General features: G+C 36.6%; 2 protein-coding genes and 1 pseudogene across 7 annotated transcripts; 2 read left to right on the forward strand and 1 right to left on the reverse strand.

The window, feature by feature from the left end:
- Positions 1–13,919: 13,919 nt before the first annotated feature.
- On the forward strand, positions 13,920–52,848 carry MFN1 (mitofusin 1). Of its 5 annotated transcripts, none has more exons than XM_081301235.1 (18): positions 13,920–14,040; positions 15,196–15,314; positions 17,807–17,942; positions 22,716–22,878; positions 24,725–24,849; positions 26,459–26,567; positions 28,787–28,894; positions 32,305–32,458; positions 33,207–33,274; positions 38,087–38,208; positions 39,954–40,080; positions 40,362–40,466; positions 40,983–41,085; positions 41,227–41,456; positions 44,070–44,222; positions 45,088–45,284; positions 48,984–49,118; positions 50,924–52,848. In XM_081301235.1, exons 2-18 carry the CDS (start codon positions 15,203–15,205, stop codon positions 51,000–51,002), a joined length of 2,226 nt encoding a protein of 741 aa, XP_081157361.1. In that variant the 5' UTR covers positions 13,920–14,040; positions 15,196–15,202; the 3' UTR covers positions 51,003–52,848. The 5 variants fall into 5 exon arrangements, with proteins under 5 accessions (XP_081157361.1, XP_081157362.1, XP_081157359.1 ...); XM_081301236.1 differs by having other exon boundaries at positions 15,199–15,314; XM_081301233.1 differs by lacking the exon at positions 13,920–14,040 and adding an exon at positions 14,096–14,347.
- A 1,971-nt stretch (positions 52,849–54,819) lies between these two features.
- Positions 54,820–99,131, reverse strand: GNB4 (G protein subunit beta 4). The gene is made up of 10 exons (XM_081301249.1): positions 98,835–99,131; positions 82,464–82,562; positions 75,409–75,447; positions 74,626–74,732; positions 71,768–71,831; positions 70,157–70,319; positions 68,341–68,407; positions 68,010–68,211; positions 62,337–62,553; positions 54,820–59,571 (listed from the first exon to the last, which is right to left on the reverse strand). Exons 2-10 carry the CDS (start codon positions 82,518–82,520, stop codon positions 59,465–59,467), a joined length of 1,023 nt encoding a protein of 340 aa, XP_081157375.1. The 5' UTR covers positions 82,521–82,562; positions 98,835–99,131; the 3' UTR covers positions 54,820–59,464.
- Positions 99,132–114,897: 15,766 nt separating this feature from the next.
- Positions 114,898–115,501, forward strand: LOC308653491 (large ribosomal subunit protein uL6-like; annotated as a pseudogene). The gene has a single exon. The product of its transcript is annotated as a large ribosomal subunit protein uL6-like (transcript).
- The last annotated feature ends 28,678 nt before the right edge of the window (positions 115,502–144,179 follow it).

The following is a 144,179-nucleotide window of genomic DNA, read 5'->3' on the forward strand; positions in this document are numbered from 1 at the left end:
TATGGGGATTAGTTGCCACTCCTAGGCCTCGAAACATTTGAGTGGCTTGTTGTAACGGCCAATGTTTTGGCCATTCTTGTTGAGAGATGATGCTAAGGTCTGCACCTGTATTGAGTAGCCCATTAAATTCATGTCCTTGAATATTTAGTTTTAGCTTGGGGCAAGAATCTAAATTTAAAGAAAGCATTGCCCAATCTACACCTGTGGAGCCTAATCCCCTGGAACCTCTTTCTATAGTACTACTGGAAAATTTATCATGCAGGCTGGGTATTATTAATAACTGTGCTATTCTATCTTCTGGTGAAATTACTGATATACCTCTTGGAGAACTGGCTATAATTTTTATTTTACCTTCATAATCGGGATCAATTACCCCAGGACTTATAATAAGTCCTTTTAGAGTGGAAGTACTCCGTCCCAATAATAAGCCTACTGTTCCTTGGGGAAGAGGTCCTTTTACCCCTGTGGGAATGATTTGAATTCCCATCTCCGGAGTTAGTACTGCTCTGGCGGAGGCGCAGATGTCCAACCCTGCGCTCCCTCTGGTTTGTTTGATGAGGGATCTAATGGATAAAGTGTCCTGGGCACTACCCTGATAGTGTTGCTGGGTTCCTCCATTGCCCCGTATATTTGTGGTCGTGGGCCCCGGAGCATTGGGCCCCCCTGTCCATTTTTTGGCAATGGAGCCTGATGCTTTTCTCCACGATATTGTGGGTAAACACTTGGTCCTTGTCCGTTTTTTGATAATGGAGTACCCTCTATGGTGGTTTGAGAACAGCATTCATTAGCCCAATGTCTCCCTCTACAGCATCGTGGGCAAATACCCAGTATTCTACCCCTTTGATACCTAGTTTTGTTAAACCCTCCTCCTATGAGGCAATTCCTTTTAAAATGTCCTGTTTGTTTGCAATTGTAGCATGTTTTTGGCCTGGCATCTAAAACCTGTTGTACTGCAGCTGCCAAGACTTGCCCTTGTTCATTAATGTCTCTACATAATTTAATATATGTGTTTAAATCTTCATGTTTCCATGGTCTAATGACTTTCTTGCACCAATGATTTGCTTGCTCAAAGGGTAGCTGTTTAATTAATGGCATTGCTTGTTCTATATCCGCAAAAACTCTGGTAGCTGTTTGAATAAGCCTATCTACAAATTCAGCGTAAGGTTCATTAGCTCCTTGTATAACCTTAGATAATTGTCCTTGTAAATCTCCATGTCCTTGTAAATTCTTCCATGCCCTAACCACATCTGCAGCAATTTGTGAATATATAGCAGGATCATATTCAATTTGTTGCCGCTGACCCTCATAAGGTCCCTTTCCTAATAACATATCTAGATTTCTCTGAGGATAACCAGCTGTTGCATTTCGCCTAGCAGTCTCCGTGCAAAATTCCTGATTGGCAACCTTCCATAACAAATATTGCCCACCATTTAGCACAGCTTTACACATGCTAGCCCAATCTGCTGGCGTCACGTCCAAGTTGGTAATGGATTCGATCATGCTTACAGTGAAGGGTGCTTGGGGGGGGACCATAGGTTGTTACAGCCTCTTTTAGCTGCTTCACTATTTTGAAATCTAAAGTATGGTGAATTTGCTGCCCTCCTGTCTGCTCGAATACAGGGCATGCTAGTCTTTGAGGTCCTGTCTCAGGATCCCATCTATCAACTACGGGGGTTGGGGGCCCCACAGCATATGTTGTCTCTATAGGTGGAGCTGTTGGTTGGACACTTATGCCCTCTGGTGATAGAAAGGTGTTAGTAGCAGCCTCCTGTTGTAACTTTTTTTCTGATAGCCCGTTTTCTTTTAAATTTTCTTCTTCTGTCTGACTAACTCAAGAGACCTTCTCTTTTAGTTGATCTACCATAGTTTGAACCTCTAACAATTTACTTAACATTCTTTCAGTTTGTTTTTTACTAATTTCTGATCTACTATAAAGATAATGCAACCCAACAAAATAAAACAAAACCGAAACAGAATGAAACAAAAATGGAACAAAAAATCATTGTATCAGTTTTTCTATTTTCTTGATATGTGCATTTGTGGTCTATCTCTATCTGTTCCTCAGGGGCGAACAACTTCAAACTTTGAGCCAACCATTTTCCCCAGTTTGCCTGAGAAAGTTCTAGGGACAAGCATCTTGAAATAAAAACAAAATAAATCAAAACAAGAACACATTGTTTTTTGAAATGGTCACCCATTCTTTTGCTCTACTTCAGGGGCGAGCAATTTCAATTACCTCCAAGCTTCAGGCGTTCCCCACACAGGCCACCAAATACTACAGTCTGGCTGGGCACAAAATAACCGAGCTGCCACCCTGCCTTGTAGGTTCAAACAGCAACCTTTATTCCTGAACTCTCACGGGCACTCTATACACACTTCCGGGGAACACACTGCCTCCACCAGGCTCTGAGCGCCAGTTCTCTCAGAACCCCATGAGAACTCAACAGGAACTCCAAAGTAGCAGGCGCCTGAGGCAGCAGGATCTGCCCTAATCCCAGCAGGATCCGCCCTAATCCTGGAGCCCCCTATTCCCAGCAGGATCCGCCCTAATCCCAAGCAGGGTCACCTTTCAACCATTCCCTCTGGCAAAAATGCCAGGCATCATTCTGACTAAACTGTGGCTCTCAACACTTAATCACTTCTGATATATTTGAGACAGGGTCATGCTAAATTACTAATTCTAACCTTGAATTTGGGGATTCTCCTGCCTCAGACTTCAAAGTATTTGGGACTTCAAGTGTGTGCCACTATGCCAGACTCAGTTGCTGGAATTATCATACTAATGATTTGAAAAATAATTTTCTGAATAATGATTTTCCACATTAAAGCATTAGCCTCCATAACTTGCTAATTAAGGTCTCCTCCATAATAAACTTGGTGTTAAACGGGTAATTATCTCAATCCAAAAAAAATTGTGAAAGGTAATTTCTTCATTCTAAAAAGAAAGTTTTTTACACTCCTAAATAGGAATCCTATATTATCCACTAATCTTATTTACATACTTTAAGTGGGTGATTAGAGTTTTTAAAAAGGAATTTTCATTATACAACTTCTAAAAGTTGGTTGTTCATTGTTTCATTTTTTTAATAGGCAAATGAATCTGACCTGGATAATTGTTTTTCCTTGCTAATAATACTGAGGTGAATTATATCCTAAAAAATGTAATGAAAAGTAAGTTTTGAAAGAAAATTTAGTTATCTAGTTTTTAATACCTATGCAAATGTCCACTTCCAAAAAATAGTGTAGTTGAAATAATTGCTTTTTCCTTTTTACAGTAAAGCTGAGATCAGGAATTGGAATCATACTCATCATATGTAATTTCTGGTGGGAAGTTTCTCTTTAAGCCCATTTACCAAGTTGTTCTGAATTCTAGTTGCTGAAATTTGAAAATATTGAATTCTCTTTCTTCCTCTCCACCCTATTTATTTTATTTACAGGGTTACCTCTTCATGGCATTATTTGTCTGTTTCTAAAACATATTCCTCAAACTATATTCTTCCCTAACCCCCAACATTGAGGATTGAACCCAGCAGTGCTCTACCACTGAGTCCTTTCTTTAAATTTTGAGACAGTGTCTAGCTAAATTGCTGATGCTGCCCTCAAATTTGCCATCCTCCTGCCTCAGCCTCCCAAGCTGCTCGGATTACAGATGTGTCCACAATGCTTGGCTCACAAACTATATCCTATGGCTGATTTTCATAATCTTTGTAATTCTTCCTCACCTAATTTGTGTTTTCATAAAGTTTCAAAAAATTAAAAGTTTTTCGAACTAATAAAGTGAATCACAGTGGACTAAATATGTGTGTCCCATCTAAAATTCTGAGATTGAAATCCTAAACCCTAGTGAAATGATATTAGGATGCAGGGCCTTTGGGAAATTAATTAGGTCATGAGAGAGGAGTCCTCATCCAGGGAATTAGTGCCCTCATAAAAGGGACCCTAGAGAGCTCTCTCATCCTTTTTTTTTTTTTTTTTTTTTTCATGAAGGTATAAAGTCAGCAGCCTGCACTGGAAGAGGGCCTCCACCAAAACCCAACCATGCTCATTCCCTAACCTCTGACTTCCAGCCTCCAGGACTGTAAGAAATAATTTCCCCTATTAATAAACTGCCAAGTCTATAGAATTTTATTATAGCAGCCCAGACTAAGACACAGTGGGGGGCTGGGAATGTGGCTCAGGAGGTAGCGCGCTCGCCTGGCATGTGTGCGGCCCGGGTTCGATCCTCAGCACCACATACCAACAAAGATGTTGTGTCCGCCGAGAACTAAAAAATAAAATATTAAAAAAAAATTCTCTCTCTCTCTCTCTCTCTCCTCTCTCACTCTCTCTTTAAAAAAAAAAGACACAGTGGGTCTGTTTTCATTTATTCTTTTTTTCTCTCTAGTCTCTTTAAAAAATTAAAAAGTCACCCCATTTATGCCATATACCACACCAGTTACTTGTACACCCTATAAATATTTTATATGTAATGACCTAAGAGTAACTTGGCTATGATGAATTTGTACATTTCAAATGCCTTTATTTTAGATTTTAAGCAGCAGAACATCATGGCACAGATTTTAATAAAAAAAAACTGTTATACTTACAAAAATTATGATTAAGTTATTTATAGTATTGATCCAATATGGGTTATTGAGCAACTAAAATGTTGAAGAAGAAACTAACCTAAAATGACAATATTACATCTGGGAGGAACTTCAGAGATCTAGTCCAGGCTCATAAAGTGCACAACATATAAAATAACTCTCTATATAATAACTATGGGGTGTAGTTTTACTTTTCATGGTTGTAAATTATATGCTGTAAAATTTAGCATACCAAATCTTTGGTTCATGTATATTTTATGATAAGACTAATTTTAAAGAAAAACAAATAAATTTAAGGAAAAATATTGGTGCAGTGGACTACACCTGTAATCCCAGTTGCTCAATAAGTCTGAGGCATGAGAATTTCAAGTTCAAAGCCATCCTTAGCAATTTAGCAAGGCTATAGACAACCTAGCAAGACCCTGTTTCAAAATAAAAAGGGCTGGGGATGTGGCTCAGTGGTTAAGTGCCCTTGGTTTCAATCCTTGGTATAAAACAAAACAAAACAAAAAAAGTTTCTGGGGGGCTGGGGATGTGGCTCAAGCGGTAGCGCGCTCACCTGGCATGCGTGCGGCCTGGGTTCGATCCTCAGCACCACATACAAACAAAGATGTTGTGTCCGCCGAAAACTAAAAAATAAATATTAAAATTCTCTCTCTCTCTCTCTCTCAAAAAAAAAAAAAGTTTCTGGGCATGGTGGCACACAACTGTAATCCCCATGACTGGTGAGCCTGAGGCAGAAGGATTGCAAGTTCAAGGCCAGCCTCAGCAATTTAGGGAAACCCTGTCTCAAAATAAAAAATAAGCTCTCTGCTTTCTGATCATCATGTAAGCTGCTTCTCTCCACCACACTCTTCCACTATGATGTTCTGCCTCACTTAGAGCCCAAAGGAATTGAGTTAGCCTTTAAAATCCACAAAGAACTGAGACTTCTGAAACCTGAACCACTGAATGTTAATGAACTACTCATTATATAATTCTTGGCTTTTTTTTTTTCAACTGGCATTAAAATGTAACAGTCCTAGTGAATAGGACATTATAGGATTTTAAGAAGCATCTGTGAAAATTGACAGAATGTGGATGAAGATAGATGGTTGAAAGGTACCAGGTCTTGAGCATCCTGCAATGATCTTTCAGACCTCTCCTGGGATCTGCACAGGCTAGACCTGGGAGGGAGCAGTGCAAAGTATGCTGTAAAGGGAATCAGAAAGCTTTCATCTGAATATTATGTCCCTAATTTATTTTTCAGCTTTATATTGTAGACAACTTATTAGCATTTCTCAAGAGTAGAAATAACATATAATATATTCTTAACTAATAAGGGATGATGTTTGCTTTATGAATTTTGAATGGGGAGATGATAATTATGTTACTATCACCAGGTGGAGTACACATGCCTATAATCCTAGCCACTTGGGAAGCTGAGGCAAAAGGATTCCAAGTTCAAGGCCAGCTTCAGGAATTAAGTGAGGACCTAAGCAACTTAGCAATACTGTCTTAAAATTAAAAATAAAAAGGGCTGTGGATGTGTCAGTGGTTAAGCATCCCTGGATTTAATCTCTAGTAACTGCCCCTGGCCCAAAATTTTTATTACTAGTAATAGGTACCAAGATTGAATCCTTATCATGCCTCTGCAATGGCAGTAAATATTTTACATAAATTGTCTTATTTAAATTTCACAATGACTGTGTGTGTTTGGTGTCACTTTTTTTTTTTTTAAAGAGAGAGTGAGAGAGAGAGAGAGAGAGAGAGAGAGAGAGAATTTTTAATATTTATTTTTTAGTTCTCGGCGGACACAACATCTTTGTTGGTATGTGGTGCTGAGGATCGAACCCGGGCCGCACGCATGCCAGGCGAGCGCGCTACCACTTGAGCCACATCCCCAGCCCTGATGTAAATAACTTCTGAGTGTGTTTTCTTACAACAACATGCAAGTAAAAAGTGACACCAGAGGGCTGGGGATGTGGCTCAAGCGGTAGCGCGCTCGCCTGGCATGCGTGCGGCCTGGGTTTGAGCCTCAGCACCACATACAAACAAAGATGTTGTGTCCGCCAAAAACTAAAAAATAAATATTAAAAAAAATTCTCTCTCTCTCTCTCTCTCTCTCTCTCTATTTAAAAAAAAAAAAAAAGAAGTTATTTACATCATCTTACATGACTGTCGGCATTAGACATAGAATTCTAACCTGCATTAACTTACTCAAAAGGCGACACATGTAGTCAGTATTTACACATAATAAAAACTCACTGAAGCAATATAAAAATATGGGATCTTTATGAATATTGACCCATGATAACTACACAAAATAAATGCACTATGCTTTTCTTGTAAAAATAATAAATAAATAAAAATAATTTTTTTAAAATGCGGGGGATGTTTCCTCTAAATTCAATTCCCAGGACAAAAAACTAAAACTAAAAAAAAAAAAAATTCTTAAATGAAGTAAATAATAGTAATATTGAAACATGAGTACAGGAAGAACTGAATGGGTGATGCATAAATGATTTTTGAAATTTGAGAATATGGAATTCCATTTTTTTCCAGTACTGGGGATTGAACCCAGTGATGCTCTACCACTGAGGTACATCCCCAGCCCGTTTTATTTATTTATTTATTTTAATTTTTAGACAGCATCTCACAAAGTTGCTGAGGCTAGTCTTGAACTTGTGATTCTCCTGCCTCAGCCTCCTGAGCCACTGTGCTAACATAGAATTCCAATCTACACTTGTTTTCAGCTTAGAAAAATGATTCATTAATCATTAGTCAATGCTTTTTTAAGGTAACATAAACATAACTTCTAACCAATCTAATCATTCTAAAAATTTTCCTTAGAGAAAGTTAAAATGTGCCCTCCCCCCCCCCCCTGTTTTTTTTCATTGAACATTATATTTGACACCTGGAAAGAGAAAATAACAAAAGAATATGGACCAAAGCATGACTCTTGATTTCTAATCTGTGTTCCCTAAATATAAATTGTGATTATGACCATGAACAATGAATGCAATGTTATTAAATTTCTCTCAAATGGTTCATGGACTCTTTATAACTTCTTAGAAACTCACTTCTTTACTCTTCATTTTACAAATAGCTATAGAATATCCACCATCAAGCTAAGTGCTTAGGGATGCAAAGATGAATAAAACATGTGATTCTTTACCTCAAAAAGATATAGCTTATTATATAAGAAACATCTTCACATTTCTGAACTTGGGTTAAACGTCAAATAATGACTTGTTGTGTTTGTTTGCTTTGTGTATGGTGCTACCATAACCATACTTGTGACCAAATACTCCAAAATATTTTCCAGAGTGGTGAAAGTTTACACAGTCATTGGTGGATCATGTTTCCTTACATCCTTATCAACAATATCATATATGACTTTAAAATCTTTTGCATGTCTGAGGTGTATAAAGTAGTACATTGCTTAAATTTGCAAGGCTGACAATATCTTAATTTGCTTGATAGTCATTTTAAAAGTTTTTCTCATTTTGTGAACTCTTCTCCTTATTTAATTTTCTTTTTCTATTTTTGAGACAGGGTTTTGCTAATGTTGCCCAGGCTAGCCTTGAACTCAGGTGCCCAGGTGATCCTCTTGCCTCAGTTTCTGCAGTAACTTAGACTACAAACTTGTGTCACCATGACTAGTTTTGCTTTTCCATAATTTTTTGTCCACTTTTCTATTGGGTTTTTTCCTGATCAATTTTCAGAAATTCTTTATACATTTTAAATACTGATTTTATTTTATTTCTTTATTTGGGGGGGTATCAGTGCCTGAATTTAGGAGCACTCGGCCACTGAGACACATCCCTAGCCCTATTCTGTATTTTATTTAGAGACAGGGTCTCACTAAGTTGTTTAGTGCTCACTTTTGCTGAGGCTGGCTTTGAACTCATCATCCTCCTGCCTCAGCCTCCCGAGCTGCTGGGATTACAGGCATGCATCACTGTACTGGGCTTGATTTTATTTTTTACAGTACTGGGGATTGAACCCAGGGCCTCATTCAGGCTAGGGAAGTGCTCTACCACTAAGACATAATTCCTGGCCTTGATTTTCTTATTTGTTTTTGGTGCTGGAGATAACTCAAGTGTTGTGTGCATGCTAAGCATGCACTCCCCCACTGAACTATACCCCTAATTCTTATAATTTATTTTGCACTGGGGCTTTAACCCCAGGGATACTTTACCACTTAGCCATATCCCCAACCCTTTTTATTTTTTTTATTTTGAGACAGGGTCTCACTAAGTTGCTTACAGACTGTTGCTAAGGCTGGCCTCAAACTTGCAATCCTCCTGCCTCAGCCTCTTGAGTACCTGGGATTGATTACAGGTATGCATCACCTTGCCCAGTAAATATGATATTTATGGCCTATATTCCTAGAGCATATCATTTGTTACTGATGTCTTTTGTTGAAATCTTCATAGTTACTAGGGATAAATTGTATTTTCCCTTTGCAAGTTGTAAAATTCTCTCCAGCTCCTATGTTACAAAAACTACTTCACTACATCTTTTTATTGTTTTATTTTTCATGTTTAGGACTTATACACATCAGAATTTATTTCTGTAGAGGTATGACTCAAGTTTAATTTTTATTCATTCATGTTAACTTATTTCTTTTTTTTTTTTTGAGAGAGGAAAGGGGGGGGGAGAGAGAGAGAGAGAGAGAGAGAGAGAGAGAGAGAGAATTTATTTATTTATTTATTTTAGTTCTTGGCGGACACAACATCCCCGTTGGCATGTGGTGCTGAGGATCGAACCCGGGCCGCACGCATGCCAGGCGAGCGCGCTACCGCTTGAGCCACATCCCCAGCCCCATCATGTTAACTTATTTCTAACCCAATACTATCAGTTTAAAATTCATCTTCTTCTATTGACTCATGCTACTAATTTTACAAAGTATCAACTTCTCATAGACATAATCAGAATTATGAGTCCATGTCTGTACTCATGATATTTCATTGTTTGTTATCCCAACAGTACCACATCCTTTAATAATAATAGCATGCTTTAAGTATTATGGCTCAGCAGTGTGTGTTTATACCATGTTGTGTGAATTCATTATCTCTAGTCTGAGAATTGTTTGTTATTGGTAGAGTTTTTCTTCCTCCATGTAAATTAGAACTAGCTCCAATTCCACTACAGTCTTTTTAGTACTTTAACAATAATTGCATTAAAATTAAAGGAAATAATCCTGGGTGATCTGGGTGAGCCTGAACCAATTAGCTGAAAGGTCTTAAGAGCAGAACCAAGGCTTTCCTAGGTAGAAGAAATTCTGACTCTGGACTACAGTGTCATGGCCGGCTCAAGAGTTTCTGACCTTACTGAAGGACTGCTTGACATATTTTGGTCTTGCATAGCCAGTCCATGCATTCATATAAGGCACTTCATTACAATAAATCTCATCCTCCTACCATAACTGAAACACACAGTAATACAACAAAGTATGAGACTGTCCTTGATCATTTGAAATAGTTTTCTTTTCTTTCTTTTTCTTTTTTTTGTACCATGAATTGAACCCAGGGCACTCAACTACTGAGACACATCCTCAGCCATTTTTTAAAAAGTATTTATTTATTTATCTTAGTTGGACACAATACCTTTATTTTATTTATTTATTCTTATGTGGTGCTGAGGATCGAACCCAGGGCTTCACATGTGCTAGGCAAGTGTGCTCTACCACTGAGCCACAACCCCAACCTTTTTTTCTTTTAATTTAGAGACAGGATATTGCTGGGTTGCTTAGGGCCTTGCTTAGTTGCTGAGGCTGGCTTTAAATTTACAATCCTCCTGCCTCAGCCTCCAGAGTTGCTGGGATTATAGGCATATACCAGTGCACCTGGCCTACTTTTAGATCTTTACTGGGAAAAAAGTATCTTTTTTCCTTGTTTCCTTTTTTTCTTTATTTAGGTGTGGTCTCACTATGTTGTCTAGGCTGACTTTGAACTTCTGGGCTCAAGTACTCCTGCTGCCTCAGACTACACAGTAGCTGGCATTACAGCTGTGTGCCCATGTGTGCCATTGGGTAAGACTCTGGAAAAATTTTTTTGAACAGGACTGGGGATGCAGCTCAGAAGGTAGAAAACTTGCCTAGCATGCACAGGGCCTTTGCTTGATGCCTGCTAGAATAACAACAACAACAATAACAACAACAGCAAAATTACTTTTTTCTCTTTCATTCTTTCTTTCTTTCTTTCTCTCTCTCTCTCTTTCTTTCTTTCTTTCTTTCTTTCTCTCTTTCTCTCCTTTTCTTTCTTTCTTTCTTTAACTCAGGAGTGCTTAACCACTGAGTCATATCACCAGCCCTTTTTCATTTTTTTTTTAATTTTGAGACAGGGTCTGACTAAGTTGCTTAAGGCCTCACAAGTTGCTGAGACTGGCTTTGGACTTGAAATCCTCATGCCTCAGCCTCCTTAGCTGCTGGGATCACACACATGCATCACTGTGTCCAGCTCTTTTTCTTTTTCATTAACATTTCTAAAGATTTCTAGCAGAAATAATTAACATGTTCTGTGTGTGCATATGATTTTGGTGTGGGGAGAGTGGACAGGGAGAGGAGAAAATGAGTAAATGTTGTAAAATACCATGAACCAAATGATTCCAGTTTATTTTAAAAATCACACCTAGGGTTTTACTATGTTACTACTAATAAAAGCCACCTTTTACCATATCTCTGTAATTCTAGCCAATGGACTAGCCTGTTTAATAAACAGTATATAGGTCTGAGGATGTAGCTCACTAGTATGCGCAAGACCCTGGATTTGATCCTCAGCACTGCAAAAGCAACCATAAACTACAAAAGCCCTCAAATAGACTGTGTGGAATCTCTCCATGACTAGTGCCCACAGTGACTGAAATGACCTTCTAAAATGTAAATCAGACCTGGGCTCCAAATTTTCCAACTGCTTGATGTTGCATTTACAAGAAAATGCAAAATTCTAATCTCAACCTCTATGATTCCACATCTGCCTACTTCCCTAAACTTATTTCCCTCACTTTCATTTTCCTTCCCTCTACCCCAACCATACTAGCCTCCTTTCTTTTCATCAGCCATACCACTGTCCTTCCTATGAGTCTTTGGACTTCCTGTTCCAACTATTTTGGGCATTCCTCCTTCAGATATTTCTAGGATTGGCTTCCTGGGGAAAAGTTCCTGGGAAATGTTACTTCCTTAGTAAGAATTCAGCCTCTTTCTCATTTTTCTTCAGAAAGTCAATCTCACTGCCACTGGGGATTTTTTTTCTTCAGAGTAGTAAGCATTATCTGAAATGATCTAATTTACTGTTATTTTGCTTATTGATAAATCTGTTCCAATAGAACAATTTTTTATTGGTTCCAATAGAACAATATTTATCTAGTTCTTATTGTATGCCCATCAGTACTCTAATCTGAAAATCACAACACATGAAGTAGGTGTTATCAGTATTCTGATTTTATAGATGAAATACCTGTGATCCAGACAGATTAAGTGCCTTCATTTGCATCTCATTTGCCAACTCTGGAAAGAAATACCCACGACTCTCTGTTGAGTCACTGTATAGACCACGAGCAGCAGTCACTTTCCATGGATTCGAGAAATGCACTCTCAGGGTACACTCTGACCCAGTGAATAAAACCCGTCAATTTAACAAGATTCCCAGGTGATTCTGTTATACTCAAATTCGGGACCCCCAAAAGACCACCAGAGTCCAAGATTGATTTAAACAGCAAAGAGGTGTTTATTGCGAGCTAGCTCGGTCCTTCGCTGCACACAGCAACTGGTGACGTTGAGAGGCTCTGAGCCCAGGGTTTGCAGCAGTTTTATACATTCTTTGGAGAAGGCAGGGACCCCCACATACATCATAGCATCTCTTAGCAAATCATCACACACCACGGTGAAAAACAAATAACAACTCTAAAACATGATTAGCACATTCACTGGCGGGAACAAGTTGGGTAGGGGTAATTGGTGTCTACAAGAGGGGGATTCATTTGAATTGATTGGTTTAAGCCAAGAGGGGAGTTCGTGCTGAACTACATGGTTTCCCAACACCATAAACTACTGGGAGGGTCATCTGGCATCCCAGGTATTTCCCTGTCTCATGCTGATTGGTGGCTGCTAGGGGGTTGCTATGGGTCCCCACCTAGCCTGAGTCAAGGACATCTGATGCAGCAGATCTCTCCTCTTATTTGTAGATAAACAACTTAGCAGGGTGGGAATGTGCCTAGGAGTGCTCTGTGGGTCTTTCCAAGGACAAAGGTCATGTCCCTTCCTTGGACAGGCTTTGCTCTGAGGTAGAGGCTGGTTTTTCAATTCCTAATGTTTAAGAATCACTAGTCTAAAGAACGTTGAAGCCAGAATTAGAAAGGTAGTCAGTGTAGATACGTAAATCAAGTCAGGTCGGATCTAGGAGGCCAATTTTGAGTGAGTCTGGGAAGTTGGAGACTGTTCCCTGAGGGATTTCATCAAGAACCGACCCCTGCTCCAACCTGTTGCCAAGATAACCTGTCCCAGGAATTTCCCTTCCCCCACGGGGACCTATAAGCTTGTTAACGTGTCCTTGGCTACACCACCTGGCCCTTCCCCCTTCAGCCCACCTGTTTTCCACCTTTTGGCCTTCCCACTGAGCATTCCTGGGCCTAGTCACATACACAGGAAGGAGAAAGAAAAGGGGGGAAAGGCAGGAGAACAAAGGAATCCTAGGACATATAAAAAGGGCAGGACACCTGGCTTCTTGGGATACCAGGATACCAGCTATGGCCCCCCCCCCCCCCCCTTCTCCCTCTAGGAGAAGTCTATCTATTTCCCTTTGGAGACCCTTTTCAAATAAACCCTGCTTCATATGCTTGCCTCTGCATGCCTCTCTAATGTTCAAACTTCAACATATGGGGGAGCACGACTAGCCACCGATAATTGGCGGTATCAACGTCATATTACTAAATCTCACCTTTAATCTCTCTCTCTCTCTTTCTCTCTCTCTCACACACACACACACACACACACACACACACACACTCCCATTATTGGAAAAACAGGTAGCAAATCACACAAAAACAGCAGTGGAGAGGTCAAAAGGTTTTCCTTTTGTTGTTGGCCTTCCAAACATAAATCCCTCTGCTCACTCAGTTCAGACCCCCACTTTTTTCAGTTGTTTCTGAATAGTCATGGGAAGCTAGCCACACCTAGACTGGGCAGAGCTTGGCAGACATTGAGGGAGGAGGAAGGAAAAGCACACTTCTGATAGAAGTCCCTGACCACAACAACCCTTGTCTTCTGCCCTTAAGAAAAATGGCGCCCCATGTAGATGCGTTTCCGGCCACGGATCCCAACATAATAGGAGAGGGCCAGAGACCGGAAGTAACCGCCCTTTTGCCACTCCTCCCGCCTCCCCTCGCCGTCCAGCCTCTATAGGTAGGATGAGGCAGCCTAGGGGCTGTGGCGGGGCTGCGGTTGCCGGGTGACAAGTTTAAGAGCTGGAAGGTGAGTGCCCGCTGCCTTGACCGCTGGTTGGTTCGCGACGCTTGGGGTGACCTTCGAGCGGCCAGGGACAAGGGGCGGAGAGTTAATTGTTGGCCGAGCTCTCTGTGACGGGGCTCGGCCGCCGCCGCAGGTCCTTCGGGGAAAGAGCGAGGGAACTGGGATCCGGCGGGGCACACGAGGCCGGAGCCCCGGGGCAGCTAGGGGTTCCGGGCCGCCTCCGGCGCGCGGGGCGTGCGGGGTCTGGCCCCGAACCTGCGAGCTAGGCACCCGCGCCCGCGGTGTCAGACATGGAAGGCCTTTCCCCAAGGTAGGTGTTCGCGCCGCGGAGCCCGTGGACGTCCCCGCCCTGCTTTCCCACGCAGCTCCGTGGTGCGCTCATTTCGTGACCCTCTGGAAGGATCCGGCTTCTTTGGGCCACCGTGGTCCATTCCACGTACACGCCACGAACAAAGTGAGCAGTGATTGGAGTTTTTTCGTAAGAAGCTTCCAGGGAGGAAATTAAAAAAAAATGTACATTCCTTGAAGTTTTTTTGGTACTTCGGCTGGGAGCGCGAGACTCCATTAAGACTTGTCTTCTTGTTTGTTCTGATCAAATACTTCTGAACGTCAGCACTGCATTGTGATCTTGGGATTTTATTTCCCTCCTCTCACCTAAAGCTCCTGGTTGGGAAACTTAATAACTTAGTTATTGTTGGGAACTTGGCTTCCTCTCACTATCCCAGTTCCCTGATATACTTGAGTCACATGCAGTAACGATTTAGCCACGGTTAGTTTCATCTTCTCCAAAGGGAAATAAAGTAGAAATTGCAACCAAGACTTTGGCCAATAGAGTTCACCTATTTTATTGAGATATCGCTCAAACGTAGCCTGTAATTTCTGACTAAAACGCTTTCTGCTCAAAAAACAATTACCTAAAAGTATTTTGGCAGTTTTAATTTATTTCATCTGGGAGTTAAGGAATGATGTCAGAATGTGAATGTCATTATTATACAGTTTTGATCAGTGCTTCTCCCCCCCCCCTCCCCCCACAAGGTCTTTGTGTTGCCCAGGCTCCTGGGTGCAATTGATATATCCGCCTCTGCCACCCAGGTAGCTGGGCCCATAGGCCAGTACCAGTGCTAAGTACCGCTTTTATAACTTTATTTCTTCCTTTAGTAGCATAATGGCAGAATCGGCTTCTCCACTGAAGCACTTTGTGCTGGCTAAGAAGGCAATTTCTTCAATATTTGCCCAGTTACTGGAGTTTGTTACTGAAGGATCACATTTTGTTGAAGGTTAGTTCCTCTTAAGTTCTTAAAATGATTACTGTTGAAAATATGTAAAGGTGCTTTATTATTTCAACTCTAGCTATTAAACTCATTTTGGACATTGTTCTGTATACTTTGAGGGAGTCCGTAATTAATAAAACCCATTTCTGCTCTCCAGAAAATTAAATGGTATTAACAGTTAAGGAATAAGTGCTTATATGTAAAGTACTATTTATTCTAGGCACTTTATTATATTAATAACTTCTTCAATCCTCATGTCACCACTAAGGTGGTTATAATCATACTCATTTTGAAGGTAAGGAAACCAAGGCACAGCAAAATTAAGCAGTTTGCCCAAGATTACACAGCCCTAAGTGCCTAGTGAAAAATAGGCAGTCCACAGTCATTATACTTATTTTCTTCCCCAACTTAATTAAACCAAGACCTCAGGCCTTAAATTTTCCTCTTACATAAGGCAAAGTTATAGTGCAGAAAGGGTAAAAGGAGTTTTCATAAAATTTTTTTTTTCTTCTCATTCCTTTCATGGTACTGAGAATTTGAACTTGGGGACAATTTACTATTGAGTTATAGTCCCAGCCCTTTTAATTTTTGAGATGGGGTCTTGCTAACTTGTTAAGGCTGGCCTCAAACTTGGAATCTTCCTGCCTCAGTCTGGGATTATAGATATAGATGTGCCCCACTGCCCTTGGCTAATTTTCATAAAATTCCATATAACTGTTCAGGCAAAGATGGTAAGGAATGTCTTCCCAGGATATACTAATTTAGAAATAACTATTGAAATTCTTATAGCTTTTAAGATTGTGTGTCCATTAAGTATACAATGAAAGGGGGGAATTATTATATAAACTACTCTGATGACATGGGGAAACATTTGTTAGGTTGATAGAATTATACTTTTTTTGCCTTGTTCTCCTAACCCTCCCTCACCAGATTTTGAGCTCAAATCTCTTCATCTCCATCTCACTTTGTCACTAGCACCAAGTTGACACAGTTCAAGTTCTATTGTTGAATGAGGAGAAAAAAATTACTGGTATAGTATCTTTATGTTTCGAATTTGGAAGGAATTTGAGCTGGCACAGTGACTTCTTTTTTTTTTTTAATGTATATTTTTTTAAAGAGAGAGTGAGAGAGGGAGAGAGAGAGAGAGAGAGAGAGAGAGAGAGAGAGAGAGAATTTTAATATTTATTTTTTAGTTATTGGCGGACACAACATCTTTGTTTGTATGTGGTGCTGAGAATCGAACCCCGGGCTGCACGCATGCCAGGCGAGCGCGCTACCGCTTGAACCACATCCCCAGCCCGTGACTTCTTTTTTTGTTTTGCACAGTGACTTTGAGTTTTTTTTTCCTAAAAATGTTGATAGAAAGTGACAGTGAGGTTAAAAGTAATCTGTGATGAGTCTAATAAATTGAGTTAGTGAAAAGGGCAAGATTTGAATCTGAATTCATTATTACTGGTTCTAGAACCTCAGAAAAAAGTGTTGCAAAAAAGACAGATCAGGAACAACAAAAGTAAAATGAAAAAGTGTAGTAATACTTTAGCCAGTGCTATTTACCAAATTGCACATATTTTTATTAATGTATAGAAAGGTAAAATGAGATGGAAAATTTAAGTTTAATAAGACAAGCACTGAGTAAGTTTTGTTTATTTATTTTTATATGGTGTTGAGGTTGAACCCAGGGCCTCACACATGCTAGGTGAGCGCTCTACCGCTGAGCCACAACCCCAGCCCCAGTGAGTAAGTTTTAAGTGGCACTGTTTGTCTCTAATTAGGATCATTTAGATAGGCAAATGTCTTTACTTTGGAAAAAGAGTTGATAAGATTGCAAATATCAGTTTATCTCTTACTCCTAAAATAAAACAAGTAGAAAAGGTTGTTCTGCTTTTAAACCCAGGTTTTTCTAGTTCCCTGGTGCTTGGAAGAGCAGAGGAAGAGGAAGGGTTGAGCTAGAGTGGGCAGGTATCATTAAAGCTATGAAGTGGGATTTAACTTGTAATTCTCTTTCCTCTGCCTTTTCATGTTGAGTGAATTGTGTTGCTCCATCCCTGGAGGAAGCAGAACAAGAAGTGATAAGGTTGCAAGGTCTTTTTTAGCCTGGAAACTGAACCATATCTTAATATATGAAGGATTTTTGTTTAAACTCTTATTTCTTAGCGTTTATTTCTTAGCGTGTAGGCCCAGGTTCTCAGCTTCAGTTAGTTGGAACAGTAACAGGTGGTTATTAGATTTTTGTTTTTCTCTTTGGAATTGGATTTTTATGTCAGGTAGATACTTTGTATTTTTGAAATCTAGATGAATAATAAATTCTTGCAATTTTTAATGTCTGAAATTCTTTTGGGCAGTATTCTTATGAACCATTGCAACAGGGCATGGATCTTTTACCAAATACTCATTAGACTATGAGCATTTTTATTTTTCAAATATTTTAATGTAGAACAAAATATATAGTTTTAGGTGTTCCACTGAATGGTATTTCTAATATCATTTCAATTTTGCAGCAATATACAGGAATCCAGAACTTGATCGAATAGCCACTGAAGATGATTTGGTGGAAATACAGGGGTGTAAAAATAAGCTTTCTGTCATTGGTGAGGTGCTGTCTCGGAGACACATGAAAGTGGCATTTTTTGGCAGGTAATCCTTTATTATTTCTTCTAAGGTAGGTTTCTAGAAATCAGCTTTTCTTGGTCATATCCCCAGCTTTTTCTGATGTTTCAGCAAGTTATATTTACCCTCCCTTCCCACACACCCCAACAGTTTGTACCTGTGTTAGATGTGAAAGCTATTAGAATGTAAAGGAATTTCTCAGTGTAATTGTCTGGAATGATAGAGTAATCTCTGCCACAGCCTACACATTAATTTAATAATCAGTTAATGGGCTGGGTAGTAGAGCACTCAACTAGCACACTCGGCCCTGGGTTGATTTTTTTTTTTTTTTTTAAGAGAGAGTGAGAGAGGGGAGAGAGAGAGAATTTTTAATATTTACTTTTTAGTTCTCGGCGGACACAACATCTTTGTTGGTATGTGGTGCTGAGGATCGAACCCGGGCCGCACGCATGCCAGGCGAGCGCGCTACCGCTTGAGCCACATCCCCAGCCCCTGGGTTGATTTGTAACACCTTAAAAAGAAAATAAAATTAATTGTTAACTCCTGTATATTGTGTATTCTGTTAGGCATGAGAGGTGCAAAGACAAATGATTGACTAGCTCCATACTTTTTTTCACAAACATCATGCTTTATCCTGTCACAGGAGAAGAGATATCTCCAGAGGAGGATCCTGAGGATCCTTCTCTCCCAGAAGCAGGAACTCAGTTTAGAACTAGTTAGGTCCAGAATGATAAAAAAAAATTTCAGCACACACCAGGCAGAGGCATACACAGATTTATTTAGGAATGCAGATACATGTTCAAAGGAGAATGTGGGCCATCTGAAGTGTGAGAGATGCACTTTTGGGGTTCTTTGCTCTTTTATATGAAATTTTTTTAGTGGTGGGTATGGAAAGATATGTAGGGATGATTACAGTCTGGTGCTCAATCGCTTATGGTGTTTTGATCATTCTTAGAATCCTTAGGCCAATGTGGTGTTCATTATCTGATCAATAGATAATGTTGGAAAGTTTCTGTAAATTATAAGTTTTTCAAAATATTATGTCTCTTTGGCTAATCTGGTGGGCTGTTTAACAGTGCACAAGGTAATTATCATAAGTGAATTTATGGTTAAGATTTACAAATTTAAGATTTATAGATTTCCCAGAAATTTGGGAATGGTAGGCCTGGGAGAAAGATTGGCTTGGTGAATGAGAGGCCTGGAAAAATATTCAGAACTTCTGAATTAAAATTTTATTTCCTTGCCCTTCCTTTCTGTTTCTCTTCTATTTCTTTTATTTTATCCTACCTCAGTACCAGTAGGAGCATTTATTCACTGAACTAACCTCATAGGTCTTCTACTTTCCATTTTAGGGCTTTTGTACTTGCAATTTCCTCTGTCTAGATTACTCTGCAGATTTCATCCTAAATATTAATACTTCAGAAGCCTTCCCTTGTTACTCTGTCAAAGAAATTCCTTCACAATTCTTTTTTGTTTTGTTTTGTTTTGATAGTGGGGATTGAAATGAGTGATGCTTAACCACTGAGCCACCTCTCCAGCCCTTTTTATTTATTTTTTTTTATTTTGAGAGAAGGCCTTGCTAAGTTGCTGAGGCTGGTCTGGAACTTGGAATCTTCCTGTCTCAGCCTTTCAACTTGCTGAGATTACAGATGTGTGCCACTATACCTGGCATTCAGTCATTCTTTCTTTTTCTTTCTTTTTTTTTAAACATTTATTTTTTAGGTGTAGATGGACGCAACACAGTGCCTTTATTTTTATGTGGTGCTGAGGAGTGAACCCAGGTCCTGCATGTGCTAGGCGAGCCCTCTATTTCTGAGCCACAATCCCAGCCCCTCAGTCATTCTTTCTTGAAGCACCCTGCTTGTGTCCTTCAAAGCTTTTTACAAAGTTCCATTATTTTGTGTTTTCATTTTCTGCTTCTTCCACTTGGCAACAAGAGTTTGATAGTGAGATGGCTCCGTAAAAGAGGTTGTACCTCAGATTAGGGTGGAGTAAGAGTGGGAAGAAGCCTCCTGAAGAGGCAGTGACTCAAGCTGCACTACTTGAGAAGGAGAAATAGGTAGGTCCAAGCAGCTGGTCCTTGATTTACCATGGTTCTAATAGCGATTTTTTTTTTTTTCTGATTTCTTTGTGGTACAAAGCAGTGTGTACTCAGCTGCAATTACCTTTTGAATTTTGATCTTTTCCTGGGCTAGTGATGTATGAAATAATACTCTCCAGACTCAGGATAGTGGCAGCAAGCTACAACTCCAAATCAGCCCCATGATTACAAATAAAAACGACTATAGTCTATATGATGGTAACTATAATGTTGAAGAGGTTAGATGCATTAAGTGAATTTTCAACAGCATGGTATTTTCAATTTACTATGGGTTTATCCATGTATAATCCCATCATAAGTTGAGGAACATCTGTATTAGCTTTCAATATGAAAAGGGTGGTGTCTTGAAAAGGAAAGACAATGAATTAGGGAGAGGATGAGAAACCTTTCATGAACAGAGATTCTAGACAGGTAAAAAGAAAATTAGAATTGGTACACAATGTAAACAAATATATTTTCTCTATTTACCTCCTGGTACCAGGGATTAAACCCAGGGGCACTGTACTATGAAGCTACATCCCTACACCTTTTCATTTTTAAAAATTTGAAACAGGGTTTCCCTAATTTGCTGAGGCGGGCCTTGAACTTGCAATCCTCCTGCCTCAACTTCCTGAGTAGTTGGGATGACAAGTGTGTGTTGCCTGGATATAGCCAGAAATATATTTGGTCTTTGAACCCTGGTCCTGTCACAGAGTTCCTAAAACCCTTGGAATTTCCTGAGTTGTAAGAATAGCTTTTCTTATTTTGAATGAGCCTCTTATGAATAAACCTGAGTTTATGCTAATATAGTGGCTTAGGGTGGAGCCCCTGCCTACCTTAAGGATGGGATCAGTCATCAGAAAGATTAAGTAATAAGAAGTTTGGAACTTTTAGCCTCAACATACCAACTTCCAGGAAGGTGGGTGGCTGGGGGCTGGAGATTAAGTTCCCTAAAAACTCGGAATCCAGATTGATGAGGTTCCAGGTTGCTGAAAGTGTTGGCAGGGTTGAACATCCCAAGAGGGAATGGATACTTTCCCTCCTATTTTGCCCTATCTAGTTCTTCATCTGACTATTCATATGTCCTTTATAATATCCTTTTAATAAATGAAGTAAAGTGTTTCCTTGAGTTCCCCGAGCTGTCCTAGCAAATTATTGGACCCAGGAAGGGGGTTTATGGGAACCCTAACTTAAAACTTTTTTGGTCAGAAGCACAGACCATAACCTAGAACTTTTCATTTGGTATCTAAATTGGGGGATGGACTTAGGAGATTAAGCTCTTGACCTGTAGGATCTGACACTATCTCTAGGCAGATAATGTCAGAAATGAATTAAAGGACACAACATTGGTGTCTGCTATAGAATTGCATGGTGCCTTTGGGAAGGACCCCCCCCCACCCCCAACAATTGTTTTTTCTTTAATGTTTGGGAAAACAAGGTGACAGTGTCTCCAGTTTCAGTGCACATAAGAATCATTCTGGGAGCATTACCAGACTCTGATTCTGTAGGTTTACAGGGTATCTTAGGAATCTACATCATTAGTGGGCTTACCTGATGATTCTGATGGGGATGGGGGGACCCAGACTGTTCTTGAGGATCACTGCAGCAAAGCTTCATGTAGTCATTAAAAGGATTAATTTTGAGAGAGGTCATCTGTATCATTGTAAGATGTGTGTAGTGGCAATGGGAGCACTGTTGAGATAATTAAGATGAAGTGGTTCCTTAGGGAGGAAGTGAGGAGCAATATCCATAACACAAGTAGAGTATGACTCTTAGACTGGGAGAAAGAGGTGAAGCATGTACCATAAAGATGCTGTTTTTTGCAGTGAAGCAAAAGGCTCTGAATAATTTCTGGGTTTTGAGCTGATTGGAAAGCAAGCTCTTAAAGTGGTATGAGGTGTTCTTAGGGTTTCAGTATCTTCAGAAGTATAAGTGCATAACAGATTATCCCAAACTTAGCAAATTAAATATAACCATTTTATTATGTTCACTGATTCTGAATCAAGAATTCAGACAGGGCACAGCAGGGATGTCTTGTCTTTCCTTGTTCCATGGTATCTGGAGCCTCATGAAGATTTGGAGGAGGTTTAACAACTGAGTTTTAGAATCATCTGAAATCTTTTTACTCACATGTCTGGTACTTGCCCGAGAAGAGTAGAAGAATAGGGCTTTCAATTAGAGTATTTAGCTGGACCTTTCTGTTTAGCTTAACTTCCTCATAGTGCAGCAGATTCAGAGTAATTGGACTTCTTACATGGCAACGCTCCAAGTGCATGTGATCCAGTGAACAGGCCAGAAGCTTCATTGCCTTTTATGCCTTGCCTTGGAAGTCACCCAGTGTCACTTCTGACGTGTGTTATTTGTTGAAGCAGTCACAAATCAGCCCAGATTTAAGATGATGAGACATTAGACCCTATTTTTATAATGGGAGGAGCATTACAGAATTTTGACTTCTGATTTGAAATTTCCACAAGAACTGAGAAAGAAAAATTAAGGATAGATGCATGAAAAAGGTGGGGTTTATTTTCTGGTGTTCTCTGCTCCTACTTTAAATATACGTTCTTAATATTTAAGTGAGGTTAACTTTTTTTTTTAACAAAAAATACAATCTGATGAACTTCCATTGAAATTGGAATTTTGAAAAAGTTGGTGTGAAACCTAGTGAAAGAATTAACTTTTTTACTGTTAATGTTTTGTTTTTCATGATTTTGTATATTTAGAACAAGCAGTGGGAAGAGCTCTGTTATCAATGCAATGTTATGGGACAAAGTTCTCCCTAGTGGGATTGGCCATACAACCAATTGCTTCCTAAGTGTTGAAGGAACTGATGGAGATAAAGCTTATCTTATGACAGAAGGATCAGATGAAAAAAAGAGTGTGAAGGTATAGTATTTATTTAACCTTTAGCAACATAGTATACCAGCATCAGTGTCCTTGAAGTTTTAAAATTTTATAAGATGGCTACATTGCTGAAGATGGAAGTATTGTTATATTTTTATTCATAACTTTTAAAGGCATCATTGATATTTTAGTTCTTGTAAAAGTCTTTTGCTTCAGAGTGAAATTATTGAAAGAATAAAACCTGTCCTTAACTGTGTTTTACTTTAGGAGTAGTTATTAACCATATTTGTAAATAAATGTTATAGACTTATTAAATAAGAACTAATACAATTCCCTAGCTTTCACAAATTGATTTATTTCTCCTTCCCTCAGTCCCTTCCTTCCTTGACCTTGCACATTATAGGCAAAGGTTCTACCATTGAGCTAATCCCCAGCCCTTTCACAAATTTCTTCCTTTTTTTTTTTTTTTTATTTAGTTGTAGTTGGACACAATGCCTTTCACAAATTTCTAATTCAATGTCACCATACTCCTTCTGCCAATAAAAGAATAAAGTAGAAATTAGGTTGTAAGATGTTAACTCTGAGCTGAAAGGAATTGGTAAGGCAGTGTCTCATTTTAGATACCCTTCCCCATCTTTGGGGATTAAACGTAGGGCCTTACACATGATGTTTATGAAAGTACAAGTTCTATCCCAGGGAGCTACACTCCCAGCCTAGTCACCTTATCTTGTGTCTATAGATCTCTCCCAACACAGAAGTAGTTCAGTATTGAAGATTCTTGCCATTTTAGGTTTTGCTAAACTGAAGGTAAAGTCATAGGTCTAGTTCTATGGGTTTGCTGTTTGACTTAGTATTAGAATAACGGTCTATATTAGTTTACCTCCTTGGACTGATTGTACCCTTCACTTTTGTTATGAGAAAAAATTATGTTTATGAAAATACTTTTCAAACTTTTAACCTGTACAGGAATCACTAATATTTTGTAATTAGGATTTTTACCAAGCCATAATTCATACTTATTTGTAGCTTTAGATTCTCAAGGGAAAATATGTTGTGAGATATTTTAAAGAAATTTTCTCTTTTTTCCTGATCTTTGTTCTCTACTTCCAATTTTGTTCCTTCATTGCTTTATTCCTCCTCTCCCTACTCCCACATTTAAATTTGTTAACCTCAAGTAGAAGTTTGCTTTACAATATAAATAAACTTTGATTCTTGTACTATAGTAGTTTAGAACTTAAATTTAAGTTATTATAAGTGTTTATCTTAAGCACTTATAATAACTTAAACTTCATCACAATTCTGTTAGATAGGTACTTTTGCTATCATAATTTTATTAGCCTGTGCAATCTAGCTCAGTGATAAAGCTCCCCTGGGTTCAATCCCCAGTACTGAGGGGAAAAAAAAAATTATTTGACTTTTTATATTGCTTCCACTATTCCTATAGGGATTTTAAAACTATTTTAATAACAATATCTCTTCTCATATTTCTCTTTTGATACTTATCAATACATATTGGTTTTAGAAGAGTCAAGAGAATGCAAATAGGCCAAAAGAACAAAGATTACAAAATAACGATTTGTAAAACCAGTGTCACTTTTAGGAGTTGCATAGGATTCCATTGCTAGAGTTCAATTTGTTGGGTCACTTAGAATATTTCCAACCATGATGATTTTGTAAGATAGTATGAGTAAACTTTTTGAAGGAAACCATTTTTTCCCTACTGTATTATTTCAAAGCTGAGGTTTCTTAACATCGCTCAGATGTTATATTTCAAATTATCTGAGGTTCTGTCTTTTGCAAAAATGATATTGTGCCAAATCAGAATATTTAAATCTTTAAAAAGTTTTTATTACAAGTAAAATTTTTTTTGTTTCCTTTCCTGCTTTAGACAGTTAATCAGCTGGCCCATGCCCTCCATATGGACAAAGACTTGAAAGCTGGCTGTCTTGTGCATGTGTTTTGGCCAAAGGCAAAATGTGCCCTATTGAGAGATGACTTGGTTTTAGTAGACAGGTAAAATTACATATGAACTGTTTTTTCTCAGGGTATACGTTTATTTAATAAAATAATGCTGCTTATAGCATGTGCTACACAAAACTTCAAATGTTCAGTTGCTACTTGGCCTCATTTCAGAGTGTTGGTTTCTGTTTTCAAGTTGTATAGTCTTAATTTTATTAGAAGAAATTCTAAAAGATAGTCATTTTGGGGGGTTCCTTAAGACAATTTTATAGTTTGGATAAATGATTGGAAGTTACAAATTGTCTAACTCTAGATATCTAGAGTAACAACTAGATTTATAGAGGTAATAACTTTAAATATTTTTCTTAGCTGTAGTGACTTGATTCTTTTTGTATCATGCATGTGCCTTACTGGGGAATTGAACCCATGGCCTTGTGCATGCTACGCAAGCATTCTACCCCTGAGCTACATCCTCAGCTCAAGACTTGGTTCTTTTTTTTTTTTGTACCAAGGATTGAACCCAAGGCCGCTTAATCACTGAGCCACATCGCCAACCCTTTTTTCTTTTATTTTAAGATGGCCTCATTAAATTGCTGAGGCTGGGTTTGAATTTATGATCCTCCTGCCTCAGCCTCCCAGGCCACTGGGATTACAGGTGTGAGCCACCACACCCGGCCTGTGACTTGGTTCTTTAGTTTCCCAAAATAACTTTATTGGTAAACTCATACAACTTTTTGTTTTTCAAGAGCTAATAGAATGCTTTTGGATTTTTTTTTCAGTGCTCTTTGATTAATTTGCATATATGATAGTTTTTATTTTTTAAATTAATTTATTTTGTGGTATGGGATTTGAGACCAGGGCCTTATGCATGGAAGGCAAGTGGCAAGCGCTTTACCACTGAGCTATGTCTCAGTCCCTGTGATGTTTTAAAAATCATCCTACTATACTGATTCTTAATAAAATGATTATGCGTATCAGTTATCACTATCATTAGCTAAGAAAGGTATTTAATGTTTTTAAAAATTTTGGTGTGTTCTTTATTCAGTTAAAATTTCAGTGTTTTATATAAACCATTTGTTTTTGATGATGGGCTTTCCTTATTGGAAAAGTGTCTCATATTATAATCAGTGGGATAACTCAAAGGAGAGAGAAGATTCTTGTGAAATCAAAATATTTTAAATATAATATTAAGTCAGTTTTGCTTTATTTCATAGTTGAACTATATCCATAATCCCACCAGTCAAGATATACAACAGGCAAATCCTTCACTGTAATTTTTATAGTATAGATGGTATATTAAATTTATATCTACCAGAGGGTATTTTATTTTTTATTATTTGTGCTTTTAAAAGCACTTAAATCTCTGAGCTGTACCAATATACCTCTTAGAACCTCATTTTTTAATTATCTATTAGCCTAGTTAGTTTTGTTTTTTAGTACTTATTTTATTTTTCAATCTTTTTGAACATAAAGATTAAGAAGATTTAAAAATTGATTATATTACTTGCTTTGTCAAAAATTACTATTAAAATTTCCTAGGAATCATAGCAATCATGGTCCTTTAGGTTTCAAATAATATATGAAAGTCTAAACAAAATTGTATAACCTAAATTTTCTTTTTAAAAAATTTCATATAATTCAATCTTTATTTCATTCCTATTAGTCCAGGCACAGATGTTACAACAGAACTGGATAGCTGGATTGATAAGTTTTGCCTAGATGCTGATGTCTTTGTTTTGGTTGCAAACTCGGAATCAACACTAATGAACACGGTAGGATATAATCATATTACTGTGTTTGGGGTCATTCAACTAATTTATATTCATTTTAATTCCAAAAAGTGAGTGAAATTCAAATCATGTATTAGAAAGAAATCTAGGGGCTGGGGATGTGGCTCAAGTGGTAGCGCGCTTGCCTGGCATGCGTGCGGCCCGGGTTTGATCCTCAGCACCACATACCAACAAAGATGTTGTGTCTGCGGAGAACTGAAAATAAATATTAAAAAAAATTCTCTCTCTCTCTCTCTCTCTCTCTCTCTCTCTCTCTCTCTCTCTCTCTCTCTCTCTCCCCTCTCCTCTTTAAAAAAAAAAAAAAAAAGAAATCTAAAATTGGGTGAATGAAAGCATTTGTGTTTCCATAGGACCATAAAGCACAAACCACTCCCACTTTCTACCATTTATCAGGCAAAGCTTTTCATATTTTCAGTTTTGTTACCCTTTTTCAGCTTTACCTGTATATATTGTAGGTTCCAGTTTACCAGGATACACTTTAGACTGCTATTAAATGTAGATTATCCAGGATATCTGTCTAGATTTTGGGGATTAAACAAAGGGCCTTACACGTGATGTTTATGAAAGTAAAAGTGCTATCCCAGTGAGCCACACTCCCAGCCTAGTCACCTTATCTTGTGTCTATAGATCTCTCCCACAAACACAAAAGAAGTTCAGTATTGAAGATTCTTGGTCCTTTGTTTATGGGTTTTTTTTTTTTTTTTGGTAGTACTGGGGACTGAAGGACTAAACGCAGGGTGTTGCAAATGCTAGATAAGCACTGAATTACATCTCCAGCCCTTTATTTTTTTGGGTTTTTATGTTGAGACTGGGACTTATTAAGTTGCCCAAGGTGGCCTGGAACTTGTGATTCTCCTACCTCAATTCCCTGAGTAGCTGGAGTTACCATGTACACTACAATATTCTATATTTATGCTGTTCTTTTTTTGGGTTTTTTTTTTTTTTTTTTTTTTTTGGTATTAGGAATTGAACCCAGCAGTGCTTAACTACTGAGTCATCCCCAGCCTTTTTTATTTTTTGTTTTGAGACAAGGTCTCTCTAAGTGACTTAGGCCTCCCTAACTTCTTGAGGCTGGCCTTGAACTTGTGATCCTTTTGCCTCAGCCTCCCAAGTTGCTGGGATTGTAGGTGTGTGCCACCATGCATGCCTAGGACTTATGCTGTTATTTACCTATAATTTGTCTACCTCTGAAATTTCCATCTTTCAACAGTCTCTGTTAATAGTGCTTTCAAGGCCATCTTTTATTACCACTTCCTTCTTTATGGAGTTTTTCTTAATTTGAACTAGATATAGTATTTGTGGATTATACCTTTCTCTGTTTATGATTTGATTTATGTAAGTAGTTTACATTGTCATTAATAACTTTTTTTTTTAGAGAGAGAGGGAGAGAGATAGAGAGATAGATAGATAGATAGATAATTTTAATATTTATTTTTTAGTTTTCAGCGGACACAACATCTTTGTATGTGGTGCTGAGGATCGAACCTGGGCCGCACGCATGCCAAGCGAGCGCGCTACCGCTTGAGCCACATCTCCAGCCCCCTCATTAATAACTCTTAAAAAAGATTTTAGGGCAGCTCAGGAGGCTGAGACAGGAGGATCATGAGTTCAAAGCCAGCCTCAGCAAGGCAAGGCACTAGACAACTCAGTGAGACCCTGTCACTAAATAAAAAATACAAAATAGGGCTGGGGATGTGTCTCAGTGTTTGAGTGCCCTTGAGTTCAATCTCCAGTATCAAAAAAAAAAAAAAAAAAAAGATTTTAGGTATCTTTTGAGAGCATGGATTATTGTATCCAACAGTTCCAATTATATCTTGCATGTAGTAGAGTCTGATAAATATTAGTTAAATTTCAAAAGGAGCAATAGCAGTTATCACTTTTGCCTTCTTATATGTTAATTTTCTCATCTTTGAAACATTTAATGTGCATATGGTGTTTTGGGATCCTTTATCAGTGGATGTTAATCATTATTGAATAAATGGTTCAAGTTAAAGTAAAAATTTCAAATAGAAAGTATCATTTAAAAGTGAATATACTGTTTTTTAAAAATATTTTTATTTGTAGATGGACACAATACTTTTATTTTTATTTTATTTTTATATGATGCTAAGGATCAAACCCAGTGCCTCACATGTGCTAGACAAGCACACTACCACTAACCTATAACTCCAGCCCTACTGTTTGTTTTTAATGTTTTCCAGGAGAAACATTTTTTTCACAAAGTGAATGAACGACTTTCCAAGCCTAATATTTTCATACTGAATAATCGTTGGGATGCTTCTGCATCAGAACCAGAATATATGGAAGATGTAAGTTATTTTTTTCCTGTAAATTTTTAAATACAGTCATGTCTGAGAATACTTTCAATACATACTTGTCTGAGAAAAGTATGTCATAGAACATTATAAGAAGTATTCTCTTGTGAAAAGAATATGATTACAGAATACCTAAAGTTGATTAGTGATAGACACTAAAATATTAAACTATTTTGAAGAAAAATTGTGTTATAAAGTACTATCTAATCATTTCAGTACTTGAGAAACTTTTTTCTTTTTAACTTTTTATTGAAGTATAAAATAACAGAAAAATACATAGATAAATCATTTAAGTATCCAGCTCTTTGAATTTCATAAGTTTAACACTCCTGTGTGAGAGTCCAAATAAAAAAAAAAACAGAAGATTCCTAATACCCAGAATCCCCCCTCATAGTCTCTCCTGTCCTCTTGTCTTCTCTCCCAAGAATTAAATGCGTAAAATGACTTCAAACACAGATTAATTTTTCCAGTTGTTCAACTTTATGTGATAGAATTGTATAGTATCTACCTTTGTGTCTGTTTTCTTTTGTTCAACATTGTGTTTGTCATATGCATCTGTGTTATACATAGTTGTTTATTCTCATTGATATATGGTATTGTATCCTGTAATTATTTTGTTAATAATAAGAGAAAATAAACTGTTTATGTTCTAATTTCAAAATTAAGAGAGCTCATTTTATACACTCTGATTGCATTTTCCGTAGCTCATAAAAAACAAAAAGCTATAACTGATTATTTTTCTTCTAATTAAGGCTATAATGGGGGGCAGGTAACTGCGATTGCACTCAGGAGCATTCAACCTCTGAGCCACATTCCCAGCCCTATTTTTCTATATTAAGCTGCTGTATATTAGTAAATAACATCACTCTGTATATTCTTGTATGTGTCTTTTGGTGTCCTCTGTATGTGTTTTTGTTGGACGTATATACACCAATGAGTCTTAGGGGGGATTGGTTGATTATGTCTTTCAGAGGATATTTGGTCATGTCTGAACATAATTTCGTTGTCACAACTGGGGTAGTGTATTACTGGCATCCAGTAGGTAGAGGCTAAAGATGTCATTTCCCATCCTGTAGCACAGCATAGCTGCTCAAACAAATTTGACTAATCTAAGTTGTCACCAATGCAGAGATCTGTAAATGATGGATATATATTTAATATGTACATATATGTATGTATGTAGAATTGTTGAATTACAGGTTAAGCATATGGTCAGTTTCAGTAAATGCAGCTCAAGAGTTCTCTAAAGTGCTTGTGCATTTTATATTCCTATCAGCATATTAAGAACTACAGGTAGTTTACATCTTCAAAACTCTTTTTTTAATCTGGTATTTGGCCTATATCATATTAATTTGTTTGATACTAGTTTTTCTGATTTTAATAGTATGAGTTTATTGTAAAAAATTTAGAGAATAAAGGGTTAAAAATCTTCTTCCACCACTGTTTACATGTTAGATAATTTGCTTTCATTCTCCTCCCTATTGGAATTTTGCATAAGACAGTTTTGTTTCCTGATATTATTAACTGTTGTAATGATACATTTTTAAATTGGGGTCTCAATTAATCATTGTAGAATTAGGAAATAACACTCCAAATTGTTCTTCCCCACGTAGTTCAACGTTCCTCTTAGCTTAATTTTCTTAAGTCTTAATAGATCTCTATTAGCATAATGCAAAAGGCTAATATTAGATCATAATTTCTAATTCTTAATTCTCATTTTAGTATCTTTTGTTTTTGTTTGTTACTGGGGATTGAATCCAGAGCTGCTTCAACTCTGAGCCACATCCCCATCCCTTATTTTTTATTTTGAGACAGGGTCTTACTAAGTTGCTTAGCTTTGCTAAATTGCGGAGGTTAGTCTTGAATTTGCAGTCCTTCCATCTCACCGATTGGAACTGCTGGAACTATAGGAATGTACCACTGTCCCTGGCTCATTTTAGTATCTTAAGCCTAACTTGTAAGTCTAGTACTTAGCTAATACATTTTTCCCAACCTTAATTCCTAGTGTTCCTAAGAAAATAAACTATTTATGTTCTGATTTCAAAATTAAGATAGCCTCATTTTATACACTCTGATTGCATTTTCCATAGCTCATAAAAAACAAAAAGCTATAACTGATTATTTTTCTTCTAATTAGGGCTATTATGGGGGGGGGGTAACTGCAATTGAACTCAGGAGCACTTAACCTCTGAGCCACATTTCCAGCCCTATTTTGTATTTTATTTAGAGACAGGGTCTCACTGAGTTGCTTAGCATCTTGCTTTTGCTGAGGCTGCCTTTGAACTCATCATCCTCCTGCCTCAGCCTCCCAAGCTGTAATTTAATGATTTCCATTAAAAATATCCATTTTAATATCCATTAAAATTTAAAAAAATTTCCATTAAAAATACCAGTCTTTCTTATTTACACACACATACAAAATAGCTTCATTTTAGCCAATTTTTTGATTTCAAAGGTATTAATAGCTTCATTGTTGGAAATTTAGAAAATAAAAGAATAATAAGGGCCAGGTGTGGCACCATTTGAGGCAGGAGGCTCACAAGTTCAAGGCCAGCCTCAGCAATTTACCAAGACCCTGTCAGAATTAAGTTTGAAAAAATGATCACGGGTTATAGCTCAAAAGTAAAATATCCCTGGGTTCATTGTCTAGTAGAAGAGAAGAAAAGGAAAACAAGGAATAAATTAAAATGCCACTGATTTTTATGGGCTTTGCCTCTCTGCTGCTATAATTAATTTTTTTGGAGGAGGTACTGGGAATTGAACTCAGGGGCACTCGACCAATATGCCACATTGACAGGGTCTCACTGAGTTGCTTACCGCCTCAATTTTGATGAGGCTGGCTTTGAATCCTCAGCCTCCCTAGCTGGTGGGATTGGGCATGCATCACTGGGCCCAGCTTGCCACTATTATTAATTAATACACATCTATATACTCATTATTTTTTGTAATAAAATCATGTATATCCTTAATACAGATTTGACATTTCCATGCCATTAAATATTAACATTTGTCTGCAGTATGATTTATAATGGTTGTATAATATTTGATATTTTGTTAGAATTTTAAATATGTTCAAAAGGAAGATCATTAAAAGAAAGATTTCTTGTCAAGTATTGAACTTTATTTATTAAAATATTCTGGATTTTGGGCTGGGGATGTGGCTCAAGCGGTAGCGCGCTCGCCTGGCATGCGTGCGGCCCGGGTTCGATCCTCAGCACCACATACCAACAAAGATGTTGTGTCCACCGAGAACTAAAAAAATAAATATTAAAAAAAAATTCTGGATTTATTAGGTATATGGGACTATTCCTATACTATCATTGTAAATGAAGTATAGTATAGACCTATGTTCATTGGTTATGTTTATTTAAATTGTTAGAATTCTTTAATATTCTTCTTTGTAGGTACGCAGACAACACATGGAAAGATGCCTGCATTTCTTGGTAGAGGAGCTCAAAGTTGTGGATCGTTTAGAAGCACAAAATCGTATCTTCTTTGTTTCAGCAAAGGAAGTTCTTACTGCTAGAAAGCACAAAATACAGGGGATGCCAGAAGGTGGTATGTATTAATAATAGGTTTTCCTTTTAAATATATATATAAAAAACAATATTATGCTGGAAATCTAGCTGTATACAGTAGTCCCCCTCTTATTACTGTGGTTTCAGTAATCTATGGTCAGGTATGGTCTGAAAATTTTAAATGGAAAATATTAGAAATAGATTGTTAATTTTAAATTGTGCACTGAATAGTATTATGAAGTCTGTCCATTCCAGACAACATGGAACATCCTTTTGTTCAAGGTTTCCATACACTACTCAGCCATCTTGGTTACCATGTTGATTGCTTAGTAATCACAGAGCTGATGTTCAAGCAACCCTTACTTTACTTAGTAATGACCCCAAGAGCAAAAATAGTTACTCATGCCCGCAATTGACATACACCAGAGAGATACTATAAAGTGCTTGTTTTAAGTGAAAAGTTAAAAATACTTGATTTAATAAAGAAAAAAATATTGTATGCTGAGGTTGCTAAGATCTATGTAAGAATTACTCTTCTAACTGAAATTGTGAAGAAGAAAAAGAAATTTGTACCTCCAGCTTCAAAAGTTTCAGCCACAGTGCATGATAAATGCTTGGTTAAGATGGAAAAGGCATCAAATTTGTGTATATATGTGTAGATAAAGTTTATATGGGGTTCAGTACATCTTGTAGTTTCAGACATCCCCTAGGGGTCTTGGGACATATTTCTCATGGATAAAAGGGATTGATATATTAGATTTAAAAAAGTCTTTGCCTGTATATTACAGGTGGGGCACTTGCTGAAGGATTTCAGGCAAGATTACAGGAATTTCAGAATTTTGAACAAATTTTTGAGGTAGGAATTTTGTCAATGTATCAAATAATGCAAAACTCCTGAATTGGCTGGAGAGTGATTATAACTTCATTTTCACTATCTATCTTTCAATAACCTCTGCTGTTATTTAGTGTAGTTACTTACACAGCAAGTGAAACAAGGAAAGTTGGAAGAAAGGAAGCCCAGCAAAATGGATGATCTGTAAGAATTGAGAGTTAAAGATTATAATTTCTTCCTTATTCTTTTTCCTTATGTATTTATAAGTGAGAAAGTTTTTTCATTATTGCTTGTGTTGTGCAATGTATGAAATTCTTGGTGTTCAGTTATTTGAAGCAAGAGCAAACAAATGTAATTGCTGTTGAAAGGAGTAGAGAGCAAAGTGAAAATCATGTTCTCTCTCTCTCTCTCTCTCTCTCTCTCTCTCTCTCTCTTGATACCATACTATTCTTGGAGATATATAGGACATGTTTAATGTCATTTGATACAATTTTACAATATTTCTAAAGTGTATTGCAACCTATTCATTCTCCTCATTTTGTATCAAGTGTTCTGAACAAGTGAGTTAATAGAAAATAATTAAGATACAGCTCCAACATTAGGAATCTGGTGGGAAACTACCAAAGTGTGTGACTGATATGTGTGTATAGTATTGGGGAGAGAAGATAATTAATCTCTTATAATGTAGGCACTTGAGTATTCAGAGACATTAAAAATCCTACATTTGAATAAAAAGTTCTTAAGATATTAATCTTCTAAAACCTTCCATAGCCCTATTTAATATAGTACTGCATAGATTCCATATCAACTTCTCACTTATGAATGAACACAGAGACTTTAGAATTAGAAATCTGGCATCTGTAATTATTCCTCTTTCTAAGTGGTAATTGCCTTAGTAGGACAGACTTGAAAGTTGAATGTGCTTGGCAGAATTTTAAAAATTTGTTTACTTTTTCCTTATCTTTAAATTGATAAGAGGAGGAAAGACCTTTAGACATATGAAGACAAAGTGTTTAAGAAAGAAAACTCACTATATGCTACCTTAGTAAGAACTCTACTTTTTCAGAGGTTCCTGCAATATCAGTAGATGTCCTCTCAAACCAAGCCAAAGGATACATGGATTCCCAGTTACTCGTAGAATATTGTTTATTTTCTTTCCTTTTTTTTCCACAAGAGAATTGATACTTTCCTCATGCTTTCCACTTACTTCATCCATGTGGAAAATGTGTTGAGAGAGCATGTATTGTTCTGTTTCCTTGTCTGTATTTCTTGACAAGGAAAAAATATATATATATATATAGTGAATGTTTATAATTCTTTATTCTACCAAATCATACTATTTTGTCCATTTACATATCTTTCATATTGGTTCATGGTACACCTTTTGCTTTCCCAGAATATCTCGAAGGGGCAGGAAGGAGAGGAATAAAAGATGTGTGCTATAGAGCATTGGTTCCCAAACCTAGCTGATGAACATTGGTTCCCAAACCTAAAATCATGTGATTATTAAAATCACATGAGTTACTTTGGAGAACTGCAGGCACCTGAGGTTCCCAGAAATTTTGATCTAGTTGGGCTGGAATTGGCCTAGGAATCTATGTATAGTCAAAGTTCCCCAAGTGATTGCAGTAATCGGGTAGATTTGGGAACTAGTCTCTTATTATATGTGTGTGTGTGTGTGTGTATGTGTATTTATATATTTTGCAGTGCTGGGGATTGAACCTGGGGCTTGAGCATGCTATGCAGGTGCTCCTGTTTTTAGAAGAAAAAAACAGTTCATTAGAAGAAAAAAGCAGTTTATTTTTGTTTTAGATACACATTAACAACAAACTATACATATAATAGTATATGATCAGTAGCTTCCTTATGTTATTAGGACATCAGAAAATTAACTTAATTGGCATATGATTACTATTTTGAATCTCAATCATTAAGTTTTAAAGGAGCCTATAGGATATTCTGACATGAGGGAATTTAAATTGGTTTATAATAGTATTTTTAGGGGCTGGGGATGTGGCTCAAGTGGTAGCGCGCTCGCCAGGCATGCATGCGGCCCGGGTTCGATCCTCCGCACCACATACAAACAAAGATGTTGTGTCCCCCGATAAGTAAAAAATAAATATTAAAAATAAATAAATAAATATAATCGTATTTTTAACTTTCTGGAAAATTAGAGTTTCTGGAAAATTAGAGTTAACTTTCTGGAAAATTAGAGTTTCTGATAAATCTAGGAACTCTATAAGCTGTATATTTTCCCATGGAGATTCATTAGCATATTAGTCTGCCTTTTAATATCCTGTGTATAATTGGAAATAGCAGTTTAGGATACTTTTAATTGTTTTTCTTTTTTATATTTATTCATTATTGTGTTTTTGAATCAAAAAATAACTTATATTTAGCAAATAACTTTTCAAGATCTTTTCATTTCTGTCTAGTCTAGCTCTAACATTGTGCTGTTATCTACGAATTTGGATCTTCATTGCTGATATCTAGATTTACTTCATCGAGGAACATAAATTTTACTTTAACCTTTTTCTTTTAAAATTATTTTTATGCTTTTATTATAATTTTGTGGAGCTTAATTTGGCACATTTATGAGACAGCTATTTAAAATAAAATTCAAGTTGTGTTTTGGTTATTAAAAAATAAGTAGTTTACAATTCAGACATTTACTATTAGGTAATTATTGGTGGTTTTATAGAAGGAAACATCCTGGAATGTTTAACCTTTGTTTTAGATATATATGGGATAGGAATACTTAAAATGCATACCACTAATATTTTGAAGATTAGTGAAAATGAATGATGTGTAAATGATATTCACCGTGGGCAAAAGTGAAGGTAGACCAATCAAGAAATGAATGGGCTGAGTTGTCTTTATAAATGGATTTTCTTCACGTGCCCTATCCCTAAAGAAGTGAATTGTTCTGTTTTTTATACCTCAAAATACTGAAGAGGGGAGAAAGATTAAAGGCTTTCTATTTGAATGAAATGCATACATAATTTTAGAGACAGGGCTGAGTCTAAGTTATAAGTAGTACTTTTTTTTTTTTTTAATTGAGGTTGGGTCCTGGGGTTGAGCTCAAGGGCACTCCATTACTGAGCCACATCCCCAGCCCTATTTTGTATTTTTTATTTAGAGGCAGTGGGTTCATTAGCTCCTTGCCATTGCTGAAGCTGGCTTTGAACTTGCATTCCTCTTGTCTCAGCCTCCCAAGCTTTTGGGATTATAGGCATGCACCACTCAGCCTGGCCAAGTAGTACATTTAATGAGCATGTAACATATTCATTTCAGAATAATAAACATAGTACTTCAGTGCCAAGTGAATACCTTTTAAACCTAGAAAGCTATTTATTTTTACAAAGGAGGGACAATAATGAGCTTCAGGATGTAATTAACAATTTGTACTAGTTAAAGATATAAACAACTAAATATAATACTTTTATAGAAGTATCCATCTTAGGGAATTGTGATATAACCATAATTCTAAAAAAATTATTGCTGGGTGCAGTGGCACACACCTGTAATCCCAGCACCTCAGGGCGCTGAGTAAGGAGGATTACAAGTTCAGAGCCAGCTTCAGCAATGGTGGGGCAACTCAGTGAGACCCTGTCTCTAAATAAAATACAAAATAGGGCTGGGGATATGGCTCAGTGGTGGAGTGCCTCTGAGTTCAATCCCTGGCACTCTCCCCTCCAAAAAAAAAAAATTATTATAGAAGATAAACATGTCTCCTATGAAGAATTGTTGTAGTTACTGATGTGGCCCAGGCTAGCATTTCTTAAATTGTTCAGACTGAATGTCTTTTCTATGTAAACCCCTATAGTTTTCAAATGTCACTATAGAATTTGACTTTCCATGAAGTAAAAAAAATGAGTTCAGTTGTAATATTATAATTTGATAAACTTGATGAATCACAGTAAAAATAAATTTAGATCAGTAATATTGCATATATTGAAAATTCAAGCAAAAATTTCACAAATAATTGTGTCCGTTACTATATGTGATGCATTCTGATGTACTTTATTTATAAAACACTATTTGATTTGTACAGCTATTGATGGTTATGAGCTGCAGTTAGCTTGAAGGTGAAACAAATGAGGTATAGGGCATCATTCAGACCAGTGTGCACCACACTGTCGTCTAGTGATAATACTATTGTCTTTGAAGTAGCTATAGATATTTTTCTGTAAATAACTTAAAATATTACCTATGTTGTTAAATATTATTTTTCAAATTGTTGACATTTTACTCTGTAGAAGTCCTTTTTGGTAGCTTTATGAATCACCATATTACTCAACTAATTTTTTAATTTTTTATGGTATTGGGGATTAAACCCAGGGTCTTGTACATGCAAAGCAGGCACTCTAACAAATGAACTATATCCCCAGCCCTCATATCAACCAATTTTTTAAATTAATATTCTAATTCAAAACTCATTTAAGAACTTTATAGGTTATATAAGTATGAGAAAAATAAGAGAGATGGATTAAAATTGTATAATATGATCCAAATAGGTAATTCTGATGTGGAAACCTTTTTTAACATTGAAAATATAGTGCCATTTATTTTTAAAATATTAGTCAAACCATGCCACATTACTGTGTAAAAAAACACAAAGATAAGAACTTGCTGTTAAAATCCTTTTTACTTTTGAAGCTTTTAATTTTTTTAACCTTTGTAATTTTAAGTTGTGTTTATCATGTGTTTTTTTGTTTTATTTCTACCCTTGTTTCTGTTTTGGTTTAAGTTACAATCAGCAAGTTTTTGTGTTTAAATTCCTGAAAATGTTGTGATGGAATTACAGTAATGTGTTATGGCTTGGGCCCCTCGCAGGAGTGTATCTCGAAGTCAGCAGTGAAAACAAAGTTTGAACAGCACACTATCAGAGCTAAACAGATACTAGATACTGTGAAAAACATAATGGATTCAGTAAACGTGGCAGCAGCAGAGAAAAGGTATGAGTTCATTTTATTGCAACATAAAAATGTTAGTTTTTCTATATCAGACTTTTGTTAAGACTAAGATATTAAATTGTAAAATTGTACTATAGTTTTGTGCACTAAAATCAAGTCTTGTGAATTTTACTGATACCTACTTGTGTATATCTTTTTTTTTTTTTTTTTTTTTTGATGCTGAGGATTGAAGCCAGGGGCACTTGACTACTGAGCTATGTCCCTAGCCCTTTTTATTTTTTGAGACAGGGTTTCCCTGAGTTGCTTACAGCTTTCCTAAGTTGCTGAAACTGGTCTTGAATTTGTGATCCTCCTGCCTCACCTTACTGAGTTGCTGGGATTATAGGCATGCACCATCACTCCTGGCTACTTGTGTGCTTTTTAAATGTTTGAAAATATGAATATTGATTAATTCTGTGACCTGTTTGAACACAATGTTTATATTTCCTGGATCACTACATTTATGTGTATAAATTGCGATTTTAGAATGTTTAGTGGTTTTAAAATATCTTTAAAGCAGTGGAAGAACAAATTCTTCAAGCAGAATTTTCTGAAGGATTCCAAATCAGGTGATCCTCTTTTTGCATTCAACCCATGATTCATTCTTGTTTAAAGTTGAAAATGTAAACCTTTAAGTACTAACTGTATTGTTGAAAAGTGTAATTCTCACTAACTTGGTATACTTGAAGCAAAGGTTAGGATGTTATTAGATATGTTTTCAGAAGTAATGATGTTAAGCCTCAATTGTACTTTTAGTGGGCTTAAGCCAGCTCAAGGAAACATAACAAAGCATCAAAGATTAAAATCCAAGAGGAGGTAAAATTGAAATTTTATTCTTTCTGGAAACCCCCTGCCCCCATATCCTATCTAAGTCTATTGTTTGGTTTTAGTACTTTTTTCAGGAATACATGTGTCAAAAGGAGAAAATACCTAGTGTATAGAACACAAGGCTGTGAACCCCGAGTCTGATCTCATTCCTGGTGCTGTACCTCTATGTAGCCTTTTTATAATGAGATTGTGTTGTTATAGAAGCCCCTTCCAACTCAAATGCTTTATTATAGTACCCAAAATTTGGTTGCCAGATTGACCTTATTTATTTTTTAAAACTATGAGACATCAAACCAAATATAGCATATAGATGTGATTTGAGGATACTTTGTGTAATATTAACTCTTGGCAATCCTTTTAGCAAAGATCTTGAAAGGGTCTCATGCCTTTGGTCTTTGTGCCATGGAGGGATAAACAAACTTCTACAAAATTTCCTATGAAAGGCCAGATCTGTACTATCTATCTTGCAGCTGCTCAGTTTTGCGGATATATACATATAAACAGGCAACTGAGTGAATGTACTGGTATTCAAAGAAAACTTCAACATGAAACTGGCACATGACTGGATTTGTCTTGCCAGGGTACTATTTGCTGACACTTGTTTATTAAAGTCACAATTGAGTTCTGTTTTGACTATTTATATCTGTGAAGTGTTCAGTGGCTTTGTAGAGTCTTTATCAACCCTTTGTAAGAGTTAGGTTCACATGGGCAGAGAGACAGTGTAGTTTATAGCAAATCCATCATTATAAAGTATTTCACGAATGAACGTTAGTTGAATACTTTCAGGTGTTGAAGCACATGATTTCTTTTTTCCTTGGGTCATGCTAGTAGATGGTTCAATGCATAGTTGAGTATCGTTGCTTAATTGCTTTGGGACTCTAGTGTGTCTTGAATGTTGATTGCTCTTCATAATATAATAGGGTTTATTCAATGGAAGAGAGGGAAGACCAAATTGACAGACTGGACTTTATCCGAAACCAGATGAACCTTTTAACTTTGGATGTTAAGAAAAAAATCAAGGAGGTCACTGAGGAGGTAGCAAACAAGGTAACAAAAATGTTATGATTAAAGCTGGTATACAGAGTAAACGTCATACATTGATCCCTTGCAAGAAATTTGACCTCAGTTATGATCTAAATTGCCACAAGTTATGTTCAGATTTTCAAGAGGATATTGTATTTCGTTTTTCCTTGGACATATTTTTTGATCATGGTAAAAATGTTAACCCTTACCTTAAAAACAGTATGATACTTTTTCTCATTTTTATTTTTTTGAGTAGTTGGTAATCTCGTTTTAATTTTTTAACTCTAATTTTTTAATATTCTCAGGTTTCGTGTGCTATGACAGATGAAATTTGTCGACTATCTGTTTTGGTTGATGAGTTTTGTTCTGAGTTTCATCCAACTCCAAGTGTATTGAAAGTATATAAAAATGTGAGTTAATTGTAATTAAAAAGTTGTTATGAGATGCTTTCATCATCATCTTTTGTATTCATTTATTTTATTGGTTTGGCCATTTCAATATCTTCTTGGCAGTTACTATACAAGCTGTTGTAACGCTTGTGCACTGGTAATGAATGTAAACTATTTTGCACAGAAAACTGTACAGAGTGGGGCTGGGGCTGTAGCTCAGTAGAAGTGTGCTTGCCTGACATGCATGAGGCCTTGAGTTTGACCTCCAGCACCACATGAAAAATTGAAAAAAATCTTAAAAAGTTGTTTAATATGTTAAAAAAAAATTTTTAAATGTGTTTAAAAAACTGTACCGAGGGGCTGGACTGGGATGTAGGTCAGTTGTAAAGCATATACTTAGCAAGTGTGAGGTCCTGGGTTCCATCCCCAGCATCAAATAAAAAACCCACAGAATTTATCCTCAAACATTTAAGTCTTTATAAAATCTATATATTTTCTGGAGAAAAAAATAACATGAACATCTACCATTGTTAACAGGAGTTAAATAAGCACATAGAAGATGGTATGGGAAGAAATTTGGCAGATCGGTGCACCAATGAAGTCAATGCCTCAATGCTTCAATCCCAGCAAGAAATTATTGGTAATATTTATATCTACAATATCATGTGTGGTTTTGTTTTCTTTCTTTCTTGGTAAATGGTTTGTTTTCCTTTGGATATTCTTAGAAGGTTAAACATTACTGTTTCTTAAAATAAATGTAATAAAATTTTCTTCTTTCCAGAAAATTTGAAGCCATTACTTCCAGCTGGTATACAGAATAAACTTCATACATTGATCCCTTGCAAGAAATTTGACCTCAGTTATGACCTAAATTGCCACAAGTTATGTTCAGATTTTCAAGAGGATATTGTATTTCGTTTTTCCTTGGGCTGGTCTTCCCTTGTTCATCGATTCTTGGGCCCCACAAATGCTCAGAGGGTATTGCTTGGATTATCAGAGCCTATCTTTCAGGTATGTATCTTTGATTTTACCAATTGAGACTCCCTTTTCTTATTTTACTTGTGCAATTTTCTCTACTCAAACTATCTTCTGCAAATCTGCATGTTTTTAAGCTAATATCTATCTCTAACAGCCATTTGAGTTAGGTATGCATTATAAGGGATAGCCAATTCCAAAGTATTTACCCAGTACTCTTTATATATATATTTTAGTTGTCAATGGACATCCATCCATCTATCTATCTATCTATTGTGTTGAGGATTGAACCCAGGCCCTCATACCACGGAACCACAACCCCAGCCCCTACCTAGTACTCTATTATAGGTAGTTCTATGTTTACTTTTGAAACTTTTTTTTTTTAATATTTTTTTTTAAAAGAGAGAGTGGGGGGGGGAGAGAGAGAGAATTTTTAATATATTTTTTTTTTAGTTCTCGGCGGACACAACATCTTTGTTGGTATGTGGTGCTAAGGATCGAACCCAGGCCGCACGCATGCCAGGCGAGCGCGCTACCGCTTGAGCCACATCCCCAGCCCTACTTTTGAAACAAGGGTTTTTAAAAAGATTTCATTTTCAGACTTCACATGAATTGGAATAAATGCAAACACTTCAAAAGAAAAACTTAGAAATTTAATAGTTTTAATAATTTTTAAGAAAATTTATGAAACTGTAAGTCCATCACTGTTATCCCATTTTAGAACATTTCTGTCATCCCAAAAGGATCCCATATGCCCATTAGTCAGTCAGTCATCATTCCTACCTCAATCCATACCCCAACTCCTCTGTATGGTTTTATATACAGTACAATTTACATTTAATACCAGTGCACAAGAGATTTATTAGTTTGTTCTGCCAACAAAACACTGAAATAGCCAAACTGCTAACTAATAAGAGGACAAAATAAAGTGAGGAAAATGCCTCAATTTTTTTTTGGTTCTAGAGTTTGAACTCAGGGGCAATCTGCCACCGAATTATGTACCAGTATTTTTTATTTGGAGATAGGGTCTCACTAAGTTGCTTAGGATAGCCTTGAACTTGAGATCTTTCCTTCCTGAACCAACACATCCTGCTTTCAGAATAATTTTTTAACTATATTTTATATATATATCCACACACACATTTATATACACTTGGAGGGGGATGTAGCTTGAAACAAAATTCAGTCATTATTCCTATCTCTAGCCCTACCATTAATCACCTTCTAATTGTATATCAAGGGATATGGATTTGCCCTGTCTGGGTATTTCCTGTGAATGGAATCATGTAACACATGGCCTCATGTGACTGGTTTATTTCATTTAATATAATATTTTCAAGGTTTTTCATTATTATATTGTTATAGCATGTATCACTATTTCATTCCTTCTAACAGCCAAGTAATATTCTGTTTTAGATAAAACATTTATCGATTCATCAGTTGAACATCAGAATAGGAAGTGATTTAGGGCCATTAGGAAAAATGCTGCTATGAACATGCATGTATCTGTTTTTAGGTGGACATGTGTTTTCACCTTTCTCAAGTATATATCTAGGTGTAAAATTGCTGGACCACATGCAAATTTGTGTTTAACTTTCTGAGGAATTGCCACACGGCTTTCCAAAATGGTTGCACCATTCCCACCAGCAGTGTATGATGATTCTAGTTTCTCAGAATATTTGTCAACACTTGTTATAGTCTTGTCTTTTTTAATTCTGGTGGAAATGAAGTGGTACCTCAATACTTTTGATTTGTATTTCCTTTAATGATTAATGATTTTTGACATATTTCCATGTACTTATTAACTATTCATGTACCTTCTTTTGTGAAATGTCTGTTCAAATCTTTTATTCTTTTTTAAATATATATATATATATTTTTTTGGTATATTCTGGGGATTAGACCTTGGAGTGCTTAACTACTGAGCTACATCCCCAACACTTTTTATTGTTTATTTTGAGACAGGGTCTGGCTAAGTTGCTGAGGCTGACTTTGAACTTGGAATCTTCTTGCCTCAGCCTCCTGAGTCACTGGGATTACAGGCATGCACCACATGCCAAGCTTTTATTCATTTTTTAATTGTATTGATTTGTATTGAGTTTTAGGAATTCTTTATATAGTTTGGATAAAAAGTCCTTTAATCAAATACGTGATTTCCAAATGTATTTTTCCAGTCTCTGGTTTGTCTTTTAATTTTCTTTGATTTATTTTGTTTTGAAGTCCAACTTATTTTTTTCTTTTTTGAGGATTGTTTTTTGATGTGAGAGATTTTGGAGGTTTTTTGGTTCTGGGAATTGACCTGGGGCTGTGTGCATACTGTGAACATGCTCTATCCTGCTGAGTTACATTCCAGCCCTTTTTTTACAAAAGGTTTTAATTTCTATTGAGAATTATTGTTATAGGTAGACTCCATTGTATGTTATGAATATTTATTATTGTTTACTATATCATTTGGTCCATGTTATAGAGAATAATTTTTAGTCAATTTTATTTATTTTTTCATGTTTATAGTATACTCATTATTTGGGGTCATTTTTTAAATTGTTTCGCTACTATGATTTTAAAAGAAATTTTAAAGTCTTATAAATGTGACTATTTCATTTATACTTATTTCTTTAATAATCTCTTTTTTCCTCCTAAATTTATCAGCTTCCTAGATCATTAGCTTCAACTCCCACTGCTCCCACCAATCCAGCAACACCAGATAATGCATCACAGGAAGAACTCATGGTTACCTTAATAACAGGATTAGCTTCTCTTACATCTAGAACTTCTATGGGCATCATAGTTGTTGGAGGAGTGGTAAGAAATGTTATTTTTAGTATAATTAAAATTGAATTCATTGCAAAGTTGCCTATTAGATCATGAAAGGAAAGACTTTTTGTATTTTCAAGTCCATAAAGCAATAAGAAAATAAATAGGATAAAAGTAATAAATGAAGAGTTTCACAAGTCTAATCTTAAATTTTAAAAATACATAAATGCTTAGGAAAGAACCATTATCATCTGGGCAGCTCCATCTACTTGTCTGTCTCTGTTTATCTGACATTGGTGGGGATTAACCCCTAGACCTTACACCTACTAACCAGGTGCTCTACCACTGAGTTGCACACATTCCCACCATGTCCGATTTTTCAAACAGTGCTTCTTTACTACTTTCATACCACAGCAGACAAAAAAATGATATTTGTATGATGAAGTAACAATAAAAGATTGTAGATCAGTGGAGAACAAAAAAAGAAAAAAGGGAAGATGGGGTGCTTTGTTTAGCCTTCTGAATATCAAGGGAATCTGTCTTAAAGTATTAAACATTATTTATAGTAGTAGTTCTTACATGTTAAAAATTTATATATATATCATTAACAGCACATAATATGTGGTGGTTTTGGTTTTTAAATCTCTGACCTAAATTTAAAAATTTATATAATTTTTCAGTACATCAACTTAAAATATTACAGGTTTTGAATGCTCTTCCTGATATATATGTGCTGATCCCTTTTCCACCTGATTGTCTTTTGGTAACTTCAGATTTTCTTATAGAAAAGGAATATGCATTTTTAGAAACTAGGTACAATTCAGGGATCTTTAGGGACCCCACAGGCGTTTTAATATTTTCTTCCAACTGGCATTTTTTTCTTTTCAGAGTAAGCTGTAACTTTATCTTACAGATTTGGAAAACTGTAGGCTGGAAACTCATATCTGTTTCGTTGAGTATGTATGGAGCGTTGTATCTTTATGAAAGGCTAACCTGGACTACCCATGCCAAGGAGAGAGCCTTTAAACAGCAGTTTGTGAACTATGCAACTGAAAAACTGCAGATGATTGTTAGTTTCACAAGTGCAAACTGTAGCCACCAAGTACAACAGTAAGTGGAAATATGCATCTTTCTTTTTTAAAAAACATTCTTTGAAATATGACATATGCAGAGAATGAAAATCGTATAATCACCAACAAGGTGGAAAGATAGAATGATACTAAACCTCACTTCTGCCCACTCCCCTTCCGATCACTATTCTCACCATTCTTATAGATTAGATTTGAACATTTGGAAATTGGTATATAGGAAATCCCAAGAACTCTGCTGGGCTTTCAAAAGATAGTTCTTTAGCAGATTTATTCTGAATTTATATTCCTGTGCTTGAAATATTTGTGGTTTCTTAATTATGAAAACTGAATGAATTATTAGCATTTAACAAGTGGGCTTAATTATGAGCAGATTCCTGATTTTATAATAGACATAATATTGTGTTTACTCTTATAATTCAAACTTGTTAGTCTAAATGTATTATTTTTTAGATCTCAAGAAAATTTTATTATAACATAATAAACAAATACCTAGTCTATCCAGTTTCTGTTTTTCTACATCTTGAATATTTATTTCATTGATTTAAAGTATATGGAACTCCCCTTAGGTCAAGGCACAATATTATGTATTTGGATATAATTGAGAGCAAAATTAAAAAGCTCAATATAGTTGCAGTTTAATGAAAGAGAACATACAAAGTGAAAGTGATAGGTAGTGTGAGAAAGAAAAAGCATTCTTAAAATGTGGGGCTTAAGCATTTACTTAAAGCATGAAAGATAGTGGGTCAGTATCTTTACTAAAGGATTGATCAAATGAGATTTGAACATTCAGAAAAGTTAAGATCAGACAGAAAATAATGCAAGTCAGAAGTAAAAAGAGAGAAAAAGGGGCTGGGATGTAGCTCAGTGGCAGAACACTTGCCCCTTACATGTGAGGTACTGGTTCGATCCTCAGCACCATATAAAAATAAATAAATAAATAAAGGTTCATCTACAACTAAAAATATATATTAAAAAAAATAGAGGAAAGGGATGTTATCAGGAACATGAAAAGAAAATGTCAGTGTGGCAGATGTATAAGGGAGATGCAGGTGAAGGTAACAACCCTAGGACAGGGCCCTGCTAGTACAGGGCTTGGGATTTGGATAATTAAGAATCCTGGGAGTGGGCTGGAGTTGTGGCTCAGTGGTAGAGCGCTTGCCTGGCATGTGTGAAGCCTTGAGATCAATCCTCAGTACCACAATGTAAATTAAAAAAATTTAAAAAGATCCATTAACAACTAAAAAAAAAAAAAAGAATCCTGGGAGTGATACTGATAACTTAGCTCTAAAACAAATAATTTTGCAGTGATGTGGTATATGAAATGGTTTAGACTATGGAAACAAGAATTACAACAAAGTTATGTCTGTTTCAGACATAAAATTGAAGTCTTAACATAATTAAAGCTGTGGAAAACAACATGGAGGCCACATAGTTCAAGGAACTTGTTCATCCATCCATCCATTTATTCATTAAATATTTTTTGAGGTCTTATTTTATATGATAGCTTTAATTTTAATTTATTTTTATTAGAAGATCTTTTCTCTAATGAAGATACCTGGACCTAAAAAGGAAATTTGGTTCATAAAAATAATGTTAATGTAGCTTTCTATTCTCATTTTTTTTTTCTTATTACTGAATATTAAACCCATGGAGCTACATCTCAAGCCTTTTTTGTAATACAAAGGCTAGCTTTGAACTTTCAAAGCTGGGTAGCTGGTGTTACAGGCATGTGCCACCATGCCCTGCTTTTTTTTTTTTTTTTTTTTTTTTTGAATCATCAGGCATTGATTTATTTCCTACCATTTTGATAATTATGCAGAGTTATGGAAAATAAAGTTGAGGATAACTTGATCTTTCTTTTTTAGAAGACTTTACAATGGAGGCAATCTCAAATAATTAGTTAAAATATACTAGGTGAATATTAATATTTATAACAGTAAAAGAATGAAACATGCTCTATTTGTCTGATACTGGGATTTGGTGGAGTGGAAAAAAAAAAGACCAGGGAAAGGATGAAGATGCACAGGAGAATAGTTGCACAGAAAAATTAGTAAGTTAACTGTGTTCTGTAGGTGCACACACATCAGAAATACTCCTGATTGGAAAAATATAAACATTGTGTTTACTAAAGGTAACGTATTAACCAGCATTCAAATTAGATTTAACCCTTTAGTTTTGGAAGCATGATTAAATTTAGATGATTTACAGTATTTTCACTTACTTCATAATAGTTCATAGGATTTTTTTCTTTCTCAGTCTCAATTTTTTTTTAAATTTTAACTGGGCAAGAGAATAGGTTTATTGTGCTTCTGAAGAAGTACAGCCTTCTTTTGCTTGTTGATAGCTCATTTGAATTCACAGTCATATAGCAGAGATAATATTATGTCTTTGAGCATTTATTTGTCTAGAGGCCAGATAAAATTAAGCGTACAGTTACAGTAAGTTTACAGGTGCCATATCTTCCCTCATATCATTCGTAGCGCAGTATTCTTTGATTCTTTTTAAAAATTTTTTTTAGATATACATCAAAGTGGAGTGTATTTTTATATAAATACATGGAGTATAACTTCTCATTTTTGTGGTTGTACATGATGTGGAGTTACACTGGTCATGTATTCATATATGAACATAGGAAAGTTATGTCCAATAAATTCTACTGTCTTTCCTATTCCCATTTCCCTCCCTTCCGTTTATTCCCTTTTGTCTAGTTCAGTGAACTTCTATTCTCCCTACCCCCTTATTGTGTGTTAGCACTTGCGTATCAGAGAGTATTAGGCCTTTGGTTTTTTGGGATTGGCTTATTTTACTTGGCATGATATTCTCCAGTTCCATCCATTTATTGGCAAATGCCATAATTTTATTCTTTATGGCTGAGTAATAGTCCATTGTGTATATGTGCCACATTTTCTTTATTCATCTATTGAAGGGCACCTTAGGTTTGTTCCATAGTTTAGCTATTGTGAATTGAGCTACTATAAACATTGATGTGGCTATGTCACTGTAGAATGCTAATTTTAAGTCCTTTGGGTATAAACCAAAGAATGAGATTGCTGGGTCAAATGGTGGTTCTATTCCAAGTTTCCTAAGGAATCTCCATACTGCTTTCCATAGTAATTGTACCAATTTGCAGTCCCACCAGCAATATATGAGTGTACCTTCCCCCCACATCCTATCTAATACTTATTATTACTTGTATTCTTGATAATTGCCATTCTGATTGGAGTGAGTTGAAATCTCAGTGTAGTTTTTTTTTTAATACCTTTATTTTGTTTGTTTATTTTTATGTGATGCTGAGGGTTGAATCCATGGCCCCACACGTGCTAGTCAAGTGCTCTACCACTTAGCCACAACCTCAGTGTAATTTTAACTTGCTCTTCTCTAATTGGTAGTGATGTTGAACATTTTTTCATATATTTGTTGGTCATTTGTATTTCTTCTGTGAAGTGTTCGTTCACGTCCTTTGCCCATTTATTGATTGGGTTATTTGTGGTATTGGTGTTAAGTGTTTTGAATTCTTTATATATCCTAGAAATTAATGCTTTGAGATGTAGGTGGCAAAGATTTTCTCCCATTCTATAGGCTCTCTCTTTTTGCCTTCTTGATTCTTAATGATTTAGATGTTGTTTTACAACTTTTCTTCTGATTATGAAAACTTCACATTGAAGCTTCCTCATTTTAGAAGATGTTCATGGCTACTAATTTATTTTTTAATTTTAAGAGAAATGGCTACTACTTTTGCTCGCCTGTGCCAACAAGTTGATATTACACAAAAACATCTGGAAGAAGAAATTGCTAGATTATCCAAAGAAATAGATCAGTTGGAGAAAATACAAAACAATTCGAAGTTCTTAAGGTATTTAAACTTTTATTCTCAGTAATGTGAATATTTAGTGGTCTCATTACCAAAATGTAATTATATAAAATCACGAATGATTTATAAAATTTTGAACTTTCTGTGTTTAAATTAAGATCTTCCATATTTAATTTCATGTTTAGTAATTTCAATATAAGCTTTTTTCAGCGAGAGAGAATATCTGAATTAAAAGGAATTTTATAGATCCAAATTTACTCTGTGTTAGACCAAATTAGTCCCTTTTTAGAACAGAAGTTCTGTAATTTAAAGTGAATTTTTAGTCCATTATGGTCAAGACCATAAATTCTGTTCTCAATGTTTAAATATGAAGCAACAAAAATAAACTAGTTTTCTGATAAAATGTATGTTTCTGGTTTGATATATTAATTATGGATTGTTTGAGATCTAATATAACTTCCTTTTGGGGCAAGACTGGAAGTGTCACAGTCGGGTTTATACTTAGCAGTTTGTACCTTTAGCTTTCTTATTTATTAGCTAACCTGCCAGCATGTCTGGGAAAATTGTTAAGCACCATCTAAAAATGCAATCACTACTTCCAGGGAACATACAGTTGCCTATGCTTAGAGTAGCTTAGTAGCCCCTATTTACAAATTGCAGGAACTCTCTTTGTAACCAGAATTGTGGGAACATATATTTGTCACAGACCACATAATAATGTTTTGGTCAATGACAATGTACATATGTAGTGGTAGTCCCATGATTTCATAATGCAACTGAAAATTTCTATCCCTGATATCATAGCCATCCTAAGGTCATAATATAACACATTTCTCATGTGTTTGTTTATACAAATACTAATCCTTATGTTATAATTGTCTACTGTATTCAGTATAAATTTTTAGCCTAGAAGCTGCAGTAGGCTATGCCCTGTAGCCTAAATGTGTGGTAGGCCATTACCACATCTGGGGTTGTATAAATAAGCTCTGATGTTCACACACACAAAAATCAACTATTGATAAATGATGTACTTCTTAGAGAGTATCCCAGTTATGCAAGGCATGCTTCTATGCAGAGTCTCCATTGTTAATAGATGAGGCTCAAGCATTTGGGTAGAATTTAATTTAACTTGCCTAATGCTTCAGCACGGTGACCTGAAGAAGTATATTCAATGGCGTTTATGGCGTATTTACATTTACTCAGTGTGATCTCAGTCATGGTGGGCAGAAACAAAACAAGACCCCCTTCCTCTCTAAAATAGAGAATAAGCAGGCACCCACCCAGTGAATTCGTGCTCTGGCATAGCATGTGAATGGGAGGTACAAGTCTATTTCTCTGATAGTTTTAGTTACAGTTTTCCTCTATTACTATAGGCGATTTTATTGCATCAAGTGTGATTCTAGTGTTGAGAAAATATTTTTGGTCTATCACGGCCCAGGAACATATACCAGCTTCTCTGCATGTACATAAAATGACTTATTCAGTATTTTGTGCTTTACTTACAAGGAGTTTTCAAAGACAGTCATAACTGTACGTGACTTAAGATGTAATTACTATGTAAGATGATATAACTCCACTGTCTTCTTATATTCCAAATCTTTTTCTTTATAAGTTTTTGTCTTTTATCTCAGTAAAGCTGTTTTTAGGTCCTAGACATTGAAGTCTGCATTCATTGTGAAGTTTCAGTGGCATATAACAGTGAATATTCTGAAAAGGGTGGGTAACAGTCAAGGAGTTCCAAGGAACCTAATAATAGCTGGTTAGCAAGTTTTTCTTTTTAAGATTGGCAAGAATGAGGCATTTTTCTCATTGACCTTTATGATAATTAAAATTTTTTTTTTAACTAGAAATAAAGCTGTTCAGCTTGAAAATGAGTTGGAGAATTTTACTAAGCAATTTCTACTTTCAAGCAATGAAGAATCTTAAACCATAGAGGTTGCTTTGGTGAACGTCATGGGAGGAAATGGAACCTGGAAGATTGGGAGAGTTGTTATTTTTATGAAATGACTTCAATATGAATTATACTATAACTAAGTGGCAAATCCCTGTGTAGATTCTGGTAATGATCTATCCCAGGGTGTTTGCATTTCAGAAAAGTGTTAGGATATGTTCTTTGTTTTAATTTAGGATAAAGACTTAGTTTTTTGTGTTAAATAATGAATTAGTTAAAAGCAACAGAACCAACTTTGTGACCCCTGAGGGGTGGGTCCTTGAGCTCTTTAATTGGGGCTTTCTTTGTTTTTGATTCTGAAAAACTCTGCTTCCTGGTATCCAGGAGTTAGAGAGTGATCCTTTCATCTTTTTTCTCAACTAATTTTTTGATGCCTTCTTTAATGGGAATAGTCAACTTTTTGTTTTGTTTTATAAGCTCCATTTCTCTAACCTCCAAGGAGTGTGGAATGTTCTTGAGTGTCCTATTTATGCAGGTTACAATCACTTTTGCCATTATGGCAAGTATGTAAACCACTAATAAATATGCTGTTTTTATCCCTTCTTTTATTCCCATTAAAACTGATGTTATAAATTTGTTATTATAGTCACTTATAAAAGTATCTAGAGTCTAAATAGTTTCCTTATCTGTTTTCTAAGAAATATTTTCAACTTTGCTCCAGTTAGGAGTCCAGTAAGGAAAGCTTTTCTATCTTAGTTGGAGGAATAGAGTTTGATGTGATAAAAATAGCCAAAGATATAGGAGGTCTGCATTTTGGTTGATAACAGTAATGTTTAAAAGCTATTCTTCAGAAGGCACTTGCCTAAGGTAACTGCTGGATTATCCCCCACTGGAAGCTTTTACTTGTATTTAAGTATATGAATTTGTTATGGCTCCATTAAAAATTAATACTGTAATTTTTTACCTTAATGAAATGTTCATGGATTCAAGTATTATATCTGCTTCTGTATGAAAAACTGATTGAAACTTATATGGGAATGTTTTAAAATGACATTCTGGGATCTTGCTGTAAAAAATAAAGATCAGCATCACCTAGACGCTTGTTAAAATGCAAATCCCTGGGAACATAGTGCATTTGGCCAGGTATGGTTTGATTCTTTTTTGTGGGAGGGTAACATTTCAGCCTTCTTTTCTTACATTAATACTCGATACTTCTTTCCTGTGCCTTTTAAGGCTCCTGAATACTAGTTGGTCTTTTCACAACACATAACTCTTATTTTTCAAGATATTTGAAGGAAACAATAACATAATTTAGGCCATAGAAGCCCTTCCAAAACATTTGTTATGCAAATCAGATATTAGGATGCATTATTCAAATTTAAATACAAATGACTATTCGTTTTTACCATTTTTTGCTGTTTTATAACCCCAGAAATGGTACAGGCAACCAAGTGGAATTAGGTGACAACTATAACAATTAGGTTTCTAAGATCGGGTACTTACTGCTAATTTAGATTACAAGTTATATGAAAGTACTTGAATTTTTGGTATTACTTCATTAGTACAGTACAGTGGTTCTTAAAGTTTGGTCCCTGGATCATCAATATCACTTTTGAGCTTATTAGAAATATAGATTCTCAGGTCTCAACCCAGACTATAAAATCAGATACACTACATTTGGGGCTCTAGCAATTTTTTTCCTCTGTTACTGTATTATAGTTGTACATAATAGCTGAGCTCATTTTGACATCATTCAGGCATGGAATTTACTCCATTTTAGTCCTTGGTTTCCCTACTTTTCCTCCCTCCTCCTGTTACCCTTCCTTTACTCTACTGGGCTACCTTTCACTCATTTACTTTTAATTGGTGCTTTATAGATATTTAAGGTGGCATTCACTGTGGTCTGTACATGAACATAGTGTAATTTTGTTCCACATTTCCTTCTCTTTGTTGTCCTTCCTCCCACTCAATTGCCGCCTCCTCTGCTGAGCTGCTCTCTATGGTATCCTAGCCCTTACCCCCACTTTTCCCTTACTTTGCTATAGCCTCCATATATGAAAGAAAACATTAGACCTGTGATTTTCTTCAGTCTGGCTTATTTCATGTAGCATATTGTTCTTCAGTTACATCCATTTACTGACAAATGCCATAATTTCATTCTTCATGGCTGAGTAAAACTCCATTGTGTGTATATACCTCATTTTCTTTAACCATTTCATCTGTCGAAGAGCACCTGGGCTGATTCCCTATCTTCCCTGTTGTGAATTGTGATGGTATAAACTGATGGCTGTATCACTCTAGTAACCCAGCAATTATTTTAACAAGCCCTCCAGGTGATACTGATGTTTACAATAAAGTTTGGGAACCACTGGTATATTGATCTGGTATAGTAAGTTTTCCCATCACTAGTTTGAATGTAGTTTCACCTAATCAAGTTTGAAAATGTATGACTTGGAAATGAAACACTAAAATAAAGAAAAAGAACTCTTATGCTTAGATATAAGTGCATTGATGACAAGACCGTGAATTAAAAGTTATGTAATTATGACTGGTATAGTTATTACACATATACTTGATTATTTGTGTGTTTGCAGGATTATTTATAAACTTTGTATAATCTTAAACTTCTTACAAAACATTTTTATGAGTGTGCAATCTTGCAAGGTGAAAATAAAACCTGTTTGCCAGATAGCTGATAAGTGTAGCATTTATACTAGTATTTAGTGAGAGTTACTCTTACATTCTTAATCATTTTTAATCATGGTAGACATACAAGATTATCTTGCAGTGACTGGCACTTATGATTGCATTACTGTTTAGTTCTCCTGGCCAGATACTGAAAAGGTAAGTAAGATGTCATAGACCACCACTGGGGGCATATTTTGAGGGTTTTTTCCATATGGGATGTGCAATTTACAGGTACTTAGTATTATTCCCTGGACAAGTAGAACTAATATAACATTCTCAATTTTCTCAGTAATCTTCCCTTAAAGCTGTGATGAGATGAAAGAAAGTAAAAAACATGTTTTAATCAGTACTATAAGTAGAATTGATTATATAAAAATTATACAAAATGGAATTAAATTATCATGGAAGGAGTTCTAGGGGAAACAATGACTTTTGCTCTTTAATGATAATCTGTGGCCTTTGAACAATAAGCTAGAAGTTTACAATGCTAAAGGATACGTGAGTAGCACTCTTCCTTGCTTCTGCAGCCTGTTCATTTTTTTAAAGTTGGCTATGACACCTGGTGGACACTTTTCCTTTTTTTTTTTTTTTTTGGTTGTAGATGGACACAATATTTTTATGTAGTGATGAGGTCTGAACCCAGTGCCTCACATGCACTAGGCAAGTGCTCTGCCACTGAGCTACAACTCCAGCCTCTATTCATTTTTCATGAGGAAAAAAAATGCTATTAAAATTATTTTAAGGGCTGGGGATGTGGCTCAAGCAGTAGCGTGCTCACCTGGCATGCGTGTGGCCTGGGTTCGATCCTCAGCACCACATACAAACAAAGATGTTATGTCCACCAAAAACTAAAAAAATAAATATTAACATTCTCTCAAAAAATTATTTTAAAATTTATTTTGTTTTGTAGATAGATATAAAGATAGCATTCACTGTGGTCTGTTTATACATGCAGAGTGTACTTTTGTTCCACATTTCCTCCTCTTTCTTTCCTTCTCCCTCTCAATCTTCTATTTTGTTGACCTTCTCTCTATGGTATACTATTGTTTCTCCTATTGCTTAGTTAAAGAATTTAGGGCTGAGTATGAAATGCTGGATTTGAAGTTTAGTTCTGGGTCTTAAATTTTTTAAATCCTAAAATTTGACTTAAAACATATAGTGAACTCTGGTTAAAAGCACTTTATTGATTACAATATCAATTCACAACACATTATTTCACAAAGCAGCTATACAAATAAAGGAATAAATCACTGTAAGAAAGATCAATGAATACTGTTAAATCATGTCACAAGTCCACAGTTGTATGGTTTAAAGCTTTTATAAGAGGCTTTAATCTAGCAAGTTTACCTTTTCCAAAATTAAACATACTACTGACATTCATAGTCAATTGGCCACAAGTGTGTAGATACATCTAGATGAAGAAAAACATTTTCAAAATTCTCTAACAAATTATTTTAATCAACTTTAAAGACAGTTGACATAGATGCCTTTGGATAAGAAAATGCAAATGTTCAGATGCTTCTTTGAAAGAAAACAATAGGATAGAGCACCATTGTGTAAAAGACAGAAAGGCTTGAAATATCCTACCAAGTATATCACTGAAGTTATGTTAATAAATAAATATGATGTAAGATTTTGTTGGGTACATTTAATATGAGTTCGAACACGTTTTTCTTAATGTTGCATTATCATACTGTATTTTACAAAATCAATCATTGTACTTAAGAAAAGTGACTTTTTAAGAAAGTTTTGTCAACATGTAAAACATTTGCTAAAATACAAGGTGGTACCATCAGTCTGATAAAATTTAAAACAATGCTAGCGTAGACATTCTAGAAAATATTTTAAGGTGTACCTATTTTAACCAATATTTTGAAATATAGTACTGAATTTGAGCCAACACAAGATGAATAACAGAAGAAAAACTAGTAAATCAAGTATATTTCATATCTACTTAATCCAATTTAAGATAACGGTTTTATTTATGGGACTACATTTCCTCATTTTCTCACCTGTGGATGATTTTAAAAATTCTCACAGGAGATAAGAAACAACTTAAAATTTTACTTCCCACAATGGCAAAAGGGAAATGTGAAGCTGAACATAGTACTTAATTACAAGCCTGACTTAGGTTCTAAAGATTCTAGAAAGAACATTCATTGCTAAAATGACAAGGAACCCATTTAGGGGACTGTTTAATCAGCTTTTCCAAGTTAAACTCATCAACAATAAGTAACACGTATTGCATTATAATTTAAAACTTGAGACATTCACATCAATGCCTAAATTTCCCTGAACATTTTCACTTTTAAAACCAGCAGGGTTGGAGCTCAGTTATATAGCAATGGCACAGCATTTTTCTTTAAGGTTTTTTTTTTTTTTTTTTTTTTTGTAATTCTGAATGGACAGAATGCCTTTATGTGGTGCTAAAGATGGAACCTGGTGCACCTCACATGCTAGGCAAGCATTCTGCCACTGAGATACAGCCCCAGCCTGGCACAGCATTTTTTTTTTTTCTTTTTAACCAACAATCTGTCACCTGGAGAACATTTAATAGTTTAAAATCCAACATTTCAGAAACATCTACATTTATTATCTCAGGGAAACTAGCTTATACTACCCTGCAATATTAATCAGCTCAGCTAAGTCTAAATTGAGAATTGCTTACTAGGTTCTCTAGCTACTGAAATACTAAGCCCATACCTCTGCCTCTATGAATTTAGAATTCAATATGGTGTATCACAACTTAAATTTTGAGCTAGGAAGGACCTTGAATATTTGGTCAAACACTTTATCTGCTAAAAATGAATCCTGTCCAAAGTGAAGGAAATATCCTTGCTGATGACAGGAACTGCTTTCTTGAGCAAGGATTTGGGATGATTTGCCTGGTGATTATGGAGCTTTAGAAAAGAACATGTTCCTTTAAAATATTCTTGCCAGAGGGATATTGTGCATGTGTGTAGTTCCTACTACTTAGGAAGCTGAGGAGGATCCCTTGAAGCCCAGGAGTTTGAGGCCAGCGTGGGCAACATAGTGAAACCCTATCTTGTAAAAACAAACAGACCATTCCCCCAAGATCTCAAAAAGCAACTCTGTGATATAAAGAGTCTACATGTAACCTGCTGAGGCACATTGTGTTTACATGTTGCTTAAAAAGGTAAAGAAGAAAAACTAATAGGTACCAGATAACTGCAATGTTTTTTTGTTTGTTTGTTTGTTTGTTTTTGAGAGGGGGGCCAGGAATTGAACCTAGGAACCCTTAACCACTGAGCTATGTCTAGAGCCTTTTTTTTTTTTTTTTTTTTAAATTTGAGAAAGAGTCTCACTAAGTTGTTGAGGCTGACTCTGAACTTGGGATCATCCTGCCTCAACCTCCAGAGTCACTGGGTTTCAGGTGTGCGCTACCACACCTGGCTGCAATATTCCTGATGATGCAAATTCTTTAAAATTGAACTGGCCATATTTTTAAACCTTGAAAAACTTAAGATCCAAACTGCAATTATATACTCTGATTTTAGGAAGTCTTATGCACAAAAACAGAATTAGAAATTCAGCTGAACTCAAACTGCAAATAAACAGATCTAGCAACTGGAACCCCTAGCACTAGAAAGCTAAAGGTTTCATAAGGTAGTTACTGTTGTAATTACACTACTTTTTCACCAACTGGTCTTATGTACAAGTGTTCAGTTGTGGTCAGTTTTCAGTTGTCTAATACGAGAGTTGCTTTAAGTTCTCTACACAAACAGTAACATTAAAATAAATGTCATTTAAAAATGTTAAGACGATAGGATTCTAGCATGTATTATGTTTTTCTGACTAAAGTCTCTTGTTTCAATAACTTTTAGCAGAAGATAACATACATATGTACATATATATCTATATACACACATATCTATATAAGTGTGTGTGTATATATACATGGTTATTATAATAGAAGTGCTTCCTTGAATGGGATTTTAGAATGAACTACCTTTTTTTGGAAATGGATATGTTCCTTTAAAATGTGGCTTATCTCAAAGAGCTACTCTTTATGAAGTGATATAAATAGTTCACAAATAATAATAGCAAAAAGTTGACAGTAATACTAATTAAAATACAAATATACACTCACACCTGCCATCTACAATATTGTTTTGGTCCTTTATCTTAATTTGCCTTTATCCTTTTATTCTCTATTATCAACTGGCCTTAATAAACAAAACTGACACTGATTTCATTGCGACTGATGCACATTTTAGCACATTCATAATATAAAAATGAAAATTTATAGGTACAATTTGGGTGTACTTAGATTAGGGTTACAGGTTATCAAAAGTTAACACACAACTATCTTAACACACAACTATTTGAACACACAAATATCTGAACAATAACTTAACAGTTTACCAAGTTACAAAATAACAGTGCACTGCTATATATCAGAATAACCCATGACTTAAGCATAAAGCAAGACTAACAATCTTCTATTGTCAATCATTTAGATCTACTTGTAGGAAAAAAATCAAAGAAGTGAAGTATTATTGTTTAGATTGGTGGAAGGGACATTGTAGTAACTGACCTATTATACTTTTGACAAGTAGAAGAATTGTGTGGTATATTTTTCTGAACTTTCAGGCAAAAGCTGCTTTGATTTTTTTTTTAAATTTTGCTTTAAAGTAGAATCACTTAGACACAGATAGTCTTTGAAGCAAAACCACTTAGAAACCAGTATTTTGTGGGATTGAGAGAAGATTACTATAGGAGAGCAAAAAGCTTAAATGTTTCATTTTAAGAATTTGAGAGAATAGATAGTTTATATCAAATAAGATTTTATATTACATAAACAAAATTCATAAAGCCACCTTATTACATAACAAATCAGTGCTAGCAAATAGTTGAAGTTTATACTTCTCTGAAAAATGTTAATGTTGTCACACTAAAATTTTCATCTAGATGTATGTTAGTAAAGAATACTAGGACAGAGTCTTTAGATGCAGGGACAATCCAAATGTGTATCAAACTTCTGAAATATAAGTAAACCCCTACAACTTAGATCCAGAATATGAAATCAAGAGGAAGGTGCAACTCAAGAGGAAGGACTACTCAAAAGTGCCAATTGATCATGATCAGTCTTTTAAAATGCCAAGAATTATTTATATGCTAGTATACTTTTTACTAATATAATAAATTCTAATGAAGTTTCTTAGAGATGTCCAACATGTCAGAGTGAAATCTCTATCTCTGCCCATTATAAAGTGAGCACTTATTTAGACTGACATCATGGCAAAGAATGCACTAATGATTCCCGTCATCTACCCATGCTCTTAGTAAGCAATCAGTATCCCTTTCAGATTAAAAAGTAATTCAGGATTCAAGGGGACTTCCCTCAAACAGCACACACACGTACAGTATCACTTCCATCTATTATTGTGCCTTCCATTACAAAACTCAAAAATGTGACATTTCTTATGTATAAAAAGTTTAAAATGTGGTTCTTACCAAATGCAAACACAATGACCAGCTGCTATAAAGTGTACATTCTATTCTGCATAAAGAAATAATTAAACTCAGTACAAGCAAAAATTCCTCAATGTTAAATTCACCCAACTTCTCAAATTAATACACTTGGTCCTTCTGAATTTCACAGGTACCTTGCCTTGCTTGTTTCCCCCATTTTTTTTGTAGTTTCCCAAAAGCTGCTTTTGTATATAATAACCCAATAGAAAAATCTTCACCTGCAAATAAAAGGTAGATTTTTTTTCACAGCTATAGGCTGTAGTATTAATTTCTCCAGATTATCAATGGAGAACAGAAAATATGTATGACACTCTTAATTCCAGATTCTAAGAAAACTGTCCCAAGATCCTGTTGCCACAGCCATGCCATCATCAGTCACACCTAAACAGCTGACACGGTTGTCATGACCAGCAAGGACACCTAAAAAAAATAGTTCAATACAAAGTTAGCAACCATTGTTTTAGTATTTAAAAAGTATGTACACAAACATTTTAAAGGTATGTACCCTGCTATGTACTTAGCAGGGTAACCAGGTTCCTTTGAGTGGGCAGACCGCAATAAGTTAAGACGTACGTAAAACACACCTTTTTGTATTATTTGAATTGTTGATATATACATCAATTTGTTTTTAGTTTTTTAAAAAACATTCTGTAATTAAGCTATTTTATATCTAGAAAAACCACAGTTTACATCACTGATATGTTCATGATATTTCAATTTTGCTACTGAGCTGTGCTTTCAACAAAAATAAAATTTTAAGTGAAGTTCAATGAAGTAGACTTTTTTTTTTACAAGAACAAAAACATGAAAGTTGCCTTATATCTCTATTTCCAATACCAACTATATATATTTCTAGAAAAACTGAAGTTTACATCACTAGTATGTTCATGATATTTCAATTTTGCTTTCTCCATATATAGAGTTTATTCTGTTATCCACCAAACATTAACCGTGGTTAAAATGTTGGTTATAACTCTAAACCATCTAACTCAATGAATTTTTATTTCCTTTCATCTTAAACTCACTTGATATCCTGATCACTACACAGGATAAAATGAAGTATCCATTTTGGAGAGGGTTTGGGAATGAGAAATGTAAAAAAAAAAAAAAAAAAAAGTTTTTTTTTTTTCAGTACTAGGGATGAAACCCAAGGATGCTCTACTACCAAGCTACCTTTCCAGCCCTTATTTTGAGACAGGGTCTCACTAAATTATCAGACTGACATTTAACTTGCAATCCTCCTGCCTCAGCTTCCCAAGTTGCTGGGATTACAAGTGTGTACCACCAAGCCTAGCTATAAAGTTTACTTTCTAATTATGGCTTCCAGTTTTTTTTTTTTTTTTCTGGAAATCAGCCCTCAAACCAGCAGCTAGATTATGCATTCCAGGTAGAAAAGTAAAAGATGCATCTGGGGTGGAACATGGCTAGTCCAAAGGGGGAAAGGCTGTAAGTTATACTACAGGTTCCCCATTGAAAGCCTGGCTAGATCATCCTTTAGTGAGCCCTGCTGTCATCACACCCAACCACAGCTGGATATATGGAGTTTCAAATAGTTTTGGTGCCTCGTAAGTATGAACAAGAAGCCAAGAATCACCAGTCTTTTAAGGAAATAATCCAAAAATAAGGACAGGATAGAACAAAAAATAGGAACATAGAAAAAAAAAACAATTTGGAAAAACAAAAGACTGTGCTTGAAGAAGAAAACCTTAAGAAATAATTCACTAGTAATCTCAAAGAAGCAGAATACATCAATCAGGAGAAAAATAATAGATGCCATAAAAATGAGAGACAAAAACAGCTCTTAAAAAGATGGCAGCAAAAATGGAAACCAACACTTAAGGGTTGAAAGAAAAGATGAAGATTCCAGCAACTCAGGAGGCTGAGATGTGAGGATCCCAAGTTCAAGACCAGGCCCAGCAACTTAGAACAACATCATATATATAGTTTATCCTTCAGCAACATAGAAGACCATTAACTCAAAAAAATCAGAAGGACTGGGGATATAGCTCTGTGGTACTGCTCAAGACCCTGGATTCAATCTCCAGAACCACAAAAACAAACTCAAAAAAGTTCACCAAATACCCAGTGCAATGGATGAAAATGGATCCACTCAAAGACAAAAGAAAATCTGAGGATTCATTAGTGACCAGCTCATCAGAACCAAAAAGATAAAATCTAAAAAAAACAACTCCAGAGAATACAAAAATACTGTATAGCAAAGGATGTCATTTATACCTCATTGTTCAGTAGTAAACACTTCTTAAAAAGTCATATAATACACAGTGCTGTTGTTTATGAATGTAAACAAAACCAGCTGTAAGGGAAAACTGGAAGATGGGAAGCATGTGGCTACTGAGGGAAGAGGGATGCTAAGCCATACCCTTGCCATCCATGACAGTAGTTCAACAGAGAATGCCTCAAAGTTTCTTAAAAAGAAAAAAAATATCAAGTAACAGCAATATAGTCCTACTTAAAGATATGGAAATATATAAAAGTCTAAAGTAGCTAATTTGGAAAGTGGAGTATATGGGTTAGAGTCAAAGATAACAAGTCACATAGAAACATTCAATTGCTTAAATATAATTTAAAGTAAAATTTTGATTTTTTAAATAGGAAGGACAGCAGAATAAAATAGACACTACTATTGCTGTATGTATATACGTGACTGTACGACCAATGTGATTCAGCAACCTGTACACTCAGAAAAAGGAGAAATTATACCCCCATTTGATTCAAATGTATGATATGTCAAGATCATTGTACGGTCATGTGTAACTAATTAAAACAAATTAAAACTGCTTTAATTTGTTATTAACCACAGCCCCCGATGTGGCTTGATTGTGTACTCTAATATTTGAGAACCTGCAAGGGAGAAATCCGAGAATGAGACTAAAGGAAGATAATAGGTCTATATTCTATGCCCCACAAGATCTGTTCCAAGAGGAAGACAACCCACAGCAGTTAAACTACTTCCTGTCAGGTTTTAAGAAAACTGAGATTTATTATAAAAATCATATTCATTATTCATCTTTATACTGAAATTTAGCAAACAAGAAAATATTACGGAACTCAATGTTACTCTTCAGAACCTTAAAAAAAATACAGACAATAGTTTGTAGGTCCTCTCCAAGGGTAATGACAATGAACACAAAGGCTCTGAAGCTCCTGGGGACTTATTTACCAACCTGCACGATCTCCTTTCAGCGTGTCCCATACGTTACAATTAAAGTCATCATAACCAGCCAGCAGGAGGCGCCCACTTTTTGAGAAAGCTACAGAAGTGATTCCACAGATTATATTGTCATGAGAATACAACAACAACTCTTGGTCTGCTCGGAGGTCAAAGAGCCGGCAAGTAGCATCATCGGAGCCAGTGGCAAAGGCATATCCATTTGGAAAAAACTAGAAAGAAAAGCAACACACATTTATTCCACATGTGTACATGAAAATCATGGGAGGCAGTTCAATAACAGACTGGGTCAAGGCAGATCTAGACTAGAATTCCAACTTTGTTATTTACCCTGTAAGTGACTGCTAGACATTAAAGAGTTTAAAATATTCTGGGCCTTAGTTTCAGAGTTAGGATTGAATAAAATGACATGCAAAGCACCTAGTCCACTGTTCAGCACATAGCAAATGTTAATACTGGCTCTGCTCCTCTGCTATGTTTATTAAAACACTGAAATCAACAGGGGATAGAGCAGGGAAGTGCTGGGGAAGTGATACTGGTCAAATTATATTGTTACATTGTGTAAAAAAACACTTAAGTCATGTATTACTATTTATAGAATAAGGTGGCATGTGTATTTAAGTATAAGTGCATATGCATGTGTGTGTATATATATGTATACATATATACATGAAGATTTTTGAATATTTGGATATTTTGAATATATATAAAGAAATATTCCAAAATCATATTATGAGATATAGAAAAGATTTTATAAAAGAAAACATAAAACATTACAATAATACTAGGTAATAAATGAGTAATAAAGAAAACTATGTATGGTTAGTCTGTGAATAATATTTCTGATACTGGGACTATACAACAACGACTTTTTTACAAAGGGAAAATCACATTCTTTCATATGTTTATCAGCCATCTATATTATTTTTTGTGGACAGATTTATTCATGATCTTTATGTATTTTCTTCCTTTGGGTTGTTAATTTTTTGATTTAAGGGAATAAATGAATATAAATTCATCTGTTTTCTTGCTTCAAACGTTATTTTACAGTCTTATTGTTTGTCTATTAATATTGTTTACTTTAAAAATATGCAGCACAGGAGGCTGAGGCAGGAGAATCACAAGTTTGAGGCCAACCTCAGCAACTTAGTGAGGCCCTAAGCAACTTAGTGAGACTCTATCTCAAAGTGAAAAATAAAAAGGGATGGGATATTGCTCAGTGATTTAGCATCCTTGAATTCAAGCCCCAATACAGATAAACACACACACACATACGCAGTAGTTTTACATTTTTGTGCAGTCAAGTTTATCTTTCCCTTGAGATTTCTTCCGTTGCTTTCTATGAACCTTCTCCAGGTTGATAGCTGATAAATGTTGTTATGTTCATTTTAATTTCATTTTTCACATCTTAATTTTTATTCATCTGGAGCTTATTCAATAAACAGCATTCAGTGTAAGAATCTAATGCAATTTTCTTAATAGTTCAGCAATTGTTCCCTCTGTTAACTGATTTTTCTATTTGATTGAAGGGAAGGAAGGAAGGGAAAAGAAGGAATTATAGAATGAAATTGACAAAATTTTGCTAGGTACACATTTGATTTTTAAAATAGTTTTTGTAATCCAGAATATACAGTGAATTTTTTTCTTTGGGTTTCTAGATAGCTAAACATACCTCTTTCAAATAATATTTTTCCTAGTTTCTAATGCATCTCTTATTTTCATTGTAATCAACTATACTGGCTGGAAGTTTCAGAATGATTTAAATAATGGTGATTAGTGTTACTGCTGTCCTCTTGCTACCAGGTGAATGCCTTTGCTGTGTTTCACAATCCAGGTGTTGGTGGGGTAGGCAGTGTTCACAGATTAATCAGTTTCTGGAAATGCAAACACTTATAATGCTTTTTAGGATGGTGAAAGCTTGGTCCTGGTGGAGGTAGTGTCTCCACACTAAATGAGCAAATTCTTTTCCTTTTCAAACTCCTTGAGGGCTTGATAAGCCTCTCACAATTTCTTCCTTCCAACTTCTAAGCATCCCTTCATCAGTCATCCCTGACTACAGTGCCGTTCAGAAGGTCCTCTGAAAAGCAAGATTTTACCAAATCCTTACAGCCCACTCACACTCTAGTATTTCTGATCATTTGTTTTCATTTTAATAACAGCAAAACACTCTTGTCGTTCCTTTGGAGAAAGTCCAACACTAACTTACATGTCCAAATAACTTACATGTCAAAGAAGAAATGAAAGAAAATCAGAATTCTGAACTGAATGGAAATGAAAACACAAAGCATCAAAATTTGAAGGACATAGTTTCAAGCAATACTGAGAAAGAAATTTATAGGTGTAAGCTCCAGTATTAGAAAAGAAAATAGTTTCAAATCAATATCGGTTTCTGCCTTAAGAAACTAGAAAAAGAAAGCAAATGACATCCAAGTTTCATTCAATTGAAAAATAATAAAGATCTGAGTGAAAAATCCATGAAACAGAAAACATACAAACAAAATAGGGAACATCATTGGAAACAAAAGCTGAGGGTTAGGGATGTGACTCAGTGGCAGGGCACTTGCCTAACATGCAAAAGGCCCAGGGATCCTCAGCACCAAACCAAAAAAAAAAAAAAAAACAACAACAACAACAAAAAACCCTCCAAAAAAACAAAAGCTGGTTCTTTGAGAAGATAAGTAAAACTGCTAAGCTTCCAGCTAGAACTATTCATTTTGCCAGGGCTGCCATAACAAGGCATCATAAACTGGTGGTTTAAACAACAAAATGTGTTGTCTCATAATTCTGTGAGCTAGACGTTCAATATCAAGAGGTCTGAGGGCTGTGAGGGAAGAGCCCGTTAGGCCTTTCTCCTCTGCTTGTGGATGGTCATCTTCTCCCTTCTCTCTTCATATCTGTCTTCTCGTTATGCTCAGCTGTCTTCAAACCTCCCTCTTTCATAAGGACACCAGTCACTTTGGAGAGTGGCCCACCCAAACCAGGAGGACCTCATTTAGGTAATTACATCTGTAATAAACCTGTTTTAACAAGGTCACATTCTAAGTTACTGGGGCTTAGGGCTTCAACATATAAATTTTGGATGGACACAATACGGCCCACAGTACCAGACTATTCAGGAAAAAGTACAAATTACCAACACCATAAATGAGAAGGAAAAATCCTACATATTCTACAAATATTAAAAGAATAGTAAGGAAAGAGTATAAAAAATTTAAAACCAGTAAATTTGACAGTGTAGATGATATGAATCCCTTAAAAGATACAGACTACCAAAACTCACTCAAAAAAAAAAAAAAATAGGCCAGGTACAGTGGTGCATACCTATAATCCTGGCAACTCAGGAGGCTGAGGCAGGAGGATTGTAAATTCAAGGTCAGTCTCAGCAAATTAGCAAGATCCTGTCTCAAAATAAAATTTAGGAAGGACTGGGGTATGTTTCAGTGGTAAAGCTCCCCTAGGTTCAATCCCCAGTACAAAAAAGAAAAGAGCCTACACCTAATATGACATAAGATCTGGAGTTTAAAATCTTTTTGAGGAAAACTTCCTGGCTAGAGAGCTTCACAGATAAATTCAGCCAAGTATTTATGAAGCAATAACAATTCTATACAAACTTCCAGAAAGCTGAATAGGAATAGGAGGGAAGGCTTCCCAACGCCTCCCCTGAGGCCAGCATTATTTGATACAAAAAAAGCCAGACAAAACATTTCCAGAAATGAAAAATAGAGCAATGACTTTATGAACAGGAATGCAAAACTTCACAACAAAAATTTCAGCAATCAAATCCACTAATATATAAAAAGAATAATGCATTATAACCAATTGTGGTTTGTCTTGGAAATGCAGGGGTGCATTAATATTTAAAAATCAGTGATAAATGTCAATTAGCTTGATTTAATGCATTCCATGGTGTGTGTATATATGTATGAACATAACTATGCATTATAAATATTTAAAGATTTTATTTGTCACTTATACCCTTTTAAAGCTGGGGTTGGGGAGAGCCTTGATAGGAACAGCTGCATTTGGTCCTGGGAATGAAATTAATAATTCCAATTTATAATTATTAACAATACTTTTACTGCCAAGAAACACATGGAGGTCCCACAAATATAAACTCAAGTATAAAATTTCAGAAACTCAGTGAACTATTCAGTGAGGTTTAAATGGGTCTTGCCTACAAATCAGATATTATGGCTTGAGTTCCTAGCACACGATAAACAGTATGAGAAAATTTTGGGGAAATTAAAAGTCACCACTGAATATAACTAGAAAGTGAAAATACAATAAAGTTGGTTATAATTCCATCTGAGACAAAAAAGGAATCATATCTTCTTTTGAACCATTTGACAGTGTGGATGATTCCAAAAGAAAGTCTCAATATTTATTTTAGTAAAGATGGTGATAACATCCAGCCCACCTCCCCGCAAAAGGCAGAAGAAAAATCAATCAATGTAAATTCACCATTTTAACAGACTGAAAAGGGGAAGCTACACACGACTGTCTCAATGGATGGAGAAAAGGTACCTGATAAAATTCAATGCCCTTTCCTGATTTCAAAACTTAGTGAATTAGGAATACAAGAGGACATCCTAGCCTGAGAGACATGCTGGGGTGAGTCGGGAGGGCTGGGCTTGCCAGCTCTAAGACTCTCAAACCAGGCTGACCTCGGGGTGGGGGTAGCAAAATATTTACTTTCTCTGATGTTCTCCTTAAAATCATGTAAAAATGACTTTCAATATGTAAATGATAAAAACTTAACCATATTTTAAATCTGAAAATATCTTCTTATAAAATTAGAATGTCTTATACATCTGTCTTTGGTGACAGTGGTACTTTTGGAAATCCCAGGCACATCTATACACTTTGGCATCTGACGTACATAGGGACATTTGCCTGTGGCAGAGTCCCACATCTCCTAACACCTTCCCCTGGATCCTCACCATTGATAATCGTTTTGAAGGCTATTCAGAATGTCACTTTTGCTTATCCTATTTATAAACACATATGACTAGTTCATTCTCACATATACTGAGTACTTTTTGTCTGGCTTAATCAACTTACAGTTCTCTATTTTTTTTTTTGTTTTGTTTTTTGTTTTAAATGAGAGCTCATGCAGACAGTAAATGGCAGAACTAATATTTAATCCCAAGTATGGCTCACCTCAGAAGCTACACTCTTTACACTAAACAGCGGCCTTTTCATTTGTTACTGGTCTCTCTCCAGGTTGTTCCCTTTGGCCCAAGAGAGTTGTTTTTCTCATCTGAACACACTGCTGTGTTCAGATGAGATTTGGTCCTGCTTCTTCAAGGTGAGCTATCCCTCTAATTTGAAAGGAAACCTGTATTCTGGGCTGGGAGTGTAACTTAATGGTTGACTCCTCACCTATCATGCTCAAGGCCTTGGGTTCAATCCCCAGCACCATATAAACAACAACAAAAATGATTCTTATGTTTCATCTGCAAATGAAAACCTCTGGGTTAAACTTTTTCTCACATAAAACACTATTATTTGGAAATTTGATGTTAAAAGAGGACATTATTTATAAGAATCCTTGAGAGCAATTTTGTTATTAAAATCTTGCCACAGAGGTCAAGACTTTAAATGCATAATACATTTTTTAAAATTTGCAATTTCAAAACAAACAAAAACAAAAATGTGATGCACTTACACTGACAGCATTAATATCTGAGACGTGTCCTGTGAAAGACTGTCTACACATTCCATCTCGAATATCCCATAATTTGGAAGAGGCGTCACAAGCACCAGAAACAAAAGTGCGCATGTCAGGACTCAGAGAAAGACTCATGACATCTCCAGAGTGCCCAGTGAATGTGGTGGTCTGCTGTGCAGTTTCTATGTCCCATAAAGCACTGTAATTATAAAAAAAAACAAAAAAACAAAACAAAAAAAAAACTCCTCAATGACCAGTATTGTGTCTGCTGTTAGCTCCTACAAACTACCCTCAACCTCCAATCAGTGTACTTCTGAGATAAACTTACCAAGTTGTATCTCCTGAACTTGTAACAATCTGGCTGTCATCTAAAAAGCGACAGCAGGACAAGTAACCTGCAGCACAGAAAGTAGAAAATTTTAGGTTATATCACTGATCAAATAAGCCAAGCATCACATGGAATAGTAATATTCTTTCAAAAATATAACACCCGGGTGGCGAGTGCGTCTGTATGATCTATAGTTCTGCTTTTCATTACTTTAACTCCACACTGTCTGCAACTAACTTGTATCAATAAGTTCTACTGAGGCACTCAGTACCTCAATGACATTGGGCACTCTGAAGGTTACAAAGCTGACGACAACATCTAAGACAGTTACCCAGGAAAGAAGATGCTCCCTTACACACCTAATTACAATCCAAGCTGTTAAGAACCTGGGAGGAAACCTTAAAAATGCAGAGAGAAGTGAGAACATCCATGGAGGTTTTATGAAAGATGTAGCATATGAATGCCCAGCGTCTCTCAGTACTTCATAGTATGGAAATGGCAGGGAAATACTGTGCTAGAGACTTTTGTAAAAACACAATAAATAATTTTTGTAATGACAAAAAATCAGATGGGTAGAAATCAAAGGAGTGGCAATAAATTCCTAATTAACACCACTAACCAAGTACTACACTACAGAACTGTGAGGTGCACACTGGCAAATAAGGCAAGCCAATATCACACAGTGCAAAATGCTCCTTTCATGTATTATCATACATACTTTTGATTATATAACTGAGTAAAGATGCCATGAATCCCATACTTGTTACATGGTAGCAGAAAAGATATATAATTGCATTGTCTTTTTATTTTATATTTTTCATGATTGTTTAAATTTTTATAGTAAACTTATCATTTTTTACAGGAATAACTGCTATTTTCAAAAGAAAAAATAAAATTGTGGGGAGCTGGAAGTAGTACAGTTCCTTGGAAAAGCATGTGGTTAGCATGCATGAGGTCCTGGGTTCAATCTCTAGTACCCAAATAATATTAAAATAAAATTAAGGTCATTGATGTTTTCTTGTTTTATGTATAGGTGTTGTAAGTTTTTGTCATTTCTTAAGCTTTTTAATATTTTAATTACAATGCCCTACTGTGAAGAAGTTTGGACTTACATATATTACAAGGGAAATTAGTTTATAGTAAGATTAAAAGGTAAGTAAAATGTCCATGAGAATAAAATTTTCTCTGAACAGTTTAAAAATGAAATCACAAAAATATCTACTTGAAGTGAAACTGGAAGTTTTGTACTAATTTAATCCTTAATCTACCTTTTCATTTTTTTTATCAGTGGAACCTTTTAATTGTTCCTTCTATATTATTCTTCTCCATGCTTGGCTTACTTCATTACATGACTTTTGTTGCAGACAGTGTGAGTGTACTAGATTTGTTTGCTTCTATCTAGTCTATTGTTTTAAGTGTTGTCAGGAGGACTTTTGGTTTGACCAAGTAGTTTTGCAAAGTCTTTCTCCACCTGGTAACATATGAATGTATAGAAGTAAAGCTAAAAATTGCAAACCTTGTTTTATTTGTCATACCCCTTCTGTTGTTTATGAATTGATGTTATTTGAAAGCTTTTTTTAATGTTAAAAACAATCCAAAGAGAGAAATCTTTACAAAGATGAAAAAAAAAATTAAGGTCATTGCATGCATGATTTTTAAAAGTTATCATTTCCCTATTTCAGAGTAATTTCTATTCTTTCCCCGTTAATACTCATCCTTTAGTCAGTTGAGCCCAATTTGTCATGTATCTTGGGTCAGTGAAGTCTAGGGAAGAAGCAAGGTGGGACAGGAGAGAAGAGTGTTTAGTGATGCTCACCTGTGTGACCTGGCAACTCTCGGCTCACTCTCACGTTTCCCTCTCTGGTTTTTAAGTTATATATAGAGCAGATGTTGTCCAGACCTCCACAAGCAACATAATTACCAGATGGGGCATAAGCACAGGTCATCACCCAAGAGGATCTCAAAGGAATAGCATGCATCTATGAAACAAATAGGACCCACAAACTATCACTATGGAAAGATTACAAACACAGCCATTTATTTTTAAAATCTACTTACAATGAAGTAAATATTATTAAAATTAAATACATATAAGAAAAATAAGCCAAATAAAAATATGACAACTTGAAAAAGTATTTATCTTTCAAAATTATCAAATTTAAAATACCAATCCACATACAAATGCCTTTTACTATTATTTCTGCATTATTAAATCACTCGGAGTTAAGAAGTATTGTTTTTAGAAATTTCTTTTAGTACAAGCATGGACATCAGGGTGTTCCAATGCTAAAATACCCATCTGAAACATTAAGTGGCACGCAAAAGAAGAATCTCCTCCATAACACCGGACAATAAAAAGGAAGGTAATTAACAAGTATCAGTTCGTTAAAGAGGTTCTTTCACAAAGAGATGACACTAGCATCCCTGCATTAATAGGCACAGATTCTGAGATCTCACTCAAACAATGGTAATAGTTGTCCGCAGATCTAGTCACACCTGTCTGGTGACTTTGACTCCAAACTTCTGCAGGTCACATGGAAAAACTGAAGGTGTCTGGAAAAACAAAGCTAAATGCTCTGTATGGGGAATGAACACATCCCATGCCTACTACTATGCTCTTCCTTAACCTAAAATAATGTTTTTGAAGTGCAGTTTTTAAAAAAATGGAGTTGAAAGAGACATGCTTAATGCCCATTAATACAGAAAAACTGTTATATAGTTATCTTAGCTAGCTTTAAAATCTCAAGCAGCTTGGGGTATAGCTCTGATGGAGTACATGCCCAACATGTGCAAGTGTTGATCAACACTTTTGGTGCTATTGATCAAACACTGGGTTTGATCAACAGCACCAAAAAAAAAAAAAAAAAAAAAAAAAGAAGTTATTATTTCACTAAATAATTACTGGGATTTTTATAAATATAATGGGATTCCTTCCAGTGGATATATTAAGAGAATCCTGTATTTGACCACCAAGAGACCTAAACAAGTTGTAATTTGCCTCTAATCTACTATATCTTCCAATTAGTTCAGAACCAGAAATCAATGCCTAGATTGGGCCAAGGAAAAGCTTTATACTAGCCATCTAGCTTACCCATACTAGAAATAAAAATCTCTGAGTCTTTCACATTAGAATATGAGATTTTAAAAAAATAATTTATGTAAAAAAATTTCTAAAATTTCAATATAAATTAGGAAATTCAAGCCAAACACTCTGAACAATATTCCTGTAGTTTGTCCTTGGAAATAAAAAAAAAAAAAGGACTAAACATTAAAAGCAAACACTAAGCCTAAAGAGAGGATCTAGATTAAAATAAATAAAATGTTAATCTCAGAAGGCAAATAAAGTTTGAAGAAAGAATAAAAGAAAGAATTGGTGGACAGCAAAACAAACATAAGATTACTTAGAAGAAGGATTAAGAAATTCTACCTTATTTGTTGTATAGCTATCCCAAATAATTAATTTTCCATCTTGGGAAGCACTTACTAGTAGCCTAGAGGAACAAACACAAAAATAATTTGATACTTAGAGGAAAAAAGAGTTTAAATTAGTTATGCATTGCATTAATGTAGGACAGTTCAGAAAAGAAAGTAACAAATTTGTCCAATAAAAACCTGATACCAAGAAATGTTCTTCCAACTTTTAAAACATTTATGCTACATGTCAAAAATTTTGAACACACATCATAAAATTTAGCAATTTGACTGAGAATGTCTGTGGCTATGATTCAACATCATTTCAAGTGATTGGATTTATCAGTCATTATTCAAGGTTTTGGTAGACATTAGCTGACTGGCTGTCTCGTTTAGTATTACCAATTAAATTGAATGGCAGTAGAGTATATACAGAATTAAAGGCACACTTCATTCAATCTAAACACACCAACAGGGATCTGTGAGTGCACTGCAGTGTCACAGGTACAAATGTGGCCCTATCTCCATCCTTGAGTTCTCTACCATCTGGAGGAGAAAAGACGTTTGTGTATATTTATAATAAGTCAAGGGAATGAAAACTGTCACAAGAGTGGTATAAAGTACATCCTACAGGAAAGTAAAAGAGGAATGAATAACTGATACTTGAATTAATTAAAATTCAGTTGGTAGAGTACTTTCCTCACATGCACAAGGCCCTGGGTTCAATCCCCAGCACCACCACCAAAAAAAAAAAAAAAAAAAGAAGAGAGAGAGATAATGCATCTTTAAAAATGGAATTAACAACTAAAGATAGAGAAAACTGTGTATTCTAAGGGTAGGGCTGAAGTATGATCAATGACAACAGGTGGAAAAATACAGTGAATGTTTCAGGACTGGGTCTTCCAATTTTGTAGAGTTTGTGAAAAATAGGAAACATAAGCTAAGAAAAGTAGACCAGGTTTAACTACAGAAAACATTATTTGCTATTATTTGTTTATACCCCACTATGGGGTATAAACTCTTGACTAAGTACTTATTAGTCATTGAATTTTTAATTTTGTTCTGGAATTATATTTTTCACCATGATATAAAATTTAGAAGATTAAAAAAAATTACCTTGCTAAGCCTAATCCCCAGCAGCTCATCTGAGTTCCCTTCCCCTTAGGAAAATAACATCATTTCTCTTTTTTCTAGGGGCGGGGTGGGGGGGCGGGTGGTGGTTACCAGGGATTGAACTCAACCATTGAGCCACATCTCCAGCCCTATTTTGTGTTTTATTTAGAGACAGGGTCTCCCTGAGTTGCTTTGTGCCTTGCTTTTGCTGAGGCTGGCTTTGAACTCAAAATCCTCCTGCCTCAGCCTCCTGAGCCGCTGTGATTACAGGCATGTGCCATTGTGCCTGGCTATCATCAGGTTCTTAATGTTGTAAATATTAATTTTGTTGTTACAAAAGGGAAGATCTGATAGTGGAGAATAGGAACCCATGGAAAATTCTTCAAAAATCAATTGGCATCATCAGTTTCAGAATGGGTAGGAAGACAATGTGAGGCAGGTTCCTGGGGGACTTGTTTGCTTTTGAGAAAGAAAGGATGACTAGTGTTGTTTCAATTAACAGGATTTCAGGTTAAAATTCTGCTCTATCAACAAGGCAAATTATTTTTACCCTAAATTTTTTTGTTAAGAAAAAGAATACAGTATTTGCCTTAGCTCTATGTCAATTATATAATCTTATCTATCCCCTCCTAAGAGGCACACAGGGTATATTACTTCTCTGTATCCCATTTATATCCAAGAGAAACAAGTGAGGGAGGCTTTCTCTGCTTACAATTTTAGTGTCTCTTGGAAGCAGAGAATACATGTGCAACTTTAATTAAACAATATTTTCTGACATTACACAGTAAGATGAACTAAATCAAAGAAACAAGGTGGTCTCTGAGGCAGCAGGCAGATTTACTACTGCCAGATGTGCTGGATAAAGTGGAGGCTGAACTGAAACCCTAGGAACACAGTGAACAGTGGTAACCAACCATATATCCTGTAAGCCACAGGTGTGTCCAGATGTGTGTGTGTGTGTGTGTGCACCTGCTGATGCTCAGATTTAATTTGAACATATGCATTTATATGTTGAGTTGGGGGAGTAAAAAAGATGTAGTGAATAAAAATATCCTTGTTTCATGTAATTCGATCCTCTGTGAACTGAGGTAGTAAGAAATTGTAGCAATATCTATTAATTTGCACACAGTGTTCAATATATATTTGCTTATTAACTGAAAGGGTTAATATATAATAAAACTGCTTGGGGCATATTTAAAAAACAAAGTATAATACCCTACTGCAAAAAAAGAAACCCTCTTTGAAATAGTCTTCCCAGCTCATATGATAAAGGTCTTTTTGAGAAGTAAACTGGCTTTCTCGATTAAAAGTTTTTAAACTTTCAGGATGCAGATATAGCTCAATGGTAGAGGATTCAAGAGCCCCTGGGTTTGATCCTTGCACCAAAAGAAAAGTTTGAATATTCTTAGTGAAAATAAAGTGTTCAGGGGCTGGGTGCGGTGTGCATGCCTGTAATCCCAGTGGCTCGGGAGGCTGAGGCAGAAGGATCTCAAGTTCAAAGCCAGCCTCAGCAACTTAGCAAGACCCTGTCTCTAAATAAAATGTGAAAAGGGGCCTGGGATGTGGCTTAGTGGTTAAGCACCCCTGGGTTCAATCCGAAGTACCAAAAAAAAAAAAAAAAAAAGAAAAGAAAGTGTTCGTATTGGATGCATATTCTGTAAACACTTCATAAATATAGTTTGTTTTTAAACAAAGAAAATGCAAATGATGATTCTTAAGGAAAACAATTTGGATGACAGATTGAAAGTGAGAGGCACAAACCTTGAATCATATCCCCAATGCATAGCATAGATTTTAGCTAGGTGGCCTCTCAGCGTACGTCTTGTTCGCATTTGTATTCGACCCACGGAGTCCATATTTGATGTGATCTTCAGAAAACAATAAAAATGTTATTCTTTACTTTAGATATAGTTCAGGAGATAAACCTGAAATATTCAATTAGTAGATGATAAAAAGCAGATATAAAATTTATAGTAATTTTCATTCAATATAAATAATTCTGCAAAATCATTATGGGATCAAAATGCTGTTCATAAAAAACTATGGTTAATTTAAAATAACCCTATGTGTCCTTATAGGCAAGACTCTTAACTAAAAAGAACAGATAAACCTCTAAACTTTAATAAAAAATCAGCCACCCTAGAGTCTAGGAAGGGAAGTGGGGACTGGGGGATTGCTTAATGGGTACAACAATACAGTTATACAAGACAAATAGGTTCTTATGTTCTACAATGAAGTACAGAATATAACAGCCTACCTATTATATATTTTATAAAAAAAACTAGAAGAGAGGGCTTGAAGCTTCCCAATACAAAGATATAACTGTTGAAGAGAAGGGAAATGCTCATTATCCAGATTTGACCACTACATATTGTGTACCTGCATCACATCATCACATTGTACCTGTAAATATGTATAATTATTATGTATCAATTAAGAAAATTTGCAATTAAACACTCATGAGGATAATCTCCAAGTCATCTGTATCAGTGTCAAGTTACTTCATATGAATCACTAAAACAAATTGGGGGGGGGAAACTTTACCTGAACAAGTGTTGCATCATTACATGCTTTCCTGGCATCCTGAAACAAACAAACAAAAACATGATTATAATCCATTTAGATGTAGAATCCTCTAGATCTTCTTAACACTTTATTGAAAACATAGATTTGCAAGTAAATTTTTTTTACCATACATATGATCTTTATTTAAAATGATTTTGAGCTGGGCATAGAGGCACCCACCTGTGGTCCCAGCAGCTTGGGAGGCTGAGGCAGGAGGATTGTGATTCAAAGCCAGCCTCAGCAATTTATCAAGGTCCTAAACAACTTAACAAGACCCTGTCTCTAAATGAAATTTTAAAAACGGATAGGGATGTGGCTCAGTGGTTAAGTGCCCCTGAGTTCAATCCCTGATACCAAGGAAAAAATCATGTTTTAAAATAAAATTTACATAACCTAAAATTAACCATTTTAACCATCTTAAGATATATGATTCAGTAATTTTTAGTATATTTACAATGCTGTACAACCATCACCCGTATCTAATTCTAGAACATTTCTATCACCTCCCAAAAGGAATCCCATCCATCCTATTTCCCTTTTTCCATAATTTCTCTGTGATTACTAATCTTCTTCTTACCTCATCTAAGACATTTCATATGTGGCCTTTTTAAATATCTGGCTTCTTTTATTTAGTATAATGTTTTCAAGGTTCAGCTATGTTATAGCATTAATCAGTACCTCATTCCCTTTTATGGCTAATATTCCATTATATGGATATTCCACATTTTGTTTATCCTTTAATCAAAACTGATATGGGTTTTTCCCCCCACTTTTTGGCTATTACAAAAAATGATGCTATGAGCATTCATGTACAAGTTTTTGTGTATAGTTATGTTTTTAATTCTTTGGGGTATTAAATAAGAGTGAAAATGGTGAGTAATATAGGAACTCTGTCAAACTATTTTTTTAATATTTATTTTTTAGTTGTAGTTGGACACACTACCTTTATTTTTGTTTGTTTATTTTTATGTGGTGCTGAGGATTGAACCCAGGGCCTTGCACGTGCTAGGCGAGCGCTCTACCGCTGAGCCACAACCCCAGCCCTCTGTCAAACTATTATTCACAGAAGTTATATTACATTCCCATCAACAGTGTAGGAGGTTGATTTCTCAATTTCTTCATATCCTCACCAACATTTATTATCATTTATTTTTTAAATTATAGCCATCTTATTAGATGTGAAGAGGTATCTCATTATGGTTTTGCTTTGTTGATCAATGATGTTGAGTACCTCTCTCGTACTTACTATTGGAATAATGTCTATTCCAGGTCTCTGCCAGTATTTCAACTGGGTTGTCATTCTACTGTTCAGTTGTAGTAGTTCTTTATATATATATTGAATACTAAACCCTTATCAGAGGAATAATTGATAAATATTGTCTTCCATTCTTTCAACTGTCCTTTCATTTTCTTGATTGTGTCCTTTAGCACACAAGTTTCTAATTTTGATGAAGTCCAGTTTATCTTTTTCTTTTGGTGTCATATTTAATTTGCGTAATCCAAAGTCAGGAAAATTTACAACTATGTTTACTGCCAAGAATTTTGCACTTTTGAATGTTACATTTAGGTATCATTTTGAGTTATTATTTATATATGGTGTGAGATAGGGGGTCCAAATTCTTTCCTCTACATGTGGATATCCAAATGTTCCAGTTCCATTTATTGAAAAGACTATTTTTTCCCTATTGAATGGGTTTGTTAAAAATCAGTGGACCATAAATATATGGATTTGTTTATGGACTTTCAAATTGTAAACCATTGTACAAACTTCTTTATTTACCAGGGATTGAATTTAGGGGTACTTGACCACTGAGCCACATCCCCTGCCCTATTTTGTATTTTATTTAGAGACAGGGTCTCACTGAGTTGCTTAGTGCCTCACTTTTGCTGAGGCTGGCCTTGAATTCGGTCTTCTCCTGCCTCAGCCTCCCAAGATGCTATGATTACAGGTAATGTAATCCCACAGTGCCCACTCAAACATATTTTTATTTTATGATTTAAAGACTTGCAAAACTGTATCCTGATATAAAATTATTAAGTTGATTTAATAAGCTCACAGTATTCAGAGTTATATTTATTATTAAGGCTTTAGCAGAAAGTAACATTTATTTATACAGGCAACTGTTATTTGTTGCTACTAGGAAGAAAATATTTTAGATCCAATATGCAAAAATATATCTCAGAAATTTTGAGTTGGGGATCTAGCCCAGGCCCTTGCATTTGCTAAGCATATGCTCTACCACTGAGCTATATCTCCAGACACAGTAAAATGATTTTTTAATGTAATAGCAACAATTTACACTGAGTGACATCCATATTTTTATAACAAATTCCTTCCGTGTAAGCAGGTGTTTATGTCTTCATTATTATAAGGTATTCTTTCAGTGAAACCTTAAATTTTTATACAAACAGAGGGAAGATGATGAAACAGAAATCAACATAACAAAATAAGGGAGCAATAAATATATTTTAAAAAACATTAAAACACTTTATTTATTTAGGTGCTGAGGATTAAATCCAGGACCTTGCACATGCTAAGCATGTACTCAACTAGTAAGCTATACCCCAACCCCAGCAAGACATTTTAAACCAAGTTTGTCAGTTAATAACAAATTTAGGGAATTGATATACATGCTAGATTTAAGATAATCTCCCCCTCCACAAAGGTTAGTGTAGTATCCTCTTTATTTTATCATTATTATTATTTGCCTACAGTGCTTTGTATACTCCTAGGCAAAGAGAAGATTTTTACAGAATAAAACCCAACAAAGTCTTTGCAGCACAGACTAGATGGAAGATATGAAAATTTTGGCTGCTTTTTCAACCTTCTGGTAAATAGACTATTTCTATGTAAGAGTGTTTCACAATTAGCTGTACAAAAATGTGATTTGATTCTCTCATTCTTAGCCAAATTGTGGGTTTAGAGATCTCATTTGGCAAGGAATAATTTAGCACAATTTTCTGCAATGAAAAGAATGTCTGGAAATGACAGTGATGACCTGAGCCATGTTCCAGAAATGGTGCAGTTGAAGTCTAAAATTCTGAAAAAAAGGTTCTATGAGTTCAGGTTTTATGAAAATGACCTATCATTGTTCAGGCTTTCTTTCTTGATTCAGTCATCTGGTAAAAGACTGAGATGTGCGTGTCATGCCAGGTACCGCTGTAGTCACCGTACGCACAGCAATGGACAAATAACAATTTTTTGCCCTCATAGAATTAACATTAGTATTAATAATACAATTTAAGGGCTGAAAATGAAAATCATTAAACTGCAGGAAAAATCAGTACCAAAATTTAAAACACCATGTTGGAATGCAAAAATTTTACTGACATTTTAGCAGCAATTAGGGGCAAATTTTCATAATTCAAATAATCTACTCACATCAAGAATTTATTCTTATGAACACTACTATCCATTATGAAACTAAATATAAAAGAATTCCATGCTGTTCAGCACAACAACAAAAAATAAAAGATCTGATATTAATATCTTTGTGCCAGAAAAAAAAAAAAAAGGAATGTGGCAGATGTGGTGGTGTACCTCTGGAATCCCAATTACTTGGGAGACTGAGGCAGGATGATTGCAAGTTTGAGTTCAGCCTGGCAACTCAGCAAGATCTTGCCTCAAAATAAAATTTTAAAAGGTTGGATGTAGAGTTCAGTGCTGAAGTACTGCCTAGCACATGTTAGGCCATGGGTTCAGTCTGTAGTACCACCCCAAAAAGAAGCAAGATAGGTGACATATTTATTACTATAACTCAATTACAAAAGAAAACAAAATCTATGTTTTCTTTATTTGTCATTTTTTGAGTTTAAATTTAGTCATATGTTAGGCCAAATAGCATGCATTTCTATTATGTCATGTATTTCCAACATAGTTAGGTAAACACACAGATTTTATTTCTGGAAGGAAGGGGGAAAGAGAAGGAAAAAAGGAGGGAGGGAGGGTGTTTAACTATAGTGTGACATGATTAAACTGAGGAAAAAGTGCCTGGTATTTTATATACACATACTTGAGATCATGGGAGGAGAGGAGTCAGTGAACCTGTGTCCATGACATTGTGCCTGGAATTCTGGTCAGATATGGAAATGATTAAAACAGAATTTTCAATGTAACTAAAAGCAGAAGGGGTAAATGCAAACAAAGGACTAAAATACAGAGCAGATTAACATCAGCCCTGTCATCACAGAGGCCTACTATACGAGTGAGGAGCTGCCCCTCATCAGCATTAGCATAAGTCCTGTATGTGTTATTTAATCCTCAGCACAAACCTATAGGGTGGGCGTTGGTATTCTTGCTTCACAGCAAAAACACTGAGTGTCAAAAATGTTAGAGACCTGCCTGCGGCGACACATGATAAAAATGTAATCCATACACGTTGTTTCACCATGACACCAATAAGAGAAAGAGAATGAATCCAAGCACAGGACTCTCATAAGGCTTTTAGAGGAGGAACAGGATTCGATGGATAGGATTCGAGAGAGAAAAATTGGAGCAGAGGTAGTAGAACTCCAGGCAAATGAAACAATTTGATGAAAGACAACGAAATAGGAGAGAGCAACACATGTTCAAACGATACAAAAATGGCAACCAGGCTAGATTGACTAGAGCACAGGTTTCAGGGAAAGGTGTTAAATATGGCCAGGAGGCAGTACATCCTTGGTGTCGGAGCACGGGCCTTACAGTCCAAACATGATGTCTGAGAGATGAATCCGGTACTTACGGGTTAGGTTTCCTTGGCAAGTTATTTGATCTCACTGAGCCTCGGTCTCCTCAACCTTGCCAAATTTTTTAATCTCAATGAGCCTCGGTTTCCTCAACTATAAAATGAATCAATACCAACTTTTCACAGGACAGCGCTATCAGGATGATAGGAGGTGGGCATGTGATCATGTCTGGCCAATCATCATTGTTCCTCTTAACATCTGGAGTACATGACATACAGTCAGGATGTCAGAGAATTCATTCTGGTGGTTGGCAGTATAGGTGTAGCACCCCTAGACTGAAAAATCCAACACTTGGGCACCATCACCATGCCACAAGTGGAAAATTCTACACGTGGCCTCATGTGACAAGTTCCAGTCAAAACACAGATATGCTAAAAATATATAAAATTACCTTCAGTCTATGTGTGTAAGGTATATATGAAACATAAATGAATTTTGGGTTCAGACTTGGGTCCCATCTCCAAGATATCTCATTATGCATATATAAATATACCAAAATCCAAAAAGATCTGAAATCCAAAATATTCCTTGTCTCAAGCATTTCAGAGAACAGATACTCAACTGTAATATCTAATTCAGAGACTTGTTTGTGAAGTCTTCTATGAGCATCTCAAGCAAAATAAATCCCTCCTTTGTTCTGACAGCTCTGTACAGACATAAGGTATCAACTCAGAGTTCTTGCTCACAACTAAATTGTTAGTTTCCTTGAATTCCTGGTAATAAGTCTGGTTATGACTTCACTCAGATCAACTCTTTATGATGAGTGTTTTTTTTAATATTTATTTTTAGTTGTAGTTGGACACATATCTTTATTTATTAAATTTTTATGTGGTGCTGAGGATCAAACCCAGGGCCTCACATGTCCTAGGCAAGTACTTTACCGCCGAGCCACAATCCCAGCCCTGATGAGTGTTTTTTGTTGTTGTTATTGTTTTGTTTTGATACTAGGGATTGAACCTGGAGGAGCCACATCCCCAGCCTTTTTTATTTTTTATTTTGAGACGGTGTCTCCTTTAGTTGCTTAGGCAATTGCTAAATTGCTGAGGTTAACCTTGAACTTGAGTTCCTCCTGCCTCAGGCTCCTCAGTCGATGGGATTTCAAGCATACACCACCAGCCCAGTATGGTGAGTGTTCTTTACCCTTCCCTTGATTTTCCTCTTCCTTTTCTCTTTCTCTCTCTCTCTCTCTCTCTCTCTCTCTCTCTCTCTCTCTCTCGTAATATCTTCATACAGCTTTATTCTTCAGTTTTAAATTAGGTAAGTTATTTTGAAATAGCTATTACCAAAGATACAGATTGGGAAAAGTCACAGCTATATTCCAAGCTACCAGAGATTCTCCCACTTTGTGCTGAAGTTCTTCATCTATATTTGCAAGCTGTTTTAGCTTTTACTTTTCCCTGTGAAAAGAAGCAGGCAGCTGCCAGGCTACTCACAATTCAGTCTCTCCTCTATCCAGCTCTCTAGGAGGCATACCTACATTCTTTCATTTTTAACTCTGCCTTCTTGATATTCCTCAGTGCCAACAAAGTCCAACCAAGCGTCTGTTTCATTGTTCCAAAGAAGGGATTGTTGGGCTGTCCCTTGGAGAGTGCTTCCTACTCTGTATGAGATTTACAGCTACGATCACCTCTGTCGGAACTGTCCCACAGGCTGCTGCATTTGGCAAACCTTCTCCATCCTTTTATGGCTTGAAGTTCTAAGAGTATTTTAATTTTGCTAAGGCCAGAGCTTGTATTTGTTCCTTATCCTTTTTATTGTCTTGAGCTGATTTCCAAGACTAAAAGAGGTCAGATCTGCCCTTGATCCTGCCTTTTGTAATTTTTAACATTTCTGTGATTTAATGTCTTAGAGATTCACATTTCCTACTTTATCACAGTGTAATGTCTGCCTCACTGTATTGCACCAAAAATCTAGATTCCAGGTGTATGAGTAAGAAGAGAATTGTTTATCTTCCAGCTGAGCTTACAGACATACCTACTATTAACCTCTTAGGGGCATGGAAACCACTTGTGGGCATAGGCACTTATCAGGAATCATTTTCAGAGCATTCATTAGAAGCAAGATTAAACAAAATTGACCATTTTTGGCCTTACAAATTACTTAATGTATGTAAACTGACATACTCAGGAATTTTATACATTGCTGATACTGAAAAAAAAGTGTAAAAGCTGGGGCTGAGGATGTAGCTCAGTGGCAGAGTGCTTGTTAGCATGCATAGGGCTCTGGGTTCAATCCTTAGCACTGAAATTGGCCAGAGTGGTGGGGTTGTGGGGAAAAGCATTAAAATTTCAAAATGAACTTCTTACCTGGATCTGATTCCGCAGTTGTTCTGCTTCCTGCCTCAATTGTTCCAGTTCACTCATCCTTTGAATCTGTTTACCTCAGTAATTACCAAGTAAAAGTAACTGTTGAGAGAGAGAAGAGAGAGAGAGAGACAGGTTGACACTTAGTTGTCCATCTTCAAATTTACTTTTAAGACTCTAACATATAATTGTTTTTAGCCCTTCTGAAACTCTGGTCGATTATTACTAAAATTGACAGTTGCTTAGTAAGTATGGATCTGGGTCATTTACCGAAGGGTTTTATGGAGGAATGTGATGTGAAAGTTGTCAGCACCAAAACAGCCACTTATGTCAAACCCTGACAAAACAGAGCCCGAGGCCATGAAGGAGGAGCCCCCAGACATGTGCCTATGAAGGAATCACCCAAGGAATTCCTGGAAACCACAGTGTTCTGGATAAGCCTGCATGCAGACACTTGCCTCACAGCTGCCTCCGCCATGGGCTAATACCAGCTCCTGCAACAAGCTATGAGAGCCAAAGGGCTTTGTTTCAAAACATCGTCTGTGGACTTTGACCTTTTTTCTTTCGAAATCCTATCCTTGCCCCAACTTCTCCGGATGCACCTATAGTCCCCCATACCATACATATCCCAGACAGCAATCCCTTGCCGTCTAGGGGGGAAAAAATCTTGTTTTGGACCGTTGGTCTTTCTGTCACTCATGTTAGGCTAAGAGTGATCTGAAGAATCCTCGAGTTGTAGTATTTATAAATGAATTATAAACTGGTTATGGTAGTGCCCAGTGATTTGGGAGGCTGAAGATCACAAGTTTGAGGCCAGCCTGGGCAACTTAGTGAGATCCTGTCTCAAAAAAAAAAAAAAAAAAGAAAAGAAAGAAAGAAAGAAAGAAAGAAAAGAAAAGAAATGAAATGAAAAGGAAAGGAAAGAAAATGGCTAGGGATATAGCTCAGTGGTAGAGCACCCCTGGGTTCAATGGGAAACCTGCCCCGCATACACAGACAAACTAAATTATACAGAAACGATGCAGGACAGGAGTCTAGTGAGAAATACTTTACAGCAGTTCACAGGGCAGCACTCAACATCTCCAACTGGCCTCCATATATGCACCTCAAATTCAAAGCTTCAAAACTGAATCCACTCCACCTGCAAGTCCTCCTCATTTCAGTAAACAGCAACTCCATTCTTCCAACTATTAAAGATAAAAATCTGAGAGTCATCCTTAATTTCTGCTTCTCTCCCACCCTCCCCCTCTAATCCATCAGCAAATCAAGTCAATTATTCCTTACAATATTATTTAGGATCCGACTGATTCTGATTACTTCCTCTATCTTGATGCAAGCCCTCATTATCTCTCACCTGGTCTCCTTCCTACTGACAGGATCACTCTCAGTCTAATCTAGGCAGAGCAAGTCAATTATTACTAAAATACCACTAAATATCACTCTTAAAATACAAGTCACTCTTAGGCTTTAAATTCTGCAATGGTTTTCTGCTTCACACAGAGTAAAGCCAACTCTGTATCTTGACCTAAAGAGCCCTGTACCTGGGGCTGGGGATGTGGCTCAAGCGGTAGCGCGCTCGCCTGGCATGCGTGCGGCCCGGGTTCGATCCTCAGCACCACATACCAACAAAGATGTTGTGTCCGCCGAGAACTAAAAAATAATAAATATTAAAAAATTCAAAAAAAAAAAAAAAGAGCCCTGTACCTGTCTCTCATACATACCCACACCCTGCACACACCTACTCTTCCTTTGCCCCTCCCTTTTCTCCTCCAGTTGCTCAAAAGCTTTCTTGCTGTTCTCTGAATACACTAAGCGGACTCCAGCCTCAGTGTCTTTCAGTCCCCCTTCCCTTGGCCTGGACCACTCTTGCCTGTGACAGTTTCATCGCTTGCTTTCTTGTGTCTGCTCAGATGTTACCCTCTCAGAGGAGCCTCTGCTGATAGCACACGCACATACCCAACCTTCTCCCTTTCTAGGTCACCTACCCCGTCAACACAACTGAGCATGTATTTACCTATTTGTGGATTTGTTTCCCCCTTATAGAAAGCAAGCTCCTTGGGGTAGGGTTTTGGTTTGCTTTACTCTTTGCTATACACCCAGCACTTATGACACTTGGTTTTCCAGTAAATAAGCGAACCTTAAATAGCTTAAGAAATAAAGGAAAACTCATTCTAAGGAATTAGAATAAATCACAGAATCAAAAGGCAAGAATATTACCATTTTAGGAAGAGATTTCCCCCATTGTGTTTTTACATCTTGTTTGTTGGAATCAGGATCCAATTAAGGACTACATGATACATTTTGTCATGTCTCTTAAGGCTCTCCATCTAGAAATAGCCACCTCTTGCTTTTTTTTTTCCCCCTGTGATATTTATTGATTCACTAGAGACTAAGTTACTTGTCCTTAGAATGTCCCACTTTCTATTTACTTCTTGATGCTACTGTTTGTTTACTTACCCTCTACACTACCTGTAAACTGGAAGTTAGATTGACAGGATAGAATATATTCAGGTTAGAATATATTGTATGTATAGACTATACATACATATATATGGCAAGAATTAGGTGATCTATGGACTTCTTTTTTAAATAATTTTTTAGTTGTGGATGGACATAATAACTTTATTTTTATGTGGTGCTGAGGATCGAACCCAGTGCCTCACACATGCAAGGCGCGTGCTCTATCACTGAGCCACAAGCCCAGCCCTGGACTTCTTCATACTACAGTACATCAGAATGAACTTCCTGTTTTCTTTATGCCACTGCTAGTGACTCTCTCAGCTTGGTCAGTGAGTTCAGTTGTTAACAGTGTAATCTATCTAGTGGGGTGCTGGGTTTCGGTTAGCAACTAAAAGGCTCTGGGGCCACTCCAGTTAAATTGGGCTAATTGGGCTGTGCAAAATAATCACACAAGAGACACAAATATCTTTTTCTTTGGAGTCGCTGTGAAGGCTCCTCTGATCTTAAGGGTCTGCAGGAAAAGAGAGAGCTAGAGCATACGCTGACCCCTTTTATCGAGGAGAAGGTATTCAAATGAGGCAAGGGGTCAGGTTTCAGGGGGCTGAGCCTATCTTCATGATGTCCACTGTCAGCAGGTTGACTGACATCTGGGTAGGCCACACCCAAGGCCACAGTAAGAGAAAGGGACACACACTAGGCACTTCCATGGAAGATTCTATCCTAAACAGGGCAAGGGGTTATATTACAAAGGAACAGGTGAGCATAGCTCCACCCATGGGGCTGTAGCAAGACACACCCAAGCAAGAGACACCGATCCTCCAACCCAAGAAGGGTGGGGAAAGCTCTGCCACATTTCTGTGACTGAGCACCTCAGCACCAGCCAGGGAGTGTGACTCAGTCAAGTGCAAGGTTGGTCTCCCACAGAGGGGGACTACAGCTTTATCGTTTCATTCAGTAAGTTATCTGCAAGGAGCCTCTGACTTTCAACTGGATTCTTACCATCAGCAGTTAAACATGCCCAAGTCTCTCCCTTTAAAAAGAGTGTGGTGGGGAGGAGAAGGCAGTCAGAGACTATGGCAGTTGTGGTTCAAGTGGATCCAGGGACAGCTCGTGCTGGTTGGTACCATCCATATGATGCTGGCTTTGCAAGCCTGCAGAATGTAAGAGTTATGGAGTCTTGGAAGCTTCCACCAAGATTTTAAATGGAAAGCCTGAGTAGCTGAGCAGTGTGCTGTGGAGTGGAATGGAAATGTGGGAGTGAAGTAAAACTGCAATGGAGACCCAGGGAAGGTGAAGATGTCAGCAACAGGCAACAATTGTCAAGGAAAGCTATGGGCAGCACACAGAGTCAGCCCAAGAGAGTGGACATGTGCACTGCCTCCAGCAAGGCTGAAAGAATGGGGCTTCCCAAGTCCTGGCAGCCCACGTCTTGCCACAGTGTGACCTGGATGGAGCCTCAGGATTTAATGTTTACCCTACTGTGTTCTGGTCTTGATTCAGACTGATCCTTCCTTACTATTTTCCTATTCCAAGCTTTTGAAATAAGAACATTTACCTTGCATTTATCTTACCATTGTGTCTTGGTAGTATGTGACTTTCTTTTTTATTTTTATGGGTCTCACATTTGAGTTTGTCTGGAGTCTTGAAGAAGACTTTGTACTTAAACATTTGACCAATGCTGGAACAGTTAAGACTCTGAGGACTCATGGGCATGGACTGAATGCATTTTGCATTATAAGATGGACAAGAGCCACTGGAGGCCAGGGCTGGAATGCTACAGTTTGGATGAGTGTTCCCCAAGGGTCTAGGTGTTAAAGGCTCAAACCCTAGTGTGATATTCTTGGGAGGTGGTAAAACCTTTAAGAGGTGGGGCCTTACGGGAGGCTCTTAGGTCATCGAGGGCCTTGAAGGGAGTAGGGGACCCCAGGTCACTTTCTCCTCTTTTTGCCTCCTGGCTGATAAGGTGAGTGGTTTGCTCTGCCCTACAGTCAAACCATGGTATGCACCTTGCCAGAGGCACAAGGTTATGGGACTAATTTTCATGAGCTGGAACCTCCAAAACTGTGAGCTAAAATAAACCTTTTCCCTTTCTTTATAAAAAATATTTTTTTCTTGACCATACATCTCACCATCACCTACAATCCTTCTCTTAATTAAATACTTCTAAAGAGAGCTGCCTATCCATGACCCCATTTCCTCATGTGGAATTCTGAATTCTCAAGCCTTGTTCATGTCTAGTAGACCTGGGCTGATTAAACAGGCATGATGGAAAGGGAGTGGGCAGCTATAAGGCAAGAGGCTGTCTGAGAAATGTTTCTAAGCCACAAAACCAGAATCCTTGCGATGTTAGTGCCAGACAACTGTGAACTTTCTTTGGATAATGTCAAAGCTGCCTTTCCCCTGTTCTTCCCTTTCTGCTGCTAAATAGAGGAACTAACTTTTCATTCTTTAAGAAAATCAGGATAGAGAACATACTGCACAGATTTCCTAGGTTAATTTTTTCTTCTTGTCCAACAATTGTCAGATTCTTTACAGTAACAATAAAGTGCAATTCTAACGTAAACTCATAGACAAGCCTAGAGGCTATCTAGGGTAAAATGAGGCTATAAGGTGCTCTAGGTGAAAGCTAAGATGGTTAAGTTCTAGGAAATTATGTTCTGAAGGTGAGGATTCAAGGTTAAGGGTAAGCTGTGTATTGATGTGTATGCATGTAACTATAAGCTTAGAATTCCTGGGAATAATATTTCTGCATCAGGTATAATTTAGTAAGTAGCTCCCTCAAACTGTGCACCTAAAGCATGCTCAAATTTTGAGAGATCAAGTCCCCTAAGAGCATTTATTTTGACCAACAGAAAACAAAGACATCTATTACTTGCCCATCCACAGCTCTTGTATATCCACAGTTTAATAAAAAGTGGAAATCAGAGAAGTGGCAAAATTTTTTCTAAAACTGTGTTAACTCTATATGGAGAAAAGGGAAATATGGAAACAGGTTGGGGGCAGAATTGGCAAGACAAATGGTGACCCACTACTGAAGAAGTCCTCCACTGGGTCCCAACCAGGCAGACTAGCTGCAGCATAAACCAGCTCAGAGTCTTTCTTATTTAAAGCTTAAAGTAATCAAGATCCTAATCTGAGAAAGGCAAAAGCCAAAAATAATCTCTAACCAACCAGACTTTCCCTGAATTAATGACAAGGAAGCAATTACAGATAGAAATTAAAGTTTTCCACTGACACTGGTGTGTGTATGTAACAGAAAATTGAGGAGGATGTCTCCTAAGGATTTAGATCTGGTATGCATGGGCCCCAACAATCAAACATACTTTTTTTTTTTTTTTAAATCTTCCAACATATGGAAACAGAATCTCCCTAATGGTTTACTAACAGCTCAATGATCAGCTGCATCCTGCCCACCCCACATACAACACATCTGCCACAGTTGATTATTTATTTATTTAGCCACATATTTGATTTTAAAAATCATCCCTAAATATAAGAAAACTGGGGAGAGGAAGAAATGTTAATAATAAGAGCTAGATAAGTACAGTGTATTTTCTCTACCCCTAAAATAAGAAAGAAAAAAGCAAGACACCCCCCACCCCACCCCAAAAAAAGGACAAAAAACAAAAACCAAGCCTTGGACTGGGAAAAGATAGTTATAAACTAAAATTCAAATAAAGGATTAGCGTGCAGAATCTTAAAAGCAGTTCCTTCAAACTACCAATACAAACAACTAACATTCCTATAGGAAAATATGCACATACAGGAACTGGCCAATCATAGCAGGAAAAACTCCAGAGGCCAATATATAAATGGAATAACTCAACCTCAAAAATGAGGGAAATGCAAATTAAAATACAGGATACAGTTCCACACCTGTTAAGATTTTTTAAAATATTTTTTAGTTGTAGATGAACACATATTTTTATTTTATTTATCTATTTTTATGGGGTGCTGAGGATAGAACCCAGTGTCTCACACATGCCAGGCAAGTGCTCTACCACTGAGCCACAAACCCAGCCCCCCCATACCTGTTAGATTAACCAAATGTTTTTTAACTTAACTGGGAATTAGCAAGGTTATAGAAAAATGACAACTCTCATTCTCATGGGGCAACTCTTTGTAAAGCAATGTGGCAATATCTATCAAAGGTGATGATACTTATGTCTTTCACTGATGATTTAATTCCCCTCCTGGATAACTAGGTCTTAAAAGATACTCTAGTGCATGCATGCAAGAGCAGGGTATAACTATTCATACCACACTACTTAAAATAATAACAAACTGGAACACCAATGGCCACTGTCAAAATGGATAATTGTAGCATCTTCACAGCAAATTATTATAAAGTGATGAAAACAAATGAACTACAGTAAGAAACAGCACAGCTGAATCCTAAAAATAATGTTGAGGAGAAAAAGTTCCAGCATAAATATCTCTTTTACAAAACTCAAAACCACTAAAACTAAATAACATTATTTAGGATGTGTAAATATGTAATACAACTTTTTTTTTTTAAGCAAAAGAATGATCATATCATATGAGGAAGGAACACACAGGTGATTGCTATTTTTTTAATTCTTGAGCTGAGGACTTTCTTGATAGTTGTCCATGTATTATTAAGTAAGCAAACATAAATATATAAAAGTGAGTCGTATATGGATGAACTACAGGCACATGCCACCATGCCTGACAAGATGAGTCTCGTTATAATGAACCCAACTTTTGCACATGAACTCCACTGCTAACAATGAATTAAATAGAATGAAATAAAATGAAAGGAAAGAAAAAAAGAAACTGAGGTTCAGACAAGTTCAATAACTTGCTTAACATCAGAGGTAGAGTTGGGGTTTGAAGCACACGACTGAAACCCAGGCTCAAGACGGCTCTGCTGGGCTTCGTCTTTTGAAAGGGCATCTCACTGGATTTGCTGGATCTGACTGAGGACCTTTGTTTCTTATTTCAACTTTATTCCTAGGGTTGTTACAATCCCACAGCTCCCTCGCTCTCCTTGTGCTTAACCATTCCTTTTCTGTGGCTTTGTGGGTACTTCAATCCGTTCATTTCTTAAATATTTATTTGTGTTTCCCTGGGCTCTATCTTCAGCCAGCTAATTAAGAAACTTCCCTCCTGGGAGGAAGGAAAGATAAAAGGAATGCAAGGTATAAATGAGCCAGTCCTACCTTCCTTAAGAAAAAAAAAAAAGAAAGAAAAAAGAGAATGCAGTTTAATAGTCAAAGAATCTCACCAGTGGTGATTTTGCTCAAGGTCAAATTGCAGCTGTTAATCACAATTTATCCTTGAAATGGAATGAAATTGCACAAGCAATCTTAATCTCATAATTTAACAGAAATTATTTGATAAACCCAGTGCTCTTATTTTTAGTTACTGTAACTTCTTGATTTCCTTTTCAACATGGATATTTGCTCCATTTAACACATTTTAAATAACTGTCATATAGTGAAAGCATTGTTAAGGTGAAAAGAAAGCAGCATATCAGTTATCTTTTCGAAGTTCAGCTGTACCAGTTACACATATCGAAAGATACCAATGAACCATTGTATCCAAGCCAATTTGTTAAATAAAATGGAAAAAAAATACAGCTGTATAATTCAAATGGCCTTCTCACTCCACATCTTAAAAGTCCACAGAACTTTTACTAAAGCAAGGCATTATGCATCTGTACAATTACACTGCTGTGTTGGTCAACAGCCATTCGAATCCATACGAGACAAGCAAAAATAAGTGCTTCTTAGCTAGTAATAATTTTCACACTGATCATGAAAGCTCATGTTAAGCCATGAAAGACTATTTGAAATTGAACTTTAAAAATTTAAGCCTAAACTGCTTTCGCTTCCTAGAAGTCTGTTCTCTGAAAGTTAGTTTCAAGTAGTATGCTGTTATATCCAATTTTCTAATTTTCTACTTTGCTCTTTGCAATCAGATTTAAATTTCTTATACTTTACAAAATACATTTTAAAAAACATAATGAATCAGGTGAGGTATTTTAAAGCTTGTATGATCATTCTTACCAAGGAATTTAAAACACACAAGCCACCCCATCCCACATTTGTCTTTCTCAACAAGTTAGCCAAAACCCTAGAGCTGCACCGAGCAAGTGGATACGAGAGCAAGAGAAGCCAGAGATGCTGAAATTGTAGCACAGAACACCAGGTTTTGTGTTTTGTTACTTGGCCATCATGTTATTCATTACTTGGAGCATTTTTAAGTGTCCTCAAAGTAAAACAACCCACCTTCTTGTGAATTGAAGGCCGTCTGTTCTGTGTTCCAGGAAATAAAGAAGGCCCTGCTCTCCAGACTGTCTCCCTTCACCTAGCAGTTCCGTTCTGCAACAGTTTATGCTGTCACCCAGACATTTACTGAATATGCCAGGAACAGGGGCCATATGAATACAACTTAGGCCCTGGTCTCAAGGAATTTACAGTCTATAAAGGAAGACAGACATATAAATGCATACACACATAGGCCCATGATCCATTATAATAAACCCTAGTGCTACATGTGTTTCGGAATTTTGACGTTTTCAGATTAAACAAAGTGTTCGTTATATGTAGCAAAATACCGCCTATAGACCGTGGGGGCAGCATCCCACATAATCAGGAACTGACATTTCTGCAGCAAAATATAAATATGTTCACAGTTAGAATGGACAAAGAGATTAGCAATCGCTTCAGATCACACTGTGCCACCAAATCAGTTCATGACATATAAGGTTTTGACACTAAATGATTCATGAAGAAAAAAGCCTGTATTTTGAGAGCATTTTGGATTTTTAAGTTGTGAATAAGAGATCATTGACCTGTAATACAGATGAGGAAGATTACCTGGCATGAAAGCAGGAGGACCTCTACACTTAAATGGTCTAAGCAGGAGTTGTTGAAACAAGAAGATAATATTAACTGAGCACTTGCTATGTACATACACTATCCAAAGCTCTTAATAGTAGTAGTTTAGTTCTTACAACAATCCCATTCTACAAAATGACCTAGTCTAGATCCCTTGTTGATAAATTTCAATTTCCTTATGCAATAACCTGCCTACCATGTTCCATTCAAATAAGTAACATAGTTGATAGTATTCTAGGATCAAGTATCTTAAATTATTTTCTTATAAAAACTGGTCACTATGAGCCTTCTTAACTATCCTAAATATAGTGTATATAATCTATATCCCATTCCAGTGAGACAACAAAGCCTCATTCAGCTTAAGCTACATTACTGGGTTTTTAGTTTCACAGTTCTAAACAGCTATTTTTTTATACTTCAAACAATTGCTAGGTGAAGTGTTTAAGTGAGGAACTCAATATAAAAACAGGTAGGGGGTGAGTCAAGCCAACGCTAAATGTTGCCATAAAAATACCAAAAATCTTATGTAAAGCCCAGAGAGTATTTGGGTTTGAAGCATAAGGACATTTTCCTCATCTTTACCTCTCCCAAAGTAGTAGTCTAACTTTCTTCAGCTATAGAGAAATTGATAAAATTGACAGATTCTATTAATTCCTCTTTAGCTGAAAATTTTTTGACAAGCTAAATGGCAGAGGAAATGGCAGGGCTTCTAAAACATAACAGGGAAGAAACTGATGTTTCAGGATACTCATGAACTCTTCACATAATAAAAGTTTTAAAAAATCAATACAAGAGCAAGAATGATACACAATACAACGAAACATCACGCAGCTATGAAGAAGAGCACATCAGAGCTTAAGCACTGATTACAAAGATGCCAGCATTAACATCCCCTGAATAAATTCTTCCTTTTCAGATACCAACGGGAAGATGAGGATCTTGGTGGGAGTTTTTTCTTGCACGTAATAACTATCCTGCACAGGAACAAACTCTGCTAAAGCCAAAATTGGGGAGGGGAAGCCAAAATCCTTTTAAGATGTTATATATTGCCTTAACTACGAAATAAGGACACCGAGAGAAATATATTATTTTAGCAGTAAGTAGTACTTGACTAATAGAAATCACTTCATGCAGCTTCTACTTCAAAGCCGATTGAATAACATTTCTCTCTTAGTAATTCCGGAAGAAAAAAAATCTTCATAATGCATATTGGAAAAATAGTATTGAGGGACACATGCTATGAGCTTACTAAGCATTTTTTCTTCATAACTATTGCCCCAAAGGAATTTTTTGGTATCTGACTGTTATAGTTTAGATATGAGGGTATTTTTCAAAGTCTCATGTGTGAGACAATGTAAGAGTGTTCAGAGGTGAAATGATTAGACTATGAGAGCCTAATCTCCCTCCCCTCCCTCCCCGCCCCCCTTCCTGGTTGCTTGGGTTGCTTGTCCTGAGCTGCTTTCTTCTGCCACTTCCTTCCACCATGATGTTCTGCCTCACCGGCCATGGACTGATCCTCTGCAACAATCAGCCAAAACAAACTTTTTCCCCCTCTACGTTGTTCTTGTCAAGTCTTTTGTTCACAGCAGTGAAAAGCTGACAGCCACACTGTTCCACCCACAGGATATTAGCAGAAAGGAGGTAAAGCCGCATAATGATGATGAGCTCCACCTCTGGGACCCAACTGTTGGCGCTGGAACATTGACTTCTACAACTGCATGTGTTAACAGCAAAGTTAAGGAGGGTCCGCTGAAATTATTACAACCATTGAGAAAAAGAGGTCCTTCTTTTGGGGGGAGGAGGGTACTGGGGATTGAACTCAGGGGCACTCGGCCACTGAACCACATCCCCAGCCCTATTTTTGTATTTTGTTTAGAGACAGGTTCTCACTGACTTAGTTGTTTAGCACCTCGTTAAATTGTGAAGACTGGCTTTAAACTTGCGATTCTCCTGCCCCCTACCTCCCAGGCTGCTGGGATTACAGGTAAGTATCACTGAGCCCGGCAAAAAAGAGGTCTTTGAACTAAATGTGGAAAAATATTAAAAATATTTTAAGGAAAAGGCAGTATATTTGAGCAGAAAGTGTTTTTAAGTAATCGAAATATTTTGGATGTCTATTTTTTTTCATCCTTGGCTATACAATCTAACTACTGTCCATTCTTTTCAGTTACATTATGATTAACCTGGAGGCTTACCTTAAATTAAAAATTTCAAACTGGTTTAATTTTTTCAAAGTTAAATTTTCAGTTTGTGATCCAGGTTTTTCCATTTTTGATTTTTCCTACGGATCTATTCTCATTATTAGTATTACCTCCAGCAGAGGGCAGACAAAAGATAGGTAAAGATAATAAAGTTAGAAACTTACGGGCTTCCAGAGAAGCGTTAGTAGCTTCACCAAAAGACCTTAAATAGCATTAATGCTGTATGATCTCTGGACACTGTCTTGCCTGATTGAAATAACTTTGGCTAAAATGTAGCAACGAGTTGGCAAATATAAATTCAAGCATTCATTCAACAATTCTGAGTCTCAGCCACATACCAGGCATATTTTAGGCTCTAGTGATTCAGTAGTAAACAAAACAAACAAAAGTTTCAATTGTTGCAGCACTTTCTTCAGTATCAGTTTGGGAGATAGTGAAGCACATAAACAAATTGCATGTTTTTAAATACAGATAGGAAGTATACAGGGAATACAGGGAAAATTATCAGAAGTTGGTGGGCATGGTGGTGTAGCCTGAAATTCCAGCAACTCACAAGGCTGAGACAGGAGGATCCCAAACAACTTGGCAAAGCCCTCAGCAACGTAGTGAGACCCTAAGACCCTGTCTCAAAATAAAAAATGAAAAGGGTTGGGGATGTGGCTCAGTGGTAAAGCACCCCGGGGTTCAATCCCCAGTACTTAAAAAAAATAATTACAACAACTTGGAGGGTGACTAGAAAGTTCATTTTTAAATTAATTAATCTAAGTAAAGCTGAATGGAGTGAGGAAATGAGTTATGCCTTAAAAGAGGAAAGCTTATCAGGCAGAAACAAAAGTAAATGCAAAGGTCCTAAGGCAGAAACTAACTTGCAGGAAGATAACGAGGTAGAGGCATAGCAATTCTGAAACTGTTCTGTGTGTCTGGTAGAACTGAACAAATGAATAAATTCATTATATTTGGGAGCTAGAGTTTTCACTCTGGGAGAAGAGAACTAAAATGTGGAATGGACGAAGGCACTAAAGAACACTCTGTTGTTGGATAGGATTCATGGCATCAACGTGAACTCAGGATTAAAATATATATACATATGTGCTGCTGCAGATGTGCATGATGTTTCCTTGCTCTGTCTGGTGAAAGGGCCTAGGAGTAATGATGCCTAGAGTAGCAGCTAACACAGCTAACGTCCCTATTGAAAAGGCTGTTTCCAGAGCTTCAACAGGGGAATATGAGCCTTGAACATTTTGTGCCACAAAGTAAGATAGTTTTTTATTTTTATTTTTTTAAGTTGGTCATGTCAGAAGGAAATAGGTGTCTATCATGGTGGCACCTGCATGTAGTCCCAGCTACTCTGGAGGCTGAGTAGGGAGGATTGCTTAAGGCCAGGAGTCCAAGACCAGCCTGGGTAACATAGCGAGACCCTGTCTCAAAACAGCAACAAAAGAATATAGGAATTAATTCAAAGGAGCTCCCAGTGGCCAAATCTGGGGAAATTTGAGCATCAAAATGAATAATGATGGTAATATATTATAACCCACTGAATAACATGAGAATCCATTCCACATTTTTAGTTTTCTTCTCCCAGAGTAAAAACTCTAGCTCCCAAATGTAATGAATTTATTCATTTGCTCAATCCTACAAGACACACAAAATAGTTTCAGAATTGCTATACCTCTACTATACAAAAAACAGCGTCGTACGCGGAGTTCAAGATGTTTCTCAGTTCTTTTTGTCTTTAGATTAAGGGCATATAGTTAAAGTCCTATGTTCAAAACTTACTTGGATTCATTTTTTTTTTCCTTCTGAGAGTTCAGGCTATTCATTGAAATAGAGTTGGCTCATTTTTTTATTGTTTGTATTCAATTTTAAAGTCCACTCCCCTATCTTGTTAATTTTATTTTTGAACATGTAAAAGATAAACAAGTTTCCAAAATTCAAAACCACACAAAAAGGTATGTCATTCTTTTTAAATTTCAGTTTATTCAGTTTCTACTCACCCTGATATAGGAAACTAACTGGTTTCTGGCTACCTTTCCTGTATCAATTTATTTAAAAAAAACAATTTTTGATGACACAGGGGATTGAAACCAGGGATACTCTACCACTGAGTTATATCCCTGGCTCATTTTTAAAAATTTTCTAAATTTAAAAAAAATTTAGTTGTAGATAGACACAATACCTTTATTTTATTTTATTTACTTTTATGCCGTGCTGAGGATCAAACCCAGTGCCTCACACATTCTAGGCAAGCACTCTATCCTTGACCCACAACCCCAGCCCCCTGTTTTTTAAAATTTGAGGTAGGGTCTCGCTCAATTCTTCCTTCTGGCCTCAAACTTGTGATCCTGCTTCTCTAAATTGCCCCAGCTAGCCTCAATGTTGCACTCTTCCTGCATTGGCCTCCCAAATCACTGGGATTATAGGCATGGGCCACCATGCCCAGCTATCCTGTATTGACTTTTGTTCTGTCAAAGAATTAGGCTTCTGCAAGGTGAAGCAGAGAAATGAGGTAATCACTGAAGTAGAATACTTACTGTTTTTTTTTTTAATTCACTATAAGATGGGAGACATGAGTATGTTTACATAGAACATAAATGATTCCACAGAAACTGAAAATTTGAAAATGAGAAGGAATAATTGCAAGGGTAAATATCTATCAAAATATCTCTTCGTTTAATCTGAAGGATATCAAAGGGTTCCCATATTCCAAAATAGGTATCACCCTGTTTGTAACCTGACAAATTAGTTATATCTCTGTGACAAGAGAATTCACATTAAAATGGGGTCATTATTTTGGAAGGATAAGTAAGTCATAATTACCTATTAATGTCAGTAAGATACATTCCAACAAGAGGGAAGTTCTGAACTTTAAACAAGATATTTAACAGGAATAGAGTGACAGAATGGCTGATCTATAGAGTAACATGGATGAATAGTACAAATCATGCTGGAAAGACCAACTCGCATCTCTGGTATGTCTTGGAAATGTTATGCATATGCTAATGAGGAATTGTGGATCATTCCTCTTGCCTTGGCACTAAGTTAATGTGACACAGAGGAAAAAACATGAACTTCAGATCCTGCCTTGAACCCCAGTTGAGTTAAACAGTGACCACTGGAAAGCTCCTTAACATCTTGCAGACAGTTTCCTTGCCTGTATTAGTAGATAATGTCTTCTTTTCCAAGTTATTGAAATATAAATAAAGTAAAGCACTGTCACTGGCCCAAGATGGATGATTAGTAAGAAATTTCTATAATAAATGCAGATTAAACTAGTCAGCAAGGTAAATAAACTATAACAGCCATCTGACTTCTATAACATGCCTGAAAGAAATTAGAAATCACACCGCCTCAGGCAGTATTTGATACAGGAAGAAAAATGTCCAACACTTAGTTCCAATTTTTAATTTTTAAATTTTCCCAGGGCCTGTTTTTAAAGTGTAAAAATATGTGTTGACATACTTAAGCATCAATTATTTTTTTAAAAAAATTTACAGGTTAACAAAGTCCAATAACTCAGAATAACTTCCTATACTGTGTGTGTGTGTGTGTGTGTGTGTGTGTGTTTACAAAAAGATAACCTAAATGTATTACAACCATACTGGTAAGGTTTGTAAACTTAAAATGTGTATTCAAAGGTTGACGATCTTTATAAAACATTTTAAAGGCTTATATTTGTTTCAAGTTCATCTACAAACCAAAATGCAACATGAAAAATATTGAATGATTGTTAACCAAATATTGAAATCTGCAATAAGCTTTCGGAGCCTAGTAGCACTGATAAACCAAAACTCCACGCTAATGACTATTAAAATGTGCAGACTTAACGCGCACAATTATAAATGTATATAGTTTACCACTAAAAATTACTTCCCTTTTATCTTGTGTAAGCAGTGAAGATGTACTTAAAGGTCACAATCTTAGTTTGCAACAATGAGATGTCAGAGAGTCAACAATTAAATTCCAATGTCTTAAGAAAACTTCCTGGTAGGGTGCTAATCCATACTCCTGGCTATTCTGTCAGTGGCTGAAGAGAAAGATACTCATCCTTTACTGAAAGAGAAAGAGAAAGAGTGGGAGAAAAGGGTAGAGGGATAGATGCAAAATAAACAAACCATGCTTCTATAAACAATAAAAGCCTGGGTTTAACTTCTGGAAATCCAATCTTCCCTTATAAAATAGCAATAAATGTCAAAGTCTAAGGCAATCCTTTGTGCTTTGAAGAAGAAAAAAATGTGGAGAGAAAAGGAAAAATACTTTCTCATTGTACAGAACTTGAGAATATTCAAAATCCATTAGTCTGCCCCCCCCCAAAAAAAAATAACACTGGACATTATATCATTTTAAAAATAAATCTGACACGAAACTACAGGATTGATTTTGGCTCTTAGTAGAGAACTTTTGTGAGCTTTTCCACTGCTCTCCAGCCAATAACACTCCTGGGCAGCCCGGGATAACTGCTGTCTTCGAGGCAAACTGGGGCTTGCTAAGTCCCTAGGAGGAGGCCTCAAGACGTAGAGAGGAACCTGGGGGTGTCTCCCTGAGCGAGCTGTCGAAGCAGCCCCCAAAGTGCCCAAGACAGTGGCGGAGTGGCCATTCCCTGCGCGGTAGCGGAGCGCACTCAGGGCGCGCTCGCCCCGTCCCTCTCTCGCTGTGTCGGCCACCGGAGGGCCCCGTCTGGGAGTCAGGAGGAACCCAGCCCAGCCCCGCGCCGCGCCGCCACCCGGGCCGGTTCCGTGACGGCGGTTCCGTGAACGGCGCTCCCGCGGCGCCTCACATCCCCTGCGGAAAGTCCGGAGTCCCCTAGCCGGGCGCACCGACGAGTAGCAGCTGGCGCTCTCGACACCTACCTGGAGGGAGCTTCGGCCCGCGTCGCCCCGGCGCTGGCCGAGTCCTTTCTGCGCTCTGCTGGCCCTCGAGCACGGAGCCGGCGTGCAGAGCACAGCGCACCGCCAAGCCCAGAGCCACCGACCACACCCAGCCACTCCTCCCAGCAGCCAACTCCGCTGCGCAGCCCGGGGCGGGGACGTGGCGCGAGGCTCGAGGCACGAGGCGCGCTGGGGGCGGGCGGAGGCGCGCCACGGGCGCGCGCGGATCCTGGAGCGCGCGGGACCCGAGCAGGGGTCGCAGGGAGCGGCCGCCGCCCGCAGCTTCTGCTTCCTATTTTCTTTCTCGTTTCCTGCTAGAAGGAGAAGAAAAACAGTAATTCCAGGGCAGTTTCGTTTTCTTGGTGCGGCGCCTGGATGCCAGAGCACTCAGCAGAGTAGAGCCCGTCTAAGTACTGTGGTCACTTTCCTTCCTGACACTACAGGCGACGGTTTGCTCACGGATTGAGCGAGGCGACCCCCAGGTCCTGTTTAGGTTTAACATTCTGGAATTCTAAATTGTGGGAAAGTGAAGCCCGGAGTCATACCCAATTGCTTTGCAGTCCCAGTCCTCCCATCACTAGTTGTGTGATAGCCTATCTCCTCTCGGAGTCATAAGTTTTGTCACTGGCAAAATAAGGACAGTGATACCTGCTTCATAAAGGTGCTGAGAAATATTACCTGACACATTTGCACGCAACGTGCCTCTAAATAAATGATCAATTCTTGGAAGTTATTGTTACTATTGTCACTGACAAAACCGGAAGGCCTTCCATTTAACCCTGCCAAGCCCCTCTTGTCTGTGTGAGTTAAACACCACACGCATCTCAATCGACTTTTTTTTTTCTCATTTCTCTGGGTGTTTTATGTTGAAAATGTCATAAAATAAATGCATCTATCCAAATTGCTTCCTCTGAAGTCAGTACCGCCTGGGAGCATTTTTCCTTTCCCCACCCCCATCTTTCTTTTGAGTTAATTCCAGTTTGACAGACTGTTGCTATAGCATTCCTTCTCTGACGTCAAACAATTTAAAGGAACAGCCCTGGGTAACTGAAAACTGCAGAGGAGTTCTTTGTGGAGTTTCTGTGCTGAAGAAAGGTTTGAACAGTATCATAAGAGAACTTTTACACCCCCGCAGCCTTCCATTCTCTCATCTTCAGCTGCTTCCCACTATCACCTGGAATAAATCTACTGGTACCTTAAAAGAGATTTTGCCAAGATAAACACACCCTGATTGCAGCTGTGGTGAAAATGTGATCTTTTTGTATAAAAGCCAGACCATGATAAAAAAAAAAAATGGAAATAGTCGTGTACTAGGATGATGGAATTATGGATGTTTTTTTCCCTCAAGTTTTCATTTTTCATAATGGTGGGTGCATTTTTTTCATTAAGAAGAAAAGGGATAAATACCAAATCTTCTACTTATCAGTGTCAGAAAAGTTGGTTGGGACCTGACCAGTCTGCAGCCGCAGCTGTTTGTGTGCTTTAGTGATTAAGTCCTGAGCTTTATCATTGTTTTTAGGAAGAAGTGAAGGAGTTAAAGGTTATCTACTATGTACGAGACTCTCTGCTTTCTTATTATCCTACTTAATTCTTATAATGACCTATATGCATTTTATCCCTATTTTACAGATGAGCAAAATGAAGCTTGGTGAGATTAGGTAATTCACTTGAGGTCACACAGGGAGTGGCAGAGATCTTACCTGGCATCTAAATGGACCAATTCCAAAGCCTATTTTCGTTCTTTTGATTCTTTTCTATCTTGTTCCAGTGCTTTGGCATCTACCAGATACTATAGAACTTTTAGAAGTGGTTGGTTTAAGATTATACATTGAAATGCAAGTTGCTAGTTGAAAGCACTGAGGTATGGTACTGTAGAAAATATCAGGGAAAGTATAAACCAACAACTCCCAAACACAACATGCAAAACCTGAAAAGATATAAAAAGCATGTCTCTAATCCTTGAAGATTTGTGAATAAATGATGATGTTCACCTTTCTAAAAAATCTGATGTGGACACAGAAATTTCCAGAAGAATAAAGTTCAAGTACGAAAAAGGATAATTTAATTGTGAAGTGAACTAATCCATCTCTAAGAACATTATATTTCTGTTTTACCACATTCACTGCATATTTTTCTGAAAAGAACACTTGTTAAGAATGGCTCAGTGCATGGTACTGGTACCAAAACAGGCAAGTGGACCAGTGGTACAGAATAGAACACACAGTAACCAATCCGCAAAACTACAACTATCTTATATTTGATAAAGGGGCTAAAAGCATGCAATGGAGGAAGGATAGCATCTTCAACAAATGGTGCTGGGAAAACTGGAAATCCATTTGCATCAAAATGAAACTGAATCCCTTTCTCTCGCCATGCACAAAAGTTAACTCAAAATGGATCAAGGAGCTCGATATTAAATCAGAGACACGGCGTCTGATAGAAGAAAAAGTCGGCTATGATCTACATACTGTGGGGTCAGGCCCCAAATTCCTCAATAGGACACCCATAGCGCAAGAGTTAACAACCAGAATCAACAAATGGGACTTACTCAAACTAAAAAGTTTTCTCTCAACAAAAGAAACAATAAGAGAGATAAACAGGGAGCCTACATCCTGGGAACAAATCTTTACCCCACACACTTCAGATAGAGCCCTAATATCCAGAGTATACAAAGAACTCAAAAAATTAGATAATAAGATAACAAATAACCCAATCAACAAATGGGCCAAGGACCTGAACAGACACTTCTCGGAGGAGGACATACAATCAATCAACAAGTACATGAAAAAATGCTCAACATCGCTAGCAGTCAGAGAAATGCAAATCAAAACCACCCTAAGATACCATCTCACTCCAGTAAGATTGGCAGCCATTAAGAAGTCCAACAACAATAAGTGCTGGCGAGGATGCGGGGAAATGGGTACACTTGTTCATTGTTGGTGGGACTGCAAAATGGTGCAGCCAATTTGGAAAGCAGTATGGAGATTTCTTGGAAAGCTGGGAATGGAACCACCATTTGACCCAGCTATTCCCCTTCTCGGTCTATTCCCTAAAGACCTAACAAGAGCATGCTACAGGGACACTGCTATATCGATGTTCATAGCAGCACAATTCACGATAGCAAGATTGTGGAACCAACCTAGAAGCCCTTCAATAGATGAATGGATTAAAAAAATGTGGCATTTATACACAATGTAGTATTACTCTGCAATAAGAAATGACAAAATCATAGAATTTGGAGGGAAATGGATGGCATTAGAGCAGATTATGCTAAGTGAAGCTAGCCAATCCTTAAAAAACAAATGTCAAATGTCTTCTTTGATATAAGGGGAGTAACCAAGGACAGGGTAGAGACGAAGAGCTGGAGAAGAAGAATAACATTAAACAGGGATGATAGGCGGGAGGGAAAGTGAAAGTTAAGGGAAATTGCATGGAATTGGAAGGTGAGCCTCAGGGTTATACACAATTACATATAAGAGGAAAGGAGGAGTAGGAGAAAAATTATATAAGTGGAAGAAACGATTTATAGTAGAGGGGATGGAGAGAGAGAAGGGGAGGGGAGGGGAGGGGAGGGGTGAGGGGACAGTGGAGAATGGGATAGACAGCAGAATACATCAGTCACTAGAAAGGCAATTTGTAAATCAATGGAAATGTAACTGATGTGACACAGCAATCTGTATACGGGGTAAAAATGGGAGTTCATAACCCACTTGAATCAATCTGTGAAATATGGTATATTAAGAACTATGTAATGTTTTGAACAACCAACAATAAAATTAAAATTAAAAAAAAAAAAGAAGAAGAAGGCTTGCATGATCACAATAGAAACAGGTAAGGGAAAAAAGGGTAAATCTTAGCAATAGGTTTACATTCTTTTTGTATGTGTTATTTTGATTTCTGGTTTTTTGACACTGTAACACGTAAACATTATAAAATTGGAGAAATCACAGAAAATAGGCATAATCTGTCTAAAGTGACTACTGCTTTGACATATATCCAGTTTTTAGTATATCTTATATGGTTGTAATCTTGCTGTATAAACAATTTTGGGTCCTGCCTTTAATGTTACACTGTGAGCATTTTCTTACATCATTAATAGTTTTAACCTTTATTTTTGTAGCTATGTGAACTTCCTTGGTGAGAGACACTGTGATTTACTCAAAGGGCAACTTTCAAATTGCTTTCATTTTTCCCCTGCTAAAACCAGTACTGTGTGGGAACATCTCTATACATTACTCTTTACTCATTTTGAGGGTTACATCCATAGAATGAATTTCTGGCCATGCCATTCCTGAATAAAGATTTTAAAATCTTAAAGCTCTTGCTATTTACCAAGGAATTGCTTTCCAAACTATTGATCCAATTTGCACTCCTGCCAATAGTTTAACTGCTGGTTTCTTTTACTTGTTAATTTGGTGGAATAAGAAATAAAATCTAATTATCTGTGAAAAAAAAAAAAAGAATGGCTCAGTGGTAGCACACTTGCCTGGCATGTGTGAGGCACTGGGTTTGATTCTCAGCACTGCGTATAAATAAATAAAGGTCTAGCAACAACTAAAAAAAAATAAAAAATAAAAAAGAATAAGCCTATACTGTGAATCTGAAAGAATTTCATAACCAGGAACATTTCCTAAGAGCACAGTAATATATCTAAGTGACCCAGCAATTCATAATTTTTTCAATGATAGTGAGATCTATGTATAAAGAAAGACAAAGAAGCATAATATTAATATTTTTATTAATATTTTTGATGCCCCATGTCTACATAGACCATTGTAATGACATATCATACTTCTAAGGATTAAGTCCATTGATCTTCTGTTTGTATATTACTGGACATATCTGTACTGGCCTCTGGCCATATCTAACTCACTAGGCTCATGTTCTCAAATCCTACTTTGTTAACACAATGATGGGGTTCCTGTTAGAGAACCTTTGAATAAAAAAGCCCTGTTTCATCCTTGTATTCCCCATAGTGTCTAACAAAATAGCTTGCATTTACCAGGTATTTAGTGAACAAACAAATGACTGATGACACTTGGTTACTTGTTTTACTCAAATAAATGTCATACTTAATCCCACCCCTGTACCTTTCAAAATCATGGCAGGAGGAAAGTGATCATTGTTTTTGGAGGAGTTTTATAACAGTTACATACTCAGGATGTTTGGATCCTCTATGATCAAGTTCAAAGAAGCTCCACTCTTGGTTCTAATGGGATGAGCATGAATCCAGTTCTCAGATAATCTACAGTGCCCATATTCAACCTTTAGATCATACCTTAGAAATGGTCTACTTTTTTTCTGATTTTACCTTATTTTGAGACAATGACAATGCACTATAAAGAAGAAGAATCTTGGCTAGGCATGGTGGTTGGTGCCTCTTAACCTAGCGGTTCAGGAGGCTGAGGCAGAAGGATCACAAGTTCAAAGCCAGCTTCAGCAACTTAGTGAGGCCCTAAGCAACTTAGGGAGACCCTGTCTCTAAATAAAATGTGAAAAGGGCTGGGGATGTGGCTCAGTGGTTAAGCGCCCCTGGGTTCCATTCTTGGTACAAAAAAAAAAAGGCACTTCAAAGTGGACACTTTTTTTCAGTCCTGCTGTGTTGTATGCATTCCAATTCCACCATATACCATACCGAGGCCAAATTTTATACTTGCAACATTTTAACTAAAATAACAGGTTTTCTTTCAACTACAACAAAATAAATTTTAAAATATTAATAAAACCCTAATAAGATCTATAAGCATGGCCTGGGGCTGTAGCTCAGTGGAAGAGCACTTGCTTCACATGTGTGAGGCACTAGGTTCGATCCTTAGCACCACATAAAAATAAATGAATAAAATAAAGGTACTATGTCCTTCTACAACTGAAAATTTAAAAAAAAATAAATACAAAGGTCGACAAGCAGAGTTCCCAAAGATGTGAGAAGCAATGCCTTAGTAGATTCTGTCAGAAGTAAGTTTATGTCATTCAGACTCATATGCTTGATACGGACCAGTCATGTCTGAAGCCTACTTTCCTGCTCACACACATTGCATTTCTGTACCAAACTTTTTACAGCCTATATTTTAAGCCCACCTTGTTGTACTCCTCTGACACTTATGATTCAAATTAGTGGTAATTCTTTATTTTTTTTTTCACTCAGGTTCTCAGCCATGGCAATTTGGAATCTATCACCCATATACATCACAGTGACCTTAGGAGAGTGCTATACTTAGCTAATGATGTCTGTTACAAGCATGGAAGAAGAAAATAGAAGAATATATCTGCAGCTCTATGTTCTCTATTTTAGGTCCCCAGAATCTGTTATTGGGAAGGAACATGGCAAAGTGGAGGAAATACTAAACTTCAAGTCAAAGATACGATTTAAAGCTTTGGCTCCACTATCTATGTGATCTCGAGAAGATCAAAAACTGCCTGCATTCTGTTTTTATCCAATCATATCAAGTGAGGGTATCAAATGCCAACACAACAGTACTGGTGCCATTGTTCAATACTATGCCCCAAAGTTAACTTCACTAATCAATCATGTACTCTTTCCCTCTAAGCCTCATCCTATCCCAGAAATTCTTCTGAACACCTTTTAGGAAGTTCCAGTGATTCATTTGTATTGATAAGTGAGTAAAAACATCATATTAGTTCTCTTTTGTTCTGAATAAGCTACTCAAAATTTAGTGAATTAGGCCTCAAACATACTGGGCCCAACAGCCATCACTTATTTTGCTCATAAATATCTGTGTGAGTTTGACAGCTTGGTTCTTCTCTGCTCCATGTAGTGCCGACTAGATTGGCTATATTCAAGATGGCACTCTCATATGGCTGGGAAGGTGGGGCACCCTATTGGCTGGAAGATGACCCAGGTATGTGGGCAGAGATCTCAGTTCCTTTTCACATAGGTCTTTCCATGGGTTATTTTAAGTTACTCACAATACAGTGGCTGGATTCTAAGAGCAAATGTTCCAAGAGAACAAGGAGGAAGTGCATAGCATTTTTATGACTTGGCCTTAATAATCACACAGAAATTGCTTTCCATATTCTCTTGGGCTAGGTAGTCACAGATACAAGTGATAGGGACATATTCTTCATGAAAGAGTTTCAGATTCCTAGAAAAGCAAGAAGGCTGGCACATATTGTTGTGGCCATCTTCAGAAAGACAAGCTGCTGTAATCACATTCACCAACTCTGGATTAATCTATGAGAATCTAAGATTCTATCATTTCTTTCCTTCCTCCCACGTTGACTTTATTTATGCTAATATGTTCTGTCAGTTAGATATTTCAAACAATGGAAGATATCTTGCTTTCCTTGATAATTTGATTTTTTGAGTGCTTTCTTAATTTTTGTTTTTAAATTATACTGTAAAATTGATTTGTCTTTCTTTTGGTGTACAGTTCTATGATTTTAAACATATCTACAGATTCGTGTACTACCACTATAATCAGGATAAGGGCAGTTTCATGGCCCCCCAACCCCACCAAAATCCCTTTACATAACCCCTAGAAATCTTCTGTCCTCCCTCCATTCTTATAGTTTGATCTTTTTGAGAATATTATAGGGATGAAATTATATTGCTTGTAAACTTTTGAGACTGGCTTTTTCCCCCCAGTACTGGAGATTGAACCCAAGGGTGCTTTACTACTGAACTACAGCCCCAGCCCTTTGAATTTTTTGATTTTCAGACAGGGTCTTGCTTAGTTGCCGAGGTTGGTCTCAAACTTGTGATTCTCCTGCCTCAGCCTTCTGATTTGCTGGGATAACAGGTGTGTACTACCTTCTTTTATTCTGCCTGACACCTTTGTTCCTTATTATTGTTGAGCAGTAACCCATGGTATTTCATAGCCTGTCCATTTAGCAAATGAATAAACTGAAGGATATTTGGAGTGTTTCTAGTTTAGGGTAAGTATGAATTGCTATATGAGTTGCTGTAAACATCATGCCCAGGCACCTCTCTACATGGGTTCTCTACCTGCAGATTCTATAACCATGAATTGGAATTGCACTTTAGGCCTATGATGGTTGTAACTATACTGAAAATGTATAGGTTTTCTTTGTTGTTGTTATTTCCTAAACAATGTGGTATAACAACTATATACACAACATTTATATTGTAGTAGGTATTATAAATAATTTATTTATGATTCAAAGAATACAGGACGATGTATGTAGGTTATATGCAAATATTACAAATTCGGGGGTTCTGGGAGTCAATCTCAGAACATTTTGTATTAGAGACGAGTATCTGTGACTTTTGGTATTCTTGGGATGTGTGTGTGTGTGTGTGATACCAAATCTGATATTTTTTTTAGATTATAAGAATGCCCAATTCATGTTTCCATTTTAAATTCTAAAATAGACAAATTATAACAAATTCCATGGAGGTCAAATATGTGATGTATTAAAATTACAATTTGTGTAATCTTTCCATTGTATAATATGTCCATTTTAGAGTACTTAGAGCATAACAATTTTTTTGGTATGACCTAGAGGTTTATAATTGTCTATTTGATGCTAAAATCTTAATCATGAGGTACTCATGATTATAACATTATATTCATGTCTTATAACATTATATCTATAGCACCTGCACATAGTGGGCATCTGTCAATGTTTATACAATGAATGAATTAGTGTTATGCAGAGTGTTATGGTGTGTTTGTGTGTGTGTGTGCTTGTATGTGTTTGTCCTAGAATCAATCCCCTGTGGATACTGAGGGACAACTATATAAGTTTTGGGGTTAACATGTTTAAATTCTCTAGATAATGAAGAGTGGGGTTTGAGGTCATATAGTTAGTTTACGTTTAACTTATAAGAAAAATTGTGCTATCTATGTGTAATAAGAATCATAATGCATTCCGCTGTCATTTATTTTTAAAAAAGAAATAAATTTAAAAAAAAAGAAAATACCAAACCATTTTCCAGAGTGACTGATCCATTTTGCATTATTGCCAATAATGTAGAAGAATTCCAATTGCTCTGAGTCAGTGTCAACACTTGGTATTGCTGGTATTTTAAAAATTTTACTCAAAGAGGTGTGTGGCAGTGTCTCATAATGGTGGTCTATCTTTGTATCTTATTCAGGATCACACGTTCATGTTGCTTCTGCCTTCTCTGCCCTAACCCAGTCAATACATTTCTTTCAAATTAATCTTCCTAAAGCACAACACTAGTTATACTCCCTTTTTGGTTCAACAAACCTACAGTGGTTTCCAATTATTTACTAAACCGAATATACATGCCTTGTTCTGGCATGTAAACCCTTGCATGATCTAGCTCCAGTTACCTTTCCAGAGCTACCTTGTACTACGTTATTTGATTTCACCCTCACCTAAGTCATTTTGCTCTTATGAACATAGGTTCTTTGCCTTTCCATATTTGACAGTATTGTTTCCAAAACTGACTCTTCTGTCCTTCTTTCTGTAGCTCTCAAGAATGAAGAACTTAAGGAGACTGTCCATGTCCCTGAATATCCTTGTTCCTCTGTACCTAGAAGATCATCATGCCAAACCATGAAATCCATCTCAAAAGTATGTTCCAAAACTTAGAGCACCCTCCAGGAAAGTCATAAACTCTGGCACCAGATAGGTAACCAACTAGAAAATGACTTTCCAGGTAATTTTATTAGGCTCCCCTTATTTGGAGATGGGAAAGGACTCAAGGTGCAGGGATAGCTTCTCTTCATTAACATTGCATTCCACTGGAGGGATTTCTCCTTTCCCAAACCCTTCTCCTCTTTAACCAGAAACTGAAGACAACGACTGAAGACGTGTGTGTGTGTGTGTACACACACACACACGTCCTCAGTCATATATATATTTATCTATATGTATATATGTGTGTATGGATATATATATACATATATGTGTGTGTGTGTATATATATATATATATATATATATATATATATATATATATAGAGAGAGAGAGAGAGAGAGAGAGAGAGATGATCTTATGCCTAGTTCTCTGAGAGAGTTTTGAAACTTTTTAAGAATTGGGTTTAATTATATGGTAATTTTCAAATGACTTTTCAATAAAGCATGAAGAATTCTGATAGCTGTCAACAATATGTCACTTTCCCTTAGCAATGAAAGCTGAGAATGAATAATTTAATAACATTAATAGTTTCCTCATGGAAACAATTGCTTTGGTCTGATACCAAGTCTGGTATCTTCTTTAGCTGTACTAGAATACCCAATTCAGGTTTCTGTTTTAAATTCTAAAATAGACAAATGATAACAAATTCAAATATGTGATGTATTAAAATTACAATCTGTGTAGTCCTCCCCTTGTATAATATGTCCATTTTAGAGTACTTAGAGCATAACTCTTTTTTTTTTTTTTTGGTATTACCTAGAGGTTTACAATTGTCTATTTGATGGCAAAATCTCAATCATGAGATACTCATGATTATAACATTATATTTATGTTCTATAACATTATGTCTATAGCACCTACATATAGTGGGCACCCGTAAATATTTATACAATGAATGAATTAGTGAATGGATGCAGAGTGTTATGGTTTGGATATGAGGTGTTCCTCAAAAGCTCCTATGTTGGGCTGGGGATGTGGCTCTAGCGGTAGCCCGATCGCCTGGCATGTGCAGGGCGCTGGGCTCGATCCTCAGTACCACATAAAAATGAAATGAAGATGTTGTGTCCACCAAAAACTAAAAAATAAGTATTAAAAAATTCTCTCTCCCTCTCTCAAAAAAAAAAAAAAAAAAAGCTCGTATGTTAATGCAGGGATGTTCAGAGGTGAAATGACTAGATGTGCAAGAGCTGTAACCTTGAATGGAAAAACTGGGAGGTAACTGTGGGCAGGTGGGTGTGGCTGGAGGAGGTGGGTCATCCATTGGGGGCGTGCCCTGGAAGGGTTCATCTTCCCTGAGGCCCCTTTCCACTGCTGCCTGGCTGCTATGAACTAAGCAGTTCTTCTCCACTATACCCTTTCGCCATGATGTTCTGCCTCATCTTTGTCCTAGAACCATGGACTCAGCTGACCATGAACTGAACCTTTGATACCATGATCCAAAATATAAGTTGTTCTTGTCAGGCATTTTGGTCACAGTGACAAAAAGCTGACAGATACCCCTTCTGACACAGAGCTCTAAGGGGATGTCTCTGAGAGCGCATTCATTCATTCATTCATTATAAGTATTTAATATGCTCTCAGGCAAAAAGGTCTCTTCATAGTTATTTAGGAACAAACAGAACCAGACTGATTAAGCACTTGATTCCACGTTAGTGCTTCCTGGAGCAGGCTTGTCCTGCTAGGTGCAATAATCAAGCTGGGGTGAAAGGGGGGCCCAAGTTCTAACACTTGGGACAAGTTTTACACTTTTCCTTTACTATGAGGCATCCCTGAGTACTGAGCTGTCTTCCTGGCTTTTAGTTCTTAGTGGGACATAAGGAGGGGCTGAGGGGATGCTTCTCTGAGATTTCTCCATCTGACAAGGGCTTTTGAAGCAATTCACTCTCCTCAAGGAGCAAGGATGGAAGAGGCCAGCTTTTTGCTCAAAGCAAAGCATTTGCTAAGTGCTCTAAGGAATCATGGCCTGATTTTAAGTGCTCTTGGGGAAGACCCAGCCCTCTGAATTTGAGCCACATAATATTAGCAGGGCAATGATGGTTTAAACTCTCTTCTTTGAAAGGGGAAAAAAATAAACAATTAAAGCTAAATATCTGAAAATAAATATGTAAAATATTCTAGGAACAGGGTAGAATTTAGACTTTTCCTAACAGAAATCATCTTCTTTTAAGTAGATTTCTTACTTTAGTTATTTCCTCTTTGATAGCTTTTAAACTCAATATGTTTTTGAAGCATGTTGGAGAGAGTGCTTCACATCATTTCTCTTATTTACTAGATACAACAGATTTACAAGGGGATATTATTATTTCCATTTTACAAAGGAAGGGGTGTAGGCCTGGAGAACTGAGCCCCATGCTCAAGATCCTAAATCTCTACTAGAATGTAGGGATTCAGGTCTCCATCCTCTTTAGACCTCCCTAACCCCCTCTACTCAACACCCTCTGGGCTACCTCAGCAACTTCACCAGCTAAGGAAAAGAGCATGCTTGTTGTACCAATGGAGATTCAAAATCCCGCAGCAACACTTGAGCCCCTGAGACTTTTTCTATATTGATCAACTATCTAATAAATGCTGGTGCTCACTTATGTCCTGGAACTTTCTAACACAGTTCTTAGATGTGTTCCTAACCCTGTTCTTTGCAACCACCCTACAATAGCTACCCAACTGTTTTCTCTTAGGTTTCATTTTAAATATTGTATTTCCTTCTAAATAAATCAGGGCAAAGCCTTAGAAGTTTTTCTGTCTTTCCATTTGGATCTCATAAACACAAATCAGGTAAATACATAATTTAACCACCCCACCCTCACCCAACTTGACTGAACACTTGCCCAAATCCCAAAGGCTTCACAAATGCTTTCAATCTGGAAACATCAATTTCTCTTTCTCTCCCACCCCTTTCCTTCTCAAGATTAGCTACTTATTGCTCTTCCTGTTTTGCTTTAATTGAAATGAACTGGAGTTCTTATTCTTTCTATTGGATGGATCTCCTAGCTTAAAAGGTTTGAATTAAAATGACATTCACTGTACTTTTTCCGCAGTGTGGCATTATTGCTCATTACAGATATTTGCACTGCTCCATCTTACTCTCGAGAATTTCATGGGCTTTCTCACCGCAAATGAGTCAGTGTTCTGGAATTTGTGACTTTTCAAGTAACAAGTAGATTACCTCATTCTTTAAAAGTTCATTTTGGCAGGAAAACTGTAGCCCACTATCCAAGTTTTATAAAACATGGCTTATTTATAATCAAAACCAGAATTCAATTAATTGGCATTTGCATTATTAGCGTTGCATAAAGGTGAGTATATTTTCCATAGAAATTGAACCTGCAGCAGCTGCACAAGTCTGTACAAGAAGGTTCCTCTTTAAGTGACAATGAGTCAGATATGTATTAACTCAGAAATGAATTTAAGGAGAAAAAAATAAACCTGTCATCTAATGAGTAACTGTTTCATCTCGGTTTAGTTGATAAAGCGGCATCTCTAAAAATAAAACTGAGTGTAGATTGTTCTTTTTTTTCTTAAAAACCAAACTCTTAACTTTGCCTTTTTGCATATCCACATCCTATATAATTTTTTAAAAATGACTCCAGTATTGGTATTTGGAAGGAATTGCTTGGTTGGAGGATGGTAAGTTAATGGTAGGAGTCCACACATGTGAGGACATATAAATTTCAAGGAAGTTTAACTACCTTAAATTTAATTCTTTTCCATGAAATCAGACTTAGTTTTTTTAAAAAAAAATCTATATTGACAATAATTGCTAATACATCTTTCCTTCTAAACCAACCAAAGTCTAGATCTTTTTCTATCTCAATCTTCATGGCATTTTATACATTTCAATAGCATTAAATTATGCTTTTATTTAACAATATTTGTTTAAATACGTAAAAAGCAATTGGTGATAATAGGCTTAAAGATATAGATCAAATTGATGTATCTGATTTTTTTTGGTGGGTGTGTGTGTGTGTGTGTGTGTGTGCGCGCGCGCACGTGGTATTGGGGACTGAACCCATGGTCTCACATATGCTAGCCAAGAGCTTTACTATTGAACTACATCCCTAACCCACTTTGTATTTCTTATGGCATCTAACAGAGTTTTCTAATTTTACCTTCCCCAGTCCATATAATATGTTATTGTCAAATTTATTTTCCTAAAGTTCAGCTCTAATTCTTGACTAAGTACCTGTTTCTAGTTGTTTACTGAATTTTACATTCCTGTGTTACCTGGCATACAATATTTTCCATAATCTGTCCCCAAACTTTCATTTCCAACTTTATCTCTGTGGTATTTTCCATTCAGACTTGTCTCTTCCTACTTCTGAGAAGAGGTCTGGGATTTCCCATTCTTCTTGTACTATTTCCACAAACTAGAATGTTTCATACAGAGACTATCTCAAATCTAGTTCATAAGCCATGTGAAATCTGCCTGCTGAATACATTTCTTCTTGTTTCTAATCTTTGCAGCACTTGGTTTATACTACTCTTGTGTATTTATGTCACTACTGCCCACTTTGGCTTAAATTATAATAGTCAGTGCACTTGTTTTATCTCCCATAAGCATGACATGTTTTGAAAGAACATGAACTATGAGTTTGGAAAAATATAATTTCACATCCTGCCTCTGTCACTTATGAGCTGTGTGACTTTGGACAAGTAAACTCTCTTTCCAAACTTCTTTTCTTCTTCTATAGAAAATTACTGGTTTGCTTTTGTTCCTCTCTCTTCTCACATTTTGAGCTATCAGAAAATCATTGTAAGTATAAAAATTATTTCCACCCAACTCCATTTATGAACACCAACAATGTGATAACGATGGAAGTAAACCAGGAATAATAAATGAAAAAAAAAAGAATACTTACACTGAAAGTCTAAGGACGTCTAAGAGAAAAAAAATAATAATGTTACAGATATTTAGCTAAGAAAAGAAAGCCAGAAGAATAGTTTTATTTTCAGATTCTTGGAAGAGTTTTTATGAGTAGTGTGTACCTTCACTGTCAGGAAGCAATATCTGTAGTTGTTAAAAACAACCTCGCCCCTGGGAATCAACAAGAAGTCAACTCACTTCCCTCTGGCTCTGCCTCTCCTTTAGATCTTTCAGAAGAAGACATTGAAGAGCATATGTTGAGACTTATTAGCATATTTCCTAAAACAGGAGAAATTTATCATATTGGTCAGGGACAACTTTCTGAAATAATTTTGCCATTGCTTCTGCAGGAAAAGAAAATAATGTCTACATTGATAATACTCAAAATCACAACCCTAGACATTTGTCAAGTATTTATGATGAGAAAAGCCACTCTGCCAAGAGCTTAGAAACATTATCTCGTGTCATCAACTCAGCCCTATTAGGTACGCTTTGTTTTATTTCATATTATAGATGAAGATTTGCCTTATTCATGTAACTGAGGAGATTAAGAGATCTTTCCCAAGAACACTCAGACCTTTACCCAAATATTGGATCCTTAAAGTTTAAGGGCAATCATTCTAATGCCCTTCACTCTTTCAATTGTAGTTTCTTTTTCCCATGTTATTGAGATAGCATTGATAAATCGTATGGTATATAGTAGTGCTATCATATTACAAACTTGCAAGGAACTGAAACTTGTAATCCCAGACCAAAATGCAAATTTTCATAAGCAAAATTGCTAGAGAATCAGGCAGTTATTCTGGAGTTAATGTTGGTTATCTTCATGGTAATTTTTAGCCCTTCAAAGGGCCTGTAAAGTTATTGGTAACCAAAGCTGTCATCTTTTTTTTTAAGAGAGAGAGAGAGAAAGAGTGAGAGAGAGAGAGAGCTTTTTAATATTTATTTTTTAGTCATCGGTGGACACAACATCTTTGTTTGTACGTGGTGCTGAGGATCGAACCCGGGCCGCATGCATGCCAGGCGAGCTAGCTGCCGCTTGAGCCACATCCCCAGCCCAAAGCTGTCATCCTTACCAGCTGGATTACCTTACTGTTCAGAGTAGTCCACAGAGCTTGTTAGAAAGCACGTTTATAGTCCCTGCCCAATACCCTATCATATACTCTAAATTTGCTGAGAGTGCATCTTACGTGTTTGCACAAACACACACACAATACATGTATGGGATAGATATGCTAACTTAATTGTGTAATAATTTCACAATATACACATATATCAAATAATCACTTTATATAGCTCAACTGTATACCATACGATTTATCAATGCTATCTCAATAACAGGGGAAAAAAGAAACTACAATTGAAAGAGTGAAGGGCAAATTATCCAAAGAATTTTGTAATTGAACAAAAATAGGAACAGCTGGTACTATGAAATCTGGAACCAGATTCTAAGGTTAGTATTATATTGATGCAGAAATAAATGTGTTAAGAGCTAGAAGGCATAATATTGAGTAAAAAATAAGCTGCAGAGTAAATTTAGTGCAAAAATGTTAATCACACCATAAAATATCAATATTTTTTAAAATAGCTCTTTTTGCCATATCTACTTCGAGAATGAAGACACTTCTCAGCAATGAGACTGTCGACATTCCAGAAAATGTCAACATCACTCTGAAGGGAAGCACAGTTCTTGTGAAGGGCCCGAGAGGAACCCTCTGGAGGGATTTCAATCATATTAATGTAGAACTCAGTTTCCTTGGAAAGAAAAAGAAGAGGCTACGAGTTGACAAGTGGTGGGGAAATAGAAAGGAACTGGCCACTGTCCACACCATCTGCAGTCATTTAGAGAACATGACCAAGGGTGTTACACTGGGCTTCCATTACAAGGTGAGATCTGTGTCTGCTCACTTCCCCATCAACGTTTTTATTCAGGAGAATGGGTCTCGTCTTGAAATCTGAAATTTCTTGGATGAAAAATATATCTGCAGGATTCGGATGAAGACAGGTGTTGCTTGTTCAGTGTCTCAAACTCAGAAAGACAAATTAATCTTTGAAGGAAATTATATTGAACTTGTTATAAATTCAGCAGCTTTAATTCAGCAAGCCACAATAGTGAAAAAAAACCAAGGATATCAGAAAAATTTTGGATGATATGTATGTTTCTGAAAAAGAAACAGTACAGCAGGCTGATGAATAAGACCTAAGAGTTATCCAGCCACAGAAACACAGCCCTGGGGTCAATTTGTGATATTTCAGTGATGCAGTAAAAGATTTCCATTGAAAAAACAAATAGACTGGGGATGTGGCTCAGTGGTAGAACACTTGTCTAGAATGTGCAAGGCACCAGCTTCAATGTCCAACATGGCAAAATAACAGTAGTAGTATAGTAGTAGTAGTAGTAGTAGTAGTAGCAGTACTACTACTACTACTACTACTGCTCTACTAGTAGTAGCAGTAGTAGTAGTAGTAAAAATAATAAAAGATACCCAGGTAATTTATAAGCACATTAAAGTTTGAGAAACACTAATGAATAAGATTCTTTCTATGAGGATTCTAAAATGCTGAACATTAAGGTCTTAGTCATTTGGGTTTCTCAAGTACTGATAATGATTTGGGTAAATATTAGGTTTTGGAAATTGCAAACTTGTCCTAATGTTAATATGGTTGTAAGACAGTACTGAAGGAGATGGTGCCTTTTCTCCCTTACAAAGGCCAAAGAATGGCAACCTATAATTAAAAAGTTCTTTCCTAGTCACCTAAAGCTGACCATGGTGGGGGGTGTTAGTATTACTCTCATAAAATAAACCGTGAGATTGTATTGAACTGCTTTCCATTATTATAACAAATACCTGAGAATCAAATTGTAAAGAGAAAAACATTTATTTGGGTTTATAGTTTGAAAAGTTCAAGTCCACAATTGGCTGGCCCTGTTACTTTTAGATCTGTGACATGGCAGCACATTAAAGTGAAATCACATGGCAGCGTAAAACTGTTCACCTCCTGACCTTGAAGGGAAAGAATTAGCAAGAAACTAGGACCCCCTAATCCCCTTGGAAGACATTTTCACAATGACCCAAAGACCTACCACCATATCCCACCTTTTAAAAGTTTCTACCATCTACCAGTTGCACCCAGTTGGAGACCAAGCCTCTAACACATGGGCCTTGGGGGAACACTCAGGATCCATATTGTGTTAGGGATGGACAGGTGAAGATAGATTTTGAGGAGGCAAAACAGAGAGGCCATTGCTAGTTGAATTCTGAATTTACAGGAATATTTTGTTAGTGTAGCTTCTGCAAGAGAAATTGGCAAATATGTAGTAAGAACATTAAAACTCTTTGACTTAGTGATAATATTCTAAGAATTTATATTCTAAATAAAGATGCACATAGGGCTCTGGAGGCTGAGGCAGGAGGATTGTGAGTTCAAAGCTAGCCTCAGCAATGGGAAGGTGCTAAGCAACTCAGTGAGACCCTGTCTCTAAAGAAAATACAAAATAGGGCTCTGGATGTGGCTCAGTGACCAAGTGCCCCTGAGTTCAATCCCTGGTTATGCTCCCCAAAATTGTATGTACCATTAATTATATTAGTGAAAAATTATAAACACAATAATTTAATGATTAACTAGATTATGATGTAGCCATATAATTGAATTATGTGCAGCCATTAATTTTTTTTTATTTGGGAAAAGTTAACAATATAATAAATGTGAAAGTAAACTCATCAAATAAAAATGGAGTATGAGGAATTGGGGTTGCGGCTCAGTGGCAGTGGTTTTCACAAATGTGAGGCACTGGGTTCTATCCTCAGCATCACATAAAAATAGATAAACAAAATAAATATATTAAAAAAGGAGTATGATCCCAATTTAATACAGAAATACTTATTCTTAGGAAAAAAACTGAAAAGATATGCCAAAATATCAACAGTAGTTACTATTTGGTTTTAAATTATGGGAAAGGTTGTTTATGATTTTTAATATTCACCAAACTTTCTATAGTGAACATGTTATTTCTATCATTAGAAAAAAAAAGTAATTAAATCCAAAATATATCGTTAGTTCTTACTCGATTACTACTCCTGAGTGCAAGTCTTGAGCTGGGAAGGGAACATACTTTCGATGTAGTAGTTTATTGCTTTTTTTCTACTCAGTGCTACTGATTTGGAAGAAGAGATTCTCTTAATCTTCTGCTGAATTCTAGAATACAATAGTAATTCTTTCCAAGGTCAAAAGTCCATTTCCCCTACTAAAATAACTTTAAAAAAAAACACTTTATTTTGGAATAATTATAAAGTCACCAGAAGTTACAAAGGAAATAATAAAAAGTCTTTTGTATTCTTCACCTAATTTCCTCTTGAAACAACTTTGAAACATGAATTATTTCATGGATTTAATTCCTTCACCCTTAAAGCATGAGATCAGCACTGAGAAGTAGTGTCAGTTCTAAAAGCATTTCCAATCCTTTCTGTTTCTCTATTTTGAAAACACGGAAATAACTTTTTTTTTCTAACTTCCCATAGTTCACCCTGAGTCACAGATGTTTGAAAGGAAATCCTAGTCTGTTCTTTTGTATAACCTCCACGGCCATGTCTATGTGTGTATTATAAGGAATTACCAAATGCTGGCAATTACTCTTGGTTTAGATGATACAGGGGAGAGGAGAAAGATTATGAAAAAGTCAGTCTCTGTTAATATAAACCAGGATTTCTTTCCTGTCATTTTTTATTTATTGAGGCTTTGTCAACTTAAAAGTTTGGGAATTGAAAAAGATAATACTCTATTAAATGGCTTTTGCTTGATGATATTTTAAAAGAACCTGATTGAAAAAGACAAAACTACTTCTCTTGCACATTACTAAAGGTAAAAGCATTCTATCACACTGGCAGGGGGGGCTTACAGTTAAGGGTACCACTCTGGAATCAGAGGACTATGATGTGGAGTCCCATTGCTCAAATTTAAATCACAGACTCTGCCACTTTGGTGTTCCTGTAACACTGAGTGGCTTTTTATTACTAAAATTCTCATTCCTACCACAGAGATTATAAATAGCTAATTCATGTTCTTTGAGACATGAATAACCATCTTATTTATGCTATTCAAGAATTCTTCAAAACTAGCATTATTATCATGCTGATTTATGAGACACCAAGATACACCCCTGTGCACAGCCCACTCATGCCAGGGCAGTGAGATAGGTTGCTGAGAGACCAAGACAATACCTGGAGACAATGTGTGAGGCATAAGATTTTATTGAGAAGTGCTTATGGGGAAGGTCCCAAGGTGATAGGCTCAACAGACAGCACCTCCTTCTATTGTGGTTCTTCTCCAGGCAGTGCCTCTTATCTCTTCTTCAGGTCAGCCAGCTGGATGAGTGACACATATCCTTCCACAGTATCCTCAGTTCTGCACCAGTTACCACTGAGAAGGGTTTGAAATATTAGGCTTCAGAAGCAGTGACATCACCAACTTTAGCTTGCTTAGTTTGCTTAGATGACCAGAATTCCCAGAACAACTGTCCTAGTGTACGAGCAAAAAGGAATTTACTACAGGTAATATTAACTTGCTCTAATTCCCAGAATTTTGAAAAGAGGAGGGTCTTTCCAGGTAATACGTATCTAGACATTTCAGCCCTGGCTTGCTCTCTTTGTTTCCTCAATGTGGCTAGGTTTTGAGTAACAGAAAGGGATCGTTAAAGAGGATGTTTTACCACCCCCCTTTTTGCTAAGGAAAATACAGTCTCTAAGAAGTGATACTGTACAATCTCTGGTATCCACCTGGTTTTTAAATAGTTGGGATGCTCTTCTCCCAATACATGTTTCCAGAAATTGATCATATTTCCTCTGTACTCCTCAAATTTGCTTTTCAACAAATTTGTGTTTGTCTCCCATAGCTATTTAGACAATGTAACAATTCTGTGTTCATAACATGTAGAAACTGAAAACATTGAGAAGAAAATCAAGTGACATTATTAACCAAAGGGCCTTACTTATCAGAAAGGAGAGCCCCAAATAGATATAATTTGGCTTTATCTATCTAATAGAATGAGTGCCTTAATTGGAAAAAAAAATCACAGTCATTTTGACAAACTAATAGAAAAACATGTTCCTAATTCACTTAAAAGCCTTCTATGAGCTGGGCACGGAGGTGCATGCCTGCAATCCCAGCAGTTCAGGAGGCTGAGACAGGAAGATCTTGAGTTCAAAGCTAGCCTCAGCAAAAGCAAGGTCCTAAGCAACTCAGTGAGCCCCTGTCTCTAAATAAAATACAAAATAGGGTTGGGGATGTGGTTCAATGGTCAAGTGCCCCTGAATTCAATCCCTGGTTATCACCCCCCATCTGGCAAAAAACCCCAAAACATAAAAACAAAAAATAAACAAACAAAAATTCCATGAGCCTTTGAGTAGTTCAACCAAAAGTAAAACTGAAGTGCGAATTATATAAGAGTGATAGTAATAAAAATATTCAGCTAAACTCCTTTTAGATAGTAAATATCAGGGTTATTATAGTTTTCAAATGTTCTTAAATGCTCTAACATCCTTTAGAAACATTGCAAATTCTCAGGTCATAGAGTTAGAGTATTTTTAAAGCATAAAGAATCTTCTAAGGGTCACATAGATCAACTCTTATTTTATAAATGAATGGTGTCACCAATGTAAGAGACTTGCTTAAAGGTATTACATACATCTGGTAGCTAAATCCAGATGACCTGGTGCCCTGTGATAACAATTTATAGATGCACAGCTCAGAAACCTGGTCATATACCATCTTCCTTTAACCTTCACTGTTCTTACTTCTCTCCATCAGAAACCGTGTCTCTCATTCCTAAGGTCTTAAGGAAAAGGTAATCAGAGAATCATACAAAGTTGTAGGTACAAAACCATATATGCTGGGCTAGGGTTGTGGTTAAGTGGTAGAGCGCTTGTCTAGCATGTGTGAGGCACTGGGTTCAATCCTCAGCACCATATATAAATAAATGAATAAAATAAAGGTTCATCAACAACTAATATATATATATATATATATATATATATATATATATATATATATATACACACACACACACACACACACACACACACACACATACATACATATATATATATATTTAAAAAGGCCATGTATGCCAGTGACTCAGGAAGCTGAAGCAGAAAGATCACAAGTTCAAGTCCAGCCTCAGCAACTTAGTGAGGCCCTCAGCAACTTAGAGGGTCCCTGCCTCAAAATAAAAAATAAACAGGACTGGGGATGTAGCTCAGTGATAAAGCAACCCTGGGTCCAATCCCAGGATTATTTGTAAAGGTGGAAATTTAGAAATAATTCATATGCAATCAATAGGGAATTAGTTAAATAAAATATTATACATTCAAAACGAAAACCTCAGTGTCATGTGCTTTAAACATTATCACTTTAAAAAACATGCTCCATGGGAGGATTAGATGAACTCTAGATAGAGCAAAGGGGGTAGGAAAGATGGTAGAATGAGATGAACATCATTACCTTAAGCACATGTGTGAAGACACGAATGGTGTGACTCTACTTTGTGTACAACCAGAGATATGAAAAACTGTGCTCTATATGTGTAATATGAATTGCAATGCATTCTGCTATCATACATAACAAATTAGAATAAAAAATTTTAAAAAAATCATGCTCTAATTGTTGGTCATTGACTCTTTTTTAATATATATGTATCTTAATATATTTATTTAATTTATTTATTTTATGTGGTGCTGAGGATCAAACCCAGGGCCTTGCATGAGTGAGGCAAGTGCTCTACCACTGAGCCACACCTCCAGCTCCCTGGCCATTGACTCTTAAATCTTTTGCTGCTCGTGCTATCCCTGGAAAATATATTTCATTTATACAGTTATAAAAGATTTTTCCTCTAACTCAAATGTAACATGATGGTTTAAACTATTACAACCCCTTTAGATTTGTTTATTTTCAAATTAGAGGAATTTATTGAGGAAGTATCATTAAGGATAAGAGCCATGTGGCCAATTTAAAAGACTTTAGTAAGTAGCATCAGAAGATGCTTCATCAGAATCTGCCACTTACTCATTATAGGATCCTGGATAAACTAACTAAACCCTCTGTATTTCAGTCTCTTTATCTTTGCCCTTCATCTCTAAAATGACATTGACAACTGCCTAGCGTGCTTACCCCACTTATTGCTTTAGAGTGCACAGGGCATAAAGGTCTAACCGTTACCCAGGGGTCAAAAAGTGATGTTGAAGCCAGAACTTAAAGAACATGGGGAGAAGTGCAGGAAAGCTCATCTGGAAGAGTGTGTCTGTCTTGGGAAACTTCAAATCTAGTGTGAACAGAGGGCCAGTAGAGCTGATGGTAAGGATGGATTAGGATGTGAGTTCCATAACCTGCCCTTTCTCCACTGACCTTAAATATTTTTTAAGTTATTGTGTTTATTTATTTAACAAATCCTCTATTAGGTGCACTTTAGAAGCTTATTTTGCATTACTCTCCATCTTAATATTGTGATATCAATTTGAGGAGCTTGAATCTAAATTTTTAAATTCCTAGTTATTGTCATCAATCTTTGCCTAAAGTTGAAGACTTTTCAGCTAAAGAAAAATAAATGTAAAGAAAAAAATAAAAATATCCTCAGTGTCTCCTGCAATAATCCAGTGGGCCTGCATATGATTCCAATGAGTTTTCAAGAGATTTCTTGAGAATATAGAATAAATTTTGATCCTATTTCACTTGATGTGACTAAGTACAATTTCACTGAAGCCCAAAGGAGAAGAAGATCTGAGTAGGCTGACACTGACAAATCCATTTTATTTTTTTAGTTTTGGATTGAACCCAGGGCACTTGAACACTGAGCCACATTTCCAGGCCTTTTTGTTATTTATTATTATTATTATTATTTTGAGACAGAGCCTTACTCAGTTGCTTAGGACCTTGCTAAATTGCTGAGTCTGGCCTTATGATTCTCCTGCCTCAGCCTCCCAAGTCACTGGGATTACAGGCATATGCCACCACACCTGGCTCAACAAACCCATTTTAAAACCTAAGTTTTGCCTAAAATTCAGTAAACTGGGTCCATGAACAAATGACTGCACTGCACAAACTGAATTACTAGTGAAAATCTAAGGCTTAAGGAACTGTTCTCAATCAATAATTAGGAAGTTGTCTTGCTTTGTGAAAGGTGTGTGTGTGCCTGCAAATAAAAAAAAAAACTATTTAAACATCTGGCCTTACAAATAACCATAAAGTTCTTTTTAAAACATATTGGCATAAATCAAGCTGGAGAAATTGGACATGTAGTCAGAATTTCTACTTCTATTTAAAAATGGCTCTTTCTAAGGAAAATTTGAAAGACAGAGAAAGCTTTCATCCAAAGCATGAGACACTTCATTATTCCAAAATCTAACCAAACCCATTTTAAATAAGTCATTTAATGCAACATGTGCTTACTGTGAATGTCTTTAGACTTGGAAAGCAAAATACAGAATATTTAATAAGCCAGTTTCTACAGTGTTTAACAAAGAAAGGCATGCAGTTAACTGGGATGAATATGCTAATAGTATTTGAAGGAAGAAAGATTATACAACCACAGTCATCATATCCTCTTATTTTGTTAGAGAAATTTTCTCAAGTGTCATGAGCACCTAATATTTAATGTTTTAATTTGGGTCATATAGAATTACCATGCCAGATGCAAGATCTGAAATGCTAGCTATTTTTTAAAGTATGATTTCAGTTATAAGATATGACAATCCTATGACCAAGCGTTCATGATTCTGAAATAACTATCTCTATTTTAATTTAAAATAATTTTCTTTATCAGGAAATATGTAAAATTTTAATTAGGAGCATAAAACATTTTTTTTTTAAAGAGAGAGTGAGAGAGAGAGAGAGAGAGAGAGAGAGAGATAATTTTTTTTTTAATATTTATTTCTTAGTTCTTGGCGGACACAACATCTTTGTTGGTATGTGGTGCTGAGGATCGAACCCCGGGCCGCACGCATGCCAGGCGAGCGCGCTACCGCCTGAGCCACATCCCCAGCCCGGAGCATAAAACATTTAGTAATACTATATCAATTAAAAGGGACAACATTCACTAACTTTGTAATGGCAGTCTTCTATTTATGTCCAAAAAGTTTAAAATATTTTACTGTTAAAGTTACACTGTACAATTTGACTAATGATATAAACATTGGAAAAATCAGTCTACAGATAAACATATTGATTGCTTATTACAGCTAGTTCTGAGCCTCTTGTCAGCCAAAGCACAGAGAAATACAATCTAAATCATACTGACCACCAGACCAATGGAAGTATGCTATTGCCGGGTTTCTGTTCTCGCGACTAAAAGGCTCAAGGGTCACTCCAGGTAAACTGGGCTAACTAGGCTGCGCAAAATAACCACACAAGAGACACAGATACTTTTTTCATTGGAGTCGCTGTGATGGCTCCTCTGACCTTAAGGGTCTGCAGGAAAAGAGAGAGCTAGAGCACATGCTGACCCCTTTTATTGAGGAGAAGGTATTCAAATGAGGCAAGGGGTCAGGTTTCAGGGGGCTGAGTCTATCTTCATGATGTCAACTGTCAGCAGGTTGATTGACATCTGGGTAGGCCACCCAAGGGCATAGTAAGAGAAGGGGACACACACAAGACACTTCCATGGAAGATTCTATCCTAAACAGGGTAAGGGATTATATTACAAAGGAACAGGTGAGCATAGCTTCACTCATGGGGCTGTAGCAAGACACACCCATGCACGAGACACGGACCCTCAAACCCAAGAAGGGTGGGGAAAGCTCTGCCACATTTCTGTGACTGAGCGTCTCAGCACCAGCCAGGGAGTGTGACTCAGTCACATGCAAAGTTGGTCTCCCACATGCTATTTCTGCAGGTAGGCTTTTCCTGGTACTAAATTCTAGAAGGAAGTAGGTTTAATGGGTATTTTGTACCTTATGCATACTGGGAAATTTGCATACATGATATGATTTCATCCTCTCAGGGAGCATCATATTAATGCATTTTCCATTTAAGGAAAATGTAGATTTAAATCTAGTACTATCTAATTTCAAGGATTATACTCTTTCCACATTTCCTAACTGCTTTGTCAGAGCACTAGATCTGCATACATCTTAAATACCTTACTAGAAATATAGAACTATTCTTTAATGGTCAGTCCTTCTATTTAACCTCTGCAGAAATTGAGGATATACATTTTTTAAAAATTTAGTAAATTTTGGTTCTGGGTAAGATGAAGTAAGCATAATTCAATCTGTTTCACCCACTGACAGTAACTCTAAAACCTAGACAGAATGCATAGAAAAGCTATTTTAGAACTCTGAAAAATAAATATAGCAGATGGATTGGAGAAAAAGATCAGAATTTGAATTATCATTGAACTGGCAGTGACTTTACTATTTTTTTTCCTCCAGTACTCCCTAGTCTCAACTCAAGATAGACCCAAACACAAAAGTATAGTCAAAATTTGCAACCTGAACAAATCAGTTTTCTGCTTAAACAAAAATATGTTCATTCTCGGCAAGATTTCATAAAGGCCTAGATCCTTGTAATATTCAAAATGTCAAAGCACAATTCAAAATAATTCAGCATTAAAAGAACAAGTGAATTCTCAGCTTTTATAGGAAAAAGACAATAAATGCCAACACTAAAATGACCCATACATTAGAATTATCTGACAAAGTCCTTAAGAAAGCTATTACAAAAATACTTTAAAAAATAGGGAAGGGTGAGGCTTGGGTTCAATGCTCAGCACCACACAAAAATAAATAAATAAATAAATATCTATAACTAAATTTTTTTTTTAAAAAGTAAGGAAGGGTGAACACTCTTGAAACAAATAAAAACCAGAGCTTTTCAGCAAATAAATATAGAATATAAAAAAAACAAAACAAGTGGAAATTTTACAAAGCTGAATTTTAAAAAGTTTTAATGTACAACCACAAGAATGGGATCCTAATTAGAATAAATTATACTCCATGTATATAGTATATGTCAAAATACACTCTACTGTCATGTGTATCTAAAAAGAACAAATTAAAAAAATAAAAATAAATTTTAAAAAAGTTTCTATGATCAAAGAGCTTGCCATCTGATTGGAAGGATAAGAAATTTTAAATTTATAAGAATACATAATAGAATAAAGATCAAAATTAACAGATTGAAAACCATTTGCAGATTTCAATGAACTCTGAATGCCTACTGAGGCAGGTAACAATATATTATTGAAAGTGTTGTGATAGAGGCATAAGTAAAGAACAGGAGAGCCAGAAGGAGGGAACGGTCAACCCTATGGGAGAATAAGGATTATCATAGTTTTATACTTTAGGATTAGGTTTGCCCAAGAATGATAGACACAAAAAATAATAATGTTGTGGGGGTTTTTTCTTGTAAAATTTCATATGGAAGCACTCAAGAGTTAGTGTAGAAGTCCTAAGACCATCTGGATCCCAGGCTGACAGGAACTTTCTGCTCAGGCATGTTCCAAGCCACAGCAAGGAGGGAACAGGGAGTGGGAAAGTATACTTTTTTTAAGGAAGTTTTCCTGAAGTGGTTATGGACATATCATTGACCAGAACTTAGTTAATATCACCACACTTGAAAGTTTAAGGCAAATTGTGAAATGTCTTCTTTATTCTGGAAAGAATTCTGGAGTAATATCAGAAAGATTAAGAATTAAGAGGTCCCAAGGTACACTCATACACCGCTGGTGGGACTACAAATTGGTGCAGCCAATATGGAAAGCAGTATGGAGATTTCTTGGAATATTGGGAATGGAACCACCATTTGACCCAGCTATTCCTCTCCTTGGTCTATACCCAAAGGACTTAAAAACAGCATACTACAGGGACACAGCCACATCAATGTTTACAGCAGCACAATTCACAATAGCTAAACTGTGGCACCAACCTAGATGCCCTTCAGTAGATGAATGGATTTAAAAAATGTGGCATATATACACAATGGAATATTACTCAGCAACAAAAGAGAATAAAATTATGGCATTTGCTGGCAAATGGATGGAGTTAGAGAAGATAATGCTAAGTGAAGTTAGCTAATCCTGAAAAATCAACGCCAAATGTTTTCTTTGATACAAGGAGGCTGATTCATAGTGGAATAGGGAGCGGAAACATGGGAGGAATAGACGAACTCTAGATAGGGAAGAGGGGTGGGAGGGGAAAGGAGGAGGCATGGGGTTATTAATGATGGTGGAATGTGATAATCATTACTATCCAAAGTACATGTATGAAGACACGAATTGGTGTGAATATACTATGTATACAACCAGAGATATGAAAATTTGTGCTTTATATGTGTAATAAGAATTGTAATGCATTTTATGTCATATATAAATAATAAATAAATAAATAAATAAATAGGTCCCAACCTTCATCTCCCCCACAGAAATAACAAGAATAATGAATAAACCACCATATACAATAAAAATAGCCCTGGGAGAGCTCTGGAATACAATAGAGAAGTAGTAGAAACTCACAAAAAAATGATGATGGCCACATAGAAAAGTGTAGGAAACATTTTACTTTTGTTTCTATACTTTAGTCCAGGGTTGCTAGGTGCTGAGAGCCATTGCCAAGTAGGAATGATGCATCGAAATTTCCTTGCCAGTGTACCCCATGTTGCTTAGAGGAAGAACTCGTGGAAATGGACTTGCCTTGGACATTCGCTGTGACATTCATTGCATGTATGTTTGAGAAAGGTGACCCTGCTCAAGGACCAGGGTGGATCCGGGTTTAGGGAGGATCCTACTGGATTAGGGCGGATCAGGTTTTAGGGAGTATCCCTCTCCTTGGGTTTAGGGTGTACCCTGGGGGGGGGGGAATAGGGCGTATCCTGCTGCCTCAGGCATGGCTGATCCTTGAGTTCCCGTTGAGTTCTCATGGGATTCAAAGTATTTGGGATTCAAAGCCTGGTGGAGTACCGTGAATTTTGTGGCAGAACATGGATTTCCTCAGAACGTGTTTGTAGAGTGCCGGTGTGAGTTCGGGAATAAAGAATTGCTGTTTGAATCTACAAGTCTGTGAGTGGCTCGTGATTGTGTGCCCAGCCAGACTGCGGCAGCTAGGAACCTATAGGGATATCCCTCTGAGGGATTTCCATTTGTAGGGAAAAGACTTCAGGAATCCCCAGCAGTTCTTGGGAACACTGCAACATCTGTAGCCTTTGTCACCAAGGACATCCAAAGTCTTCAATGATGCAAAACTCAGCAGATAGAGCTGCCCAGAGTCCATGTCATTACACTCCCTTTGGAGAGGGAAGCACAACTGTGTCCCCACAACATGGCCTCAGCTGCTGTAGCATTGCATCATCCATAAGGTCAGAGTTGCTGCTGTGCTATGCCCCACCCCTGGAGCCTAAGTTTTTTCTGTGTCCTACTCTTAAGAGCCTTAGAAACTGGTTTCTAGACGCATAGAACCCAGTTACATGGGTAATCAGAGCGAGCACGTGCACACACACACACACACACACACACACTTAAGATTCAGGCATCAACACTATAGCAAGTCTGTCTGTGTCCTCGGACCCACGCTTCATATTTGCTTCACATGTCCCTGTGCCCAGGACCATGCCTGCAGAACCACTTAAATGCCTTCATCCTTGAACCCAGCAGCACTGTGACTGTCTGTGTGCTTATATGCCAGATCCCATACCACGGGGCTATCCTTTCAGCCTGGACATCCCCCCACCACTACAACGAAAACTTGAACAGGAAGAATGCAAACAGCCTTTGCCACTGACATGCCCAACAATCTTTGATGCTGCCAGCATTGCCACTGCAGATACCTGCAATCGAGGCTGCTAGGTTCCCTGGTTATCTTTGCTGATACTTACCTCAGCTGATGGAGCTGCATGGAGGCTATGTTGCTGCACCCTCTCTAGAACCATAGCTGCCACATTTCACCCAGTCCGTGCCTTCACACCCACTCACAGGTGAAAAGTCTTTCCCCACCGAAGCCAGTTCATAAATGGAAGTGACTGTTCCTCAAATGTGTAAACATCAATGAAAGTCTTCAAGAAACATGAAAAGACAAACATGGCACCACCAAAGGAATGTAATAATTTTCCATTCACCAATTCCAAAGAACTAGAGACAAATTGTCTGAAAAGAAATTTAAGATACTTAAAGAAATCCCAATAAAATACAAGAGAACAGAGATCGACAACTAAACAAAATCAGGAAATAATACATATACAAAGTGAGAAATTCAACAATGAATGGAAAGCATAAAATGGAACCAACAGAAAACCTAAAGTTGAATAAAACAATGAATGAAATACAAAAAAAAATAAAAAGCAATAGAGAGCTTCAAAAGCAAACTTAATCAAGCAGAAGAAAGAATTTGTGAACTTGAAGGCAGGTATTTTGAAATCATCCAGTCTCAGAAGAAAAAAAGAAAAAAGAATAAAAGAGTAAAGAAAACCTATAGGACTTAAGGACATAATTAAGCAAAACAATTTATGAATTATGTGAATTCCTAATAGAAGAGAGTGAGAAAAGGGAAACAAACTTATTTAAACAAATAATAGCAGCAAACTCCCCAACTCTTGGGAGAGATATGGACATCAGATTTATGAAGCTCAAAAGTCCCCACACAAGAACAACACAAAGAGGACTTTACCAGGCCTCATTATAATTGAATAATCAAAAGACAAATAAAAAATTTCAGAAGCAGCAAGAGAAAAGTGACACATCACATACATGGGAGCTTCTATAATGCTACCTGTGGATTTTTCAACTGAAACTTTGCAGGCCAGGAGAGAATGGGGTGATGTGTTCAAAGTGACAAAAGAAAAACAGCAAAGCAGGAATATTTTTTCCAATATATCTATCCTTCAGAAATAAAGGAGAGATGTATTTTTTATGAGACAGACAAAAGCTGAGAGAATTCATCACCACGAGCTCTGCTTTATAAGAACTGTTAAAGGGATTTCTTTAAACTGGAATGAAAGGACACCGACTAGTTACATAAAAACATGAAAATATAAAATTCACTTATAAAAGTGATGTATAGTCAAATTCAGAATGCTCCAAAACCACAATTGCCGCAGTCTGGCTGGGCACAATTCAGGAGCCACTTGTCAAAAGAAACGAACTTTATTTTTCGAACCACACAGGCCAAACAAAACAGCTCCTCAGGAAAAACCCTCAGAGCCCAACTGCCACCACCGGCTTCCCACAAGCCTCTCCCACAACCCCAAGCCTCACCACCTCCCACAATCTTCCTGCTCTTGAGGCCGATTGGCTGGGTCGCATGGGCGGAGCCAAAGAAGTCCCCCAGTGAGCATCACCGCAGAGGAGCCAATCAGCTAGATGTTGCTGGGGCCCCTTCGACTGTGGCTCTCAACATCTCCCCCTCTGTTTAAACAACAAGCATGTGGCTTAGGGACCGTGCCTGCCTTAGGTTGTCCAATACTACATATGGTCCTTACCCGTTATCGGATGAGCTGACCTCAAGGCGTCAGCCTCCTGTCTTAGGTTGGTACCACTGCAATTGGATCTTACTCGTCATTGACTACCAGTCCAGTATACAGCCACACCTGTGGAGAGGTCTTTGTACCAGCAGGGGGGTGAGGTTCTTTGCCTCACCTCTGTTGGCCCCCAAATTTTAGCTGAATGATCATGACAAGCAGAAGGGAGGAAGATACACCAAGCCAATTGATGGCTCCTTTTGGAAAAATTGTACCACCGATGACATCATCAGCAAAAATACCCCAACACTACCACAAGTTGCTGCACCAACAGATAGTTCACAAGGCATACAGGTGAATTCACAATGCATACCAGTGATACATAGTCCAGGCAAGTTCTGCAAGCAGTTCAGTGATGGCTATTGCAGAAGCTGTAGATTGGTTTTATCTTTGTCTTCACTGGCACTGGGATGAAGATAGGAATTCTGGCAATAATGGCTAAAGAAAAAATTATGTAACATTCCAGAAGGCACTAAAAGAAAAGAATTTTCTTAACAATTTACATTATCTTGAAAAGAATTATTAAATATAATGAAAAGGAAAGGTGAAAGTAAACAAACAGATCTGTTAACCTCCTTTTTTGTTCACATATTAAAACAATCCTCAACAGTTGTTTACCCAATTTAAATTAAACCATTTAAATCACGTGAATAAAAAATATATATTTGGATCCATTTTTTCATGAGTGATCATCATATATGATATATGGACATACGTACATTCAAACATATAACACAAAACACAAGTTTGCACACATAATATAATACATACAACACATAACATAATAGTAAAGGCCTTATAACTTTTTACAGGTGAAATCTCCATTGCAATGTTTAAAAACTCTATAGTCAAAAAATAGAACTGATCAGCAAAACATTAACCTAGGTCTGTATGAGCTCAAAAAACAGCTCTAAAACCCCAATGACATGTAAATTATTTTAACTCTAGACAAAATTCATAAAGATTAAGTAAAGCTCAAATATTTTAAAGGATTCATAATGTTAAATGAAATGAATTGTGACATCAAAAACCATAAAATTTGTGGGAGAGAAATTAAAGTATGAAACTTTTGTGTGTAATTGAAGCTATTATCAGCTTAAAATAGACTATTGTAACTGTTCGACATTTGCTGTAAGCCTCGTGGTAACCATAAAGCAAAAACCTACAGTAGATACTTAAGACATAAAGAGAAAGGAATCAAAGCATACCATTACAAGAAATTATGAAATCACAAAGGAAGACAGCAAAAGGAGAAGAAAAGAATAATGGAAGTACAAAGTAGAAAACAATCAACAAAAATGCCAATAGTACATCTTTACCTAATAATAATCACTTAAAATGCAAATGGATTAAATTCTCCAATCAAAAGACATACAATGGATAAATGGATTAAAGAACAAGACCCAAGTATATGCTGCATGTAAGAAGCTCACTTTGACCTTAAGAACAGACATAGGTTGCAACTGAAGGCATGGAGAAAAGTATTTTATGCAAATGGGAACAAAATGGATCAGAGGTAGTTAAATTTATATCAGACAAAAAGATGTAACATCAAAAACTGTAGCAAGAAACAAAGAAGGTCATTATATAATGATAAAAGGGTCAATTCATCAAAATTATATAACAATTTGTATGGACCAACATCAGAGCAACAAAATTTACTAAGCAAATATTAACAGAATTGAAGAGAAATAGATAGCAGTAGAGTAATAAAAGGGACTTTGATATTTCACTTTCAACAATGGATAGATCATACAGACAGAAACATAAGGAAACACTGGAATTGAACTCTACTTGAAACCAGATGGACTAACAGACACATGCAGAAAAATTCCATCCTATGGCAGTAGAATATACATTCCTTTCAGATTTATGTCTCCAGGATAGATCATGCTATTCCAATAAAACAAGTCTTAGCACATTTAAGAGATAAAAATAGTATCGAGATCTTTTCCAATCATAATATCATGAAATAGAAATCAAGGATAGGAAAAAAACTGGGAAACTCATAAACATAGGAAGATTAACTTGTTCCAGAGCAAACTTTTCATTTTCAAAAGGAAATTTTTAAAAGATATTTTGAGTGATTTGGGATATAATTCAGTGGTAGAACATGTGTTAAAAATGTGCAGGGCTCTGTGTTTTTTTTTTAATTTTATTTTTTTTATTGGTTGTTCACAACATTACGAAGCTCTTGACATGTCATATTTCATACATTAGATTGAAGTGGGTTATGAACCCCCAATTTTACCCCAAATGCAGATTGCAGAATCACGTCGGTTACACATCCACAATTTTACATAATGCCCTATTAGTAATCATTGTATTCTGTTACCTTTCCTATCCCCTACTATCCCCTCTCCCCTCCCCTCCCATCTTCCCTCTCTACCCCATCTACTGTAATTCATTTCTCTCCTTGTTTATTTTCCCATTCCCCTCACAACCTCTTATATGTAATTTTGTATAGCAATGAGGGTCACCCTTCATTTCCATGCAATTTCCCTTTTCTCTCCCTTTCCCTCCCATCTCATGTCTCTGTTTAATGTTAATCTTTTCTTCCTGCTCTTCCTCCCTGCTCTGTTCATAGTTGCTCTCATTATATCAAAGAAGACATTTGGTATTTGTTTTTTAGGGATTGGCTAGCTTCACTAAGCATAATCTGCTCTAGTGCCATCTATTTCCCTGAAAATTCTATGATTTTGTCATTTTTTATTGCTGCATAGTACTCCATTGTGTATAGATGCCACATTTTTTTAATCCACTCATCTATTGAAGGGCATCTGGGTTGGTTCCACAGTCTAGCAATTGTGAATTGTGCTGCTATGAACATCGATGTGGCAGTATCCCTGTAGCATGCTCTTTTAAGGTCTTCAGGGAATAATCCGAGAAGGGCAATAGCAGGGTCAAATGGTGGTTCCATTCCCAGCTTTTCCAGGAATCTCCAAACTGCTTTCCAAATTGGCCGCACCAATTTGCAGTCCCACCAGCAATGTACAAGTGTACCCTTTTCTCCACATCCTCGCCAGCACTTGTTGTTGTTTGACTTCATAATGGCTGCCAATCTTACTGGAGTGAGATGGTATCTTAGGGTGGTTTTGATTTGCATTTCTCTGACTGCTAGAGATGGTGAGCATTTTTTCATGTACTTGTTGATTGATTGTATATCCTCCTCTGAGAAGTGTCTGTTCAGGTCCTTGGCCCATTTGTTGATTGGGTTATTTGTTATCTTATTGTCTAATTTTTTGAGTTCTTTGTATACTCTGGATATTAGGGCTCTATCTGAAGTGTGAGGAGTAAAAATTTGTTCCCATGATGTAGGCTCCCTATTTACCTCTCTTATTGTTTCTCTTGCTGAGAAAAAACTTTTTAGTTTAAGTAAGTCCCATTTGTTGATTCTTGTTATTAACTCTTGTGCTATGGGTGTCCTATTAAGGAATTTGGAGCCCGACCCCACAATCTGTAGATCGGAGCCAACTTTTTCTTCTATCAGATGCAGAGTCTCTGATTTGATCAAGCTCCTTGATCCATTTTGAGTTAACTTTTGTGCATGGCGAGAGAAAGGGATTCAGTTTCATTTTGTTGCATATGGATTTCCAGTTTTCCCAACACCATTTGTTGAAGATGCTGGGCTCTGTGTTTAATTCTGTGTGTGTGTGTGTGTGTGTGTGTGAGAGAGAGAGAGAGAGAGAGAGAGAGAGAGAGAGAGAGACTGGCAGACAGACAGAAATGGAAACACAATATACCAAAACTTATGGCATGAAACAAAATCAATCCTAGGAAGGAAGGTTATATCAATAAACACCTACATTAAAAAAAGAAGTATCTTAAATAACCCATTTTTTTTTTTACCTCAAGAATCTAGAAAAAGAGAACAAACTATTCCCAAAGTTAGCAACAGGAAGAAAACAACAAAGATCAGAGTGGAAATAAATGAAAGTGAGAATAGAAAAAAATACAGAAGATTAATAAAATTAGAATTGGTTTTTGGAAAAATGAAATTGGCAACTATTTAGTTAGCTAAGAAAGAAAGATAAGACTCAAATAAATAAAATTGGAAATGAAAGGGGAGACATTACAACTGGTACCAAGGAGATATCAAAAGATCATAAGAGAACAGAATGGATAATTTTGCATCAATAAATTGGATAACCTAGAAGAAATGAAAAAAAAATTAAAACATAAAACCTATTAAGACTGAATCATCTGATATGTGAAAGCTAAAAAGGCTGATCACATAGAAGTTGAGAGTAAACTGGTGGTTACCAGAGGCGGGGGGTAAGAAGGGGGAAGGATGGGCAAGAGTTGGTCAATGAGTCCTAAGGCACAATTAAATAGGAGTAAGAAGTTCTGGTGTGATATTGCACAGTGGAGTGATTATAGATAATATATATTTCAAAAGCTGGGAGAAGGAATTTTTGAAGTTTTTCATTATAAATGATAAATGTTTAAGGAGATGGTCAGACATATTTAACTTAATTTGAACATTGCACAATGTATGCATATACCAAAACTTTACATTCTTTGTGTGAGAGTTTTAAACATGAAAGGATGTAACTATTGAGATGATTGTGTTTTATTTTTAGCCAATAATTGTTCATTCCATTAATGTGAGGTATCCCCTTTATTGCTTTGTATATTTTGAACCATCCTTGCATCTCAGGGAAAATTCCACTTGATCATAATATATGATCCTTTTAATATGCTGCTGATTTCAGTTTGCTGGTATTTTGTGAGGAATTTTGTATCAGTGTCCATCAAGAATATTGATCTGTAGTTTTCTTTTCTTATAGTATCCTATTAATATATACAATTTTGTGTTTTATATATCAATTATACATTTTTAATAATACTGAATCATGAAGAAATAGAAATATGAATAGATAAGTGAATAAGAATATTGAATCGGTAATCAAAACTCTTTCAATAAATTAATGCTCAGAGGGTTGGGATTGTAGCACAATGGCAGAGAGGTTGCCTAGCATGTGTGAGGCACTGGGTTAGATCCTCAGCACCACATTAAAAATAAATAAATAAATAAACAAACAAACAAATAAATAAATAAAATAAAAATAGTGTGTTCATCTACACACACATTGAAGAAAAAAAGCCCAGGATCTCATGGCTTCATTGGTCAATTCTACCAAATATTTGAAGGATATGAATAATGCTCAAAATCTTTAAAAAATTGAAGAGAAATACATCTAAATTCATTTTATGAGATCGATCTTACCCTAATATGAAAGCCTGACACTATAAAAAAACTGCAGATCAATATTCTTTTTTTTAATTTTTTTTATTGGTTGTTCACAACATTACAAAGCTCTTGACATGTCATATTTCATACATTAGATTGAAGTGGGTTATGAACCCCCAATTTTACCCCAAATGCAGATTGCAGAATCACGTCGGTTACACATCCACAATTTTACATAATGCCCTATTAGTAATTGTTGTATTCTGCTACCTTTCCTATCCCCTACTATCCCCCCTCCCCTCCCCTCCCATCTTCTCTCTCTACCCCATCTACTGTAGTTCATTTCTCTCCTTGTTTATTTTCCCATTCCCCTCACAACCTCTTATATGTAATTTTGTATAGCATTGAGGGTCTCCCTTCATTTCCATGTAATTTCCCTTTTCTCTCCCTTTCCCTCCCATCTCATGTCTCTGTTTAATGTTAATCTTTTCTTCCTGCTCTTCCTCCCTGCTCTGTTCATAGTTGCTCTCATTATATCAAAGAAGACATTTGGTATTTGTTTTTTAGGGATTGGCTAGCTTCACTAAGCATAATCTGCTCTAGTGCCATCCATTTCCCTGAAAATTCTATGGTTTGTCATTTTTTATTGCTGCATAGTACTCCATTGTGTATGAAGTAGAAGAAGATCTTAGAAGATGGAAAAATATACCCTGTTCATGGATAGGCAGAACTAACATCATCAAAATGGTGATATTACCAAAAGTTCTCTATAAGTTTAATGCAATGCCAATCAAAATCCCAACGGCATTTCTTGTAGAAATAGATAAAGCAATCATGAAATTCATATGGAAAAATAAAAGACCCAGAATAGCAAAAGCAATTCTAAACAGGAAGTGTGAATCAGGCAGTATAGCGATACCAGATTTCAAACTGTATTACAGAGCAATAGTGACAAAAACAGCATGGTACTGGTACCAAAACAGGCTGGTGGACCAATGGTATAGAATAGAGGACACAGAGACTAATCCACAAAGTTACAACTATCTTATATTTGATAAAGGGGCTAAAAGCATGCAATGGAGGAAGGATAGCATCTTCAACAAGTGGTGTTGGGAAAACTGGAAATCCATATGCAACAAAATGAAACTGAATCCCTTTCTCTCGCCATGCACAAAAGTTAACTCAAAATGGATCAAGGAGCTTGATCAAATCAGAGACTCTGCATCTGATAAAAGAAAAAGTTGGCTCCGATCTACAGATTGTGGGGTCGGGCTCCAAATTCCTTAATAGGACACCCATAGCACAAGAGTTAATAACAAGAATCAACAAATGGGACTTACTTAAACTAAAAAGTTTTTTCTCAGCAAGAGAAACAATAAGAGAGGTAAATAGGGAGCCTACATCATGGGAACAAATTTTTACTCCTCACACTTCAGATAGAGCCCTAATATCCAGAGTATACAAAGAACTCAAAAAATTAGACAATAAGATAACAAATAACCCAATCAACAAATGGGCCAAGGACCTGAACAGACACTTCTCAGAGGAGGATATACAATCAATCAACAAGTACATGAAAAAATGCTCACCATCTCTAGCAGTCAGAGAAATGCAAATCAAAACCACCCTAAGATACCATCTCACTCCAGTAAGATTGGCAGCCACTATGAAGTCAAACAACAACAAGTGCTGGCGAGGATGTGGAGAAAAGGGTACACTTGTACATTGCTGGTGGGACTGCAAATTGGTGTGGCCAATTTGGAAAGCAGTTTGGAGATTTCCTGGGAAAGCTGGGAATGGAACCACCATTTGACCCTGCTATTGCCCTTCTCGGACTATTCCCTGAAGACCTTAAAAGAGCATGCTACAGGGATACTGCCACATCGATGTTCATAGCAGCACAATTCACAATTGCTAGACTGTGGAACCAACCCAGATGCCCTTCAATAGATGAATGGATAAAAAAAAGTGTGGCAGATCAATATTCTTGATGAACACTGATACAAAATTCCTCAACAAAATACTAGCAAAGTGAATTCAGCAGCACATTAAAAGGATCACATATTATGATCAAGTGGAATTTGCCCTGAGATGTAAGGATGGTGCAAAATATACAAAGCAATAAAGGTGTCATACATCACATTAACCGAATGAACAACCAAAAAAATCACACAATCATCTCAATAGTTGCATCCTTTCATGATTAAAACTCTCAATAAATTAGGCATGTAAGGAATGTACCTCAGCATAATAAAGTTCACATATGACAAGCTTACAATAAACATACACAATACAAGGTTTTCAACTTGTTTGGGTTAAACCAGATGAGGAACTAGACAAAGATTCTCACTCTTGTCACATCTATTCAACATAGTTCTGGAAGTTCTAACCATAGCAATTAGGCAAGAAAGATAAAAAACATTCAATTTGGGGAATAAGTAAAATTGTCTCTGTTTGCAGATGATGTGATTTTGCGTACAGAAAACTATAAAGACTTCACCAAAAACCTGTTAGAATTAACACAAGTTCATTAAAATTGCAGAATACCAGAACAACATACAAAAACCAGTTGAGTTTCTATACACCAACAGGAACTATCCAAAAAAGAAATTAAGAGAACAATTGATATATAGAGAAGTAAATCCTCCTGCTTAGTTGTGATAACATAAATGAACACAGAAACATAATGTGAAGTGAAATAAAACAGAGAAAGACAAATACTGCATAATCTTATTTATACTGCATGTTAAACCTATGAATGTCAAATTCATAGAAACAGTAGAATTGTGGTTTCCAAGGGATGGGGGTTAGGGGGGATGGGGGGGGGATATTGATCAATAGGTACAAACTACTGGTTGCAAAATGAATAAGTTCTGGACATCTAATAATATAGAGTGTGATTGCTGTGGTTAATAATAATTAATTATACATTTGAATTTTGCTCAGAGAGATTTTAACTCTAAGTAATAATGTGAAGTGATGGATAGGTTCATGAGCTTGATTGAGAGGGAATCATTTTGCAATGTAGGTGTGTATCAAAATATTATGTGAGCATCTTAAATATGTACAATGTTTGTTTGTCAATCATATATCAGTTTTTAAAATGTGAAAAAAAATCTGGGAGTTCTAAAACTGATACTAGACATTTTTCCAAACTCACTTTGAAACTGAGAAAGAAGATGAAAGTAGATCCCGAGGGACATCATTCAATCTCTGATTTAGTAAGCTTCAGGGAGTAAACATCTGAAGATCTCTTGGCTTTTAAGACACCCCTTTTTCTTAGTTATCCTTCTTCTTCAAAGGTCTCTTTTCTCTGTCTCCTTGCTGGTGTGTCCTTAATATTTCTGTTGTAAATTTAGTTCTCTGGAAGCAGAGGCTGAGATAAAGTTTAGAATACAAGATGTATCTTAGGGGTGAATACCTATGCAAGGAAGAGAGAGAAAGCAGGAATGGTCTGAGGGAGAAGTCAAACTGCCCCAGCAAAGTTTTAGCCTATCTAGTGGGCTGCTCTGGGTCAACTGTTACTGGTCACAGTTGTCTCAGAGCAGGAAGAAAATACCTGGGCTTTAAAAAAATAACGGAATCACTAAACTAAGGCTGTCTTGAAAGGGCAGGACCTTGGATGAGGAGGCTCCTTGTGTTGGATAAGGTTCTATTTTTTTTTATTTTTTAAAGAGAGAGAGAGAGAGAACTTTTTAATATTTATTTTTTAGTTTTCGGCGGACACAACATCTTTGTTTTTGTATGTGGTGCTGAGGATTGAACCTGGGCGGCACGCATGCCAGGCGAGCGCACTACAGCTCGAGCCACATCCCCAGCCCTGGATAAGGTTCTAAAGGAGCAAAGAGCTGGAGGCAGCCTGCTGACTACCCTCCCTGTAGCTAGGTTTTCAATCCTTCACAGAAGGGGAATTGGGAACACCTCTCCTTGTCAACCACACTCTCAGCCCTCATCTTTTCTTCCTTCAAGGTTATTTTGCAGGTGATCTCCTCTTGTATTTATAACTCTCACCTGGACCTGAGCCTCATAGCTCTTCTAAACTCCAGAACCCAAATGTTCAATTGCCTACTTCAAATATTCTCTTAGACATTTAATTTATCTTAAAAAAAAAGCATGATTATAATTGTACTCCTGATTCTATTCTCCCAAACCCCCAACTTTTCACATTTCAGTAAGTAGCACAGGTCAAAGTTTGGTGTCACCTTGAGTTCTTTATTTTTCTCACACTGTACAGTCAATTCACCATCAAACTGTTTTATCTATCTTGAAGTTGTCCAGGGCTGGCGGTGTGACTCAGTGGTCGAGCATTTGCCTAGCATGTACAAGGTTTGGGGTTTGATCCCCAGCACCCCCCAAAAAAGATTAAAAAATAAAAATAAATTAAAAGATGTCCAGAATCTGGTCACTTCTCACCATTATTACCTCTTTATCCCAAGCACCACCACCTCTTTATTCTAAGCACATATACTTATTAAATAGTTTTAGGTCTCCTTATTATTCTACATTTAATTTTTCTGTTATGAATTTCACAATCGTCATATTTTAGAGGGAAAATCCCACTGGTATATATTTTGTGGATAATACTGGAATGGTCATAAGCCTATAAATTAAGTCAGAGAAAACTGACATTGCCACACTTAATCTTTCCTTTGAGGAATATAGTATTTTTTCATAATATTAAAGCTTTCTTTTACATTTCAGTTAAAATTTATGGTTTCTTTATTTATGTCCTGTGTATCTCTTATAAGCTCCTTCTGAGCTACTTTTATATTTTGGTTGCCTTATGAATAGCATCAACCTCTTCATCATATTTTTCCGCTTTCTATTGCAGCAATATTCATTTAATGAATGAAGGCGATGATTGACTAGGTAATGATAGCCTCCAGTTTATCCTTCAGGTGGGCTTTGAAATTCAGGGGCTTTTGAAAAGATAAAAATAAAACCCCTAAACTTTAATAAAGTCTACTGATGAGGTGGCATACTTAATCCTCAAATAAAATATAGTCATTTTAATCAAAGATTAAATGTTCCAGGTGTGTGCATTTTGTAAGACTTGTCAAACAGTACATTCAAGCTTTGTGCATTTCACTGTATGTAAATTTTACCCCCAAAAATCCATGACAAATTTTTTAGCCCTAACCATTAATAGGCAGGCTGAAATATTTAGAAATAAATGCTGATGCTACCATGTATTTAAAGCACACTTTTAAAAAGATGGATTTGATGGGTGGACAGAAAGATAAAACAGATGAGCAGATATTTAATAAAGCAGATATGGAAAAATGTTAATAGGATCTGAGTGGTGAATACAGGCACGATCACTAAAATTTTTATCAACTTTTTGGTATATTTGGAAATTTTCATAATAAAATGTTGGAAAAAAATTCTAGAATCAACTGCATATCCCATTAAAATATTCTGGTCTCCAACAGCTGACCAGTATCTCAATAGTTTTATTGCCAACAGAGGGAGTTTCTTTCATACCCAGCCTTAGCTTGCCTTTTGTTCACTACTTGTGAATTAAGAACATCTTAGATTTTTTTGTTGTTTGTTTCTATTCTTAGACCCTTATAATCAACTTTGATGAGTGTATGATGTCACAGCACCCAGTGTTATCTCGTGCCAGCAAGTAGCCCCAGACACAGGCTTCATACTGCATGGAAGGTTGGCTCATTATTCAAATACAAGGATGCAAACCTGCATGGTAGCATTCAAATAGCCAAATTAAAGGGCAATGACTTTAAATTGGGGAATGAATCACAAACCAAACTTGGTGGATCTATTTTTCATTGCCTCAAAGTCAAAATTTAAAATATGGCTCCTGAGGCTTTCAATTGCTTTCTCTTTTCAAATATCTTTTTTAGTTGTAGATGGACACAATACCTTTATTTTGTTTATTTATTTTTATGTGGTGCTGAGGATTGAACCCAGCGCCTTACACATTCGAGGCAAGCCCTCCACCTCTGAGCCACAACTCTAGCCCTTTGGTTGCTTTCTTTTGCTTGTAAAAGAATAGACAAAGCTAAATTGAAGTAAACTGGGGAATGGCTTTGAATTCTGAACTCCTAGAGCTATCTGAGTATACTTTCCCCCCACTTTCTCATAACCAGTTTCCAGGAATGAGTGGGACAGTGAAGCTTTCATCACTGCTTTCTTTTGATACTGTAATCCCATTCATTCCTCTTAGTCATAATTCTGGACTTTCTAGTATTGTTTGCTTTTTCACAGGTTTGAGATTTTTTTTTATAATGGTGAATTTTTAAAACATACTTATTTCAGTTATGAAAAAGAGATAAAGTTCTATAAAAAAAAATTTCACCTTCTCAGGTCTAACATTGTATCTCCCACTCAGGCCGGACATTGTGTAAAATATATCAGTGGAGGGCTGGGATTGTGTCTCAGTGGTAGAGTGCTTGCCTAACATGTGTGAGGCACTGGGTTCAATTCTCAGCACCACATGTAAATAAATAAAATAATGACAACTAAAAAATATTTTTTTTATTGGTTGTTCAAAACATTACATAGTTCTTGATATATCATATTTCACACTTTGATTCAAGTGGGTTATGAACTCCCATTTTTACCCCGTATACAGATTGCAGAGTCACATCAGTTACACTTCCACTGATTTACATATTGACATACTCATGTCTATTGTATTCTGCTGCCTTTCCTATCCTCTACTATCCCCCCTCCCTTCCCCTCCCCTCCCCTCTTCTCTCTCTACCCCCTCTACTGTAATTCATTTCTCCCCCTTGTATTATTTTTCCCTTTCCCCTCACTTCCTCTTGTATGTAATTTTGTATAACCCTAAGGGTCTCCTTCCATTTCCAAGCAATTTCCCTTCTCTCTCCCTGTCCCTCCCACCTCTCATCCCTGTTTAATGTTAGTCATCTTCTCATGCTCTTCTTCCCTACTCTGTTCTTAGTTACTCTCCTTATATCAAAGAAGACATTTGGCATTTGTTTTTTAGGGATTGGCTAGCTTCACTTAGCATAATCTGCTCTAATGCCATCCATTTCCCTCCAAATTCTATAATTTTGTCATTTTTTAATGCAGAGTAATACTCCATTGTGTATAAATGCCACATTTTTTTTTATCCATTCGTCTATTGAAGGGCATCTAGGTTGCTTCCACAGTCTTGCTATTGTGAATTGTACTGCTATGAACATCGATGTAGCAGTGTCCCTGTAGCATGCTGTTTTTAGGTCTTTAGGGAATAGACCCAGAAGGGGAATAGCTGGATCAAATGGTGGTTCCATTCCCAGCTTTCCAAGAAATCTCCATACTGCTTTCCAAATTGGTTGCACCAATTTGCAGTCCCACCAACAATGTACAAGTGTACCCTTTTCCCCACATCCTCGCCAGCACTTGTTGTTGTTTGACTTCATAATGGCTGCCAATCTTACTGGAGTGAGATGATATCTGAGGGTGGTTTTGATTTGCATTTCTCTGACTGCTAGCGATGGTGAGCACTAAAAAATATTTTTAAAAGAATATATCCATGGAGGAAAATATATATTCTCAATATACAGGACATTTTTTTGTCTTAGTTTTGTCTATTTCCCTAAATATTTAAACAAAAAAAACATTCTGATTCAGCATTTAGGACCTGCTAAATTTTTTTGTTGTTTGTTTCTATTCTGGACTTTCTAGTATCCTCCAACCTGCTCCTTCTCCTTCTGTATCCCTATTCTGCTAAAACGTGTAAAACACATTGTGGATTTAAGTCCATCTCTCACTTCTAGCCTATACATAAGGAATGTTGGAGGTGAGAATCACTTTGGAAACCGTTATTAGAGCACTATGAGTTGAAATCTTTCTATCCATCCCCCTCCTTACAGGAGATAGGGAGCTTTAAGTGACACAGAGCTTTGCCATGTCTCTCCAGGAGATTGGAGGATCCAGAGACTGACTTGCACCTGGCTAAGTCTAAACACAGGGCTGGTCAGAGCTGTCCCTGACACCAACAGAGTGAGAAGTGAAGATTATAATGGGAATAGCCAGAGATTTCAAAATCTCATGGGTTAGAAGAATATGTATTTCTAGCAGCCTGGAGTGGACATTGCGGTAGGTGGTCAATGTGCATTGTCTCAAAGTATCTTCAGTATAGAGGGCTATCTGAAAACATGGCCCTAAGATAGAATGGTCCTGGGATGTAAAGCCAGAGACAGGGAGTGGGGGAAGAGTTGTGGGGTCAGCTGGAGGTGCTTGCCTACATCAAGGAACAATGTAGTGGGAGGCTCTGGTAGAGAGTCTTCCAATAACCCACAGAAGTGCCCCACGAAAGAAGAAGCCAGTCATTTTGCACCTGATAGAAAGAGGGCTGTCGCCTTCATGCAGCATCAGTTAAACAGGGAAAGAGGTAGAACAAGAGAACAAAAGCAGATCTTCCACTGCAAGAGTCCAAACTTAGGTCTAAGAGCTATGGGAGAGAAAAAGAGCTTTAAACTGACTCAGAGATTAAAATTTCAGTTTTGATCAAGTAGAATTAAGTCATGAAGGTGAGACTGTGATAATTCCTCACAATTTTAAGAAAAGCTTTTAGGTCTGCTCTGAATAATATCTAGAGTTGGAGAAAGGAATAATATTAAGGCTAATTTGAAAAATTATAAGAAACATAATACTATTTCATAATTTTGCCCTATGAAATCCAGTTAGTTTCACAAAGATGAAACATTAATAAAAGCAAAATACACATACATCCACAGGAATTTGGAGCTGATGTGATTTTATTACTGTTGCCAATGATTCACTGTTTTTCTTTTTTTTTTTACATTTTAAATAAATTTTATTATAGCATGTTGTTATAATTATTCTATTTTATTATTAGGTATTGCCATTAATCTCTTAATCTCTTACTGTGCCTAATTTATTTTTTAAACATTTATTGTTTAGTTGTAGTTGGACACAATACCTTTATTTTATTTATTTATTTTTATGTGGTGCTGAGGATTGAACCCAGGGCCTCCCATGTGATTCACTGTTTTTCTGTGTGAAAAAATTCCACTATTGCTCATTTCTCCCTGCCAAAAGATTAGCATGTCCCACATTGAGGCTGATCCTCCAACCTAGTTCCCAAAGTAAAGAGCATGAATCTGATCCACAGCTAACCTGCAACCAATATGAAATATAAGTGGGAAAATAATATTCTGTTTTAGTAAGACACTGAGATTTGGGGGGTTGTTTG

This window comes from Spermophilus citellus, assembly GCF_964194105.1.
Source record: "Spermophilus citellus genome assembly, chromosome: 7".
In the NCBI taxonomy this organism is placed as follows: domain Eukaryota; kingdom Metazoa; phylum Chordata; class Mammalia; order Rodentia; family Sciuridae; genus Spermophilus; species Spermophilus citellus.

Coding starts and splice junctions, on each gene's coding strand:
- MFN1 (XM_081301233.1), top strand. CDS start 14,328: ATGGAAGGCCTTTCCCCAAG. Junction 15,315..17,806: donor AGGATCACATTTTGTTGAAG/GTTAGTTCCTCT, acceptor TCAATTTTGCAG/CAATATACAGGAATCCAGAA. Junction 22,879..24,724: donor ATGAAAAAAAGAGTGTGAAG/GTATAGTATTTA, acceptor TTCCTGCTTTAG/ACAGTTAATCAGCTGGCCCA.
- GNB4 (XM_081301249.1), bottom strand. CDS start 82,520: ATGAGTGAACTGGAACAATTGAGGCAGGAAGCAGAACAACTGCGGAAT. Junction 75,448..82,463: donor AACTGCGGAATCAGATCCAG/GTAAGAAGTTCA, acceptor TGTTTGTTTCAG/GATGCCAGGAAAGCATGTAA. Junction 71,832..74,625: donor CATTGGGGATATGATTCAAG/GTTTGTGCCTCT, acceptor TTGTTCCTCTAG/GCTACTAGTAAGTGCTTCCC.